The following is a 134,246-nucleotide window of genomic DNA, read 5'->3' as shown; positions in this document are numbered from 1 at the left end:
AAGTGTGGAATGTTGCAGCAGCGCCTCTCCTCAGGGTTAATCTTCTAATTCCTCACTCGCCTGTGGGGAAAGCGTGAACCTCCCTGACCCACAGTGTGGCATTCTGGGTTTACTCAACCCTGATCTGGGTGATTTAGTGCTTGTCTGACAGGTGTGGGTCTGTAAACACATTCATATCTTGTTGGCCTGGGATCAGAGGAGATATCAGGGTTACTGTGGAGATCCACAGGCAATCTGGGCACAAGACTGCAAAGTTGGCCTTTGTATTAGTTGTCCAAAATTCCAAAAGACAAAAACTGTAAGAACGACCTCAACATGATGTATGTCATGGAGATGAACTGCTTACTGAAGGTTTAAGTCTACTTCTAAGACTTTTTTGGTTGCGTTCCATAACTTTCATGGTGTTCGTGGTGGTCAGGCCTCCCATTCATATTTACGGCTTAAATATACATGCAATAAAAATGACATTGTTGCTATATGAATAAAAGTTGTAAATTCAAAATGTCTGAGGTACTGTCTGGTTATATATAAATCTTGAGGTTGTTTTTCAAGGCAGTAAAAACAGCAATATTGCTCTTTTCAACAGGCTGAGGTTTTAGTTCCTACTTTTGAATTGTTTTTAAATTTAGCGAGTGTGCTGATTTTTTTATAAAACAACTGAAACTTGGGAAAGTATAATTTAGCTGGGAAAGTATAACGGTTTGATGCCAAAATGATCTGGGTTTTTTTATCTGTTGCAATATATATTCCCATGTTATATTTTAAAGGGAACCTATTATGCCTCTTTTTACAAGATGTAATATTGGTCTTGGGTGTCCCCAGGATGTGTCTGTGAAGCTTCAGCTCACACCCCACAGATCATTTATTATACCATCTGGAAAAAGTTGTTTTTGGGGCGTGTCTAAAAAAAGAGATGTTTTGGTGTGCATCACTTTAAATGCACCGTCTTCAGAAGAGGTCTTAGTGTAGCGTACACATCCCTACTTTGCGTACAGCAATAAACAGTCGGTAGAAGCAACATGACTAAGAGCGAGAGAACCGCTGTTCAGCTGCACGTACGAGAAGCCAAACACACCGAAAGTGGGATGAAACAGCGCGATGTTATAGAGCTCAGTTTGGTCTGACTGACTCGACAGCACAGGAAGGACGTGTTTGCTAGCGCCACTGAACGGACAGCGTGGTGCTGATCATTAAAACACTTTGATAACTTATGCACACGAATGCAGTTAAAACGTTAGCTAGGCACTATAACCGTGGTGAAAAAAACAGCATATGCTGGTAGGTATGTTTTGATGCTGGGATGCTGGTTAGGTATGTTTTGATGCTGGTTTTGCTGGTCCTTTGCTGGTTTATGCTGGTCATGTTGCTGGTCAAGGACCAGCATCAACCAGCAAAGGACCAGCATAAACCAGCTAAGGACCAGCAAAAAACAGCAAAGGACCAGCACCAAAACATACCTAACCAGCATCCCAGCATCAAAACATCCCTACCAGCATATGCTGTTTTTTTCACCAGGGAACAACATGGCATTCACAAAGCAGTCTGGAGTGAAATGATTTGCGCAGACATAAACATATTTAGGTAGATTTTAAGGTGCATTACCTTGAAAAATAAAAGTAATCCACTGCGCCCTCAGTGGCTCAGATGTTGGAGAAAATGAAGACTCTTATGTTCAGACTTATATTCAAACACAGAACACCGGGATTAGTTACGAGACATTGACTTTACAGCTACTCGAGCGCATAGCAAATGGTGGACAGCGTACAACTGAAGACAACTCACTGAGGCCAAACAATGCAGGGGAATGCAGGACTTTCAGGACCTCTTTACACTAGTGCATTTTAATTTTAAAAGTGTTTTAAAATGAAAACTGTCCTTGTCTGCACTGGTGTTTTCACTGCGATTTACACTACACAACTGAAAACGCATGTGGGCAGAATGTGAGCGAATGTGGGCAGCCACACCATCATTTTTAAAAGTCACAGTTTTGGTCCGTTTACACTAAAAGGCCACCCCGGAGTTTTCAAACTAAAGCGGGGTCTGCAGAGTTTTCGAAAGACTCCGTATTCGAGGAGTGTAGTGGAGTAGTGTTGATAACCGCCGACAGAAGAACAGCGAATGCCAGCAGTTGCGCACTTGAAAACAAAGCCCACTAGACAGTGACCATGTGCTGATTCTGAACGCGTTTCTCTCTGACAAAGGAGTATACTTTAAAGGCGTGTGCACTCAACTGTCTGCGAAATGGAGTTTTGTGCTCCTGTATCCTACCTCTCTCATCTGGCACAAATCCAAATATTTCATAATATTTCCATATTGGCGATTCCCTGGTGAAAAAACCAGCATGTGCTGGTAGGTATGTTTTGATGCTGGGATGCTGGTTATTTATGTTTTGATGCTGGTTTAAGTTGGTCCTTTGCTAGGTCATGCTGGTCCTTTGCTGGCTTATGCTGGTCATGTTGCTGGTCAATGACCAGGGATCCAAATGCTAAACTATTATTTATTATGTAAATTATAAACTTTGGTCGCATTCTAACGGTGACACAGTGAGGCGGGCGCGCTGATGTTTGGTTCACTGTGTTTTATTTTGATAAAGTACCAACTGCACTGTCAAGTTAGCAATGCTAGAAGCCTGGAACTGATATATTTTGTGTTTGTGTGTGCTGCGCGATTACTTCAACTTTCCTCATACCAGCAAAATCAACTTAAACAAAAAATAAATAGGATGTCACATTCTGCTACCCCTATAGGCTACCCCTGGTGAAAAAAACAGCATATGCTGGTAGGTATATTTTGATGCTGGTTAGGTATGTTCCCACATGGAAAGAACCTATATGAGGATATATGCGCATATATGAAACCTATATGCAGTATATATGCACATATATGATAATATATATGCTGCATATATGCGTATATATGCCACATATAGGCAAAATTGAGGTGCATATATGTGCATATACAGGCCATATAGGTCTCCTGTATTGCTTCTTTATATCCACAAAAAAGCCCTATATGTACATACAAGATATGTCTCCTATATAGCTCATGGCAGGATCTGGTCATTTTAGCTCATATCTCACTTTGGCAACTGTCATACATGATGCCTAGCTCATATTTTCTATTATCAAGGCAATAAGTAAGAACTAACTAAAAAAAAAAAAATGCAAAAAACTTATGTGCGAACACGTGAAATTGGTATCACATGTAATTGGCATGTTATGGAATTTACCCACACGGAAATAACCTATATAAACATATATGTTTTAATATAGGTTTTGATATAGGTTTTTAATATATGAAATTGGCCGTTTTCCTATATTATATGTACATATATGTGCATGTACATATATGTACATATAATATAGGAAAACGGCCAATTTTATATATGTCACATATATTAAAAACATATATCAAAACCTATATTAAAACATATATGTTTATATAGGTTATTTCCATGTGGGTTTTGGTGCTGGTTTAAGCTGGTCCTTTGCTGGTTCATGCTGATCATGTTGCTGGTCAAGGACCAGCATAAACCAGCAAAGGACCAACAAAAACCAGCAAAGGACCAGCTTAAACCAGCATCAAAACATACCTAACCAGCATCAAAACATACCTACCAGCATATGCTGTTTTTTTCACCAGGGTACGTCACGAGTCGCACAGTTTATTTCCCTTGTCTATCAGTTAACTAAATTAAATATATTTCAAGTATTTATTCCTTGTATGTACACTACCGTTCAAAAGTTTGTGGTCAGTAAGACTTGTAATAGTCTTTAAAGAAGTCTCTTATGCTCATCAAGGCTGCATTTATTTGATTAAAAATATAGAAAAAAAACAGTAATATTGCAAAATGTTTTTACAATATAAAATAATGTTTTTTTATTTTAACATACTTTAAAATAGAATTTATTCCTGTGATGAAAAGCTGAATTTTTATCAGCTGTTACTCCAGTCTTAAGTGTCACATGATCCTTCAGAAATCATTCTAATATGCAGATTTATTATTAGAATGATCAATGTTGGATAATATCAACAGTTGTGCTGCCAAATATTTTTTGGAACCTGTGATTTTTTTTTTTTTCAGGATTCTTTCATGAATAACAAGTTTAAAAAGTACAGTGTTTATTCAAAGTATAAATATTTTATAACAATGTAAATTATTTATTATTAACTTTTAATAAACTTTTAATTATTAACTTAATACATCCTTGGTGAATAAAAGTATTAATTTCTTAAAAAAAAAAAAAAAAAAAAAGAAACAATAAAAATTTACTGACCCCAGACTTTTGAACGGTAGTGTATACTAAATATTTGATATAATATTTAGCATTTTCACATGTAGGTGGAAAAAAAAATGTAATTTGTACTACTGTCTGTTCAAAATAAATGAAAAGAAACCTAGTAGTAGATTTGTTTTAATTTCTGTACCGAAATCATATCGAACCGTGACCCCCCTGGTGAAAAAACCAGCATATGCCGGTAGGTATGTTTTGATGCTGGTTTAAGCTGGTCTATGCTAGTCCTTTGCTGGTTTATGCTGGTCATGTTGCTGGTCAAGGACCAGCATAAACCAGCAAAGGACCAGCTTAAACCAGCATCAGAACATACCTAACCAGCATCCCAGCATCAAAACATACCTACCAGCATATGCTGTTTTTTCACCAGGGCCTTGAGTACCGTTACACCCCTGTGTATTATAAGACATGTCTGCAGGTGTCAGAAAGCTACAGCTATCGTGGTTTTATTGTAGTAATTTTGACCAGTTAGTTACTATTACATTCTTACATCTGTAATTTCAGTCTTTGTTTTCTTTGAAACCACAGTGTATACAGCACTCACATATGTTTATTTAGAGTGTACAATAGCATGAAATGTTTTCCATGGTAAATCAAGGTGAATGTCTAGTGTAAACTGTCTGTGGCAAAAAAGGAAGCCGGAGACTAATAATTTACTATTCATTAAGGCACTGGCACGAGATGAGAGGCCACGCGGGAAGTTGAAAGGAAGTAGCTCTAGCTTTTAATTTCCTGCAGTGAGCTCCTGCTAACTCATGGTTAAAACGTATCCTGTAATTCATGCAGCTCCCACCAACTGTACTGTATCAGACAGCAACAAACAGATAAAATCACCAGACAAACCTGCTGTACATGTGGAAACTAAACAGGACATATGACAAATTATGACTTTCATGCATATTTTTGAAAGGGAACATTGTAGGAAAAAATATATGAACCCTTAGATTTACATTGCCTTTATGCATAAGCTGGTCACAAAATTGTACCTATTGTTTAAGTATTATGACAAATACTAATATACACACAATTAAACATTTTCATGTCTTTATTTTAAAAAAAGGATGTATCAATGTTATGGCCAGTAACCGACAAAAAACATTTCAACATAGTTTAAATGAATACTAAAACACTAAAGACTTAAATCAAATGTTGAATATGAAAAATGGATATTTATTTCTTGGATATCGTTCTAAATATTCAATATAAATTGTCATATAAAATGTCATCTAAAAGTACGAGAATTAATTTTTGGACTGTACCAAAGCATAAAAACACCATAATATATTCACAGGCGTTTACAAAACATGTTGTTTTTTGAAAAACAAAGCTACAGCCAGTTATTCTACTTTTAAAATGTACATTCCGTGTGTTTGGTCCATGTGACCCCGGGTTGCCAGTTGGTGGAAAACACAACATACTGAAGGCATTGAAGAAGGCAAACGAACTGGGTCTGAGATGGCAGATTCCACCCAACCTAAAAGGCCTCGGCATCCATCTAAAAACCTTTATAAACAGGCTTTTCAAGATACACATGACAATTTGTCTGACCCTTGACGTGATTGCGGGCAGCAGCACAAAGTCGTTCTGTGCTTACTTGATCTAATATTTGATGTTTTTAAAAATGTTGTAGATTTAAGTAGCAAATGAGAATCTCTAAAATTCTCGAATATATCTTGAGACAAAGGTCTTCTTAATGATTTTCAGTTTTGTTTAAGATAATTAAAACAGCAGTTTTTAAATAACGGAAGAATATGTAAAAGTATTGTATTTGGGATAAAAAGCGCCCCTGCTAATTAATAAGATAATTAATAGAAGTTCACATGAAATTCTTCAGATGGTAAATATCATATATTATGTTGGGTGTCCATTTTAGAGATAATCACCATGTTTAGAATAAAACCATCATATTTAAAAACATGCTATTAATCATATCATATAATAAAATATCATTTGTTGTTACTACTGTAAACCTATATTAAATTACTAAGGTATCTTTCAATGTTTTTAGAATCTTTACATTTCAAATTATTTTCTTTCTGTATTTTAAAAGATATGTTTTACATGAACATTTTTTAATACAATATATTATTTACTGAACAAAAATTAACTTAGACATTAAAAAAAAAAATACATTTGTATCAATACTGTGTGCCTTTTACCCCATGCTGTTGAGCCTTTTACCCTGTGTGTGGGGTAAAACGCCACCCTTGCCACCTCATACATTTATAAGATTTTTAAACAAACTAACCAACTTGAATGATTTATTTTTGCACAAAATCTACATAAATGTTCATTACAAATGTGTATATTTTTATTCAATCATACACTTTGGGTGCAGTGAAAGCACATTTTTTTCTTAGGGTGTCCCTTTAGCCCCATTGTACCCTATTAATTTTATATGTGTCTTAAAAAGGTCTTTAAAAGTTATACATTTCTGATTTTTAAAAATTGTCATCTAATATTTATTTATTTATTTTATATTATTTTATCTTTGTTTCAATTATAGACTGTGTTGCCAAGTCCACAGTTTTCCCATAGAATTGGGCTACTTTAATACAGTTGACACAGTTAGTTCTTTTAGTCCATAGGTTGAAGAAAAAACACCCTGTCCTCCTGAAACACGATTTTGACCAAGGAAGACCTCCCAGAATGCAATTGGGCTTGTTTTGTTACGCAGACCTGGCAACCTTGATTATAGAAAATGACTTTAATCGTTTTAATAAACCATAACAACACTGGTTCAGATGTTTTCTTGCAGCTGTATTAAGGAAACATGGTTTTCATGCCACAGAAATCAGATATTGCCACCAATTATATCTATATGCAACAGTTACTTGAATGCCTAGTTTAGTTTCAAAGTTCTCTCATAATTTGCTACAGACGCTCAAAAAATATACAAGACGATGAATTTTTAGAACCGAATAGTTGCTGAGCAGTGAAAGGAAGACTGAGGCTTCATCAAGGCAATGTTGTTACAGTTTACAGCCACACACTGCCCTCACAGATGTGTGAAATACCAGGCTCAACTGCCAAATGCATACATCCCAGTACTGACCGTGCTCTCCTGCAGCCCTCTTGACATCGCGTGAGAGGGGATGTTACACCTACAGGTGTTTGCTTTTCCATTTTGTTTCAAGCTCAGGAAAAGCTGGACAAGGTTGTGACATCATATGCTCGCTGTGTGACAGACAGCTGAGAGGCATTTCACGCATGCAGAGATTGCCACTTTCAGTCACCCTGAGGAGAACCGCAAGTCATAAATGGACACATTCATCCCAGTCTGACAGAACAGAAGAGCTTTCTGTATAACTGCTTTCCATAGCATAACACAGTTTGAGGGCTATATTATGACACACATGTCTGTATTAAAGTAAACTGCATCTCTTTAAACTGTATCAGGTTTCACGGCTTCTATAAACACAGTATTCACTAAGCATGGGAAGATATTGCACAACACTGGTCATCAGATGCTCTGCACAAATGCATCTAAACAGTAATATTGAGTAACTAACATTTTTAGACATAAAAATCAGGTATTTTTGTTGATTTTGACTTGATCTAAAATCTGTGACTAAACCCTGATAAGAACCTGAAAAGAACCACGTACCAACCAACCCCAGTCTCCTCAGTATTAACAATAAGATGACTTACAGTCAATCAGTTTAACTTAGAAAACTGTCTTTTGATGATCAGCAGTAACACACTGGGTGAATCATCTCAGATTCCTTTCTGTTAACTCATCTGTTAGCTAAGCTCGGAAGCCAGATCCTCCAGTGTTTGAAGAGTGGGCAGAGCAGACTGTCTGGACGAGATGGATGAACTGAGGTGCCGTGTTGCATAAGGTCTGGCCAACTTACAGTACGCACTTCTTAGGGATCTGACGGCAGCCCATCCATAAGTGACCACCACAGACAGCTGAGAGATGCCTCTGTGCCACAATATTTACCCTGCAAATGTTTTGGTTTCCACATTTGCAACTGATAAAGAATCGCACTGTATACTTGTTTAAAGCTTTATTGCAAAACATGTAAATTAAAAGAGCTAAATTTGTGCCCAAGTTCTTCCTGATTACTCATTTAAAGCTTTAATGCAGAAAGCTTTAATGCATTATTTTATAATTAACAATTTACATCCCTATTAGTCCTATTTGAAGCTATCCTAACAGTAGAATAGGGGAGTGCGGGACACTTCTCTAGTACAAATATGTCGCTTTGTTTCATAATTACAGTGTACGTTTTTCGTTATTTACCTCAAAAGAAAGGAAGTGAAAAGTGACAACATGCTCCGTACACTGTAAAAAATTAAAAACCCAATTTGTTGAGTCAGCTTAAAATAATTTGTTACCCTGCTGCCTTAAAATTTTAAGTTCAGTCAACTAAAATAAGTTTAGTCAACTTGAAATGTTAAGTTGTACTAAGTAACAACGTAGATATTTGTGTTTGCTAAACTTAACAGATGGGTAAGTAACCCAGCTGCCTTAAAATTTTAAGTTGATTCAACTCAAATATCTAAGTTGTCACTTAGTATAATTTAACATTTCAAGTTGAATAAACTTTTTTTGAGTTGACTAAAATTTTAAGGCAGCCAGGTTACAATTATTTTAAGTTGACTCAACAAATTGTTTTTTACAGTGTAGGTGGGGTACATTGTAACATGTGAGGGGCACGTTGTAACATGACCATATGACAGCTTAAAATGTTATCTGATTGAATAAAAAAAAATATACACGACAAACTAAAATATTTTGTCAATAAAATAAAATTATTAACTTTTACAAATAAAATAATGGCGTTTTTTAAGAATTAAAAATCATCTAATTTTTGAGTTTCACAATGAACACGAGACAGCCCTGATCGCAAAACACAGCTATACAGTTTACTTCAAAACAATGTGCGCAAACAGATAAAACACATTCAGACATAGAACACGAGACACATAAACAAGCCAAAATGCTTTACATTTCTTGAAATAATAATTTCTGAATATTAAACATCAATTGTCCATCTTTATTTACCTGTTTCTTGTGGTTTCTTATTAAAATCCATAAAAGTAAATAGTGAAAATTACATGGCTAATGTCATAAAATAGCATTTACTAATATCGAGGCAGATTGTAACGCAGTGTTACATCTTTCCCCATCAGCACGACTGGAATTTAAAACTGGTTCGTGTCTTCTTCTGGTTTGCCAAGCGTTAATAAAACTAGTTAACTATTTAAAACTATTAATAAAACTATTTAACTATTTAACTACAAAAAACAGATTGGAGATTAAAATAATAGCAGATTTGTCTAATTTTAAATAAATACTGAAATCTGAGATGAAAAATTTACTTCAGCCAGAAAAGTACTTTCACTATGGTAAAATAAATATTCAGCGACATCTTCTAAAGGCTTTTGAAATTTAGAGCACTTTTTTCTCTGTATAGTGTTGCTATGGCAATTAGTAAATACTGTAAATTTAGTTAAGCTAGCATGTGTGGAAATATTTAAACCATGTGAGCTAACCCTGCATTAGTTTGTGCCCTGCGCTCCCCTAAGGACAGTTTTTTAAGCATATTTCATAAATTAATTGTATCCCTGGTGAAAAAAACAGCATATGCTGGTAGGTATGTTTTGATGCTGGTTTAAGCGGTTCCTTTGCTGGTTTATGCTGGTCCTTGAAGCTGGTCATTCCAAATCTGTGATTTTTCAAACATTGCAGGTTTACAATGACACTAATTCTTTCAAGTCCCCCAAAATGGCTGATTGTCCATGTAAGACAAATGGATAAGAAGACAGGACAATGCAGAGACTCTCAACACTGCAGCTTGCCCGTTCAGCGCTGAACAGGGTAAAGATCTGTCTCAGGATATTTAAGGGAAGTCAGACTGAAAGTGCATTCTGCAGTGATCAAGCCGCTCATCAGCAGAAAGAATCAAAAGGCTAAGCTTAGCTTTGCTGAGGAGCATGTTGTGAGGAGAAAAGAGAACTGCTCCAAAGTTCACTTTAGCGATGAGAGCAAGTTAAATTTATTTGGTTCTGATGGGAAACATTTTGTTTTACTGTCAAACCGAGGAAAGACCGAATCCTAAGTGTATACAGAAGTCAGTGAAAGGTGGCGGAGGAAGCATCATGGTTTGGGGGATGTTTTCTGCAGCAAGAGTTGGACCTCTAATACAGATACATGGCAGGTGAATGCAAATCAGAAGCTCCTTCAGCAAGCATCTGCCAGTTAGTCAGCAATTTTCAGCAAGACAATGCCTCTATGACACTGCAAAACAAATAAAGCATTTCCTTGAAGCTATAAAACATTGAAATAATGAAAAGACCGGCTCAGAGTCCTGATCAAAGCTCAAATCCTTGGAGACAAAGTTATGGCTAAGAAACTCACTACAGTTACCGAACTATGGAAGAGAATGGAAGAAGAGTGGACCAGGATCACACCAGCATAGGGTGAGAAACTAGTGAGGGAGTCTACAATTCCTACTAATTTCTGACAAGGTTTTTGTTAAAATGCCTTGGTTATTTTGTCAAACAGTGGTATACCTACAGATAATATTCCTTTAAATTTTGAGTGATGAAGATTAACAATATTTCAGAAGAAAATCAAGTATTTATAGATTGTTCTCTAATTTTGATCTCCACTGAACATGTTAATACTTGTTCTATTTCCAAAGCACTTTCGCCTATTCGGGCGATGATGATATCGAAGAACAGAGGAGCGAGCGAACAAACACGAGGGCTAATATTGGGTTGCGCACATCCCTATTTCCCCAGCACTCTCTGCGGGGGCGGACAAAAGGCCCACAGAAATGTGAGCCTGTGGAGTGCTGGTCTCATTGCCTCAGATGCATGAATAAGCTCCTTTAGAGAGTGAGGCTGGAGCGAACACCTCACAGCAACACATAGCGCTGAGGGAGATAAAAAACACACACTCTCACACACATAATCCTCCTCAGGCTCTCCCTTGAACAATGAACATTAGACCTACAACACTGCCAACGCTTGCTGCTCTGCAGCTGTGCCCATCTGATTCAGTCGCTCAAAGGAGAACGCTGCATATCCTACTTTAATATGAAACCAGAGCTTTGTCTGAACAGCTACTTTACTGAAACAAATACTTGTTGCTGTTGTAGCCACTGTTCAAATCAACACCATCTATTGATCCAGTTTCTCATATACACTTAGCGGGAACAGGCACTGAAAGAGAATAGCTCAGTCTTTGTCTCCGCTGTGGGAAATTTCTGCCATATTTCACCAAACCCCAGAATGCTGGCCACCAGGTGAGAGCTCTTTAGAAAATTTGCCAACAAACTCTTTGTACGTGAACACCTGGTTTGTGCATGTTTAGACATTCAAATCAGTGTTCATTTCACTATAATGTACTGGCCTGAAAAAAAAAAAAAGAGTTTTTCCTGCGGCTGGCTCTTAATTTTTTTTTTGTCTATTAATTTATACAAAAATAAATAAAAAGTGCAATTCATACATAAAATGAACTGAGCACCATTAATAAAGGAGCATTAAATCAGCATATTAGATTGATTTTTGAAGGATCATATGACACTGAAGATTGGAGTAATGATGCTGAAAATTCAGCTTTGCCATCACAGGAAAAATGTAAAACATATAAAACAGGTTTTTTAAGTGGTAATTATATTTCACAATATTAGTGTTTTACTGTATTTTGGTCAAATAATTATAATGTAATAAACACTACTAGTCAAAATGAGATGCAAGAACAACATTTATCTGAAATAGAAATCTTTTGCAACATTATAAATGTCTTTATCATCATATTTGATCAATTTAAAGCACCCCTGCTAAATAAAAGTATAAAAAAAGCTTTTCATATGTTAGATAAATGCTGATCTTTGGATCTTTCTATTCATCTTAGAATCCTGAAAAAAAAATCAGTAGTGTTTTAAATATTGATAATAATAATAATAATAATAAAAGTTTCTTAAACAGCAAATTAGCTTATTAGAATGATTTCTGAAGAATCATGTGACACTGAAGATGTCATAAATTACATTTTAAAATATATTCAAAAAGATAGTAAAAATATTTCAAAGTTTTAATGTTTTTGCTGTACTTCATCAAAAACAAATCAAATAAATGCAGGCTTTGTGAGCAAAAGAGACTTTGCATTAAAAAACAAAAAAATCTAACTGTTCAAAAACTTTTGACTGGTAGTGTATTTACATAGATATTTAAAATATTTTCTTCCCATGATATTTTACCACATGCTTTCATTTATTACATTTTAACTTTCAATGTTTTTTTTTTTCAAACCAAATGAAATCAACATGGAACTTGGCACATGCTTTAAACTAATCCTTCTCCTTTTCTTTGTCTTGGACACTTTAATTTGCCTTTGAACCAAGTGTCCTTTGCAAAAAGCAAAACAATCCAGAAAAACTGAAAAACTCTCTTTATAAAAAACATGGTAAATTTTCAACAAGGGTGTTACACAATATACTTATAAAACCCCAGCAAGAATATAAAATGTTGAGCCACGTTTCCACTTGTGGGTTGAATTCAAACAGTCGTTCCTCTGGTGACACTCCAATAATTCACCTTTTGAAATTAAACCAACGTTTTTGCAAAGTCTCCATCAAACCTGTCTGCGCTCACTTGCAGTCCCACATGAGCAATATCACACCTTGATCTAAGACATCTGTGCACATTCCTGCAGCTTTCTCCCAAATGGAAGTGTTTGAAAGGAACGAATTGATCGAAACAAGAGGCCCATATGTGCTTAAACATTGCATAACATGAGAGTGTGAATGCTGGGAATGTTATCACCAGCATTCAAGTCCACTGAAGATCTACTGTACCTTCACCTGCAAAGCTTTGCTTATCGTCACCCCCATCATCCAACCATCTTTCCAAACATAGCCAATCTATATAGGAGATCTCATCCGCTTGGTCTTGTATCACACACCTGTGGTAGATATAACAATGTGGGATGACATACATTTAAAAAAATGAGAAAAAACATTTGGATGTTTTCATTACAGTTGGAACTATTTACTAAAATCTATTTATCATCACCTGGCTTCCAAAAAGTTAATCTCTGATACCAAATTAGTTCAATATTACATGCATATTGCATGTTTGGCATATATATGCTATTAATTGTTACACCGTGTCCATACCAGACACGACACGACAATGTGACATGACAGAATCACTGCACTCCCAACGAAATGGACAAGTTTCTAATACAATTCATAGATATTAAACCTTTTAACATAATTAAAAGTACATACTGAGTGACTAATACCATTTTTGTTATGGAATATGCTTGCCGGTTCACACTGAGTTCACAGTTTTAACAAACATTTGCTTTAATTTTATTTTTTAATTTATTTAATTTATTTTCTGAGGTAAAATAATTAGGTAACTGTTAGGTATCTGTTGTTGCTTTCAGTATGACTATAATGGTCACGCAAAATGATATTCAAACTCACGTTAGATATTTTTAACATTGATTAAAGGACAAAAATTAATAGTTTGTATACTGTTGGTCCAGCTGCAGCTTCGCAGAAATAGAAAATGTTTCTAAAATAGAAACTTCGCATGTCACCGTAGCGACTGCTTATGACAAAAACTTAAAGGAGAAGTCCACTTTCAAAACAAAGATTCACATAAAATGTACTCACCCCCTTGTCATCCAAGATGTAAAAAGTATATAAATTGTATTTTTTCTATTAAAAGATAAGACCCTTCTTTCTCAGCTGGGATAGTTTACAACCGCATTTGGGATCGTTTGAAGCCGCATTTAAACTGCATTTTGTAAGTTCAAAATCGGGGCACCATATCAGTCCACTATATGGGGAAAAATGCTGAAATGTTTTCCTTAAAATACATAATTTCTTTACGACTGAAGAAAGAAAGACATGAACATCTGGGATGACAAGGGGGTGAGTAAATTATTTGTAAATTGTTGTTCTGGAAGTAGAGTTCTCCTTTAAGATTAAAGGATGAGTTCACTTCCAGAATAAAAATTTTCTGATAATTTACTCACCCCTATGTCATCCAAGATGTTCATGTCTTTCTTCAGTCAAAAAGAAATTAATGTTTTTTAGGAAAATATTCCAGGATTTTTCTCCATATAGGGGACTTCAATGGTGGCCAAAGAGTTGAAGGTTCAAATTGCTGTTTCAGTGTGGCTTCAAAGGTCTCTACACTATCTCAGCCAAGGAATAAGGGTCTTATCTAGCAAAACGAAAAAATAAATAAAATTGATATACTGTTTAACCACAAATGCTCATCTCGCACTAGCTCTGCTGTGCGCGTCTATGACTAATCACATTGGAAAAGTTTTGTCCTGTTTAGGCCTGTTGCGATAGTTGGTGTTACTAGTTTTACTGGTTGTTAAGCCGTAACATCGGATTCGTCACTTGCCCACTGCGGTTTTTGATTTTTTATAGTAATAAAAATCAGTAAGTTCATGTTGGTGCTGATAGCCTAGCGGTTAGAGCACTGACAACTGCACCTGTGCTGACCTGAGTTCGAGTCCCAACTCATGGTGCTTTGCCAATCCTGTTCCCAAATCTCCACCCTACACTTTCTTGACATTCTCTACTGTCCTGTCTGTTGAAAAAATAATTTAGTTCAGTTAGACAATTAAAAACTGAACACAGCTGCTCAAAGCAGTGTGCCGTACAGTCACATCAGAGATCCGTGGCAGGAGTCATATTTCATTTATCACATGAGGAGAGTGAGTCGAGCTGATGAGTAAGGTGAGAAAGACAAGACGTTGGCAAAAGATTTAAAAGTGTTTTAAAAATATTTTGGATTTTGAAAGGCCTGTCAACGGTTGCCGTTTATCTAAAAGGTGATTTTGGAAGCTAATTGGAATATCATTTGTTTCTTATTTATTTGGTTCCACCGTGTATGCTGATTTTCAGTATTTTTTAAAAAATAAACTTTGTGGAAGTTATTTGTTATTTTACATTTGGCCTATACCATGGTTTATTTTTATTGGTTTTGTTAATAAATTAATCATTCTGTGTTTAGGCTAATATAAGTGAGTTTGTCGTATTGTTTTGTTGTTGTCCATTCAATCAACTGATGCCGATTTGCTGCTAATTTGAAAGTGAAAGTAAAATGTGCATTTACAAGCTATTTAAAAGTGAAAAAAGCAAGCAAGAGAGGGAAACCTCTAACGAACTACCCCACAACCCCTCCCCCCGCTGATACCTGTATTACTGGCGTTGTCACATGTTAACCAGTGAAAAAATTTCCTCACCATCACATCCCTAGTCCTGTTAGTTCTTCATCTGTGTACTTCAGTACATAAATGTAGGGTTGGCAAAAAACTCCATCTCATCCACTCCAACTTCAAAATCGTCCAACATCGTTGTTTTATCTTTTTTTGTAAAGGGCGTTTGACTTTCCTTGCATGTTTGCTTTGTGAACATTGGGTCGGCATTTCCGCCAATGTCACATGTGCATGATTATGTAATTCGTGAGGTCGAGCTAGTGTAAGACGAGCATTTGAAGTTAAAAGTATATTATTTTTATTTTTATTTTTATTTTTATTTTTTCAGACAATGACCAATCATTTTGCTAGATAATAGCCTTATTACTCGGCTGGGATTGAAACTGCAATTTGGACCTTCAACCTGTTGGCCAGCATTGAAGTCCACTATATGGAGTAAAATCCTGGAATGTTTTCCTCAAAAACCTCAATAGCTTTTTGACTGAAGAAAGACATGAACATCTTGGATGACATATGGGCTGAGCAAATTGTCAGGAAATTTTTATTCTGGAAGAGATCTAATCCTTTAACAAATCGCATGCCGTGGCATCATGTCACGTATAGTTAGGACACCATGTTAACCTGCTCTCAGGATCTAACTTTTAGCTTTGTACCATCTGGATTTATTGCCCAATATGGTCCTAATTTGTGGTCATGCTATGATATTTATCACTGAGAACAAAAAGAAGACAGCTGCTGATCACACGTTAGGAAAACCACCACAAACCACAGATCAAACCCTTTCACACAGAGATCAGCTGTGAATTTCTGCAGATTTTCCAAAGCCTGTGATTACAGAGCTAATTACCAGCATTCCTTGCAGGCTACTGTTTAGAAAGCACCACAAACACTAGACGCCTTATTCTAAGCTCCTGCACTTTTTAATGCTTTACACAGACACATTTTAATGCTTTATCTGGGTTATAAGTAACAAAACAGCATATTCAAAAATCAGCTTGATCTAGTTTATAGTCAACAAGCCTATATACTTTTTTAAAATTATTATTAATTTTATTATGAAATAAAGTGATTATTTTATATTGTAGTAATGATTACTATTCATTTATTATTGCATTTTTTTTACCCAAAACGTAAAAATCCATACTAAAGGAAGGTATGAGTCTAACCCTAGAAGCCCTTTGAAAGCCTCAACATTGTTTTTGTGGGCGCAGTCCCAAAAATGGAAATGTCACAAGCTAAAAATTCTCAACGGGGGAAAATTTCACTCGAGGGAAACAATCAAGACATTATGGACCCAAACCAGGGGTAGAAAACGCCGAGTCTGATTTAAAACCCATGTTGGCTTGAGAAAACCGTAGAGCTGGCCAGAACTGAGTCCAGAATACCCACTGGACAAATTTATAGCACAGAGCTTTGAACCACCATGTGGCTATCAGGGAAATACCTCTGTATAACACATTTAGTGAAACAACTGGAAATACTTGCAAAAAAAAACCTTAGTCGTAGGTTCTAATAACCATCCATATTTGCAATTATTTGCAGAGCAGAAATGACATTTGTAATATCATTCTCTGGCCTTCTTGAGTGGGTTCTCCAGTCCCTGAAGAGTGTTTGAGGACCCATAATTTGACAGGTTACTTGCACAGTAGATGCTAGTTTTGACATATACAACTGTTTTCCAAAGACCGCCTCATATAATAACAGTTTTCTTTCCATACAGAATGTTATTAGTGTCAAATGTGACACTTCAGACTCATTTGCTGAAATGAATTACTGCTGAAACTGCAAAAGAGAGAGGTGAATCACAAAAACCGTGTGGTAAAAACAGCCTAAACACTTTAAATGGCCATAAAAAGTCTCTATGACTAGTATGTTGTTGAGGTGATTCAGTCAAGGCTGGTTAGTTAGCGGTACGGTTGTGAGTTGGGGGTTTTTGGACTAGGTTTGACAGTTGTTCAAAGACCACCAAAAGGATGTTGATCCAAGTACTTGGCAAAATCACAGTCCCGTAATAGGTCAATATAGAATCACTGGCACCACAGCTGCATGCTAACAGTAACAACAGCAATTTACTTGAGTCTACTTGATCCGTGAGCCAGACAGCACAAATACACACTCGCATGCTTTCTATTTTTAAGTCTGGTGTTATAAATGGCATAAAAGCCTTCTAATTACACTGTTTATAATATTTCAAGCGTTCCACTTTAGTAGCGCAGCTTTTGTAGAATTATCTGCACATGCATCTTAAAATTAAAGAGTTTTTTTTTTTTGTCTTGCCAACCACAACATAGTGTTTTTTTCTCTCTTCTGCTCCTGTTGAAGGTTTAAAACTGTGCTGAACTCTTTATAGGCAGCATTAGTCACACAAACAGTAGGCAGACGAAACGGTTTTTGATTTAGTCTTTGGTTGCATCTTTAAACTGTCAACAAAATTCAGATTAAGGCTAACGTAAATATATTACTTGTTTGTTACAAACTTTTGACATTTCCTGCTCACTTTCATTGGAAAGACCACCTTGTGAGCAGATGATAAAAATTTTCCTTTTAAATGAAATTTACCCCAAAATATCTATTTAATTCTAGATGCTTTTCTTCACGCCGCTGTTTATACGCCATGAAGCATGTTAAAAACATGAGTTTATTCCGATTACAGTCATCAGACAACCCTGTGGCCTCTTCTGAGGTTGAATTTTGGTTCTTTACAGATCCCAAATTAAAATCATGGTTAGATTTAGAGTTAGGTTAGGTTTAGGAAAAATGCACTGCAGGAACGTGAGGAGAAATTGTGTTGGTCGCAATGGGAATAAAACTTATTAAAGTTTTTTAAAAAACTTAAATCTATTTGGTATTAATATTCCAGCAATTCCTAGTCATTTTAATTAAATTAGGATTTCACACCCACAGTTTCACAAGGGCTTAGATTTTTAAAAAATAAAAAACTATAATTTAAGCTACAACTGTAAGTCAGAGTAACTTAACTTTTATATGATGCACATCAATAAAGACGCTGTACATAACACAGTCATTCTTCTATTCATAACTTTGGTTGGAAAGTCTGGAAAGTTTAAAAATCATCTGGATTTAACCACTGCCTTCCAAGTATGCCTTATGGTTGATGATAAAATTGTCTTTAAACGACAGGATTAAATGTTTAAATGTTTCTGTCAATAGTTAGCTACAACGCAGGGTTTGACAGTTAAAATTAAATAATTACATGTACAAAGACATTTTCAGAAAATGACACGTGCAACTAATACACAGTCTAAGAGAGAATTTGGAATGGAATTATTATTACTGGTTCCCGAAGGGAGTAGATGAAATTAGCAACAAAACATCAAGGAGGTTTCCAATTGAAGGGGAAAGGAAATGACAAAAACAGGCCGAATGCTGAAAATCTCCAGTTCAGCTAAACACAGCGTGGCCTCCGTCAGTGTTTTTTCCTCTAGCCTTCACACTTATTTATACTCAAATGCACATGCAACCTTTCGAGGGAAGCCCTCAATGCCCTGGACGATTGGTGTAATGACAGTCTGGTTAGACAGTGAGCCAACACCACCAAACCACTTCAGCAATAAAGCAGGCGAGTCAAATTTTGCTTTTCAAAACACAATAATATAATAAAAAAAATAACATTTTAAGTATTTAAATAAATTTAAGAGATAATTATTGCACTAATTTATGACAAGACAATTAACCCAGGCTAGAGAGTCACATCACACAGTGTGCCTGACAAAGTGGCTTACATATATTTTTCACAGAAATTAATGTTATGGTGATTGGGAGGGCAACCACTCATATCTCCTTATTAAGAATTAGAAACACTTCCTGTTGGAACTGAGAGCTTATTGCAACAGGAAAATCTGATTGTACAGACTGAACAGACTGTACAGACTGATTAATTTACATCTTATCAAAAGGTTTCAGCTGTTCATTATGTCACAACGGAGCAATTACATAAACGTACAAATCTACTGGAGATTAAAAGACTTTTAATCAGACATTTACAATAAACAACAACAACAAAAAAATGGTGATTGTTGCACAATATAAGGATATGAGCTACATCATACACAACCTCATTTCTTCTTTCTTCTCTATAAGCATGTGCTACACGGCCGTTAGGCCTTTACACTTGGGTCTTTGCAGCGTCTAATGTATGACATGCCATGACATTCACCCAAAACAATCTGTCATTAATTACTCTCATTATTAATTACCCTCATGTCGGTCCAAACCTGTAAGACCTCCATTCAACTTCAGAACACGTACTCTCGTGACTGCGCGTTGAAGGCTGACACGGAAGAAAAGAAATTCTTGAATATAGTCGTTATTTTTGTTTTCTTTGTGCATGAAAATTATTCTCATAGCCTTATAAAATTAAAGGAGAAGTTCACTTCCAGAACAAAAATTTTGAGATAATTTACTCACCCCCTTGTCATCCAAGATGTTCATGTCTTTCTTTCTTCAGTCGTAAAGAAATTACGTTTTTTAAGGAAAACTTTTCAGGAATTCTATCCATACACAGAAATAAAGGTGCTTCACGATGCCATAGAAGAACTTTTTTTTGTCTAAATGGTTCCATAAAGAACCTTTAACATCTGAAGAACCTTTCTGTTTCACAAAAGGTTTTTGTGGCGAAAGAAGGTTCCTCAGATTATAAAAAGGTAAGAAAGAGATGGTTCTTTAAAGAACCTTGACTGATTGGTTCTTTGTGGAACCAAAAATGGTTCTTCTATGGCATCGCTGTGAAGAACCTTTTAAAGCACTTTTATTTTTAAGAGTGTATAGTGGATTTCTATGGTGCCCCCAAGTTTGAACTTCCAAAATGCAGTTTTAATGCAGCTTCAAAGCTCTCTACATTATCCCAGCCGAGGAAGCATGGTCTTATCTAGCAAACCGAACGTGAGCATTTGAGGTTAAAAAGTATATAAATTGTAATTTTTTTTTAGAAAATAACTGATCATTTCACTAGATAAGACCCTTCTTCTGGCTGGGATCATTTTGGGACCTTTGAAGCTGCATTTAAACTACATTTTGGAAGTTCAAACTCAGGGGCACCATAGAAGTCCACTATATGAAGAGAAATCCTGAAATGTTTTCCTCAAAAAACATAATTTCTTCATGACTGAAGAAAGAAAGACATGAATGTCTTGGATGACAAGGGGGTGAGTACATTATCTGTTAATTTTAGTTCTGGAGGTGAACTTCTCCTTTAAGGTTGAACAACTGATGTCAGAAAGCTCTCAGATTTCATCAAAAATATCTTAATTTGTATTCCATAGATGAACAAGATCTTACCGCTTTGGAACAACATGAGGGTGAGTAATTAATGACAGAATTTTCATTTTTGGGTGAACTTTCCCTCTAAAATGCAGCACTCAAGTACAACTTTTAAAAAAAACGCATCTCTAGACCTTGTTGTTTTTTTTCATTCCACTACCTAAGTCTCGTTTTTAATTGCAAAAACATGTTCTTTGTAAGTGGCCCGGCCCTATGAGTGTGATTTTTGTGTCATGAAGACTCAGTAAAGCCTAATTCTAGATAGATATTTCAAGAAATATCTGATGCGTTACATGACTAGGAAAGCCGCTACTTTGTTTTGCTCTTGGAAGAAAGCGGCCAACAAAAACTCTTAAGCTCTCTATTCCATCCACCTTGGCATGCGATGGAAAAATCACAATTGAAAATCAGCCTCTATATGTTCATTGTTCCAAAAACATTCCTCATTTTGAATCTTGGCAACCAAGCCTTTTGGGAACCACATCAATTGTGTCCAATCTCAATGTCATAGGGAGTAGCCTGGAGTGAGGCGGGGCTCAGCTCTTCCCAGGGGACCCCAGTCGGACGAATATTGTGTGAATACAAAAATAACTGATTTGACGGCGGATGAATGAGACTAATGAACCTGTGGATCATCCAATTAAAGGCTTTTAGGCCACAAAGGCCATGAAGTGCTACCAAGAGGAAGTGTAGAGGAAATTTGGGTGCTACTTGAGAATTCAATTGAAAGAAATATATAAAAGAAACAATATTTTCTTTAATGGTTTACATTTATATACATATAGAAAAAAAAATATTTAATGCATAATTTCTTTTAGTAAATTTTATTCATAAAAAGTTTGTATTATTATTATATTTTATATTTATATATTTTTGTAAAAGATTATAAATGTATATTTACAATTATCATTTTAATTTGCCTTTTAAAATGTTTCATTTAAAATCTAAAGGGAGGTTAACATAGCGTGTTGCCGTCAAAGTTTCAAAAAGGCATGCTCATCCAAAACATCCCATATGTTTGAGGCATTACAGTCTGGTTTATTTTGGAAATAATAGCATATTCTATATTCAAATGGTTGGGTTTCTCAACCAGTGATTAGCACCACTGTTGTAACTATAGAAAAGGAATACTTGGAGCAAAATATTTAAGTCAAACATGGGTTGATTACAGCCAAACATTATTTCATCTTGTTGAGCATGCTATTTTTTACTCTAGGCTAAACCGTTCCATTTCTTAATCTAAGGGTCGTATTTAGGTGACCACGATTATAGCCCTTACCATTCCACACAACCAGCTGATTTAAGCGGGAGGATCTCACATCGGCCACAAATTTCCCCTTTATTTAGTGCAGCTTCCGTCATGCTTCTCGCTGACCCGCCGAACAACCTTGCTGAATGGACAATTTTGGTTGTGCTCTCTGGTAGTAACCACATTGCAAGAGGGTGTGTAGTTTGGCATAACCTCGTTCCAACACACAAAACTATAAACACTCAGTGAACTCCGGCAAAAATTTTATCAAACACCAGAAAAGAAGACTGCGATATGTTGCTTCTTGGTCGACCATGCTAAACCAACTCTATGGTGTTATCCAATGCCTTTTCTTGTACTTTGTGTACTCAACATGTGACATTTTGATAGTGTAACGTGGAAAAATTGGTGGTACGTCAGGCATTTTTAATGTGGTTTACCTTCCTGGAGCCTGTGGCCTCCCTGCTGATTTATACCATCCAGGTTTCTCATTTTGCCAACCGGCTAATTGTTTCAGGCTTCTGATGATCGTCTATAAACAAGAAAAGAGAATAAAGGAAAAAATAAGTCTCTTTCTAGGTAGTATTTGCATAGACAGAATGTACTCGTGTAAATAAATAATCTGCACCCATATTACCATAGGCTCATGCCAGGCTGACTTTTTATCATTAAATGCAGCTCAATGTTTTACCAAAACCAGGACAACACTCCAAGCCACGTTCTGAGTACAAGCCTCATGTTTATTTGGGTTATTAATATAAAGCAGAGAGTGAAGCACATACTGTAGTCCATTAACCAACACAGTAACATATTAATGCAAACATATTCTGCTCAGCAGCTCCCCGCTGAGAAATTACTGCCGTACATAAACGGCAAAGCATCAGGAACTTAAATGTCAAAAATATCTCCAGGACAGCATATAATACTGAAAACACATTTATTACAGCCATACTTCCCCCTCAGTCTTACTAAACAGAACTGTTTGGACCAAAAGAGTTTGGAGCAGTGCCACTTTACATCAATAAGGCAAATGGTTCCACTGTCTGCTGTAAATTAAGGGCCTATTAGTCCGCTCGTCCAGATTTTTACAGCTTTTCCTCTCTTCATAGCAAAATGAAGAGGTTTCATTGGATTATCTACCTTAACCTTTTGGCGTGTAAGGAAATATCTTTAACGGTAATCAGTTTGCTTGATAATTTAACAGTAAGTTTAAAGGAGAAGTTCACTTCCAGACTAAAGATGTACAGATAATTTACTCATCCCTTGTCATCCAATATGTTCATGTCTTTCTCTCTTCATTCGTAAGGAAATTATTTTTTTTTAAGGAAAACATTTCATGATATTTCTCCATATAATGGACTTCTATGGTGCCCCAGTTTGAACTTCCAAAATGCAGTTTAAACGGGCTCTAAACCAGGGGTTCTCAACTCCAGTCCTCGGGGCGCACAGCTTTGCACATTTTGCATGTTTCTGAATCTGACACACTCAGTTCAGTTCATGAATCTTTCTCCTAATGAGCTGATGATCTGAATCAGGTGTGTTAAATGAGGGAGACAAAATGCGCAGAGCAGTGAGCCCCGAGGACTGGACTTGAGAACCACTGCTTTAAACGATCCCAGCCAAGGAAGAAGGGTCTTATCTAGTGAAACGATCAGTTTTTGCTAAAAAAGAATTACTATACTTTTTTTTCATGACAGGACAGTTGAGATATGACAGGAAGCAAGTGGGACAGAGAGAAAGGGGGATGGGATCGGGATCTCGGGACACCTGAAGCGCATATGTTGGCATGCTGCCCACAAGGCTATTGGTGCCAACGACAACAATTTATGTTCATCTTGTCCAGCTCTCCATGAACTCTGTGTATTCCGCTTCAAGACAGTTGGGGTAGGTCAAAAAAATTCCCATTTCATTTTCTCCTCCAACTTCAAAATTGTCCTACATCGCTGCAGAGGTACCAACCTAGTGTTTACTAAGTGAACATGCAAAGAAAATCAAATGCCCTTTATAAAAAAAAAGGTAAAACAGCGATGTTGGATGATTTTGAATTTGGAGAAGAAAATAAGATGTGAGTTTTTCAACATATCCTACCGAGTTCACACGGAGCTAGACAAGATGAGCATCTGAGGTCAAAAAGTATATAAATTGTCAATTTTTTTTGTAGAAAATAACCCATTGTTTCGCTAGATAAGACCCTTCTTCTTTGGCTGGGATCGTTTAGAAACTTTTGAAGCTGCATTTAAACTACATTTTGGAAGTTCAAACTTGGGGGCACCATAGAAGTCCACTATATGGAGAAATATCATGAAATGTTTCCTCAAAAAACATAATTTCTTTACGACTGAAAAAAGAAAGACATAAAACTCTTGGATGAAAAGGGGGTGAGTACATTATCTGTACATTTTTGTTCTTTAAATATATATATATATATTTTCATCCACGTTTATTCAAAATTTAAAGTATACTATCAAAGTCTCTCACTTGGCCATAGGATGGCTGCTAGAATCTAAATATTTCTGAATGGTGGCAGAGAGGTCTTCTCTGGGTGGGTTTTACTTGATCCCTGGTAGAATGTGGCCGGTCTGCTGTGTGCTTTATTCTAGAATGAAGGAAAGCTAGATTATCTGGGAACGCCTGGTATTTCCTCTGGTCTGGGCTCCATCAGAAACATTGCTACAGACAGGGATGACTTCCACAAATAGTGTGCACTGGCAGACATAAAAAAAGAGTGAGAAAGCTGTGTGCAATTTTCCTAATAAGAACTTAGGAAACAACAAGTACTGACTTCCTGGTCAGGAACATTGCTTAAAAAACAGTGTTTTGATCCAAAGGTGTTTGAGGTGTCCCAATAGGATGGTAATGATGACTGTGAAAGAAAAGAGAGATATTATATATTTTGCTTATAGATTTCCATTTATGCCAAACAAAAAGTTAGGAATGAAGGAATACCCCTATAAAGAAACGCTGAAGAACAATATATATATATAAAGGAACTTGCTTGAGTAGTTTCATCAGCACAAGTTAAACTAACTCCAAACACTGGCAAAGAAACGAAACAAACAGCTAAAGCCAACGTTAGATGCTATCATCCCACAAAAATGTGCTTTATTACTTTAAGTAAAAAAAACTCCTCAGATAAGCATCAAGGCCATCAGATATTAATTCAAACCATGATGCAGAGCAGCAGCACAAGTGAAGGGTTATATACATAAATGCTGACTGGTTATAAACTAGACACTCATCCAGATCATCTTTGGCAGGTTGTTTATGTGTCAGCTCAGTCTTTCAGGGAGGAATCTCATGCTGTGGGGGGAGAATCTCAGTCCCTTAGAGGGAAACAGTAAATCTCAGGGTCTATAAAAATGTAAAGAGGCATGGTAAACCTTCTCCTCCATGACCTGGAGTTCCACCCACTGAAAGTATTTCACTTTTTGTTTGCACCTGGTCTGTACTCTCTCCTTACAATCTGATGCCTGGGTCTGGTCAGGAGGGACTGTGGGAGGGTGTGTGAACCCTGAATGGCAGACAATGGCATGAATGCATGAGCGGAAGTTGGGTTTTTATACTAAAAGACTCACATGCCTTGTCTAACAGCACACGTTTAATAGTCCATACAAAAAAAGAAACAAGAATCTCTCCTTTTTTACATCTGAATTAAGACCACAAGCAACATATGTGGGTTACTATAAAATAGAACATGGCTTGACCATGTCTTTAAATTATAGGCATTACATTCCCAACTGATGTAAATTTTATATTTAAAGGTCTCCTGAGCAAGCGTATAATTTATTGTCTGTGTCCACTGGTGTCTGAGGGTTCACTGCCACAAAAACAGACACCAGAAAGAAATAGTGCACTCAAAAATGACATTTTGTCATCATTTACTCACTCATCATGTTGTTCTAAAACCATATGACTTTCTTTCTTCCACTGAACATGAGAAATTAATTTCTGAAGTACATTCCTGCTACTCCATGATCCATGAATGCAAACGAGAACTGAGGTGTCATGCCTAAAATGATTAAAAAAGCAAATAAAGTATTATGAAGGTGATTCATACTTGATACATACTAATTCAAACTTGTTTGCTACATTTCAAGTCAACCAAAGCAATATGACTGGAAGAAATTAATATTTAAGACATTTTGCACTGATCATTTTTCTCTCCAACCAGATTATTAAAGTCCAAATTCTAAATGGATCAGTGATGTGCGGTGATATTCTTGTTTTTGTTTTAAATGAAATGTCCCAGTCACATTTTCTTGGTTAAATAAACATTACTTGCACTATTACAAAACAAAAAGAAAGAAAAAAAAAAAACTATTCAAATCTGAATCTCATGAAGTTAGTGTTTTTAAGCATTTTACATTTTTTCCCAAATAATAACTCAAGGCCGTAACAATTTAAACAATGTATTTTATTTGTGAACTTATGTTCAGCTATTCATTTTAATAGCTAATTTTTAACTATTTGTGGATTTTTCCGATCATCAGTCATCAAAGCTTAATAAATACTGGACACAGACACAGAGATTCACTTTAAATTTCACCAAGCTGATTACTTTTGAAGCCTGTTTCCGCCACTGAATGAAAAAAAAAATAATTAAACTGTAGAAAAATAAAAAATTAAAGGTAATTGCAACTTTTTATCTCACAATTCTGACTTTTATTTCTCGCAATTGGGAGTTTATGTCATGTAATTCTGAGAAAAAAAGTAATATTTGTGAGCTTATATCTTGAAATTTTGACGCTGTAACTCGCAAATCTAACTTTTTTCCCAGAATTGCGTTACATAAACTCCGAATTGCAGGTTGTAAAGTCAACTGCAAGACATAAACTCGAGAAATAATATCACAATTTTGAGAAATAAAGTCAGAATTGCAAGACAAACATACAATTCTGACTTTTTCTCAGAATTGCAAGTTTATATCTTGCAATTGTGAATTTTTTTCTCAGAAGTGGGAGTTTATATCTTGCAATTGTAACTTCATGACTTCAGAATTGTTAGATATAAACTTGCAATTCTGAGAACACATCAGTCTTTTCTGGACTTTACAACTCGATATAATATCTCACAATTCTGATACAAAAGTCATTCAGTGGTGGAACCTGGCTTCCATAGATTACTCACTAAAAACTCTCACAGATCATGTTTTCATGGCATTTTAAGAAACACAATGCATTAAGAGCCGGGAGGTGAAAAACGTTTGAAGATCAGGGTAAACTGTACTTCATTTGTCTTCCAGGAAACATGTAAGTATCTTCTGTTGCTTCCGAAGGGCAGTACTAAATGGAAAAAAAAGATATTTCAACAAAATAAGAAAAATTTGAACATCTTCACCCTGTTCAAAAGTTTTCACCCCCCAGCTCTTAATGCATCGTGTTTCCTTCTGGAGCATCAGTGAATGTTTGAACCTTTTTTTATAGTTGTGTTTGAGTCCCTCAGTTGTCCTCAGTGTGGAAAGATGGATCTCAAAATCATACAGTCACTACTGGAAAGAGTTCAAATATGCAAAAGATGCTGGAAAATTATGTTTTTTTGAGGAAAACATTTCAGCTTTTTTCTTTGTATAATGGACTGATATGGTGCCCCGATTTTGAACTTCCAAAATACAGTTTAAATGTGGCTTCAAACGATCCCAAATGTGGTTGTAAATGATCCCAGCTGAGGAAGAAGGGTCTTATCTAGCGAAACGATGGGTTATTTTCATAAAAAAAAATACAATTTAAATAATTTTTATTTTCAAACACTCGTCTTGCCCTGCTCTCCCTGAACTCTGTGTATTCTGGTTCAAGACAGTTAGGGTATGTCAAAACAATCCAATCGTATTTTCTCCCTCAACTTCAAAAATCATTTCAAATCATCCTACATCGCTGCAGAAGTACCGACCCAGTCTTTACAAAGTAAACAGGCAAAGAAGATCAAACACCCCTAACAAAAAAGGTAAAACAGCGATATAGGACGATTTTGAAGTTATTTCTCATTTACTTTTACTGTATGGACAGGGGTAGTCTGGATATCCTCCAAAAACTCATTTCTGTGTTCCACGGAAGAAATAAATTTAGGTTTTAAACAACCTGAGGGTGGGTAAATAATGACAGCATTTTCACTTTTAGGGTGAACTATCCATTAAACCCTCAAAACCTCAGACAAAATATAGTACTAAATACTGTATAAGCCCCCCAAGAAATGTGATTTGGCCCAGACAGTGTAATTCTCAGGGGTGGTCTTACCTGGTTGGCTGAGTGGTGTACTTGTGCACTGAGGTTCACCTCAGGCTGGAGTCTGGCACGGAGGAAAGAGATTCGGCATGAGCTGAATCTCAACACTATGTACCTCAAACTAAAAGAAAGCTGCTCTTTATGGCGCTTGCCACGTGGCGGAAGAGCGGCTGCCATGTATTAAAAATCTAGCAAGTTTGAGAATGCAGGAACTCGGAGTGAGCCAGACGGCACTGCTCATGCCTGACAGCTTGACAAGTGTTCGGCCAATCCTGCGGTTTGTGCACCTCTGCGTCAGTTCAGAACCGGCTGAAGCGCAAAAGAACTTGGAACAAACACTGCTTACGACTGTCCAAATAACAATGAGTAAAATTATAGTGCGGGCACTCCTGATTAACTTGATGAATAGGGATTTTTTCAGCAGTAAAGCCAATAATAATATAATGAATAATATGCCACCCAAAGTACATTTTTTTTCTCAGAAACAATGTTTTTTCAATGTCATACTCACAGCATATGAGATCCATAATTTCTCCACTTCAGAAATCCACTCAAAGTGATCCCTGGCAACAGAAAAAATATCATAAGCATTTGAAAAGACATTAATGTGACATAACAATGATTTACCTAAAAGGCTTTTGGTACAAGCTAAAACTGATTTAGAGTCAGAAGAAACAGGAATGTCATATCCAGTATAACATAAAAAAAAATAAATCAGTTAGCAGATAAAAACAAGCTATTCAAAGAACTACATGATTCCACCGACAGCTGATAGCAGAGCTGCCAGAACTGACAAGCATAATTCAGGTCAGAAAAATATTCTTGTCAAAATCAAATGTGCATAATTTTCAAGACATGTCAGTCTAGATTATATTTGCAGACACACATTTTTAAAGCTTTACTGCATCTTTTCATTGATGAGCCATTGCCTTTAACAGAGGAAATGAGATCAGGGGACATTGGAGGACCTTTGCATAACATTCAGAAGTAAGATGCAAGTAGATGACTTCACTCCCACAGAAGCCATTAAAGCAACCGTAATAAAGATACGGTACACGCAGAGCCAGGTCTGCCGCATAATGATATTTAAGCCTTTTGGAAGTGATCTGGAGAATGCTTCAAACTAAATGACTGCATGCTTTTATGAGCGAGGGCGAGCGTCCCGTTGTAACACAATGCTCCAAGAACTGTGAGACAGACTGCACCACTAATACGGGTCACGTGGACTCGGGAGAAACAAGCACTAACCTGTGACTGAGGCCTTTGGATCAGGTGAATGAATATTATTGTGACTTTCTAATGTCGGGGTGGAAATTAAAGGTTTTAGACAGCTTTCTGACTCAAATTTGTCACAGACTAGGCAACTAATAAAAAGAAAGAACACTGTTGACATGCCAAGTAAAGACCGGAGCAAAGAGCTGCTTAGACTTTAAAATGACTTTACTGGAATCATTTGAAATGTCACAGAACTTAATACAAACCAGTAACCATTTGTTTTGCTTACTTTTACATGATTAGATCTCTCAATCAATTAAAAAAGCAATATCAGATTAAAAGACTAGTTCACTTCAAGAATCGAAATTTCCTGGTAATTTACTCAACCCCATGCCATCCAAGATGTTCTTGTCTTTCTTTCTTCAGCTGAAAAGAAATTAAGGTTTTTGACGAAAACATTACTTTCTCCTTCTCTCCATGAACTCTGTGTATTCTGCCTCAAGACAATTAGGGTATGTTGAAAAACTCCAATTGTATTTTCTCCCTCAACTTGAAAATATCATTTCAAAGTCATCCTACATTGCTGCAGAAGTTCTGACCCAGTCTTTGGAACGCAAACATGCAAAGAAGATCAAACACCCTTAACAAAAAAGGTAAAACAGCGATATAGGGCGATTTCGAAGTTGAGGGAGAACATGAGATGGGAGTTTTTCGACATACCCTGTCACGGACCGGAACAGAAACTGTCCAAGCAGAGTAAGACAAGACGAGTGTTTGGCATTAAAAAGTATATAAATTGTATTATTTTTATGAAAATAACCGATTGTTTTGCTAGATAAGATCCTTCTTCCTCGGCTGGGATCACTTACAACCACATTTGGGATCGTTGTGTGTAAATTGACGGTAATTACTGTCCCTTGCCAGACAACCTCATTAAGAGAACAACTCAGATTAAAAACTAATGATTGTTAATATCCTGATGGGGATATATGGAGTAAATTCATCTTAACAACAACCTGGACTCAGTCAGCTTTAAACTTCTCAAGCAGAATGAGACTCTTCTAGACTAAGCAATACTTTTAAAATATTTTTTAAGATAAACATCAATGTGGTCCAAATGTATATTACTGCATATTTCCAAATGAAAACCAACTGGGCTGCTTTAAATTTCCAGCAAAGGGCACTTTGCATTTCCCACGAAGAGATGCTTGGCCATCATCCTTTACATATCAGACTCAGTAAATCCTCACAAATGTCATGATATTTTATAAGAAGCTGATTTCAACTACATGCTCTCTTTTAAATTATACACCTCCTTGAAACTGAGCTTACAGAACAAGGAATGAACTGGACTGTTTGCCTGTTTGCAAGAAAACATAAGCAAAGTCTTGCTCTTTTCATTAGGAGTTCCTGCTTCATTAAACGGGTCTAAACCAGAGTTTCACATGTAACTAGTAAATTAGCAAATAAGGAGAATAATTTACAAGCCCCTTACAAATGCTAATGATGGTCATCAGAGCACACTATAGACAACTGATCAAAGCCACAGAGAGCTAATCCATATTAATGTAAAACATTTAAAAACCATCAATACTTCTCTTGACCGCTGAACCACTGAGCAATTTTCAGTACTAAAGTGGTTACATGGCATGATGTTCACCTTCTTTGGGATTTTAACAAGCAGTATTTGTGCATTTACATTACACCAATGAAACGTAATCCAAAGTTTCTTGGCCTGTCTCCATGTTTTGCTTTAGCAAGCATGCCAGCTGTGGCAAAAATGGTTCAACTGGGCGACGTACACTTGGGCTTTCCACATTGCTTTTTTAAACACAAAAGTAAATAAACAACCAAACAAGTTAATTCTGTTGTGAATATCAAAAGGTTACTGTAAAGTGCAGCCAGAGTAAAAATCCCCTTTTTTTCTCCATATGGGAACTGATTTTTAAAGGGCATTGTATGGCTTAATATAATCTAAATGGTGTTTTTACTGAAATATGTAGTAGAAAACTCATTAAAGATTTATGTTATTTAAAAAATTCTTTTTTATCTTTTTATACATATTCTGGACTATGGGGGGAGGCGCAATCATTTTGATGATGTAAAATGGTTGCACTCATTGAGCTACTGGCACTACCTGTTGCCACATCATGCAGCTTTTGGTTGTAATTTTCCATTGAAGGACCACAAGAGAAGCAATGCAAGTCTTCACTGCTTTCCTAGCAATGAGAAGAGGAGAAAAAAATGCAGAAGATACCTGTGGATGAATAAAACTTCCTAAAGACCCGCGTCTTTATTCTCTCCACGTTAGCCCTGAAGCCTGTGAGGTTTTTAGTAAACCACATCTACTGAAAGAGTTTACAAATGGCAGAGACAAGAAACGCTAGATGCCTTCCTGGCAGGATGTAAACATGTCAAAGCTTGTCATGCCGCAGCCACTGAAGGAGTTTCTCAGTGTGGATTTCACTCAATATCAGAGGGCGATTAGCCTCCTTATGAGGAGATATCAATGGTACGGCATTTGGTTTAAGCCTATGCTTAAGTATAAGTGAGTATAAGGGTTTTTTTATGAATCTTTGCAATCACCTTTCATAATAATGGCTAAATGTGGCTAAAGTAAACAGAGCATGGCTCGTCACTCCACAGATGAGAGAGGCGGGGTGACCAGAGCTCATTTGCATTTAAAGGAACATGCAACAGAATGGGCTGATTTCTGCAGAGCTGATTTTGACAAGGTAAAAAGAGTGTTTTTCACAGTACTGTTGAAAAATCTATCCAAAGTATGTTATAGACTTCTCATTAAGACCCTAAAGAATCACATCAACTTGTGGAAAATGGGCATCCGATGACCTCTTTAACCGAAATTAATATAGTAAATAATAAATGAAAACATGTGGTGTATAAACAGTCTATGTTGTGTGCAAGTTGACATACTGTCACAAATAATCACATCTAAGCTGTTACAAGTTCATAAAATCTGTCCGGAGGTAACCCGTAAGTCATTTTTAGAGCATCACAGTCATCAGAGCGTAATGGTTGGGTCCTCAGCGGGTTCCACAGCTGAGGGCCCCAGGAGACAGACGCCACTGTGGCTTTCCCCACACTTCTCACTGCCAGACTGGCCCTTAGCAGCAGCACCCAATCCAAAATAGCACAACAAACCACCCACAAATACTGAGTGAGTGAGAGCTTCACCGCACTGACAGATGTTCCCCAATGCAGCTTCTAACGGCCTGATCACAGTTCAGTGTGTGTGGTTAACCAGCCCAGTAGGGCCTCTGCCTGTTTACTAAAGATCCGCGATGGATAATTTAAGATTTAAGCGATTTCTTTGGTGTTTCGTTACTCTTTGATGCTTTCGATTAAGAAAACTTTGAGCTCAGCTTGCCCCATATCTCATGTCTCGAAAATATCACAAGCTCTCTAAACATTTTTCTCTCTAAACCATAATAACAACTCAAACAAAGGAGCTTTTTTAACTGGTTCGTCAATCGTCAGTGACACGCCGCAGACACAAGCCAATACGGTTTTCATAAAATCGGCAGATGTTCTTTCAATCGAGCGACGAAAACCTAGGGTCCACATAGCGAGTCGGCCAGAAGTCCAGATGAGCATGAATCCACTTTATTGCAACATGATCAGAGCCTGGAACTTCAAGAAGGTGAGGGTTATTTGCTTAGACATGAAATGAGTTAGCGATGTCAAAGACTTGATCTTGGGGGGCACTTCAAAGAGAAGCTGTATTACTTTCTGAACTTCTTATGGTGCTGGAATGCATGGGCTAAGAGCAAGGGCTTCTCCAGCTTAAATCAAAACCACAGAACGTCTTCTAACAGGTTAAGCTGTTTTTGAATAGTGAAACACCTTGATAGGCAGAAGACAGAATAAAAATAACCCTCAACAGGTGTGTAACAGTAAATTTACAGTGGATTTTTTGTAAACAGCTATGATTAATGACACTAGATATTCTCTCATCAACATCAAAACACAAAAATACCACATATTTTCTACCCCAAACCAACCTCCAGAGGCTCCAGATAACTAGAAAAAAATATAACACTACTTGCACTCAGCAAAGTGTGTGCATCCATAAAATTAACCAGTAAAATTTACCTTAACTTGATTATCAGAAAAATTAAAACACACAACAATTTTGTATTGTTCAAAATGTTAAAATTGAGATTTTTCTACTACTTTTTGTTATTACACAGAGAGTAATGTACAGAAAAAAACCGGAATCCTAGGGGAAACACTGCAGTGGTAAGCTGGCTTATACTTTAAATACATTAAGTTTGTATGCTCCACTGCATGTGACCAGACACAGTCTATTCCCCAAATATCAGATCAGGGAAAGCATTAAGAAAGCCAGGTGCTTCTATTGGTACATCTTGTCCATTTCAACAAGGAAGGAAATGCTTTGAAAAGTAGTCATGGTCAAAGTACTCTTCCTGCTGTTAAAAGCAGGTCGGAATGTGTCATTACTTTAGCCGAACACAAATTTTTCCTTTTCACTCTTAATAGGTAGGTTATGGTAGCACGTGCATTAGTCTTAAAAATCTCGTCAGAATCAATCTTCCAGGGACCACTGGAAATAGTGAGTTAATAATTTAGGGGAAAAAAAGGCTGCAGCCTAGTCATATCGAAACTAATGCGCAAAATCTGTGTAGAGAAGAACTACAGAGAGCAATAATAAGACTCGAAGACAAGAAGCTTAACCTTGACTGCACAGATGGAAGAACCCCATCACTTTTGGATCACAGTAATAACGAGTGGATTCCTGGCTCCTGATTTTAACACAATATATTCTTGTTCACCAATAAACTCCTGATCAACACTTTAAATCAATCTACAGTGTTGGTACAGATAAAAAGGTTTATAATCGCTCTAAACATGAACAGTTGGCTGAAATTGTATCCTTTCTGGCTCTTGAAGACAACACTTTCACTAGTTCAGAACTTGCAGGAACAGACATAATACAGAAATGGAGGAGATAAAGATGATAAATGCTTACCTCTTTTACATTCTTGAGGTCCTTGTGTAACGTTACATACTGTATGCTGAAAGTAAAAGATGACAGCTGAGCAAGTTTCTGTGTATATTGATGGCCTTTAGGTAACTGTTTTATGTCACATTTAGATCCTCTGACTCACTTCTGAGACTGGTTATTGTCTTAACACCCATTGTCTTTCATTCTCTGTTTGACTTTTACATAGTGATACATCCGCCACAGCACTTAAGCTTCATTCCAGTAACTTAAAAAAAAAGCCTCTTAAGGAAGTATTTCTATAAAAAAAAGACTTACCAGATGATTAGAAATATGCTCGTCAAGTTCAAGCACTTAAACTAAAACCGCAACATCACAGAATTAATAAAAGGATGACGCGAATACTCACGGATGTGTGTTGATGTTGTTTTCCCATCAAATATAATGTCACTTCCCGGTAGGGGTGTAACGGTACACAGATGTCACGGTACGATTTCGGTACAACAGAAAAAAAAATAAATAAACAAATCTACTATGCTAGGTTTCTTTTCATTTATTTCAAACAGACAGTTGTACTAATTACATGTTTTTTCCACCTACATGTGAAAATACTAAATATTATATCAAATTAATGTCATATATAGGCTATAAAATCTGCAGTACATATATACATACAAGGAATAAATACTTGAAATATATTTAATTTAGTTAACTGATAGACAAGGGATATAAACTGTGCTACGCGTAACGTACCCTATATTTGCTATAAGTTTTGTGACAAAGGAAACTCAAATGGCAGAAAGCGACATTCTATTTGACTTTTGTTTAAGTTGATTATTTGCTGGTATGAGGACAGTTGAAGTAATCGCGCCGGTGCACACAAACACAAAACATATCAGTTCTAGGCTTCTAGCATTGTTAACTTGACAGTGCAGTTGCTACTTTATCAAAATAAAACACAGTGAGGGTGAATTGCCTGTATTCGTTGTAGGGAATACACGCACCGAACCGAGATGCCCGTACCGTGACGGTTCGGTATGAATACATGTATCGTTACACCTCTATTTCCCGGAGGATGGCGTCATCAAGGAATTGGCTTTTGTTAAACTAAAACGCAATACAAAACACTAACGAGGATACAAGGGAAAATAAAATCATTGGCGATTAAAACAATATTCATGACAATTCTGTGCATTTTGAATGTTTTAACTTTTATCTAACGACAAAAATATCTTTCTCCGTTTAAAATTAAATGTCTCTCCTGACTAAATTATTACTGTAAACAAAAACAGATCCCTAATATATATAGCTATCACTCTTTAAAAAGGAACAAAAACAGTGGTGAAGAGTTTAGAAGCGTGCACGACTGCTCGCGTTCTTGTCATCATGCAGCAGCGCCATAATAATTAGTCACATGGTATTTAGAGCACAGGTGATCAGTAAAAAAAAAGTGGTTCCATAAGCAGAGGTGACAGATATTCTTAAGAGTTCATTCGTTTAAAGTAGTGAAATTAAAATTTAAATATTTGAACCAGAGTGTTTTCAAGACAAGTCATCAATTGGCAAGAATCTTGAACAATTGTGCTGATTTTGCCAAAAGTTATAACAAATCAAGGAGAAGGAGTTTGCGGTTGGCCAAACTGAACCAGGATTTCCAGGGCAAGAATCTTGACAACATTTGTGTTCGTTTTTACCATTTCCGGTCACGTAGGTGAAATATTAGGCTAATATCTTAATTAATACTGGTCGTACGTATCTTTACCACCTATTAACTTTAGTTTCTCAAAATATTGTGCCCTTTCCTGCTTACTAAGTTCTTCTCTATATGATTTAGCAGCTTCCACGTGTTTTTTCCGTGGTTTAGACGGCATATTTTAGCAGAACATCGTTTTCAGTAGTACATTAACCATGTAATCCATGCTGTTGTTTACATCCGAGTATTACTAGTATGGCCGCACATCCAGGTAACTGACCAAAAAAGTGATGTAAGTGCAAACCCTCTACTAAGACATAAGATGGGGCCTATATAACCCTTAAATCTTATAGCATGTAAAATCAGGGACAGATTCATATTTTACAATTGGCTTGGACTCAGTAAGCCAGTGAGTGGATACCTAACAATCAGACTTTGAGTCTTTGCTTAGAAACCTATTCCTATTTATTGAGTTAAAGACTGTCGTTTCCAATCAAGATGGGCAATAAAAATGTCTGTCATCAGGTCAATGGCCTGACTGTACCCAACCGCCTCAAGATGTTGCTCCCTCTCTTACCCTCCATTATTTCAGCTCATTCTTTCCGTTAGTCATTCCCGTTAATTAGAAGAAAGCGCTAGCTCATCCATGAAAGAATCATCTGTGGATGGAAAGCTGTTTCATTGGGTCATGTAATGCTCAAAGTGGAGCTGTGTAAACCAAAGTATGAACTCTGAGTAAACAGGATAACTCTTAGTTCTATAAGTTGTTTCTCTTCATAGAAACAGCCATTTTAAATTTGATTTTGAATCAGACTTCCACATATACTCTATATGCTCATGTCACTGAACCGGAAAATGCTCAAAATGAAGCCATACAAAAGGTAGCGGGGCAAATACAGTGTATGCATTGGATGCTTTGAACAATAATGTGTGTTTATTACAGTTTTTCTGAAACGCTAAAACACATTTTTTGAAAACAATCACTCATTTTCTCAAAACCTTGAACACAAATCCAAATGTTCAAACTAAATTCAAAGAACCCCTGACTCTTCTGGCAAAATCAAACAATCGCTTCAAAACCATTTCACCTGTACACTGTAAAAAACAATTTGTTGAGTCAACTTAAAATAATTTGTAACCTGGCTGCCTTAAAATTTTAAGTTCAGTCAACTCAAAAAAAGTTTATTCAACTTGAAATGTTAACTAAGTGACAATTTAGATATTTGATTTGAATCCACTTAAAATTTTAAGGCAGCTGGGTTACTTACCCATCTGTTAAGTTTAGCAAACACAAATATCTAAGTTGTTACTTAGTACAACTTAACATTTCAAGTTGACTAAACTTATTTTAGTTGACTGAACTTAAAATTTTAAGGCAGCAGGGTAACAAATTATTTTACGCTGACTCAACAAATTGTTTTTTTATTTTTACAGTGTACTCAAACAAAGCTTTCAAATCATACACATATTAGTCAATACTATATGCACTACAGATCATTCATTTTAGACACTACATCAAAAAATGGAGAACACACTGTCCAGTGCATGTAGTTACAAAAAAAAGAATGTTTACTGTATATAGTATTTATACAGTACAAGACAAAAAATGTAAGTAAGGAAAGCATTTTTTGCAGTGTAAATATTTAGAAACAAGTGTGAAGAATTTTGAATTATTGTGTGTAAACGATTACAGCCGTGTTGCAGTTGTGCTTAACTTTTGCTTTCTTGTGTTTACGGTTTTGCATCACAAGTTCATTACAAAGCAAAGTGTCTTAGGGAGTGAGAATATGTTTGTAACTTTTGCAAAAAGAGTGTATATGCAAACAGTGTCTAAACTGCCTAAACTTGTTTAAGGTTTTGCAGAAAGAGTGATTTATTTGACAAAATCGGTTTAGGCTATTGAGATTTTGGTTTAGAGAATGGGGTTTAGTGTTTTAGCAAATGAGAAAAACTGTAAAATATAGAAGGTGTAGGAACATTAACTGCTCCATGGCAGTGGCCCAGTACCTGAGTTTAAACAGGCTCACCAAAGCTGATCCCAAGCCAGACACCCAAAACAGATAGGCTACTATGAAAGAAATCTGAGAAGAGATGAAAGAAAAGCCTAAGCTTGTTTTGTAGTCAAAATAAATATAAGAAAAAAGCCTTACGGCTGCATAGTTTTTAAGAGCTAAATTCTGACAATTCCATAGAAGAATGTCACTAAAAGAAAATCAAATAGAAATTAACAGCAACTTTTAATGTAACTGAACTCGCATTTGTTTCCGCAGTGTATAAAGACTATGAAAATACATCTTAATTTTGCTGTGGTCAGTACAAATTTTAAACAGAAAGGTTTTTTTGACCCCAAAAATAAATGACATACAACTCCCAATAAACTTGCTGAAGTGCAAAGTCAGCTCTTAAAACTTTTGTTCAGTTGTCAGCTTTACAAGGGAATAAAATGAATGTCCCGAAGGCTATTCTGATGCAGCTAAACAAAAAGTCAGATGCTAGGTAACAGCACATCTTAAAAATGTGACAAAAGGTCTCTTTTGTTTTTAAAAGCAAGCCAGAACCGCATGCTAAAACTTTTTTTTTCTCTAAAACCAACTTTACCAGTACATAAACTATCAATATACAACAACTAAAAATAGGCTATTAAGTTTATTGCATTTCAAATGGCAGTTGCATAAGAATATTTTATACAACATCACCTGAGATTACCCAGTCAAGCTTGTGTGGGGTTGAGGGTTACTACTACTGTTGTTAAGTTGTTAAGGGTCCTTTGTGCAACATTTTATGTGTGAAGCCGGAAATATTAAGTAAATGCAATGTACCAGTGGTGTCTGACAGCATTTTAAAAGGAATTCACATGGAGAAAGTAGCTGTGCGATTGGACCAGCAGGTTGGCTGAATGGAAAGTGTGACTCACCTTTGTAGACCAAGTAATAATATGGGAATTTTGGAGCTCTTGAGCAAAATGAGTGTTGTTTTATGAGAGCTTCAAGTACAGACAGTAAAAGAGCCAGCTTCTTCAGGACAGCTCCTTCAGAGACAACATGCACCGCTACCTGTAGAAACACACCACTGACTGCAGTGACCCTAAGTACTCTACGCTTGATTCAAAGAGTGAGTAACAGATCAGATATGCAGTAAAACTGAAGATAAAAAACAATTTTCCCTCTTTTTATGGTTTCTTTTTAAATAAAATTAATAAAATTGTCTTTTGGAAAAAGTATTGACTCTCTGACCAATATTTTTCTCTGTCTGAGAAGTACATAATCTTGGAAGAGTATAGAGACCCTAAAGTATCTCCAACCTTGGCACAATAAAATGTATAAACGATGATTCACTTCAAAATACATAATTATAAACAAGGCGATATTAGTTACAGAGATGATGTAAACTTTTCTGTCGATGACATTGAGGATGGTTGACTCTACTTTTCTACACCAAGCACATCCATCTTTTTATTTCAGATTTAAAATGGTTTAGCACTACCAATGAGGTCACACATTTTTGTTATGACTTTTATTAGATTATTCCCATATGTCAATATCATGACAGCCACAGAAGAATTGGGGCTTTTGTGCTACTGATTGAGACTGCTAAAGAAAACTAGGCCAAAGAGACACTTGGCAGTCTTATACGCCATTACTTTTTTTCTCAGTGTGTTTTGTTGTTGTTATCTTTCCCTAATCCAGAGCTCATCACATCTTATTGATACCGATGTGTCTTACCTTTAACCTATTTGGATTTTGTGTTTGTTTGACAGGTTTTTGTATTGAAAAATACAGTCATCCTTAGCTTGCGCTGCTTAGAACGTGCCAGGTCTTGTATAGAGTGGATTGCAACACAACTGCAGTTCGTATTTGCATAACTGCAGTTCATATTCGGTAAATGACAGCTCTTGCCTTTGGTATGTTAAGATGAAAGGGTTATGTTATGCCAATAACCTTCAAGTGCTTAATGTCCATCTTTATCCTATATTCAATTTTGTTTAAGGCCTGTAAAAGAATTTACTTTCGATGGTAACCATAATTTGACGCTGTAATATATCATCTTTGGTTCAAGCCAAAGGCCTGTTATTGATTTCCAGCTGAATGACAGCCTGAAAGTAAGCAGACTCCATCTTTTTTATATATTTTTTGTGGTTAATTGTGGTAATGTGTGTTTACTGTTGCCCTTTTGCATTATTGATGCACTATTTTCTATTTAATACTGTACAGCTGCTTTGTCACAATTCTGTATTGTTAATAAAGGTGACTTGACTAATGATAATGTGAATTTATGAAATTCAACTTCCATGTTTCAAATTCAGAAACTGCTATGTTTATTGGTGTGAGTGAGTCATGTGACAAGCTTGTTTTATTTAAAGGTGGCTTTTGTGGGTTGACAGAGCCTTAAGCATGTAGATCATATATTAACCATTTTAAAATGCAGAGAAGCAGTCACCTTAGGGCATACTTGGCCTGAGATAGGAAATATTATTATCCTAATCAATTTCACAACATGTCAGCCTAACCAAATCTACTTTTTCCCTAAACCTAAATTTTCTTAAGTTACACTGCCCTCTAATGCAAGTAAACAGAAGTACTGTGTGAAAGCTGACAGCAGTGGAGTTATAATGAACATTTTATAATATTTTTCTGAGCATTACGGACTAACAAAAGCTATTTTTTGTTCAGTGTTCATGAATGAGCCAAATTCTTAATTATTCGTTATAAACTTGGTTTCCTTTAAAAGGATAGTTCACCCAAAAATACAAATCCTTTCATTAATCACTCACCCTCATGTCGTTCCAAACCACAAGACTTTCGTTCATCTTCGGAACACAAATTAAGATATTTTTAATGAAATATGAGAGCTTTCTGACCCTTCATAGACAGCAACACAACGACCACGTTCAAGGCCCAGAAAAGTAGTAAGTACATCGATAAAATAGTCCATGTGACATATGTTCAACCCTAATTTTCTGAATCTACGAGAACACTTTTTGATTGTAAACAATCAATGAATCCATTAAACAAGCTTCCAAGTGATTTATGTCAACAATATAGGAGCTATAAAAGACCTTTAACCAAGAGATATATAAAAGGAACTCATATTTCCTCACAGAAAGAGCAAACAAAGCTGAATATGTCATGAAACACTCCCCAGATATGCAGTATTATTAAGGTTTTGGTCTCTATACTGTGTATAATACAAATAAAAAACGTTGCATCATATGTCCTCACATAAAGCAAAATCATTATGTTGTTTTTGTTGAATTACGCTGATGTATTTTTCAAGCTGCTGTGGTCTAGGTCTCTTAAGCCCTCATTGATTTATGAATCAAAGGGAGGCTGCCTCGGCAAATGTAATCTACAGAGCGGTCCTGGGTCACCAATTCACACTGGATAATAGTGTTTACTTAACAGTCATGTCTGGCTGAGGAGCCTTTTTAAGAGGACAGTCATTTTTCAAAACACCGTAATCACAAGAAGAATATTGCCTGTATTTTTGGATACGGACACGGTAGGCTTCATTTTTCCCTGCTACCAATTTCAGAAAGGACATCTAGAGCATTTTTACTTTATTGAAATATATATTCAGTGGGTATACTGTCCTCTGGCTCTTCTTTGTGAAGGCAGGCTTAGGATTTCACTGGTAGAGATCCATCTTTCCATACACTGAAGTGAATTATGAAAGCACATATGGATCACATTCCCCAGTGTTTTTCCCAGACAGGATGAGAGTGAACCAATAAAACAACGTTTTATGCTCCTGTCTAGCCATATGCTTGGTCACATTATTGCATCATAGAGATTATGCTTGACCCTGGAGATATCGCTGATGCAATATACCAATTCTTCAGTATGTCATTCAAAAGAAACAGAAAGCATGACTGCTACTTCGGAAAGCCCAAATGCACATATTGGAGCATCATTTTGTGTGCTGGTTTTGATGAGAGCCCTTTTGTCAGCTTGTCCCTGGATCCAGATACTTGAGATGTAATGATGCTGCTCCCTGCCATTGCCTTCAAGGCAGAGCAGACTGATCATGCTGCAGGATGCTGGTGGGCAGGCAGAATTGAGATGGGCTCCATTTACTCTGGCGAGACACTTGTCTAGGAGTCTGTAGCCGTGAGCCTCCATCAGATGTGGCCAATTCTGCTGCTGAGTTCTCTTGTAAAGGGCTGACATCCTCAGGCCAAGGGCCCAGCTGGTCAGTGTGCTATTGATAACTCTGCAGAAAGCTGCCAAGACCACTCAAAAGGGTTTTGATTTTGATATGCTAATAATCTTGCAGTACATACAGAATATTTTTCATATAACTATGTCCTTTTTTCCCCAGACATGCCTAAAATGTATTAATTAAACATTCTCTCTACAGTCCTAATACATTATGTATGCATATTTGCATCACTTTGACCATTCTCTGTAAAACCAACCTTCTTGCATGCTACAATTGACCCCTCACAGAGAGATCTGACCAATTATAATGCAGAATCTGCCATTTTTGTCAGACTAACAAACCAGACAGAGAAGTAGATTAACATTGGTGGACTTGAACTTGAAAAATAGTATGTATTAATGTCTTTCTGTGGTTGAAACAAGATACCTTCTGATGTGCATTTACGTTTATTTCATGTTAAAACTATGAAAAGGATGTGCCACTTTAAAGGAGAAGTTCACTTCCAGATGAAAACATTACAGATAATTTACTCAAACTTTGTCATCTAAGATGTTCATGTTTTTCTTTCTTCAGTCATAAAGAAATTATGTTTTTTGTGGAAAACATTTCAGGGTTTCTCCTCATATAGTGGACTTCTATGGTGTCCCCAATTTGGCCTTCAAAAATGCAATTTAAATACAGCTTCAAATGGCTCTAAACAGTCCCAGCCAAGGAAGAAGATAATATTCTAGTGAAACGGACAGATGTTTTCTAAAAATAATTACAATTTATATACTTCTTAACCCCAAATGCTCATCTTGTCTAGCTCTGCGTGAACTCTGTGTATTCCGGTTCAAGACAGTTAGGGTATATCTCCCATCTCATTTTCTTTTCCAACTTCAAAATCGTCCTACATCACTGTTTTACCTTTTTTTGTAAAGGGCGTTTGATCTTCTTTGCATGTTCACTTTGTAAACACTGGGTCGGGTACTTCTGCAGCGATGTAAGACAATTTTGAAGTTGGATGAGAAAATGAAACAGGAGTTTTTCGACATAGAAGTCCACTATATGGAGAGAAGTCCTGAAATGTTTTCCTCAAAAAACATAATTTCTTTGAGACATGAACATCTTGGATGACAAGGCAGTGAGTAAATTATCTGTAAATTTTTGTTCTGGAAGTGAACTTCTCCTTTAACTAAGACACTACAGTGATCTTAAAAACACTTGAAAAGCCACAAAACAGTATTTATTGTCTGAATTTCTTTAAAAAAAAAATACAAAATTTGAAAGCGAAGACTGTTGCTACATCTGACAAGCCATGGCGCTCTCATGCCACACATCATGTTCTCACGCAGTGAAAAATACATTGCAAACCAAAGAGAAAACTGACATGTTGAAAGACAAGACAGAGCAGGGTACTTTTGGCATGAAACAAAGTCTCAGCTTTAATTTTTTTTTTAAAATTTTGTAATCAATTCAAACAATGAATACCATTTTTTGCTCTTTAATGTGTCATGACAGATCCCTGTAGCACCTCAGTTCAAGCAGCACATAAACCGATCATCTCATCCTCTTTAGTTATAACATGAAGTAAACATTAATGAACACCAGAAAGTATTATTTCAGCCACAAATATACGTCAATAAACACCATTTTTTAAGTTCAAGTCCTCCAAAGTTAAGTCTACTCTCCTTTACGTTACGATTGGTCAGATCGCCTGTTAATCAAACTCCTGACGAAGGGTCAATTGGTCGATTAGGTATTGCACGCTATTTGTTTAACTACTTTAAGACATTGCCTTCAGCAAGTATGAAAAAAACAGGAAAACAAAGCTAAAATCTGGACACTTTATGCATTTTAGAAATCACATCCAGGACATGTCCAGGAAAAAGAGGATGTATGGTCACCCTAATATAGATATTAATTTTCTAAAGGGAGTTTCGGAAGGACTTTGTATAAACTGTTTTTCTATAGTTTCAATATCAGCTATAAATATTCACACAGAAACATTAAAGTCCCTGAATAAAAAGAAATGCAAATACAAAATCAAGTTAAATCAGCATCATTATTATTAGTACACTGTAAAACTAAATTCTTTCAAAAAGTTGTTTCAACTTATATTGTTACTCCGTTGACTTAAAAGTTTTAGTTTAGTCAACTTAAAATTTGAAATTACTTAATGTTAATTTAAGGGACAACTGAAATATTTTTGTTGACTGAACTAAAAAAAGTTAAGTCAGTAACAAATTATTTTAAGTTGAAAGTTTTTTTTACAGTATAGTACTAGCAATGCTAGTAGTAGCATTATTATTATTATTATTATTAATGATAATAATAATAGATTTCATAAAGTTTGAAATTATTGCATGCTTACGCAATTAATTAATTAATTAATTAATTAATTAAAAACTACATAAATATAAAAATAAAAATGAGTATGTTCAGCCTCTGAGGATGAAAATCATTGGAAGAAAGGAATAAAAAGCCAGGAAACTATGGTCCAATTAAGTCAACCATTATGCATGCCACAGCCTGGGTTATCAGTTGCTAGGCAACTCTAATTAAATGAACCTTTGCCTACAATTTTGAGGTATTTAGTTTAGCTAAATTTGAGAGATGTGCTGCTTCCATCAGACAATTTAACTAATGCTTTGGAAATCATGAAAATAGCGTTATTTAAAAACTGTATATTTTAAAGTGCCATGTAAATGGATGATAATCAGTGTACTTCCAAACAACACTTTGCTTGACCTTTTCATACACTGAAGCACTGTGGGAGAAAAGAGCACAAGTATTATGTTAATTCCACATACCAGTGGTGTAGCTCAAGTAGAAATCCAAGCTAGTGGTTTCTGGATTTGGAAAACACATTAAACAACTTTAAAATCCATCAAGACTTTTTAATTAATGGCACTAAAACTGGCAACTGCCCTCTTTGATACATTTTCTTTTTCTTCTCAGTCACATGCAAGTGCTTAATCTTTAGCTTTGCTTTTGGCATAAAAGGCGATTAACATTGATTAAGAAACAATGTTTCTTTTTATAATAATGCATTTAATGAGGATAGACATACTCGTATATTAAACTCCAACCAATGCCACGAAACATTTGAATGTCTAAACAATGTCCTTTTATCGTCAGCATTTAAATTAGCTTTTTACAGACCTAATATTTATTGTATAATTAGACTGATGTCTAATGTTTGAAAGAGAAATTATTTTTTTCCAAATAACTAATCATGTAAGAAATCTAAGCACAAACGGCCCGGCTTTTAAAGAAAATATATAATGAAGAGAAAGCATTGAAATATTTTAACAATAAAAGCCAAACAAAAGCCTGTGAGTCATAATTTATGTACTATGATTACACTACATTGTTCCAAACAACACCTCTACTGTCAGATGACCTCTAAGCGGAGGATGTTTCTCATTGTGTTTCACACCATAGAAACAGTCAGTCTGAGCTCTTTGTTCTGTAACATAAGAGCTGTAGCCCTCTGCAGACAAACTGATTAAATAATTCAAAGTTACATGTTGAAATGCATTGTTTCCCACTGAGCAGATTTACATTTGCAAATCTCAATAACAGCACTGTGATTGTTCTTAATGGTAAGAAAACTAAATCTGAACAGATGATTAAATGTTTCCCCCTCACTTTTTTTGTCAATCGTCATTTCCTGAGAAATTCCAACAGCATTATTGGGAGTTTGTGCATATAAAGTAAACTCACATTTTCTGCATTGAAATGAACCACAAATTCATACACTGTACACTATCGACAGTATGTTACATGCATCGCGAAACTATCTGTTTTACACAGTAGTTTAAGTGCTGGCTTACACTACCATTTAAACATTTAGAGTTAGTAAGATCCATTATTATGTTTGCTTTTTATTCAAGCATGCGTTAAATTGATCAAAGGTGACAGCAAAAGACTGTTACAAAAAATCAATTTCAAATAAATTAAAACAAAAAAACAGCATCTTCAACAACATTAGCATAATAAAACTATTTCTGAAGGATCATGTGATTTATCTTAAAATTCATTAAAATATATTTTCACGTATCCTAAAATAGAATTCAGTTTTTTTGAATTATATTTCATATAAATATTATTTATATTAAAATATTATTTCACAATATTACAGTTTTTACTGTATTTTTGGTCAAATACATGTAGAATTGGAAAGCATAACAGACTTCTTTCAAAAACATTTAAAAAAAAAAAAAACATGAATGGTAGTGTACATACATTTTTCATGTTTTTTAGAGAAGTCTCTTCTGCTCACCAAGCCTGCATTTATTTGATCCAAAGTACAGCAAAAAAATATGAAATTTATTCCTGGGATTTCAAAGCTGAATTTTTAGCATCATTACTCTAGTCACATGATTCTTCAGAAATCATTCTAATATTCTGATTTTCTGCTCAAAAAAAATGTATTATTATTATTATGTTGAAAACAGCTGAGTTAAATTATTTCAGGTTTCTTTGATGAATATAAAGTTCAGAAGAATGGCAAATCAGCAAATTAGAATGATTTCTGAAGGATCATGTGACACTGAAGACTGGAGTAATGATGCTGAAAATTTTGCTTTGATCACAGGAATAAATTACTTTTTAAAATATATTAGAAACAGAAAGCAGTTATTTTAAATAGTTAAAATATTTCACAATATTGTTTTTGCTGTATTTTGTATTAAATAAGTGCGGGCTTGATGAGCAGAAGAGAATTCTTTAAAAACATTAAAACTCCTACTGTTCAAAAACTTTTGACTGGTAGTGTAAAAGTTCATTTATAATCTATTATATTCAGAGGCGGACAGTAGTGAAGTATTTTTACTTTACTCAAGTAAATTTAAAAAGTATCTGTAGTATCTGTAGGAAAACTTTCCTTCACTACATTCCAAAGCATAATGTCATACTTTTTACCGCACCACATTTCATAAATAAAAGTTGTTTGTTTTACCTTTAATACTTAAGAACACTAAAAATGTAGTACATTCTTTTAAGTAATTAAATCTTTGAATTAATTTTACATGAGTAGAAGTAAAGTAACAGATTTCTAATGTAATTAAGAGTTAAATGATATTTAATATGAAATCTAGTGCAGTAAAAAGTACAATATTATGCTTTGGAAAATTGTGAAGTAAAGTTTTCTAAAGAAAAACACTCAAAGTACAGACACTCAAAATGTACTTTTACAGCAGATACATTTTGAGTGCAGTGCCTTAGTTTCTAACTACCTGTTCAAGCGATTTGAAATAGATTATAGTGGGGTGATATTTCAAGAAGTTGAGCAGGACACATCAGTCAGATTGAACACAGCATGGACGTATCTACATAAAAAGTGATTGTGATTCATTTTATTGACCATTCCAACAAAACAAATGTCATACAAGCCATGTCTACCTTATGTTTGTTTCTTGAATTTCCTGTGAAAGATCAATTTCCTGTTCTGTCAGTACATGGAGATGAAGGAATGTCTATTAAATCGTCCAAACAGACAGCAAGAGAGTATATAAAATCCTCCTACTTCTTACTGTAAACGTATACTCTCCATGTCCTTCATCGATCTGCACTCACATAGAAAATCATCTCAAAATAACTTTAGGTATAAAACACAAACAGTCCTTCTTCTTGGCTTTTTATGATTTGGTCCATCGCACTCTATTTCATGGATCCACATTGGGGAAGGTACTAACTTTATTGTTTCTACTGATGCGTCTCTCAGGCCGAACTCTTGGCTGCTTGGTCTGGATGAGTTCCTCAGGTGTGTTACCCAAAGGAGGGAGAAGTCTCTTCTTACTGTTCCTGGTTTCAGGCAACCATTGTGGCGGCAGCTCAAACGGTCCAAAACCAAACTGCGTTGCGTCCTCAGGGTCTGTGGGAGTTGCGGGGGCGACCTGTGAAGAGGAGTAGGCACATGACTGAATAGGGGAATGTTTTGGTAACACTAAGTTTTCTTCTTTTACAGCATCCCCTGCCTGTGGCAGACGCATCTCTTTTACCGTCCCTCCATTTCCACTCTGTCCTTCATCTTTGGGTTGAAAGTTGGCAGATGCCACTGAAGAAATTTCATTCTCGTCTTCTTCGTCCTCGTTTGGTCTGAAGATCTGTTGTTGGCCGATATTGAACATCTCCAGGAGTTGACTACCAGAGCGAACCACAGTCTCGCCACCTAGTGGCCCTACTTCAGCCAGACCCCCAACGCTGACCATATTCCTTCGGCTGTAGCGTCGATGCAGGCGTGCTAGCATATCAAGAAGACAACGCCGCACAGAGCGGTTCACTGTGAGGAGAAACAGCGGGTTGGTAAGGAGAGAAACCTTCGGCAGCCACACGGCAGTAAGTTGTAACCAAGACGAGGCTTTTGTGGCCCCCAGCACTGAACGGTATATGACCAGAGCGGCGTAGGGGGTACTGCATAGCGCGAAGACTAGAACGATGGACAACAGGGTGGCGTGAAGTTCAGCCTCGCGCTGAGACACATATGGGATGGAAATGCTGTTCTGTGGGGTGCGCAGTGCCGCGATGATCACTTTCTTCTTCTGGCTGCTGCTTAGTGCGCGGCGGATTAGAGCCATTGCTAGAAATACCACTGCTAGTGGTAAAATTAGTGTGGTGATGCTATACGTGATCATGTAAACTAGATGTCCAAGTGATTGGCCGTCAGAACAGGAAGAGGTGGCGTAGACATCTGTCACATTGCTTACGGCGAAAACAGGGGCGCTGGCCACCACCGCATGCACCCAGATGTAGATGACCAGGTCTCTAGATCTGGCATCTGATATCTTTCTCTCCAGTGGATACAATGCTGAGTAGTACCTGGGAGTGAAACAGAGGGAAGGCATCACTGTTAAAGGGATAGTTCACCCAAAAATAAAATCACCTTCATGTCGCTCCAAGCCCGCAAGAGCTTAGTTCATCTTCAGAACACAAATTAAGATATTTCTGATGAAATCCGAAGGCTTTCTGACCTTGTATAGACAGCAATGCAACTGACACATTCAAGGCCCAGAAAGGTAGTAAGGACATTATTAAAATAGTCCTTGTGACATCAGGGCTTCAACCTTAATTTTATGAAGCTTCATTTTATCTGTGCGCAAAGAAAACAAAAATAACAACTTAATTCAACAATTTATTTTCTTCCATGTCAGTCTTCAATGTGCAGTCAAGAGAATAAAACACAAATCACAAGAAGTATTATCGTAGCTTCAGAAATTATCTGTTGGACTGATTTATTAATGTCCTCACTACCTTTCTGGGCCTTGAACGTGTCGGTTGCGTTGCTGTCTATGCAGGGTCAGAAAGCTCTCGGATTTCATCAAAAATATCTTAATTTGTGTTCTGAATATGAACAAAGGTCTTATGGGTTTGGAACAACATGAAGCTAAATAATTAATGACAGAATTTTCATTTTTGGGTGAACTAATGCTTCAAAGGCAAAAAGGTTTATTGCCTATTGTCAGAATAGTCCAATTCATTCAATATTTGTTCAGTGACTGGACTGTACTACTGAGGCAGAATGTTTTTGATTCACTAAAAAGAATCAACTCATAAGATTCATTTAATTTGGGAATCAGTTGGAATAAACTGGTAATGTTAATGAGTTTAAAGGTAATGATTCATTTAAAGGTGCACTAAACAATTTTTGAAAAAAAACGCCTTTGACCGCAGTGTCGGACCGGGTACCAAAACACCACTTCCCGGTGGTGGAGAGAACTCAAGGAGCGGAAGGGCTTGAATCGGACACTGAGGTTGCATTGCTTTCATCTGTGTTGGCTTTTGTTTGATTATGCTTGTCATCTTCACTTGTTTCTATGATCGTCGTTATGCCAGGGTTGTGTACATACGTGTGGGACAGAGATATCAAAATAGGGGCGAGGTCCTGTTAGGGTATGGGAGTGTTTGTTTTGGTGCTTTCAAATATCAACATTGTTTGACAAAAATCCCAAAATTGTGTATTTTGTTTGCTTTTTACAGTGTAGTTCATAAGAGTCATTTATTTAGAGATCAAACTATACAAGTTGCACTGAATGATACCAACATAAAAGAAGCGACCCAAAAGAGCCATTAATTTGGGAATCAGTTGGACTGCACTGCTTGTGCTGAAGAGTTTTGATTCAATTAAAAAAACAGCTTTGCTTAGAGATCAGACTATACTAGTAGAATGGATTAGATTCACTAAAATCTGACTACACCAATTGTGCTAAATGCTTTTTGTTGAAAATTAATCCCTGACACTTTTTAAGCAACAGCTGATGGTGCAAAAAAATCAAAATATTGAGAAAATCACCTTTAAAGTTGTCCAAATGAAGTTCTTACCAATGCACGTTACTAATCAAAAATTAAGTTTTGTTATATTTATGGTGGGAAATTTACAAAATATTTTCATGGAACGTGATCTTTACTTAATATCCTATATTTTGGTGTAACAGAAAAATCAATCATTTTGACCCATACAATGTATTTGTAAAGCTACTGTGTTGATGAAAGCAAAATAGTCTTTTAATATTCCACAAAGAGGGTAATACACAGGCAGAGAGGTAACACATATACACTCATAATGCTGGACAACCAAACCCAGGACAGCCTAGAATTTAAATACATGGGTAAATGAGGATAATTAACAAGACACACCCAAATAACATAATCAGACACAAGGAAAAACTAGGTCACAGAGCATATGGGGAATGAAAACAACAACAAAACAGTCCATGGGTGTGACAGTATTGTTGGCTATTGCTACAAATATACCCGTGCTACTTATGACTGGTTTTGTGGTCCACGGTCACCAATAATGATAAGAAAAAAAGTCTTTGCTTTCTCTTTCCTTGTCTAGCTTGTACTAATCTGAACAATGCCTGAAACTTTGTATTACGAGCACTTCCTATGTTTATTTGCCTCTTTATGATGAATCGCTTGTTGTATTCCTAAGTTGTAAGTCGATTTGGATAATAGCGTCTGCTAAATTAATAAATGTATATGAAAATGAACGCTTCAGTTCCCAGTCGTAGTTAAATTAATTCCATAACCTTGATACTGTAAATTGTTAACAGCACAGTTGCTTGTATGCACAAAAAGTGTGACATAAATAGATTGATTAGATAGATTCATAACGAAAATCCCAGTTATATGTGTCTGCATGGAACATGTATGTTTTGGTGTTCTGAAGTGAAAAAATGTTAGTCTCAAGAAAGGCTTCTGCGCTAAGCAAAATAAATTATTCAATGAATTGATAAAGGGTCTGGCGGAGTAGGTTGCTATGGAAGCACTAGTCTGTGAAACAGCTGGTGCCCATGGGTTGAGTACAACCGTAAGAGTTTTCCGATTTTCTCAAGAGATCATTCACCATATTATTATCTTAACAAACTGCTTTAATTATTGTTTGGTTGAGACCCTTTGTGACCTCAAATTTAAAACTATTACACTTCAGTTGTTAGCAAACGATGAGTGAATTAGTATGCATATCCACTCACCTATCCAGGGCGATGACGGCAAAGCTGAGCACGGTGGCAGAGCAGAACAGCCTGTGTAGGAACTTGATGGCTTTGCACAGCAGGAGCGTATGGACCCATAGACAGCATAGGGGACTGGCACTCAAGGCTATATCAAAGGGCACACACACCAACCCAGCACAAATGCCAGAACACGCCAAGTTCTTGATGAAGAGATTCGTGACAGACTTGAAGACATTGGTGTAACAAGTGCACCACAGCACTGCAGTATTGCCTGGAGACAAGGAAATGAAAAGGTTGAGGGTTACAAGCCTAGGTCAGTATCTAAGGATACAACTGAATGTGAGTGGGACATAAGCAGCCTTAAGCCTTCATCATATTGTCTACAGCAGTTACCATGGCAATGAGGTACCTGAAGGTTGCACGCTAATTTGAAGGGGAAAAAAGCCGTGTTCCCTTTGTGGTTCCTGTAAGCAACAGTATGGCAATCCGAGAGCTTTCTGACCCTCCATGGACAGCAATGCAACTGACACCTTAAAGGTGCGGAAAGGTAGTAAGGACATTGTTAAAGTAGTCCAAAGTTGAATACTGATTTTGAATAAAATAGTACAGAATTTTTATTTTTGGGTGAACTAACTCTTTCAGCTCAATTGAGAACAATTATAGCATAGTGTTGATTACCACGAAATTAAATTTTCTCTTCTCTAAAAAAAAAAAAGCCAAAATTTGGGTTAGAGTAAAGCCCTTACAATGGAAGTGAATGGGTCCAATCTGTAAAACATTAAAATATTTGTTGCAATAGTAGCCAAAATAAAATAAAAAAGCAATGTTTTTGTTGATTTTTGTGTTAAAGAATTGTTTTGTGTAAAACTATGTACAGTTTATCTCCTAAAACCCTAAATTTCCTCTAAAATGATTTAGCTTTACACTGTAAAAAATGACCGTAAATTTAACGGTAAAAGACTATAAAAATGCTACAGTAAAATCCTACTATATAGTTAATGGTAAATTCCCCTACTGTATTCTGTGGAAAACTGTATTGGACATTGGATGTAATTTTACGGTATTATACCATTTTTCAAAGTTCATATTTTAATGTAAATGTAAGTTAAAACCGTAAAACCTAAACAGTGGCTACTGTATTTTTTACTGTAAAATTCCGGCAACCACAGCTGCCACCTTTTTACCGTAGATTTTACAGATTTTTTTTACAGGTCAAATAATACACAAGTTTTAACAGAAGAAAGTGTTTAAATATATAGTTTCTGCATTTAAATACTCCAAACCTGGTGTTGTTTAATTCCACAGTCCATGAAGGACAATTTGAAAGACAAATGCTGTCCATTAAGCTTAACTTGTACTTAACCTAAAATATTCCTTGACATGGCAACACAGCTGTAACTGATAAGCATTAAGATAAGCATAGCTCGCTTCAGTTCTTCATACCATAGATAAGCATTTAAAACAATCAGGGAGAGCATGTAAAAAAAGTTTTACCTGGGGCTAAACAGAAATGAGGCATGTCACTTCATGTGGAAAACTAAGCAAGATTCATTTACTTTGAAGAAATGATGCACGGGTATGACGGAATTCACACGCCTTGAACTGAAATGGAACCCGAGGTGATTCTCTCCTTGGATGTTGATGTGAACGGAGCACTTAGGTGACAGGTGCTCTCTAGCCAGACCCGTTATTACGCTTGACACACTTTCGGAAGGTGCATCTTTTCCGCAAAGACTGTGACTTTCATCTTTTCCCATTACCATGCAGGTGTAACGGGCAAAGCGAGGTGGAATCCATCTGCAGCTGCCTCTGTGTTATTACCCTGGTGACATTTTGAGAGCACGCTGACAGTGCCGGACAATTGTCCATTTGTTCCCAGAAGTCTCCAGTATGCCCGTGGCTAACAGTGGTATTTAGACTTCACAGGGGTTCCATTAGTGGTTTCTCAACTCTTTCTAATATGCTTGAGAATTCTGAAGTGTGAGAATAGATGTTGGCTGTTGACTAACTTAGCAGTAATTATCAGTCTAATTCATCTTAATGGCGGAAGATCACTCAAAAGTAATTAAACTGTCAGAACAGAAGATTTTATTTTCATTTTTAAATGGATAGTTCACCCAAAAATGAGTATTGTGTCATCATTTACTCATACTCATGTTGTGTCATACCTGCATGACTATCTTTTTTCTGTTTCACATAAAAAGAAACAGGTTTGGATGCTCATGAGGGTAAGTAAATGATGTTTGTTAGATAATCTAGCCATTTTAATTCTTTGTTTGAGAATTATTCGTTATTTACGCACTGCACTGTAAAAAAAAAAAAAAAACAATTTGTTGAGTCAGCTTAAAATAATGTGTTACCCTGCTGCCTTAAAATTTTAAGTTTAGTATCTAAAATAAGTTTATTTAACTTGAAATGTTAAGTCGTACTAAGTAACAACTTAGATATTTGTGTTTGCTAAACTTAACAGATGGGTAAGTAACCCAGCTGCCTTAAAATTTTAAGTAGATTCAACTCAAATATTTAATTTGTCACTTAGTATAATTTAACATTTCAAGTTGAATAAACTTTTTTTTTAGTTAACTGAACTTCAAAATTTTAAGGCAGCCAGGTTACAAATTATTTTAAGTATACTCAACAAATTGTTTTTTACAGTGTGGATGCATAAGCAGCAAACAGATTTTTGCAGAAAAACAACTGTATTTTTTTCATTTGGCGGCTGCATGAGCAAAAGCAGCTTCCTAAATGAATGCCAAGGATAAAACCTGAGTGCAATATTGACTAACCCATTTCCACAATGACTTTTTGTGACTAGTAATCACAATGAATGTCTGAAACACAAAATTCTCAACTTTTCTGAAACTTGAGCCCTAATCCAGTGCAAAATCAAATCATCGGATTACGATCATTTATACTAAGCAGCTAATTAGTCATGTGATGGCTCATTTGTTTGAGTCTGACGAAATTGCCTCCCTCTGACGTAGGATAAAAGGACATTATACTATAAACAATGCTAAAATCTCATTTGTAGTGAAAAGGCTTTATTTTGTCTTCCTTCAAATCTTGTATAATTTTTTTGGTATGGAGACGGTTTGAATCTACACTCTTAAAAATAAAGGTTCCTTATTGGCATTGATGTTTCCATGAAAAAACATCCATGGAACCTTTCAAATGCAGAAAGCGTTCTTTATCATGGCAAAAGGTTCTTTAGATTCTTCAAATGTTCTTCAAAATGGTTAAGAACTGTTCACTGTAAGCTTCTTTGGAGACCAAAAAATGATTTTCTATAGCATCACTGTAAAAACACCCCTTTGAAGTCTTTATTTTTGAGAGTGTACTGCTTTTAAGAAGATAAGATGATCAATAATGTTCCACAGCACCTACATGTAATCTGTGTAAACAAAATCCAGTCTTTTTTTTTGTGCCAGGTATCACTGTCAGAGTGAACATCTGTAGTGTAGTAAAATCCTCCTTAGAAACCTGGTGTGTGACATTATACTGTGTGAGGAAACATTACACACCTCTGTTTTGTGTTTGAAGCATGAATGAACCCAGTAAAAACATCATCTCATTTCTGTTTCTGATTTGTTGCGTGATCATTGGCCTCTAGATGTGGTAATTATTTTGCTGCGATGTGTAAGAATTCACACAATCATCTTAACACATTTTCTTGGAAATATCTCTGACATGGCTAATCATTTAAATAGAGTTGTTCTCTAATACAGTTCTGTTTTGCTTTTAGAAAAAAACAAGCTGTTTGTACAAAGTGTCTGCAAAATAATAGTCATCAGAACAATATGAATCTCAGAAAAAGCTCTCCGGCTGAGTTGTGATGCACTGTGATTATCTAAAGTATGAACAGGTGTTTGTTAAGTCTACTTCTACTAAATTTGAAAAGTATTAATCATAGATTATATCACAGATTGAGGTCAATATTTTAATAAAGTCATTCACAAATAAAGTGAACATAAAACTGCACTTATGTGCCTTCATATACATGCAAAGTTTTCAAAATTATAAAAAAGTGAAAACTAATCACACATGCAACATCACTTAACAAGTATTTAAAGGCTTAGTTCACCCAAAAATGAAAATTCTGTCATCAATTACTCTCATGTCCTTCCAAACACATCAGACATTCATTCATCTTCAGAACGATGTCCTTGCTACGTTTCTGTGCCTTGACCGTGGTAGGACCCTTGCTGTCTATAAAGGCTCAGAAAGCTCTCGGATTTCATTAAAAATATTGTAATTTGTGTTCAGAAGATGAACGAAGGTCTTACAGGTTTTGAAACGATGTGAGGGTGAGTAATTAATGACATAATTTTCATTTTTGGGTGAACTATCCCTTTAATTTCTCCCGTAAGTTGCCATTCTTTGACCAAACATAAATAATTTTTTTAATCAAAGCTCAGGTATTACCCAAAGTATAAACTGGGTATATTAATAATTTGACTTATGAACACACACACACACACACACAGCCTTGTGGTTAGCGTGCCAACATATAGCGCCATTGCGTTGTGGGCGACCCGAGTTTGAATCCTGGCTCGTGGACCTTTCCTGATCCCAACCCCTTCTCTTTCTCCCACTTCGCTTACTGTCCAACTACACTGTCCTGTCTAAATAAAGGCATAAAAATGCCAGAAATAAATCTTCAACAAAAAATAAATAAATAAATAAACACACACACAAATAAAACATTGATATTTGTTTTGAATATTTAAGTAGGCTAAAAAAAAAATGACACAGGTGTGTCCTTGCCAGATAATGTTTGAATATGACAACTTTTTTGTTTTTCATTAATTTCAACATCAGGGCTTGCACTGTACAGATTGTGAAACGAAAAGATTTGCTGTAGCATGACTAATTACAACACCTGTGCGTCATTATTGTGTGAATGCTCAATAATGAACAGCCTTTGTTTACAATTTCTCATCTCTCACTTAATAAGAACATACAATGTAACATCTGCTAAAATGTGATTCATCACGGAAAATATGTACCTTATGATGTGAAATTTTCACATTCCAAATAATTTGTGCTCCAACTGTAACCCGTTATCCATTCACATGCACACAGTAAATCGCCTTTGATTTATAATGCAGTTTATCACATCAATTAACCAGTTATATGTGATTGTTTGTTTTATATTGTTAAATATATTTAGAGATGAAGCCAATGCAGCCCCCACACATTTGCTGATGACAGTCAAAGCGTTTACAATTCTCGTGTTTGTCTACTTACTCAAAAGGGAGCCGATGAGGATGAAAACTTGAATGGTGGTAGTGAAATCTTTGTAGGCTCTTTCCTGCGCGTACAGGATCTCCTCCACTCGCGTCACCTCTTTATCCTGAGCGTCACCCCACAGACCCACCGGAGACGACGCGTTTAGGAAACCCAGGTTCGATGCGTTTAAACTCGTGGTTCCGTTTTCTGACAGAGGAAACCAGCTCTCCGCGTTATCCGCCTCCATCATCATTCATATCTGAGGCGCCACTATAATTCTTCGGCTCGGGTCTCACCGTGCGCACGTTATTGGTGAAAAAAGCTTGAGCGTTATGATGTAGTGTCCATCATGATTAACACGCCAGTTTTCTCCAGGTCCTCAAAATGATTGAAAACATAAAACATTTTGGGAACATGCTGGACGAAGATCTTTCGCGATAATAATATATCCCAGACAGGACTGCATATTGCAGATTTGTTTTAATTTGCATTACGTTGTTATCTTGTCGCTAAATAGCAGGCTTTTAACAAACACGATAATAAAAGGAATATTTCCGTTATAAAAAGGCATAATTTTGTTTTCACAGCAAAGATCACATATAGCCCACAATGTCATTGATGGAGCGATAGCCTACGACGCGCCTCACCACTCAACTAATATAAAATAATATGGGTTATGCATAACACTTCGAGAGAACTGGGTTACTAAAATATGCAATTTTATGCGAATAATGTCTAAACAGTGTACGATATGCCATAGAGAGAAATTACCAACATACCCGTATGAGATCGTTATGAATGATCATAGCCATATCCAGTGTCAAAAACGATTTTAGTAAACGCATATCACGCTAAATATCGTGTCAGTGTGTGATCTGACAACCGGGCTTTAGCGAACAGGCTTCATTGCGAGTGACAATAGCGCTTTATTTCTTCAAATGAACGGTGGGCGCTTACAATAAAACGTCACCGCATCCGTCCGTCACGGCGTCTTCGAGAGGCGCCTGAGAATTTGAACCAGAGGTCTGGATTGAGCCTGTTTTTGGCTAGTACTGCTCCAGACACGAACTACACGCAAACAAAGCAACGTCTGTTAAGGTATTAACAGAATCCTAAGAGCAAAAACGTTACTTGAGCAGTTTGTGAAGTAAATAATTCATCCAGTGAGCAAAACGCCAGCATGCACCGAATCCACAGATAAAACTATTCCTTGCAGAATACCTACTGAGTGTGCAAACTTCACACAGCATGAATTTGTCTACATGTTGCTTTTGTTTGCTTGTTTCTATAATGGGAAGGCTGGTGGTCCTTGGTCAGGATTTTAGACAACACATGAGGAATCTCTGAAGACTGCATGAAATGAGACCGGGGCTAGTTGTCACACAGGGATGTTGTGAGAATGGTTAAGCAATATTTCAGTAACTAGAAGGTATAGAGTCAAAAGTTCAGATACACAAAGGTGTGTTGTTTTCAAAAAGTGTTTTTTGGTTTTACCTCATTCAAAACTATCCTAAATGTGTGTGAATTCTACATCCAATACAAAACCCTGCTTTAAAAAAAAGTATAGAAACCATCACAGACATTCTAATGGTTTCCAAATAGCATTACAAACATTAGAAACATCAACATTTAACCATTAAAACCATTAAAAATGGTTTCTTGCAGTGTTTTAGGACATATTCGCTGAATTTAAAGCTCCTTGAGCTTATTCTTGGCTCTCACAGGATTTGTATACTCTTTCGGTTCCATCTGTGCGGACTGAATTTGAAGAGTTCAGATGCAAAACCAGCTAAAAGCCATCTCGGTCAAAAATGAGATAATGATACTGAGTGAATGCTCAGAAGAAATGCTATTTTTAAAGACATACATCAGATGGATTTAATGGCTTTTGCATCTGAACTCTTCATTTGGAAAACAAAACAAGCTTTTTAGTTTGCAGGGCCCAATGACTGTAACTCCTTGCAATATATTTGAAGTTGCAGACCTTAGTGTCAATGAATACTTTTAGATTCTTGATCAATGAGCTGGGAAAGCAAGAATCAAATGTCTTTAAATTGTGTTTTGTAACCGTGTTTTTTTCTCTTGATAATGTAGTGCTGCATCTTGGTCAGGTCACATCTGTACAAGAGAGTTTTAATCTCAGAATGTCTTTACCTGGTTAAATAAAGGACGTGATGATGATTTCATTAGGATTAAGTAGTTTAAACAAACCACCAATAGAAGGTGAGCAATAACCAGTAGAGATTATTAGGCATCATTACAATTTCCAGTATATCAGTAAAATTCCCATTACAACCTGTAAAACCATTACAAACTTTTTTTTTTTTTTCAGCATGGAAGTGATGTGCATACTGCTCCAACACTGTGATTTTTCAGCATAAACTATTTAAACTATTTTGTAATTTAGTAAGCATTTTCTTGACCCTATAGCTAATTTTGAAACCATTTTTCCCTTTACGGCAATTGTAATTGAAGGATACTACACATACAATGCTACAGGCCCTAACAACATAGCTTGCAACCAATCTTCATTACCATAATATAGATTTTCTCTGTTATAGATGTTATACTAACATCCACATCAGTAATTCTCAGTGTTTTCATCCAGGGAATAAGGCTAAAAACATTCATTTAATGTATTCAACATGTTTGTTTGTAACATAATGTTCTGTTTCTGCAAAACTGTAGACTTTTCTATGTTATTACCATTATTTTATTCACCTATGGACATTACTAATATTCACATTTCTGTGATTCCCCACTCAAGAACACACTCATAAATTCATAGGAGTGCCACGCACTGCAGGTTACAGTAACAGCTCCTCTGTAAATATATAAAAAGAATCTTTTCCAGTCAATCAACATGCAAGAACTCTTAAGAGCTTCCTCTTAAGTAGTCCAGGTTAAACGACACGGCCTGCTAGAGGGTGTCCTTATCACAGTGCTCTCTAAAAGATTTGCAGTAAGTACCACTGAAGAGGATCTCAGTCATTTAAACACACACACACACATACACACAGATGAATCAGACAGAAAACAATAATCAGCATTCTTCCAGTGAGATTCACTTTCATGTACTGGTGCATGTGAAATAATGGCAGTTATACTACAACAAACTTAAAGGGACAATTCAATTTACTCACTTTCATGTTATTCAAAACCCACACAACTATTTTTCTCTATAATACAAAAGCAGATATTTTGTAAACCCTATTGACTTTGATTGTATGGAATTCTTTCAAACATCTTGAGGGTTAAAAATTGCTAAATACAATGGTAATGTTTATAATTGTTGTTGCACAGAATGATTAATTTGGATTACTGGCTTCCTAATAATCATATTTTGGATGTTGTTGCATATTCCAATACATCTAAATGAAAATTATATTTATTAAAAAATAATTAACAACATAAAATCACACACATAATGTCAAGATATCGCTCAGGGTAAGACATAAAAGTGTAAGATACATACAGTAACTCACTTACAGACACAATGTCTAGACATAAACATTCTTTGGAAATTCAAAGATTGAAGAGGAAAACAACGTGTATTTCCCTTCCGCTAAGGCTGATAATTTCATCAAGGCATCTTTTATATGAAGGCACCAGAGGTTGTACAATAAAACAGACCTAATGCAGAGATACTGACAGAGAGAATGCTCACAACTACAAAAATTTCAGTCCATTTGATTTGACTGACTAAAAATTAGTGCTAAGTTATAATGCGGCACAGCAGTGAAAGTGTACTACCGTTCATTCACTTTTATTTAAAAGAAATTAATACTTTTATTCAGCAAGTGTTAATTCAGCATTGGCATCACAGGAATATTACATTTTAAAACACATTTAAATATAATACAGCTATTTCACTATATTATAAAATAATTTACTGATCCCAAATGTCATAATATTTGATAATGAAACATAATTATCCTAATAAGTTCAAACAATTTCTCCATACTCTGTATGAATGATATAAACCTTGATTTTGAAGCAAATCATACACTTATGCTTATTTCATTATTATTACATTTGTTTCAAATACTTGACAATTACTTCAGAAATGAAGCTAACTGGATATCACGATTATGATATGAATTGTATATGCCATTTTGTCTTACAGCATAGATTTGCAGCTCCGATCAGCAGATGCTAAGTGATTTTTGAAAAAATTAACAATCCTTTTCCATGCATCCAGCTGTGCCTCTGAATGGGCCTTAGGTTCCCCGCCAAAGCAAACCACTTGGTTAGCAACACCATGAAAATTAGCGAGACAAAAGGGCATATAGGGCACCTCGATAAAGTGACCAGCGTTTTCATACCTCACCAGCTCGTAGTTACTCTTCCCATGCGCTTTGAGCCTATCGCATGCTAGTTTTGCGTAATAGGCACTTTGCCAATTTCTGTCAGCTTCTGACATTATAAACATGAAACTACCCGGGGCACGTTCAATAGGAATAACGCTAGGAAGGCCTTCTTCTGACATCGGGTCATTCGTAACATCCCCAATATCCATAAAGCCCAATGGTGTCATTTTTGCTTTCTTGATATCGTACAAGAGTGGTGGAACACAGATGTCTTTGTAGTAGATAGGAACCAAAGTATTGGCATTGCATCCATTGATCCAAACAGTAGCCGATATACCAGGCAGGAATGTTGCCATCGACAAAGCAAGATCTCCGCTCTTTGATATGGACACTAGGCCAATTTTTTGATCTTTGACCTTTAAATGAAAAAATAAAAGTGAGATGATGGAATTGACTGTTTGACAAGGTTATTAACTGAAACTAAAATCATAATTCCTTTTGTTACTTAAACTAAAATAAAACGCAACCTTATTTATATGATGTACTAAAACAGAAACTGTAGAAGAATCTATGTAAAATGTCAAAAGACAAAATTACTAAAACTAAAAAAAGTTCACTGAAAACTATAATAATCTCATTGATACTAATGAATCTCCCATTGTAAACTTCTTCATTTTATTTAGAAATCATAAGAATTAACAGAAATACATATGAATGGTTGCACATACTAACCTCTGGTTGTTGCCGTAGGAAATCTATACCTTCTTCAAAGTACTCAAGGTGAAATTTGTCAGCTCTTTTGGGTAAATCTTGGTAACCTTGGAAAGCCAAGGCTAAAACAGCAAAGCCTCTTTTCGCCAGCAGAGCTGCCCTCAACTCAAAAGGAAATCCTCGAAATACATTTGTATCCAAAATCCCAGGAAATGGTCCTTTACCTTAAAAAAATGATAATATCAGCACTAAATACTCAAGCTTGACTGAAATGGCCAGCATGAATTTTACTCTGTCAGTACTTTACAGTAAGTACAGTAATTTTTACCACAAGGAGGCGCTACTACAAAACAGAATATGGCCAACAGCTTTGGTATCCGTTATCTGAGTTGTCTGAGTAGGAATAAACTTAATAGGTTTTATTAAAAAGGGACCCTCTAGAGACTCATTTTACGCTTTAGACTTTCTAAGAGCAGCATAACCTGCTGAATTATAATGATGTTTTAATTGTCTATATGGAGTGATGTAATACACAAAGAAAACTGACCAGGTGGCATAAAAAGAGTTCCTCTGATCCTGCCTTCGGTTACGGGAATTCTCCGGACACCATCGGCCAAGCAGTGTCTTTCGTTTGTCACTTTGGCGATGACTTTATCGTCACTGACAACCTCAATGTCAACGAGAGCAGGACGGGTCACGTCTGTTAATGTAAACTTGCAGGCTACGATGTCTGCTTTCAGTGCCCAGAATAAGCCCATTGGTTCAACTCCGGCAAAGCTGCCTCCAAGAGAAGGGTCCCGGTTGAGGTCAACTTGACCACTGCCGTCTGCTTGGTAGGTGGCCGAAGCCTGGAACACTCGTCCGGTATCATCAGTGAGTTTAGAGCGCAGATCCACGCGTTGTTGTGGATTTAAGCCACTCACGGTGACCTGCACTGGGTCTTCAAAACTGCACTTATAACTGGGTAAAAGCCTAATGTTGACTCCCGAAGTAGTGAAGTGCATTTTTGCAAGAGTGTTTCTTACGAAAGGGGTAAACACGCACTTTAGTACTGAACACATTTCGTCTCGCCAGTGTGATTTCAGATTGGATGGACGATTTCCAGCCCAAAATCTCACAAAAACCCGCCCACTCTAACCAAAAAAAACGCCCAAAAATGTAACTGTCAAAAAAATGAGATGTTATTACCATGTCAGTCAAGGTTGATAAGGACTTTAACTACTTAAAACATAAATGACCACAAAATAACATACAGATAAATTTCCCACGTAAACGGATCACATCAGGGCAAACACATTAATAAAGAATTACCTAATATGATTAAAATAGCATATTCAAGCGGACACTCATTCACTGATACATGGCTCATTCTATAATTGTGGGTATCTCATGTTGGTGAAGTATAAAATTAAATAAAGCCCCAATGCTTAATTCTGTAGTACACAATTATATTTTTCCCAATCAGAATACTATATGTTGAAAAAGCCATATCCTATGTTCATATCACATACAACCCTGGTATTCAGTTGTCTGATTTCGTAAAGTTGCTCTTTCTACTCTGCATTTAAGCATGAAAATGACCTCAAATAGAATTTTTATTGAATAGTTTTGCCTTCAGTTTAAGTTATCAATACATTTGGGTGTGTGCTTCAAAAATAATAAGTGTTTTGATACAACTTTTTTTTGTTTTATTTGTGGGTGAAAACTATTGTCAATTAAGTTACCCACTAGAATAAACAGTAAAACCATTACAAACTCTGTGATGGTTTCAGGTATTTTGGGGGGTTTTCAGCATGGAAGTGATGTGCATGCTGCTCCAGCATTGTGATTTTGCAGCAAAAAGGGCTGTGAACTATTTAAACTATTTAGTAATTTAGTAAGCATTGACCCTATAGCTAATTTTAGATAATTTATCCCTTGACAGCTATCGTAACTGAAGGATACTGCAGTATTATTCTCTGCACTAGATACCATCATCTGCTATACAGACATAAATGGACTTTCCACAAGCTAATAAATTCTAACATTGGCCAGTGACTACATTATATTAAAACATAATATAACATTTTTAAAAAGTTCACGAATAGTTCTCTGAAGCTCACATATAATGCTACAGGCCCTAACAACACAGCTAGCAACCAACCTTGATTACCATAATATAGATTTTCTATGTCGTAGAGCTCATAACATCCACATAAGTATTTCTCAGTTTTCATCCGGGGAATAAGTCTAAAAAACATTATTTTCATGTATTTAATATGTTTTTGTAACCTAATGATCTGTTTCTACAAAACTGTAGACTTTTCTATGTTATTACCATTATGTTATTCACGTATGGACAATAGTAATATTTAAATGTCTGTGATTCCCCACTCAAGAACACACTCATAAATTCATAGGAGTGCCATGCACTGCAGGTTATAGTAACAGCTCCTCTGTAAATATATAAAAAGAATCTTTTTCAGTCAATCAACATGCAAGAACTCTTAAGAGCTTCCTCTTAGTCCGGGTTAAACAACACGTCCTGCTAGAGGGGTTTCTTATCATAGTGCTCTCTTAAAGATTTGCAATAAGTACCACTGGAGGTTTGCTCAGAGAGGATCTCAGTCATTTCCATGTTTAAACACACACAGATGAATCAGAGAAAGAAAACAATCATCAGCATTCATCCAGTGAGATTCACTTTCATGTACTGGTTCATGTGAAATAAAGGCAGTTATACTGCAAAAAATTTAAAGGGACAGTTCAATTTACTCACCTTCATGTTATTCCAAACGCATACAATTATTTTTCTCTATAATACGAAAGCAGATATTTTGTAAACCCCTTTGACTTTAATTGTATGGATGGTTGGAAAATGTCGCAGAAAGTCATCTTGAGAGTAGAGAGTAAATGATGACAGAACTTTAATTTGTGGGTGAACTATACCTTTAAATCACATAAGATTGCTAAATACAATAGTAACATTTAGCATTGCAGAGGCACAGAATGATTAATTTTGGATTACTGGCATCCTAATAATCTTTGTAAATGTAGTGTTCCACTGACCAATATATCTAAATTAAAATTTTAATGTATTTAGGGCTGCAACGATTCCTCAAGTCTATCCAGCATTTTCTGAAAGTGTAAGTCTCGCCCAGCTGGAGCGGTGCTTTACATTTCCGGTCTCTGGTGTTTCTAGTCAAATTAACATTTTCCGAACCGATAATATATTGTTAAACATACGCATATTGTTATAGTTAGTTATATATAAAAAAAAAAAAAGTTTAAATTTAATCAATCTTTTTTCCCATTTATGGATTTATATGGAGACCGGAACATGAAAGCACCCAGACGGAAGTTGGCATCCTCATCAGTTATTCAGGAAAAAGGTGGATTCGAGTGTTTGATTTGAAAAAAATCCTCAATTGCATTTTCCCCATGTCGAGTAATTGGCAAAATACTGGAAGCTGTGCATTCCACATGTTAAACCTGTTTAAAAATCAGAATAAAGCATAATGCTATTAAGAATTTACAAACGCTACGATTCAATTAAATAAATATATGCGATGCAGGTTGAATATATGCACTGTAATTATTTACATACCTGTAGATTACATATGTGCAGAGTGGCTCTGATCACAGTAAATGCTACTACAAAAACTGTTATCATTTACATGTGTGGAGCGTCTCAAACTCCATTTCTGCATATCCACCTTTTTCCTGAGTAACGGACGAGTGGCGCCATGAAAGATTCTAATTTCCGTTTGGATGCTTTCGTGTTCCGGTCTCCACAGAAATCCATCTGAAAATGGGATGAAAAGAATTGAGATTTATGCGTTCAGAAAAAGGTGGATTGCTGAGTTTGGGATTGTTATAACGTTCATCTGGGAACGCAACGTGCGTTATTTCAACAGATTTGTAAGGTAAATCATTTATAAACATACGCAAACACATGAGAATATAATTTTTTCTCAATATGCTAACTCTTCATCGCGATTTCAAAATATAAGTTTAAACCCTAAAGATTAAGTGGACATTTGAATTAAACGTTGTTGAGTCAATATTAAACACGGATTAGTTTGCGCAGTATAGTCTGAAAATAATCGTCAGGCCGTTGGGGCCTTCTGCAGTCATTTGTTATAATACTGTACATTGGCTCTATTGTTTATAATACATTATGTATTTGAACAGTTTTGTTCATTGATTACTTGCTTTTGATACTTTAATTATTATTGCCTTATTGCCATTATACATGTATTTTAAGTCATTTGAATAGCTATTGGTAATTAGGTCTATTTTTATTACTATAAAAATTAATTATAATTATCTGATTATTCAATTAATCGTCAGAATAATCAACAGATTACTTGATTACCAAAATAACAGTTAGTGAGAGCCCTAAATATATTTACAAAAAAAATATTAAACTACTAATTAAACAAAATCACACAATGTCAAGATATTTAGTTGAATTTTATTAAAGCTCAGGGTAATACAAAAAAATTTGTAAGATACATACAGTAACTTGCTTGTAGACATAATGTCTAGACATAAACATTCTTCAGGAAAGAAAAGACTGAAGAGGAAAACAAAAGGCTGGTGATTTCATCAAGGCATCTTTTAAATGAAGGCACCAGAGGCTGTACAATAAAACAGACCTATCACAACTGTAAGAATTTCAATCCATTTGATCTGACTGACAAATATTAGTGCAAAGTTATAATGTGGCACAGCGGTGAAAGTGCACTACTGTCCATTCACTTTTATTTGAAAAAAGATTAATACTTTTATTCAGCAAGATTATTTTAAAGTAAAGAATTTTGTGTTAATTTAGCATTGGCATCACAGGAATATTACATTTTAAAATACACTGCAATACAATACAGCTAATTTACTATATTACTGAAAGAAAATAACTTATTTAATAATAAACTTAGTCTTACTTATTTTTTCAAACAATTTCTCCATACTCCGTATGAATAATATAAACCTTGTGATTTTGAAGCAAATCATACATGTGCTTTATTCAGTTTGAACATTTTTTAAAATACTTGATTATTACATTAGAACTGAAAGTAACTCAAGTCAGCACCAATTGGACATCACAATTATGATATGGACTGTATTTGCCATTTTTTACAGCATAGATTTGCAGCTCAGATCAGCAGCTGCTAAGTGTTTTTTGAAAAAATTCACCATCCTCTTCCATGCATCTAGCTGTGCCTCTGAATGGGCCTTAGGTTCCCACCAAAGTAAACCACTATCTTAGCAGCACCATGAAAATTAGCGAGACAAAAGGGCATATAGGGCACCTCAATAAAATGACCCGCTTTTTCATACCTCACCAGCTCGTAGTTATTCTTCCCGTGCGATTTGAGCCTGTCGCATGCTAGTCTTGCGTAATAGGCACTTTGCCAATTCCTGTCAGCTTCTGACATTATAAACATGAAACTACCCGGGGCACGTTCAATAGGAATAACGCTAGGAAGGCCTTCTTCTGACATCGGGTCATTCATAGCATCCCCAATATCAGCGAAGCCCAACGGTGTCATTTTTATTCTGTTTACATCGAACAAGAGTGGTGGAACACAGATGTCTTTGTAGTAGATAGGAACCAAAGTATTGGCATTGCATCCATTGATCCAAACAGTAGCCGATATACCAGGAAGGAATGTTGCCATCGACAAAGCAAGATCTCCGCTCTTTGATATGGACACTAGGCCAATTTTTTGGTCTTTGACCTTTAAATAAACAAAATGAGATGTTGGAATTGACTGTGTAATAGGGTCATACTAAAATTTACTAAAACTAAAAAAAAAACTTGCATTACTTGAAATAAACTTAAATCAAATAAAATGTAAACTTATTTTCATTTCAATTTCATAAAGTTTAAATGAATGTACTAAGATAACTAAATCAAAAAAAGCATGTGAACATATTTTAAAAAAAACAATGAAAATGACAAAAAGACAACAATTACTAAAATACAAAATATAACTACAACAAAAATTAATTCAAAATATTGACAAAAACTATAGCAATCAGTTAAAATAAAAGTAATAATGCTCTGGGATTCTTATAAATGTTCCCATTTTAAGAAATCATAAGAACAATCAGGAATGCATATGAATGGTTGCACATACTAACCTCTGGTTGTTGCCGTAGGAAATCTATACCTTCTTCAAAGTACTCAAGGTGAAATTTGTCAGCTCTTTTGGGTAAATCTTGGTAACCTTGGAAAGCCAAGGCTAAAACAGCAAAGCCTCTTTTTGCCAGCAGAGCTGCCCTCAACTCAAAAGGACCTCCTCTAAACACATATGTATCCAAAATCCCAGGAAATGGCCCTTTACCTGAAAAAATGATAACATCAGCATTAATACCTAAAACAGCAAGCTTGACTGAAATAATGGCCAGCATGAATTTGAGACTAACTGAAGACCTTTCAGTAGTGTTAATCTGTTTTTACCACAGGGAGGCGCTACTGCAAAATAAAACATGGCTGACAACTTTTCTATCCGTTATCTTAGTTAATTTAATAAGTTTGATTAAGAAGAGACACTAATTTTACACTTCAGACTTTATAAGAACAATAAAACCTGCTGAATTTTATTGACAGTTTTAATTATCTACATGGAGTGCTTTAATAGAGCAAAAAACTGACCGGGTGGCATAAAAAGAGTTCCTCTGATCCTGCCTTCGGTTACGGGAATTCTCCGGACACCATCGGCCAAGCAGTGTCTTTCGTTTGTCACTTTGGCGATGACTTTATCGTCACTGACAACCTCAATGTCAAAGAGAGCAGGACGGGTCACGTCTGTTAATGTAAACCTGCAGGCTACAGTGTCTGATTTCAGTGCCCAGAATAAGCCCATTGGTTCAACTCCGGTAAAGCTGCCTCCAAGAGAAGGGTCCCGGTTGAGGTCAACTTGACCACTGCCGTCTGCTTGGTAGGTGGCCGAAGCCTGGAACACTCGTCCGGTATCATCAGTGAGTTTAGAGCGCAGATCCACGCGTTGTTGTGGATTTAAGCCACTCACGGTGACGTGCACTGGGTCTTCAAAGCTGCACTTATGACTGGGCAAAAGCCTAATGTTGACTCCGGAAGTAGTGAAGTGCATTTTTGCAAGAGTGTTTCTTACGAAAGCGGTACGTACATACTTTAGTACTGCAAACATTTCGTCTCATGTGTGTGATTTCTGCAGCGTATTGGTCATACTACCTTCTTCTTGTTGTTGCTGTTGTTTAATAGCGAATAACTTCTTAAGAGTTCATACTGCCTTCTAGTGGTCGGAGTATAATAGCCCAAAACCCGGAGGAGAATTGAAATAAACAACTCTGCGTAAAAAATGTGTCTGTGATACAGAAGACACAGTTGTATGTTTTCTGTGTTTGTGTTAATTTTTTTTTGGGATGAGTTATACTTATCTCTTTTTAGAAAAAAAAAAAAAGTCATGTTCTTTTATTATATCTCCCATATTCAATATATTGTTAATCTTTTTATTATACTTTTTTGTTGTTTTTTTATTCACAAATGTAAATATTTGGGTAAGAATCCACTACTGTCAATTTTTCTGGTTGATTATAATTCTTACGTTTTGTCTTTGATGGACATTTAAAAAAATCAAAGTCAAAAACTGCAATAAAAAATAAAATTTGTGTATTAATTTATTTTATGTTGTCCCTTGTATTATTTTTTATATTTTGTCCTCTGTTGTTCTTGATATTGTATAGTTTGTACTTGCTATGAAGTATTTTGACATTAATAAAAAAAAACACGGTATAAAAAGTAACACACAGATCATTCACAGATCCTAATATATCTTTTTCTGTTTTTCTGTTTCTGATATGGACTGTATTTGCCATTTTTACAGCATAGATTTGCAGCTCTGATCAGCAGATGCTGTGTTTTTTGGAAAAATTCCCCACCAAAGTAAACCACTATCTTAGCAGCACTATGAAAATTAGCAAGACAAAAGGGCATATAGGGCACCTCAATAAAGTGACCCGCTTTTTCATACCTCACCAGCTCGTAGTTATTCTTCCCAATGCAATTTGAGCCTATCGCATGCTAGTTTTGCATAATAGGCACTTTGCCAACTCCTGTCAGCTTCTGACATTATAAACATGAAACTACCTGGGGTACGTTCAATAGGAATAACACTAGGAAGGCCTTCTTCTGACATCGGGTCATTCATAGCATCCCCAATATCAGCAAAGCCCAACGGTGTCACTTTTACTCTGTTTACATTGAACAAGAGTGGTGGAACACAGATGTCTTTGTAGTAGATAGGAACCAAAGTATTGGCATTGCATCCATTGATCCAAACAGCAGCCGATATACCAGGCAGGAATGTTGCCATCGACAAAGCAAGATCTGGACACTAGGCCAATTTTTTTGGCCTTTGACCTTTAAACAAAAAAAATGAGATGTTGGAATTGACTGTGTAATAGGGTCATACTAAAAAAAAATTTAAAAACTTGCATTATTAAAAAGTATTTAAATTGTATTTTTTTTTAATGAAAATAACCAATCATTTCGCTAGATAAGACCCTTCTTCCTCAGCTGGGATCCTTTACAACTGCATTTGGGACTGCATTTGAAGCCGCATTTAAACTGCCTTTTGAAAGTTCAAAATCAGGGCACCATACCAGTCCATTATATGGAGAAAAATGCAGAAATGTTTTCCTTAAAAAACAGAATTTCAGACATGAACATCTTGGATGACAAGGGGGTGAGTACATTATATGTGAATCTTTGTCCTGTATATTATCCATCACTTCTTCTAATATAGCCCTCTTAAATTAATAAATGTTGCACATCCTCCACCTCTTCCAACGTCTCTGTCTTTCCTTTCTATTACATATCCATCGATCTTAAAATCCAAGAAGCTATTTAACCATGTCTCCTGAATACACATGATGTCTGGCACCTTTCCCATTTCTATGATAAAACCTTGTTCATTTGCTATTAAGCTCCTGGCATTCCAATGTAGTAGTAGGAAAGACATTATATACCCAAGTATTATTACTCTGAGTCATATCCAGAGCAGCATTTCCTTCCTTTGCTTTCAAAATCCCATGGACCTCCCCCACTGTAACGCCCATTAATTTCCCAAATTTATTAGCACACCCTTCAATAATCTTTAACTTGTCCGATTTCCTTTCCACTTGTGAGGTACCATTAACCACCGCACAGATGAAAGCCACAAAATCATTTTTATTCATCACAATATGTTGATCTGATTCATGCCCCGCAGAATTTACTTCTTTCTGAGTATAGGATTCCGTCCTGGTTTATTGCACATTAGCTCTCTTTGTTTGAACTGTACGTTTTACCTTACGAGTAGCTTCTATATATGTTAAATGTTGTACTGCTTCTTGTTGTACCGGGCATCCTGCATATGCTGCACTATGTCCTCCCCCGTAATTACAACACTTAATCTCTGCAACCTCCTCACACTTGCCATATTCATGTTCTCCCCCGCATTTTGCACAGCGCAGTATGTCCCATGCATTAGCATTTGAAACATCTTAAAGGCGGAGGTATGTACTCTCGCACTGAAAAGCTTACAAATCCTAGCTTCCACTCTTATCAGCAGATTATTCCCTTCAAACTGTATCATCACGCTCATGCTTTCATATCTTTTGTTGTCTTTCTATATCTGCAGTCTTCTTGCAGAGATGACTGTGCCTCCACTCAGACTATCTTCAATATCATCCATACTTACATTAAGAGGTACTCCTGAAATAACACCTCAAATTTACAGCTTTCACTACTCCTATCTCTCGATTATTTTCGATAATTTAACAGGATGAGCTTGCTCTTCTGACTGCTTAGCAAAATGTATCACTTTGATTTCGTTCTATCACCTCTTTAACAGCTTCATTTCTCGTATGTCTTATTTTATTAATTGTTTGCTCACAATCAGATCCATCACCTAAGCTGCTCTTTTTTTTTCTTTTACTGTATCCTGATACTCCATATCTTGATCATTATCGCCATCCAAGGTATCTCCCCATGCCGCTCTTCCTTCCGCCAGCTTTGGTTTGTTGCTCTGTGCAGCCTGATTGACTGGCCGTAGTCACATGGCCAATAAAACAGCACCTTTCACCTAATAAAAACATTTCGTGTCGTCTGTGTGATTTCTGCACCGTATTACGGTCACACAGCCTCCTCCTCCTCCTCCTCCTCCTCCTCCTCCTCCTCCTCCTCCTCCTCCTCCTCCTCCTCCTCCTCCTTCCTCCTCCTTCCTCCTCCTTCTTCTTCTTCTTCTTCTTCTTCTTCTTCTTCTTGTTTAATGGCGAATAACTCCTTAAGAGTTCATACTGCCTTCTAGTGTTCGGAGTATTATAGCTCAAAACCCGGAAGAGAATTGAAATAAACAATACTGCGTAAAAAAAATGTATGGAGAGTATGCATTGACGTCATTTTCTCGCGGGGACACGCCCCCTCAGCCGGACTGAGTGGCAAAAGCCTTCAGCGTGAATGGATTTAATAGGGAGGATGTGAAAACGCGGGTAAAACAGAGGATAATCAGTTTAAACTAAAGGTTGCTGAACTTGATATAATGTTCCTAACAACTTAATAAATAACTAGTGGTCAATGGATACTGATGCAGCCAGGAATCGTGTTTTCTAACACTTATATGTGTCTGATTTTAATACTGGGGAAAATAAATAATTAATAATAAATACATTTTCCAGTGAACTCGTTTTGTAAATACAAAAATAGGCTAGTCTAAACCCATATATCAACGTTATATATATCGTCATATCGCCCAGCTGAAAAACGTATATAGTTTTTGTCAGTGTTTATTTAAAAACATCCAGTTATGCAGAATTTAAAATTAAAATGGTAAATATTTAATTGATGAGTTGGCAATACGATATACTATAATACGATATATAGAATATGATTTTACTGCACAATTCAAATTCGTGTTTCGCTGCCTGGAGACCAATTGTTTCTTTGAATTGCAGCGATTAATTTGCTTCTCTTTTCAGTTGCTTTCAACAGTCAATAAAAATACACCTCAGGTTTCTTGTCAAATCTCTTTGTACAGTCAATCGCAAAGCTCGTTCTGGTTTTAGGGATGTTCTGTGTGTTGAAACCAATGCTGCCACTCAGTTATTTTGCCACTCAGTGGGCGGAGCCACAGCCGCTCCAGCTGACGGTGACGTCACATGCATACCCTCTGTCTATTGTCTGTGATATATTTGTGAATGTTTGTGGTACTTTTTTTGGGGATTTTGGGAGTTATACTTATCTCTCTAATGTCATGTTTTTTTTATTTTAACTCTAACTCCCGTATTCAATATATTGTTAATCTTTTTATTATACAATTTTTCTGGTTGATTATAATTCTTACGTTTTGTCTTTGATGGGCATAAAAAAATAAAATCAAAATCAGAAGTCAAAAATTGTAACAAAAAAGTAAAAAAAAATAAAATTAGCGTATTTATTTATTTATTTATTTATGTTATGTTCTCCCTTGTATTCTTTTTATATTTTGCCCTCTATTGTTCTTGATATTATATAATTATGTACTTGTTATGAAGTATTTTGGCACTGGCAAAAAATAAATAAAATAAACACATTGTATAAAAAGTAACACACAGATCATGCACAGATCCTGATATATCTATTTTTGTTTTTCTGAAATAAATTTCTTTTACTGTTTTCAGCAAGAATGTAATTATCGAAACTTGTCATTTTTCAGTTTATATTGCATTAAATCCCTCTTTTTCTTCTGTTTTATTTAGTTTCTCATCGTTCTTTGTCACTGTATGTATATTTTTAAGCGTTAATAAATAAATTAATTAATTAATTTCACCCAAATAAAAACACTAAACAAAGAGGTCTCTTCTGCTCACCAAGCCTGCATTTATTTGATCCAAAAATACAGCAAAAGCATTGTGAAATATTTGTATTATTTAAAATAATTTCTATTTTAGATAAATGCTGTTCTTCGGAACTTTCTATTTATCGAAGAAACCCGACAAAATCTACTCAGTTGTGTTCAACATAATAATAATAATATTTATTAACATTAATAATACTAAATGTTTTTTGAGCAGCCATTTAGAAAATTAGGATGATTTCTGAAGGTGTAATGATGCTAAAAATTCAGCTTTGAAATCACAGGAATAAATTACATTTTAAAATATATTCATATAAAAAACAGTTATTTTAAATAGTAAAAATATTTCAAAATTGAACTGTTTTTGCTGTGCTTTGGATCAAATAAATGCAGGCTAGGTGAGCAGAAGAGACTTTCTTTAAAAACACTAAAAATCTTACTGTTCAAAAACTTTCGACTGGTATAATTCAAAGTCTGCAATATTGTCAATGCACTTTTTGATTTCACTTAGTTAATTTCCATATAAATAAAGTTATGAATTATGAAGTAGCAATTCGTTTATATACTGCACTATACTAGTTAAAACAAAACCCGACCATATCTGTTTTGGCTCTCATCCCTCTCTTCCAAGTTACAGCTGATTTCTCATGAACTAGCAGACCTCGTAAACCCCGCCCCTCTCGCGTACAGTTCGCCCCGGTCGTCATGGAGACGGTGTGAGAGCGAGGCCGCTGGTGGAGCTCGAAGCTCTTTCCTACAGTAGGGAGGTACTCCAATCTGGCCCCGCTGGCTGCTCTCAACCTTCTCAATAGTCGGATGATTAGATCGCAGAGGGCCGTTACAATCTCCGAATACATTCGATCCCAACATAAACCGCGTTCACAGTAACCCTGGGATTTCCATCCATTCGACGCAGCTCCATGGTGACCCGATACTGATTTTTAAAGAGGAGGGCATTCACTGGTAAGATCTCGTTTTTGCCTTGTGAAGGTTAGTTAGCTGAGCTAACACGGTTAGCCAAACGGAGTCTTTAGGATCTCAATCACTGGTTAGCCTAAAAACTAACAAATATCGACACCCAAATAATTCAGCGTGTGTACTTAAATATAGAAATAGTGAGTTACTGGTTGTTAAATGACTTTAATATTCACACTATTCCAGCTATGGAGCTCGCTAGTGATTCCTAATCCAATCAAAAGCACTGATCATAGCGAAAGGGGTTTTTAATCAATGATGATGACGATTATTTGTTGTAAATGTTAATCAGATCATCCTTACGTCAGTATCCGGAGAGTTTAATGTAGAAATTCGATTGTTAATTAGCGTGTCATAACGCGATTGCAAAAGTCGCCAGTCCGGCGATGCGGACAAAGCCTGTTGTTAGGTTCCTATTACCCATAGGCTGCCATTTTACTTACTTACTAGAATTTTAAATATATATCGTATGTGCAATATTAAAAGACAGCTTTTGTTTTAGATGTATTGACAAGCACTATTGTTGTCAGAGTGTTACAGTATTGTTTCGGTCAGCAACGAACCTGAAATATCGTTGTAACGTAGTATTTTGTAACGTTACTTGCGTCGACCGGTTTCTCACATGTACATTTCCAAAGTTTCAGTCAACTTGTAATTCTAGCATACATCCCGTTTTCTTTATACCCGTTGCAAAAACGACATGTCGAAACATATGCACAAACACAAACGCACACACGTTCACGCACATGCACAAAGCGCTGTCGTAAACATTGTGTTCGTGTAGCAAGAGGACTTGTAATCGAAAAGTTAGAATCAGTCTCAAACTTGATCATTTTAGGAAACCTAACCGCGATCATTAGTGATGCATCTTTCTCTTTGTTTGTTATTGTTCTGTTCACGGTAGTTTGCTGGCAGGACACACTCTGTTCTCTTTGTTGTACTCCTTCTGCTCTCGGAACAGTTGCACGTGTCGACGCGTGTGACTTTAAGTCCGGACATACTGGGGCTTATTTCTGTCTTACGCAAAATAACTACGTTATCATGTCCCTCAGCACACTCCACTTCCAAATACCTGGCCTCTTTCTAAATAAAATGTACTGCTTGTTTTTGCACTGAGGCGATAATATCGTTTCTTGTCGTGAAAACAAGATTAGTGTCATCTGCCTACCAGTAATTGCTTTATAATTCAATGGCATCTTTAATTTGGAGCCAGCATGCATTGGTTTTTGCCTTGTTTTTGATCGACTTGTAACCCAGCACTCCATATTCACTGTCTTTTTCCCAGCTTGACTTAAATGTGAAGCTTCCTGTTGAAACTCGATCAGAAGGTTGTTTCAATATGATATCATGTAGACAACTTCTCCTCACAAAACTTGTTGTTTCCCTGTGGATGGCCAGTTCTTCCTCATTGCCTTTTGTATGCAAAAGTGTAGATATAAAATTGTGTGAGCCATAACATGCATAACAAAAGGCTCTTTCTTTACTGTCATGCAGCCTGGACTCTTTCTGCCAGATTGAACCTAGCAATGTATTTCTTTCTTTCTGCTTTTTTCTCTTCCATCTCTTACTAAACTCCCAACAGCTGGAAGGGCTCTGCATTTGCATATTTCTCGCGCAAACCCTTTACGTTTGAACCTGAAGGCAGCTCTGGTATGATAAAACAGAAACTGTGGTGCCACGTTTCTGTTGGCTTCTGGCCTGTTTTGTCATTTTACGTCGAAGAAATGTGACTAGTCTGATAAGGTTATATATAAGTTTTTTACCACGAAGTTTTAAATGCAATCAAAACCCTTAAAGGGATAGTTCACCCAAAAATAAAACTTGTCATCAAGTGCTCATGTTGTTCAGAAACAATATGGTGTTTGCAAACGCATTGCACTCTATTGAAAGTCCATGCACCAAAACTTTGACGTCACAGAGCGTTGAGAAAAAGATTGTAAAACAAATTCATAAGAATTAAGATGTTTAATCCAAGCTTGATTCATAGGGATTTCTTTATAATCTCTTTATAAAGTGTCAAAAGTTGCGTATAATGGAAGAAAAATCTCATATGTGATCCTGGACCACAAAACCAGTAATAAGGGTCAGGGTAAATTGTGATTTATACATCATCTGTAAGCTGAATAAATAAACTTTGCATTGATGATATTTGGCCAAGATACAACTATTTGAAAATCTGGAATGTGAGGGTGGAAAAAAATTCTAAATATTGAGAAAAGTTGTCCGAATGAAGTTCTTAGCAATGCATACTGCAAATCGTCAATTAAGTTTTGATATATTTACAGTAGGAAATTTACAAAAGATCTTCATGGAACAAGATCTTTACTTAAACAAATGAAAAATTGATCATTTTGACCCACACAATGTATTATTGGCTATTGCTACAAATGTACCTGTGCTACTTATGAATGGTTTTGTGGTCTAGGATCACATGATATTAACTAGTCTTATTGTTTTTGCAACAACATAAGGACATAATAGTAATTTGTTACAGAATATTCATTTTTGGCTAAACTAGACATTTACATCCACATTGGAGTTGTTTGGTCCACTTTACAAAAGCTTGGCTCTTTAACAGTTTGTGGTACGGTCATTTATCTCTATTTGAAAATATTTTCAAGCAGGTGTTGTTGAATATTCGCGCAACGTGTCAGTCAGATGCGCTTACCCGGAATGCCATCTGTACAACACCTTAGTCATTTCAACTGAATCCAGGCTGAATTGCAGTTTTCCCACTCTGGGATGGTGTTGGCACTGAAAAGTTTATTGCAGAATGTTCTTCTGCGCCAGTCTGTTTGGTACATGAGGCAGCAGGCGAGTTCTCCTCTGCCAGTGGGATGTGCGTCACACTCCTTGTGCTCCTTGGGCACCCTAGTGCTTCTCTCGAGTGAGGAGGGGAAAGGTGTGGCGGCAGTGGCAGATTGGGCTCATGTGGGAGCAGTAGCTGCACCCTCAGCATCCTGTTTGTTTTTGGGACTTGTGCACCCCATGTTCTTGAGCTTAATCTGCCTTCAGCACGCACGTACGTATCTTGTTTTGGAGGAATGCTGACAAATGGTTTGTGCTTGCTTAGCAGCACCATTGCACCTGCTCTCATTTGTGTGATGGTCATGCTCTTGTTTTTTTCCCTAAGTACAAAGTAATGTGATTCTAACTCACTCTCTATTGTCGTATTTGCTAATAGGCTTTGTATGTAATGTAAACACCGCCATACACCACATGGATACCCTGCAGCATCTGTTGTGTTTGTGTTTTACTGATTATCATTATAAAATGTAGGATGTATTGTGATATGAGCAATTCAGTTCCTCAAGGTTTCTCAGTTCTCACATCATCCATGAGTTAATTATGAGAATAATGATGTTTTGAAACATACTATTTGTTCCATTTTTCTAGAATTGAAAACATTGCTGATAATTGCCGTATGCACTGTTTTTCACACATTAAAAACCACTGACTGGATACAATTGTGAAATTCATTTAAATGCGAAAAATATAAAAGAAACTGAGACTCACATAGAAATTCCCCAGTGTTCAGAATCCACTGTGCAAATAAACATATTTTGCTGGACTGTCATACTTCTACTCTTTTTAGAAACTTGTTTTATTCTGTTGAAACTTTAAAAAAAGGTTTTAACCAAGTAAATCCAAATTTTGTCTTAAAGTGGTAGTTCACCCAAAAATGAAAATTCTGTCATTAATTAGTCACCCTCATGTTGTTCCAAACCTGTAAGACCTTCATTCATCTTCGGGAACACAAATTAAAATATTTTTGATGAAATCCAAGAGCTTTCTGACCCTGCATAGACACGTTCAAGGCCCAGAAAGGTAGTAAGGACTTCTTTAAAATACTAATTGTACATCAACTTGACATAGTTGCCACTAGTAAGCTACTACTAAATATATTGTAGAAACTTTAATTTTCTGTAAAGCTGCTTTGCAACGATTTGTTTTGTGAAAAGCACTATACAAATAAACTTGAATTGAAAAATAAAGTCGTTATTTTTGTTTTTTTCTGCGCACAAAAATATTTTCGTAGCTTCATAACATTACGGTTGAACCACTGATGTCACATGGACTATTTTAGCAATGCCCTTACTACCTTTTTGGGCCTTGCACATTTCAGTTGCGTTGCCATCTATGCAGCGTCAGAAAGCTCTTGGATTTCATCAAAAATATCTTCATTTGTGTTCCGAAGATGAACAAAGGTCTTACTGGTTTGGAGCGAGATGAGGCTGAGTAATTAACGACAGAATTTTCATTTTTGGGTGAACTATCCCTTTAAGGTTTTTAGGAAAAAATAATCATGATTTATTTAGTTTTATTTTTGAATAACTAAACCTGGCTCTCACCATGAACATTGCAACAGAAACTAGCATGGTGTTAACCATGGAACTAGGAGTCCTACACATTTAGAAGCTAAAACATTACAAATTTAGCCAAATATGTGTAAAACAGACTTTAGTCAGTAAATGATGCTCTCTAGTTGATTAGTAACGGAAAACTCACCATTACCTTGGCTAAATCCTATTTATTAATAATAATCTAATCACCAGTAATGTGAGATGTGTCACTTTTGTAGAGTGTCTCATAAATGATGTGATATCTGCCGCTTCTGTTTGTTTTACTTCACTTAACTACTGAGCTCCTTGTATTTATAAGTGTGTTTCATTCATTAGGTTCAGCCGGAGAGGACTCTTGCTGCACGAGCAGGGCTGAAAGATGTGCAATGGAATGGTAGCGTGTGAGACAAGAGCCTCGCTCGCTCACAGGGTGGCCACCACATCCCTGCTGCTCCTCCTCCTCAGCATGTTCCCCACAGGCCAAGCTTCAGGTGAGATTATTTACAAAAACCTCCTCCGTATTCCTCCTACACCGCAACCTCCCGCTGCCATCCACTCTGACACTCTTCAAGCATTGATATTTAAGATGCTGACAACGGCCTTATTGATTTCATAGCAAGTAATATGTCCTTAGATTGTGAAATATGTAAAGTAACTTGCAGGAATGGAGGTGTCAGCCGTTGTTTTTCTTTCAGTGTATTATACTGAGTTCGGTTTTTGCGTAATTCTGAGTCACAGATGGTTTATAGTGGGTTGCTTTTATCTGTTGGCAACTGTGTTTCTTGACGTCAAAGACAAAGGTTTTTGTTCTTTTGTTTGTGTCACTCTCAGTGCTCTGATAACAGAAATAACCGTTGGACTTAAGCTACTGGATGGAATAAAATGAGCATCATTTCTTTGTTTTCAGTCGAGCATCTGGGAGGTGTTGGTGGGGGATGGGCATTCTCTCTCTCTCTCTCTCTCTCTCTCTCTTTCTCGCTTGTCACTGTTGCCTCTTTCTGTGCGAGTCTCATCCAGTGTCTCCCTCACTAACGTAGCTCAATATCTTGCTCTGCATGGCAGATTTAGCCTGAGAACAAAGACAGATCTCCATGTTGACAGGGAGTTGAAGTGTTGTTTTAAAGACTGAGGAGAGTATGTGTGACCTGCGTCACTTGGGCACTGTGTGTGTGTGTGTGTGTGTGTTTATAAAGCTCAAGTTATTCTTTAGCCCTATTCAGATGGGACTAGGGTTTTTTTTTTTTTTTTTTCGATCTGAGGAGGTCAGGTGAATTTGTGGTTCAGCATTTTGTGTTTATAGGCCTTTCTGCCAACTTCCTGGGTAAAATAACAGTTGGTGCTTGAAGTACTGTTGGCATCCCATCCCAATAGCAAATGAAGTCAATAAGGAGAATCAGATCACAGATGGTTCATAACGGCCACTGTAGTGTTATTTATATACATAATGTTATAAATATACATATTTATAAGTAGTGTTTTCTCAATACTGAAAGTTCTAACTTTGATACAATACCTTCAACAATATAGATATTCAATACAGTTTTCATTACCACATGGAAAAAATGTGTATAAAATTTGAACAGTATCCACAGTATCCAGACGGATCAAATCTCATTTTGGAGCGGGTTAGCTAATCATTTAAATGATTTCTCAGCTTCGAGACCTGATCTAAAATGGTTTGTGAATCATTATTCAGATCTGGACTTTGGAGCGGGTTCGCGAATCTTTTGATGCCAGTTGGGACTTTGGAGCATGGATGGTGAATCATTTGATTTAGACCGGAACTTCGGAGTTCAGAAATCATTTCGCTAATTAAATTATTTGCGAACCATGCTCCGAGAGATTATCTAAAATGATGGTTTGTGAATTATTATTCAGATCGTGACTTCGGATTGAGGATCGCAAATCATTTGATTTAGATTTAGAACTTTGTAGCAGGTTTGTGAATCTTTTGATTTACATCGGGACTTCGGAGCACGGATCACGAATCATTTGATTTAGAAAGGAACTTCAAACTGGTTTCATGAATCTTTTGATTCAGATCAGAACTTCAGATTGTGAATCATTTGATTTAGATCAGAACTTTGGAGCGGGTTCACAAATCATTTAGTTAATTAAATGATTTACGATCCACGCTCCGAGACTCGATCTAAAATGATGGAATCATTTTTCAGATCAGGACTTCGGAGTGAAGATCACAAATCATTTGATTCAGACTGGAACTTTGGAGCGTGGATTGCGAATAATTTGATTTAGTACGGAATTTTGCAGTGGGTTCACAAATCTTTTGATTCAGATTGGAACTTCGGATCGCAAAATCAATTTGATTTAGATCGGAACTTAGGAGCACGAATGATTTGATTCAGATCAGTACTTCATTGCGAGTTCGCAAATCGTCACAGTCGTTTGCAAATCATTCGATTCAGATCCAAACTTCGGAGTGCAGATCGTGAATCATTTGATTTAGATCAGAATTTTGGAGCAGTTTCACAAATCTTTTTGATTCAGATCGGAAGTTTGGAGCGAGGATCACGAATCATTTGTTTCAGATCAGTACTACGGTGCAGGTTCGCGAATACGCAAATACAAATCTCTTAAGAAAATTAACGATGGTTTTACTATAGTAAAAGTGTAGTAAGCATGTTTTTTTTTATAACCACAGGTTTACTACAAATACCATGGTTAAAATATGGTTGGTGTAGCAAAGGATGTGCTGACCTGTTGCTGTTAGCATATTGGTCCATTTGAAATGTTATGTGCTTTATTTCTCTTTTTGTTCTTAGTTGACATCATTGCATACTTTGCATGTGCTTTGCTGTGTTTGTGCTGTTTTGCTTTATTAGCATATTTTTATTTATCTATTTATCTTTTTTAGAATTTAAAAGACATTGTTTGATAAGTGAGGTCTCTGTTTAAATTTCCAAAAAGTAGTGCTTGAAAATTCTGTGAAAGTTCTGGAATTTCATTTTACAGTATCCATACAAATCCTGTATCCAAGTTAAAAGGATACTTTGGTCAAATGGCCACAAGTATCCAAATATTGGCAATATTGGCAATTATGTGAAAGAGTAAAGAGTAACTGCTGTATTTTTTCAAATTTGTGATGCACATGAGCTTTCGTAACAATATATATTCTAAATACCGTCCGAATTGTTACTTGAAATAAGAATGTGAATTCGAAAAACTGTTTTTTCTTTTTTTTTTTTTTTTTAATAATTTTAACTCAAATGTCATTTGGAAAACTAATCCCGTCTGAACAGCACTTAACTCTCCGTTCCCAAAACCACACGGCATCTGCACCATTTCCCCTTAACAACACGTGAACGCGGCTCAACAGGCAAATGAGTGTCTCTTGCCTTATGTAATACGTGAGTCACTGAGAACATTGCGCTCGGAGAATAAATGATCGAGATGGAGGGATTGAGGGATGGTGGGATTGGGCTGGACCACTGATCCCATGTGGCCACATTCTCATATTGATTCAGCAACACAAAGTCGAGCCAGGGACAAAAGTGTCCCAAGTGATCTCAAATAATGTGTGCGTGTGTATGCATGGATGTATGGCCGCTCACACGTGTTTGGCATGAATCTAGTACATCGGCTGAATGCTACATGTTCAGTCCTCCCACAGACCGAGCAGCGGACAGAAGGGATGATTTTTCAAGGTCATCCGATGAAAGTCTGTCGATGATATTGCGCCATATTTTAGCTGTGTCCACCCAAGCATCCTTTTTCTTTCTGTCCATCTCCTCACCATGCTTAAATGTAATTTCTGCCACAAACAGCGACAGAAATAATCAAAATGAACAGTTTTAACAATAAACAGTCCTCCGTCTTCCATTTTTTTTGGACTAACTGGTGCTCTGCCACAATTTTACACCATTAGTTGAACTTTGCAATGGTGAAAACTGATTGCAGTTTCTGTTTGTTGCCACCAGTGAAGCAGAAATTGCACATTTTATCCTTGATGTACGTTTAAGCATTATCAAGGGTATATTATAGTAGAGCAATGGTTTGTTTTATTAGTACAGTATTCACAAGAATGGTTTGATGAATTCTCCATTAGGTTGTTGGATATTTCTTAAGCAGGCCTTGAGTTTGTTGGTGCATTACATAAACCGTGCCACAAAACACCCACTTTTATTAATGGGTTTTGCTATACATCAGTGCATCTGAATAGGAGCACAACCCTACAGCCATGTTCCAACAACTAGCAGAAGCTGTTATTTATGGATTAATACCTACAATTTGTGGTGTTTGGGTATGCACATACTTTTGGCCATGTAGTATCTTGATTGGCAGGTCATCAGTGTTAAAGTCAAGACATGGCCTGCAGTTTGTGGGTTGCATCTTTACAGTGAACTGCTTGAAACATTTACTGTACTCAAGAATGCCATTACAAGGCACCTAGATAGTGCTTGTGTTACATTCCGACATCTACAAAGATTGGAGATACAAGAAGAAATCAGATGTTATCTTACTTTTTGTAACGTTGTTGTTTGGAACAGTTCCTTTTAAAAAGCTTGGCTATTGCATTGCTTCTTTCACATGTGTACTTAACAGAAACAAACAAGAGGAAGTAGCACAGGAAGGCAACAAAAAGCTTGCTGTGCTCAGAGGCTGATCTTAGGGTTTCTGGAGCTTGACTCAGCCCACACTATTTCAGAGTGTGAGAATGAAAAGCAGCTCCCTGAAGGCGCACAGCTGAAGTCGCTCTGTTTTTAGCACTAGGCACATTGTGAACTAGAGGAATTTCCCATGTTACTCACTTCTTACTCTGATTTATCACTATACCGCTTCCATATGTTACCTAGTGGTAATTCTCACATCTGCAAAGACTGGTTTCAAACCGTTATGACATTGGAAGAGGTGCTGGCATAGTGAGATAACATACACAAAGAGGCATTGTGAATAACCAGAAAACAGAAAAAAATGGAATTTTCCATCATGGATTGTTTAGTGGTGATTGATTCTTTTCAGGTACTTTCATGTGCATGCTAAAATCATTAGAGGTATCACTTGGGGTCATAAAGGTTTGAGGTCAGGAAAATTTTAAAACATCTCAAACTCCATCCCTGCATGTTGCTGTGAGTTTGGATTTATTATAACGTTAATCTGGGAATGCAACGTGCACCATTTTATCAGATTTGTAAGGTAAATAATTTATAAACCTATTTATAAACTTACTTAAACACAGTAGAATACATCAATATCTTTCTCAATATGCTAACTGCTCATCACGATTTCAAAACAAAAGCTCAACCCTCACTTTACACATTTGGATCTCCTCATATTCAAGAAATTACAGTGGCTGTAGCATTTCTGTCATAAAGAAATGATCCAGTATTAAAGAGTCTGTTGTTCACTTAGTTTCTATTTTTAATTATAATTATCAGACTACTCGATTAATCGTCAAAATAATAAACAGATTCCTCTTACCAAAATAATCATTAGTGACACCCCTAGTTTCTTTTGGTATATTTAATGTGTCCTTGTTGAATAAAAGTATTCATTTCCTTCAAAGAAAAAAACAAATCTTGCTGATCTCAGACATTTGAACGGTAGTGTAGATAGCAGAAGTGTTCTTATGCTTCAGGAAGTGGTTTGTGCAGGACTGAGAGATGTTTGCAAATTAGAGCTTGTACTCATCATTACCTAATGGTAAGTTTCCCAGTAGAAGTGATGTTAGCTTGTTTAAGGCATATTGTATGACTAAAATGAGAACTGCGATTATAAATTTTGCTTTCCCCAAGTTTTGGTTTTGTTATGTTGCAATGTAAATTTAAACAAGTTACAACACTTCCCTGTTTCTCCTTCAGGAAAAATCCATGTGAAACAGATCAAACCATTTAGTTTTTCCCCTTTAAGGATTAATTTACCCAAAGTGGACTCCCAGACATCTATATTTGCTTGAAGTAGCTATATTTTAGACTTAATTTCCCAGTCAACACGAGATCATACGATGATCACAATAATAACAAACCATTTTCGTACTGTGATTTCACAGTGTGAGTAATATGAGCTCATTGTCAATTCAAAGTGTTGAGCAGGTTGAGAGAACGCAGTTCAAATATCGGTCACCAGTGGGGCATTCTTCTTCCTGAATCTCACAACTGGAAAAAACATGGATGCTGCAGGATTTGTTAGCAAACCATTTGTGCTGTACAGTGGTGTTCTGGACTCGTCGTAGAATTGGTACACTGGAGAAATGGTGAACTTTTGAAATGTTTGACAAGCAAGAGTAGAATTTGAAATTTGGGCATCTGAACCTTGCTATAGAAAATATAATGTCAACATGTTATTTGTTAGCGACTGATTGCATTGACATATTGCGAACACATAATTGCTAATGCTAACGGGTTGTGTAGGATTTGCTAATGCTAATAGCACAGGTTTAGCAGGTGCTGTGCAGCCCTTGAATTTTATATCAAATGTTTGGTATAGGATGATGGTGTGGATGTCAAATCATTTGGGTGGTTTTCTTAATGCCAAGTGTTTGTGAAGACAACTAGGAATTATATGAATCATAGGGCTTATGTTATTTGTATTTTTGGTGGAAAATTACAGTGTTTTCAAAAGCTTGATGAGGACTTCCAATTCATGGCCTTTAGTTGTGTGTTGGTGAATTGCACGGGACAGTAGGGTGTCCCATTTGTGATTTAGAAAGAGGTTTCAAACGCCATTCTTATAGCCAAAATGCAGTCTCAGTGTACACTAGTCTGCTTGTGTGACTCTGAGAAAGACCAAACAGGGTTCTACATCGCAACTATTTCAGTCGCATACTGTGTGCGACTATGAAAAAATGTTTAGGAGTACCAATGCTGCTGACCCGAACAGCATATTTGTGTTTGCGCTGAGGGGAACATCGAAGGTTTCTACGCGTTTTTGCAACATTGAGTAATATATCACAGACATATCTCATGAATCCTTTCATAAACAAAGTGCAGAGAGTGTAAATAAGAGATTCAGTGTGCAGTGTAGAGAGCTTCGTTGATTATAATGGAACTTCATTAGATTGCGATGAACTAAATGAGTGACAGCTTTTAATGATTTTTAAGGTAGTTTGTAAATGAGACTTCGTTTTAATACAACAGTCAAATAAACAGGTTAATATCAAGTCACTTACATTGTCTTACATTGCTATTGCCTGATTTTGCTTTTTCATCACAACTGAGCCGCTGCGCATCTCCATTCAAACACAGCAGTGTTTCGTATATGAATGAATGTGCGTTTTTAAACGAATCTAGTGAGTCAGTGATTCAATTTTCCATTTATAAAGACAGACACTTGCTTTATTCCTGAATAAATCAGCTGTTGGAATGAATCAAATGAATGAATGATTCAGTAATTTATTCAGCAACTTGCCACCACTTACTGGCAGTTTTAGTTTAATTTTTAAATGATCCTTTTAGTTATTTAATCATTTAATATTTCTATATTTAAAAAATGTCTATATTTAATCTCATGAATTTATGAATACATTTGCACTCACGCCACCTCTGAGCCTCATTAAACATGATTAAACACCTACAAACCACTTCTTTGTTCTTCTGTGCCACCTCTGTAGTCCAAATCAATTTTGTTAATACTGATTTAATTTGATTTCCTAACGCATTCTTATTCTATCTGTTCACATTGTTTTAATTCAAAAGTTTAAAAAGCTCATAAAATATAATTTTTGGTAAAAATTTGACAAAAGATGACATACTTTTAAGTTAGAAAAATGACATTACAAAGGTTGCAAACAAAATTCCCCTGTAAATCACTTTAAGGAGTCAAATATCACCTTGTAATGCAAAGGCTAATTTTTTGTATCAGATTTTTTGATTATTGATGCTCTTGAAATTTTGACTGTCCTCCGTAATTTTTTAAGTTAAGAGCACAAGTGCTTATAAAAAGACAAGTAAGCGTTTTTAGACATGCTAAAAAGAGATGATGGTGCCTTTCGTGGTCAATAACACAGCTAGTTAGCTTGTAGCTTATTTGTTTCAGATTTACCCTTTGTCCATCCACACCCTCATCAAACATTGAGTTTAAAGGTTAATGTCTGGTTTATCACGAGTAGAAAGCTATAAAATGTCATTTCGAAACTAAAAATGGCATTTACTCCTTAATTTTCGTTGTTCTATTTGCTTACGTGTTCTCTTGTTTGTAGCTTAACTAGCAGTCAGTATTTCAGATACTAGTTACACATTAGGGGAATCTTATAAAAACCCGTTCTCATCATGTCTCCTTTAATGACAAAATTCTAGTCACTGGCTCTTTTGGTGATTCAGTTACAAAACCCACATGTTGCCTTGTATAGCCAGACACGACAGAGTTACTGATTCACATCAAGTCATTATGAGGAAGTATTAGGAAAATTATCTGACTAACAGACAGCCTGTTCCTCATATGAGGATTAGCCTAGATTCTTTCTCGATAGACATGTAAATAGAGTTGCATAAATGCGGCGTATTCACTTCGTTGCTTAATTTACTTCATTTAAACCCTGTATGTCTACATCTGTGGAAAAAAACTGAAGAAGTTCTAAAGATTGTGCTAAGGCATTTTTTTAAGTAATTACAATGAACAAAGCTTTTTAAGCTTCAAAAAGGTTACAAAAGCAGCATAAAAATGTTATATCATCACCCTTATTTTTCAACGCTGCAAAGCTGTGTCCTGTGAAATGTGTGAAAGTTTTGATTCATTAGCTGCTATAGGTACATAACTAGGAAAATAACAAAGTGTAGTAAACGGTAAACGGTAAAGCTATTTTTGCTACAAACCTGTCTTTAGAATTGCGAATATATAACAAATACCAGTTTGCAATATCAGGCAGCGTAGAGGTCTGTTTTTATAGAGCTAAAATAACTGGTTACAAATGGCCACACCTGTTTTTACATTAAAAATAAGGTGAATATCCATTTAAAGACTGATAACTCAAGATGAGAAATGGACCCAAGTGAAGTTGTTTTTCAGTGAGTGAAAAGCCGGTCATCTGGTGTCTGAATCATGAGCAAATCATTCTGTTTAGTTGGATTTCTTTTGTAAATAGGTTAATTTGGTTCAAAGAACTGGTCTGAATTATTCATTTGTGAATCAGACGTTGCAACATGAGGAGAATTTTCTCTTCAGGACTTTTTGATTACATTTTGGGAAGTGAAAGTGATTTTTAAGAAGTTTATTATTTTAAGGACGTTTCTAGCATTTTGTATCTGTTGCCTATGAAGAACCGATCCCTTGGTGGTTTGGCTTGTGATTTGACTGTACTCCGCCACTGGCGTGAGATTAAAAAATGAAACTATTTACATAGATCCATCTGAGAAAACAACACTCCACCCTTCCTTAGCATTGCCAGAAACCTCCAAGCCTTGCTTCAGAACAACAACTCACTGCACCATCTGTCTGTGTGGACCGTGTTTGATAGCCATTCACTGTTGACCCCCAAGTCGCCTAGTCACGTTTAAACAGATGCTCTTTTCGCACTCATGTTCCTAGTAGCCATTAGCCAGCACAATGGATGTCAGCACCTCCGAGTACAGCTGCTGGCCAAGGATACTGGCGGCTGACTGGCAGCAGCTTTTGCTCTGACTGCTTGTGTGCACCACAGAGGCTCCAGTCTGTCATTAGCTGTGGGCCGAGTGCATTCCTGGAGTGGGTGAGCCAAGACGCAGCAGATCCCGAACACAAGAGCACTGTGTCTAGAGCCATCCGCTGATAGCAGACACAGCAGGGGCACCGAGTGCCCCCTCTTGCTCCCTGTCTCTTCCTTGTTTTCCCTCTTTGTACACCGAAGAGGAGTTACTTGTGCCTCACAGCTGTCCGAATGGAATCAGAAGGGTGCAAACACCCATCTGCCACTTTTCACCGCGACAAAGGCGAGAGGAACAATAGACTCTTCCTCTGTGTCTTCTGTCCGACTGTGTCTCTCGGTTTTCCCTCCCAGTCGATTTGGTTCAGGAGGACGAGCTGCTTAAATTAGTCAGTTGCCGACCTCGGGCTGTAAAAGGGCGTAATAAAGAACACGTGGAGCTTCGGTTAATGCTTTTGTTCGGTCTCTCAGAAGACAGGCCTCATTTAAGGCCCCTTTCGCTGTCTGTGTGTAACGGCTCTCAGGGTATGATGGGTACACAAGCTCCCAAACAAAAAGACACTAAATATATTAGGGCTGAATTGATTTAGAGGGTTTGTTTGATATTAATAGCTGTGATTTATTTACTTATTTGTTTTTTTGGCAACGTTTTACAGTAAGGTTCCATTAGTTAATGATAGTTAATGTACTAACTAACATGAACACACAATGAACAATACATTTATTACAGTATTTGTTCATCTTTGTTGTTGTTAATGAAAATACAGTCTTTTATTATTAGTTAATGTTAGTTCACAGTGCATTAACAAATGTTAACAAGCGCAACTTTGATTTTAATAATGCATTAGTAAATGTTGGTATTAACTAACTGAGATTAGTAAACGCTGCAGAAGTATTGTTCATTCTTTGTTCATGTTAACTAAAGTTGTTAACTAGTGTTTAACTAATGAACCTTATTGTAAAGTGTAACCATTATTTATTGATTTATTTTTATGGCCAGTGATCAATATGTTATTTTAGCAAGATCTATTAGTAGTACTATATTTGTTATGGGTTGATATCAGATTTAAATTCATTTATTTAATACATTTTTGTCTTTTTTTTTATTTTGTTGACATTGGATATTTCATTGCTCATGCTCATTTCCTTTATTTTTACATTTAGATTTATTTTGCTGGCTTCTAATGCTTACTTTAAGTTTTAAATGCTTACTTCAGTCTTTTAAAATAATTTAATAACATTGTTAAAAGTAATCTTTAGTAAATCTCAAAATGAATTTCAATTTTTAATACTACACTGTGATGCCTAAATTTTACATTAAAACTAGATTTAAAAAAAAAAGTTTGTAAACAAACTTTAAGTTGGCTTGAAAAAGCCTAGTAGTTTTAAAAGCTTGAAGTTTGAAGGTTTTCAGTTTGAAAGTTTTATTTAGTAGTTTTAAAAGCCATAGATAGATGGATAGGATAGATAGATAGATAGATAGATAGATAGATAGATAGATAGATAGATTATCATATCACTAGCATGTTGCTAGCATGATTTAGCACATTGTTAACATTGCTTGCATGAATTAGCATGTTGCTAGCTTAAATAAAAAAGCTAAAGCCTAGCTAAAACCAGCTCATTTAGGGAAAACCAGCTAAAAATCAGTTAAACCAGCTGATTTTACATAAAAAAAACAGCTAAAACCACTTGATTTAGACAAAAAACTGCTAAAACCAGTTCATTTAGTGAAAAAAAAAAAAAAAAACCCATCTAAAACCAGCTAATTTATTTAAAATCCTTATTTAAAGGATTATTTAAAATCTAAAAGCCTTAGAATTAGTCAGAAACCAGGTAATTTAGGGAAAACCAGCTAAAAATCAGATAAAACCAGTTGAAACAGCTGATTTAACAAAAAACAAAAACAATTTAAAACAAGCTGATTTATAAAAAACTAACTAAAACCAGATGATTTATTTAAAAAAAAAACAGCTAAATAGTAAAAAAATAAAAACCCAGCTGCGGAGTAAAAAAAAAAACAGCTGAAGTCTGTTAAAGCCAGATAAAACCAGCTGACTTAGCTAAAAAACGCTAAAAGCCAGTTGATTTAACAAAAACAGCTAAAACCAGTTAAAACCAACTAAAACCATCTGATTTAGCTAAAACAGTTCTTTTAGTAAAACAGTTATTTTAGTGAAAACAGCTAAAAAAAACAAAAACAGCTGTTTTAACAAAAAACCTAAAAAAAATTACTAAAAGCTGATTTAGAAAAAAACGGCTGAAAATAAATTTAAGAAAATAAATAAATGCATTTTAATAAGTACATTTTTTATTAAAATAATTTAAGAACACTAATAAATGTAATGTTTAGTAAATTTCAAAATGAATATCAGCCTTTCATACTATACTATGTGATGCCTAAATTCAGTTTATATTAATATTACAATAATACCATTTTAATATCAGCCATTTATTGCTTACCATGAAAATGATAGTCGTTTTAAAATGTTTTCTACAATTCACTACATCTCTAATTATAAATGATATCATTATTATTATAAATTCGAATTTATTTGTTGGCTGCTTGTTCTTTCTCTCTTCCCATGACTTCTGGTCTGTGCTTCTGTTTCTTTCAGAATAAAAAATGCAAAAAGGACATGTTTAACAGTGTTAAATTGGTGGTCCTGAGAAATGTTTATCAATATTTTTGCCAGTGTTTGCACGTTAAGTCCATAATCATTAATGATTTGGTAGATTCAGAAGTTAGAAGTTCAAACACTCATGGTTTAGTCTTATATCCAGGGAGAGTCTCCTGGATGTCTTGTCAGGGCTCGTTGTGCTCTACCAGCCAAGTTTGTCTGTTTCTCCTGTGTTTTTTTTCTGTGTTATGAGACGTGCATGTGGAAACTCATTCCTTTCCTCTGTCCCTGCAGGAATGACACCCCTTTCGCTGCAACTCACTTTCTTAACAGCGCTTCCTGCTCGACCGTGAGAGGCTGTGGGTGCGCTTTATCTCTCACAGTCAGCTTTTCCCATCACAGATATGCGACGCCCCTGCTGTGTTTCCCTTTAACTCTTTGAGTCCATTTCAAAACATATGTGGATACAGTAAACGCACATACATATCGACTCAACCCTCCCTCCCTCCCTCCCTCCCTCCCGCCCTCCCGCCCTCCCGCCGGCAGCAGAACTCATGTCGTCCAAACCATGTTATGTACACAGAAACATGACACACGGGTGTCTCGCGGCCTCCTCTCTCTCATGCAGGGTTTTCTTACAAGAAGGAAACCACATACTGTTATTAGCCCTTTGAGAGCCATTCAAGACATGTTATGTCACGGTTGAGTCTCATATCTCAGCAGCTGTGGTGCGCTTGTTTCGTCAACAACATCAAACTTGCAGTGCGATAAACACGTTGGCCGACACCACTGGATATCTCAGGGGGTTTGTGAAGTGGGCTTTGGTGGTAACTGTATTAAGAATTCAATGAACAAACATCTATTATGAATGAATCACCGCGTGAGGTTAGAGCAGGGCATTATGACTGTAGAAATGTCTCAGCGGCTGGTATAGATTCTGCTACAGGGTCAGTTATTTTTTTGTTAAATTAAAACTTTTATTCAGAACAGATGCATTAAGTTGATCAAAAGCAACATTTATAATGGTACCAAAAATATTTCAAATAAATGCTGTTTACTTTCTAATCATCAAAAAATCCTTTACAGAAAAAAAACAAGTTTTTAGCATAACGATAATAATAAGAAATGTTTCTTGAGCACCGAATTAGCTTATTAGAATGATTTCCAAAGAGTAAATGGCTGCTGAAAATTCAGTTTTTTACAGGAGTAAGTTACATTTAAAATATATTAAAATATTTTTTAGCAGTGTAAATTGTAATAATATTTCACAGTATTACTGTTTTTATTTTTATTTTAATCAAATAAATGCTGTCTTGGTAACATGTTAGTCATTTTATTTAGCTGCATATATATGGTGGAAGCCTTTTGCAGAGATTTAATAGATTTTCATTTCAGTTTTTATTTTTATTTTTAAAAACTTTTGGTAACACTTTACAAAAAACCGTTTGAGTCAACATTAGTTAACAACATTAGTTAAAATGAACAATATTTCAACAGCATTTTTTCATCTTAGTTGTTAATGTTAATTTAATGTTAATTTCAGTATTTACTAATAAATTTAAATCTTTATTAAAATCACAAGTTACATGAATTATGAACAAATGCATTCTTATTAACTAACATTAACAAAGAATTAAAAAATAGTGTAATAAATGTATTGTTAATTGCTTGTTCATGTTAATTAATACATTACCTAGTGTTATCAAATGACACCTTATTGTAAAGTGTTACCAAACTATTTTTTTTTTTAAGTTTTTGTTTGTTTTATAATTTTGTAGTTGTTAGTATTATTTATGTACTTTTTGTTTCCATTTTAATTTTTATTGTATTTCAAGTATTTTATGGCTTCCAAAGTTACTGTTTAATTAACATAATTAACATTTTCAATCTGAAGGTAGGGAGGTTGTAAAGATAACTGAAACTGAAATTAGTATTATTATTTTTATTTGAGGTATTTTTTTTTTTTTTTTATTATAGCTTTTTTTTTTTTTTTTTTTTTTTTTTTTAGGTTTTTATTCTTATTCCACTTGACCAAAAAATAACTCAAAGTATTTCTTAAATAAAAAAAAAAAGCTGTTATGTGCTGACACCAGACTTATTCATTTTCAAAAGAGATATTCACTTTAAGTTTTTAAGTACTCAAGTCATTTGAGGATTAGAAATAAGACATTACCACATATTATACTAATTATGAAATATTTTGGGGCTGCATTTCCAAAAAAATAAGTCATGATATATTGTTATTGTGATTATAAAATTAATCATGCTGCAATTTAAGATTTTGGTCACATTGCCTATTCCTAATTTAGAATCATATCCGTGAGCGATGTGCCCACATGTACCCTCCTCCATTTCTACAAATTCCCTAAATGGAGAGAGAAATAAATCCCCCTTCTGCCATTTTCTGACAGCTTGCTTACAATCTCAGGGATTTGAATTAGAAGAGATAAAGAAAAAACAATAGAGATGGAAAAACACATCATCCCATGTAATAAGGAGATCTCTAATAAAAACATATTTACAAGGGAGGATTTTTATTGAGACAGCAGGGTCTAATCCACGGCTGGGCCGCTGGGTTTTGGTCTCCCTGAGCAGCTGCGCACTGCAGTGGTCAGTAATGTGATCCGCTTTAGACCACAGCCATTTGTAATGAAGGATAATTAGAATTTCATTATGCTGTAAATCCCTTTGTTTTTTTTTTTCTGGGTGCTGCATTGTGGTAGTTTGGAGGTTGAAGGCCATTGAGGACCATGTGTTTGGCATTTAGTTTCATTGTTGCGATTTTTCACCAAATGCTTTACATCTCATTATCTAAATGAGTCATATTTAATTCAGCTCATTGCTGTTAAGTAGAGTGGGTCAAGGATCCACTTAAGGGCGCATTAGAAAATAGTTTTTGGTAAAATTGAAGAAGACAAAAATCAACCTAGTTTCTTACGAAGCATCTGCCGGCCAGACAGGTTAATTGGAATTTCGCTCGGAACTTCAGTGCATATTTTCAGACGTTATGTTATCTGACACACAACCCGTCCCATATGGTACTCATAAGATAGGCATCTATTGTCAAGTGTACAATCAGTTATAGATGTCATGAAGGCCTAGTTCAACTTGTTATGGCAGGTCTGGGCGGCCGTTACTAAGAAATGTTCTTCCGCAGTTCTGTGGTACTTTCATTTTCCTGATTGATCCCACCTTTCAATGACGCACAAAGTAACAATGAAATGACAACAAGGAAGAAAAAGAGTCTCATGATCCAGTTTCATTTAGACCTAAGGCAAAACAAAGTAGGTGAGGTTTGCAAAGTTTTTGTCATATTTGTCATCTCGTGGCTTATATGCTCAGATTCCAAATTTAAGAGTGCATTAATATACCTTAGTGAAAAATAAATATGCTAAAATGTATTTGTGTTTATTTCATGCTAAGTATACTACAAATACATTTACATGTTATGTACTTAAATACCCTGCAAATGTACTAAACTACTATACTAAAAATTTAAGTCTGCTAAATTGGAACAACAAATGTTGTGCATAATACACTTTAATTGTATGGACATATTGCTGGAGTCCAACTAAAGATATAAGTATACATATAAGTACACTTTAAATATTTTGCATTTAAAAAACAATATTATTTTAAGATCACCCAATCTTCATCAATAGTGACATTAAAACATATTATAGGCTTAATATTAAGAAATGTGCATTGTGCACCAGTAGTAGTCCAAAAAAAGTTTAATTACAATTTTTATATCAGTTAGTAAATATGTTAATAGACTTAATCTATAGTTAGTATAAAATAAATGCGATTTAAATCTATTACTTTTTTACTAGGATAAGGCCCTGTGAAATCCTCCCTGAATTCCATTTTATTTTATTTTTTTTATTTTTTTCAGGATTCTTTCATGAATAACAAGTTTAAAAAGTACAGTGTTTATTCAAAATATAAATATTTTATAACAATGTAAATTATTTATTATTAACTTTTAATAAACTTTTAATTATTAACTTAATACATCCTTGGTGAATAAAAGTATTAATTTCTTAAAAAAAAAAAAAAAAGAAAAAGAAACAATAAAAATGTACTGACCCCAAACTTTTGAACGGTAGTGTATATACATAATAAATATACACACAGTAAATATACAGTACACACACATGTTATGTAAACAGAAACTTTTATTTTGGATGCGATTAATCGTTGCACAGCACTAGTGAAGACCTTAAGTTTCTGTTTGTATATGATATGATAACTTTCTCAAAAGAAACACTAAAATGCTCATGAAGTGACTCTCAGAATGGTTCTAGAGGTTATGTTTATGTTTCTGTACTCATATATTGTGTCGGCAGAGGCTGAAAACACAGCAAGCTTCACAGTCACGAGTGCTTCGGTATGTGTAGTAAACAAAACCGCAAGTCTGCGCCATTCATTCACACATAGACACAGAATATGCAAGATTTATATTTTAAATAGTATTTTGTGGCCGTATTGCGTTTTGATTTAAGTGTACTGACCTACTTTGGATTTATTCATCCAAAATTTGGTGAAGTCCGTGGCATTTTGTGTTATACAGTAAATAAAATTTTCATGACTGGATTCCGCGATTCCATCCGTGTTTTCTGCATTGCGGAAATCATAGGCCCTACAGATCATAGGTTCCATCTAAACAAATCAACTGATTTGCACATGTTTGATATAATAGATTGTGAAGCTCTGCATCTGTGGTTCATATCCTGACTGTTTGTCTGGTGTCAAAATAGAAGCGATAGAGCTGTATGCCCATCCTCTGAGTACATAATCGGCTGATCGCAGCTTAAGAGCATGTTAAAAGCTCAGATTAGAGAGAATCATGATCGAGGGGGTCTGTCCAAACAGACCCTGTTTGTTTGAGTTGTTTTCCTTCTGCTAGATAAATGTAATGAGGTGATAGACATGTTTACGTGTTTCAAGTGATCTGTTGTGTGAGTGAAGCTCTGGCTCAGTGGCTCAGGAAATGTGGTTTTTGTTTTGCATGTGAGAAAGGAGGAGAATATGAAAGGGGAAAGAGACACCACTGGCTTTATGCCATTAAACCTGAGGGCAGAAATGTAGTATTGTTATCCATCTCAAGGCTGGGCATTATGTGTGTGATCTGGGTGAAGTTTTTGTTAACTTGAGGGGGAATATAATACCAGAGAGCAATATGAGAATAAGATCTGCTTGTGTCCCCTTTTTTTTTTTTCTTTGACTCATAATGAATTTTAGTGTCTATGTGATGTTGGTTCCCAAGAAAGCAAAACTGACAGAAATGATCAACCATGAAAACACAGGGTTGTTTTTATTTTTTACTTCAAAACGTTTGAACCAGCCTCAGGGTGCGGTCACAATAACAGTTGTTCGTTGAAAGTTTAAGGGCAACATCCAGTCATTTCAGCAGGAGTCCACACAATCCGGAGTTTTGAGTGAGGGCGAAAAAGTTCCCCATGTAGATTTTGCTCATTTTTAAGTTTGCTGTGTAAATTTGCTGCAGTGACTAACAGAAAGCTGACTGGTTTAAAAATGACTTTTGTGTGTGCTGTGGCTTTATACATTGATATGTCTGTTATCGACAACAGACAGTGGACTTTTTTGTGTCATTTACCTAATTTGATCACACTTTAACGCCATTTACAGTTAAGGTCAAAGTTTACATACACCTTGCACCTTTAAAATGTTTTGAATTTGAAGATCAGGGTAAACTGAACTTGTTTTGTTTTCTGGGAAACATGTATCTTATGTAGCTTCTGAAGGGCAGTACTAAATGGAAAAAAAAGATATTTAGGCCAAATAAGAGAAATGTACACATCTTCATTCGTTTCAAAAGTTTTCAACCCCCGGCTCTTAATGCATGTTTTTCCCCTTGAGTCCCTCAGTTGTCCTCAGTGTAAAAACATTTGATCTCAAAATCATACAGTCATTGTTGGAAAGGGTTCAAATACACAAAAATGCTGAAAAAACAAAGAATTTGTGGGACCTGAAGGATTTTTCTAAAGAACAGCAGGCAGTTTAACTGTTCCGGAACAAACAACTATCTCTAAAAAAAACTGTATTAAGAATTAAGTGTATGTAAACTTTTGAACAGGGTAATTTTTATAAATTCAACTATTATTTTCTCTTGTGGACTATATGGAAATGTATTTTATGTGAAATATCTTATTCAGGTCAGTACTAAATAAAAAAATAACATGCATTTTGACCAGATTCTGCAAGGTGTATGTAATTTTTTTTACCTCAACAGTACATTTTGGTTGACATCCAAGATTTGTAATAAATAACTTGAGGATGAGAGTTTCAGGTTGGATTTGTTGTCCTACATTCAAAGCCAGTACACTGCTGTTATCATTATTAAATAACTGCCGTTTTCAGAGTTGTATTGAAGGACACTATAACACTACCATGCCCCAAGGGAAATTTGAATGGGTTGATGGATTAGCTCTTTTTTGGAGTTGAGCTTGATGTTTTTTATGCTGACGTCTGTTCTTTCTGCTCCTATAGGTTGTCCCAGACCCTCAGTTGTGCCTCATGGCCGTGGGAACCTGACGGAAACAAATCGCGGCTCCTTCCCTGTTGGCACGCTGCTACAGTACAGCTGCGATCCAGGATACACGTTGGATGGCTACAACATCATCACCTGCACCGTCTCAGGCCACTGGAACTCCGACCCTCCTCGCTGTATCAAAAATGATGGTATGTTCAGTTTAACCCTACTCTACGTTCTCTGTTTCTCATCAGTTGTATTTTCGAAATAACATCATGTCAAAATAGTAGAAAATTTTTACTATGAAAGCTCTGTTGTTTTTACATAAAGCTTATTTCCCAACAGTTTGTCAACCACCAAGTGAGCCAGAGAACGGAGGGTATAATTGCCACCCATCGCCATGCCACAGACTGACCCAGGGTACCGTGATTGAGTACTTCTGTGATGAGGGTTACATTTTGAAAGGAGGGTACCAATTCCGAACCTGTGACAACGGAGAGTGGAAGTCGACCATGCAGATCAGCTGTCACCCTGTGCAGGGTACGTCATACAGCAGCAGGAGCTTGATCCACAAGTTCGGACATTTGGATATTACACACATGGATAGTTTTCCTCCTTCTTGATCATTGCACACATAGTTTATTATAGTAATGTAGAAATGTACAAGCTGTTCAAGTGAGTTCAGCACAGCGTCAGAAGATGTAGTTCCCAGAAAGCAGCCTTGTAAACATCAACCATCACGTTTTTGTTTTGTTTTTTTAAATTAGCCTTATTTAAAGGAATAGTACACCCAAAAATGAAAATTCTGTCATTGATTACTCACCCGTAAGACCTTTGTTCATCTTCAGAACACAAATTAAGATATTTTTGATTATATCCAAGAGCTTTCTGACCCTGCATAACAAAATAACTTACAAAAATAACAACTTTATTCAACAATTTCTTCTCTTCTGTGTCAGTCTCTGCTGCCATTCACAAGAGCACCACGACGTATGTGTAAAAGTCATCAAAGACTGAGGAGAAATTGTTGAATACAGGGAAGAAATTGTTAAATAAAGTTGTTATTTTTGTTTACTTTGCACAGAAGTGTTCACATAGTTTCATAAAATTACAGTTGAACCACTGACTTCACATGGACTATTTTAACGATGTTCTTCTTATCTTTCTGGGCCTTGAACGTGGTAGTTGTGTTGCTGTCTATGAGGGGTCAGAAAGCTCTCCGATTTTATCAAAAATAACTTAATTTGTGTTCTGTTGATGAACAAAGGTTTCACGGGTTTGGAATTACATGACGGTGAGTAATTAATGACCAGAAATTTTGGGTGAACTATCCCTTTAAGTTATCGCTACTAAAAGAAAAATGTCTAAACTACGCCAAGGTGGTTTGTTGTTGTTTTTTTTTTTTTTTTTTTTTTTTTCAGCTGGTTTCTCACCATAACCTATTAAAATGACTCCAAACCCCTCTAAAACCACCAAACAGCTAAGTTTAAACAATTTGGTCAGCTAACTACCATAGGCTGGTTAAAGTTGTTCTTTTTTTTTTTTCTAACTATAGCTAGTTTCTAGCTCCATAAACCTTTTGAAAGCGCCCTGGGCACCTTTTTGGTTGTTGTAAGGCGCTATATAAATAAAATTTGATTGATTGATTGATTTTTGTTGGCTTTACACACTGCAGTGAATGAAACAAAGTGTTTCTCTTCCAGGCGAGGAGCAGCAATCCCCGCTGCCCATGCCGGCTCTGTCTATCGTGGCCTCCACTGCCAGCTCTGTGGCCCTAATCTTGCTGCTGGTTGTGCTGTTTGTATTGCTTCAGCCCAAACTCAAGTCCTTCCACCACAGCCGGTAAGGCCCTGTCTTATTCTTACTGAGCAAAGCTGCTTAAAACATGTTTGTTTTACTCTCACAAAAAAAGATTTTACATAGTTCTTGAAGGGGACATCAAATGCAAAATTCACTTTTACATATAAATGCGTCTTGGCAGTGTGTGAAAACAACCTCCCTACAATGATCTATTCACTCCTTATCAAGCTGTTGTGTGATATCTTATACATCATACTGCTCAGGCCCCACCCATAACCGCTGATGAACTGTCCCGTATTAGCATATTGCCATTTTCTTCTCGCTTGAGCAGCTGTAGTGACAACGATGTGTCGTAAGCAGTGTAGGTGTTTTGTAGTTGGATGTAAAAGTGAACATAAGAGTCTTCATTTTCTCCCGACATCAGAGCCACTGAGGACACAGTGGATTGGTTTTGTTTTTGGTGGTAATCCACCACCAAATCAACAAAAAATGGAAAAGAGGACTGGGGTGAGCAGTAGCTCATCATCATTTAAAGAGACATGCACTGAAACAGGTCGCTGTAAACAGAGCTGTTTTTGACAAGGTAAAAATGGTGTTGTTTTACACAAACATTGAGAAATTTTAACGAAAGTATGTTGCAGACATTTCATGAAGACACTAAAGAATCATACCAACTTGTGGAAAATGGGCTTTTGATGTCCCCTTTAAAGGAACAGCAAGAAAAAAAAGTTTAACTGGAGGATGGAAATGGTGACAAATCTAAACTGTGACTATTTTGTTGTTATAAGAAGGCTTCAGGAGACAATAAACATTAACAGGAGCCCAAAAAAAGTATTTGGAAACTATTTAGGAGGCATTTAGAAATCTAATATCTTATGTTCATCAACCCTGCATTTATTTGATCAAAATGCAGTCACAAACAGTAATATTGTAAAATACTGTGATTTGCTGCGCATGAAACATTTGTTATTATTATACGCGTTGAAATGCTTGTGTTTATTAATATTTTTTTTGAAGACCATGATACATTTTCTCAGGATTTTTTTTTTTTTTTTCTAAAAAGAACAACCTTTAGTTAAAATAGAAACTTTTTGTAACATTTATAAATGTCACTTTAAATCAATTTAATGCATTCTTTTCCGAATAAAAGTGTTCATTTCTTACAAACTTTTGATATACATGTACATACTTTTAATATTTTGTATATATAAAATATTTCCATGTTCTACTACAAGTTGACAACCAGAAAGTGTCCAGAAACTTATTTTTGAACTATTTGAAACAATGTATTTTTTATAATTGTAAACTTTGTGCTTTTTAAAAATTTGTGCTTAAAAATGGTGCTCAGTTTAGTATTTTATTATACAGTCCAAAGACACTGTAAATACATTTTGAATGTGACTTAAAGAGACAGTTCACCCAAAAATGAACATTTTATGATTTACTGTCATTCCAAACCTGTATGAGTTTCTTTCTTATGTTGAACATAAAGATATTCTGAAGAATGCTGGTAATCAAACAGTTGATGGTCCCCATTGACTTCCATTGTATTTTTTCCCTACTATGGAGGTCAATGGGGACCAACAACTGTTCTGTTCTTCAAAAATTCTTCAAAATATCCTTTTGTGTTAACATAAGAAAGAAACTTATACAGGTTTGGAATGACATGAGGGTAAGTAAATAATGTCAAAATTTTACTATTAAAATAGTAAACTATTTTGTTAATTGTCCAAATACTTTTGGTATCTCTGCATGCACATCCTTTGAGAACATAAATGTACTGTACTACTGATAGTAGCGTGCAGATTTAAAGTCGATCGTAATTCCAACTGTTGGACATGGACAAATATGGCATCTCCGCTACGGCACTGTTGTTCCAGTAATTTGCCGTTGCATAATCAGCTCACTCTGATGTAAGCCACAGATCAGGCAGGTCAGGATTTGATACCGTTCGTTTAAGCCGTATTTTTATTTCCACATCTCTTCTTCTCTCTTTCAAGCAGCCGGGAGCAGGGTGTGTCAGGACAGCCTACCTCCATCATGGTGGAGGGCGTTCAGGTCTCGCTGCCCTCCTACGAGGAGGCGGTGTATGGCGCAGGCGGCAGTTCTGTGCCCCCTCCTGAGTCCCGCGTTCAGATCGTGCTGTCGGAGGGCCCTCAGGCCGAGGGTTTGAACGAACCTCTCGAACAGGCTCAGGCGGGTTACAGTTTTCCCTCCACCTCGACTGCTGCGTCCTCGTGTCACGCAGAGACTGTATTGGTTCACCAGGTGCCCTCTTCCTCCTCTCCATCCTCCTCATCCTCTCCCTCCTGGGCTGCTGAGCAGCCTGGTGCCGCTGCGCCTCTCCACCGCAGGCAGAGCAGCGAGAGCAGCGATCAGCACAGCTTGCTTTCAGTCACCTCTGCCGAAGACTATGGGGATGGTGAGTTCACTTGCAGATCTAGAGGTGATGTGTGGTTTATGGTATGGAGATAGAATTGTTGCAAAATTACAAATAAATTATTGACACATAAATAGAAAGAGATCCACAAATAAATCTTAGACATGAGTTAAATTCACAAATAAATAAACTGAGATTTGCAAATAGACTATAACGGTTGGTTACAGCGAGAACATGCCACGATTGGTTAGCGAAGTGTGGCTGTTATCTGATTAGCTTGAATAGATAGAGGGTGGAGTCCACACATTTGTGGATTTGTCAGCATCTTGATGCTAGAAATATTTCAAAATCCCCCCAACAATGTTTCAATCACAAAAAAATGTATTTGTGAATGTTTTTTATTTACAAATTGTATTTAATTGTGAATTTATTTCATATTTGTGAAACTATAAGATTTATTTGTGGATCTCATTCTTTTTATTTGTCAAAATGTTTATTGTTTTGTTATTCTATTTAGATGTATTTGTGGATCATAATCTATTGGAATTATGCAACAAATCTATCTCCATATTTAATGATATACAACCTTAAGTGTCCATAATAATTGAAGTAATCTTTTAAAATATATATTAGATTGAAAAATATGCGGCAAATGCATATTATTTATCTGAGGGTTATATTTAATTGATTACATATATTTTGTTTCATTTTTACACTTAAAATGCTACATTATCAAATATATATATATATATATATATATATATATATATATATATATATATATATACATATGTGGTGTATATAATATATGTGTGTATATGTATGTATGTATGTATATATATATATGCACACATAACTTTTAATAATATAAATGATTATATTAAATAATAAATAATAATATAATATAAAATATAAATTGTAAAATTAAATAATTTAAACCTTTTTTAAATTATATGTACTTTATTATACATTTGTTAAATAAGTTTTTTACAATCTCAGCTAACCTGTCCTTGTCATAAAATGATGTGATATTTTAAGAGACTTATGCATTATGTAAATATTTTTAAATGAATCTTTTTTTAAACAAGTTTAAAACACAGTACAACTGCAAATTATGAATATTATTACTTACAACTGAGAGATACAAAATAATTATTAATAATATTACTTAAATTATATTGTGTAATGTTTATCTCTCTCTATACATAAAAAAAATATATATGTACTCTTCATAATATTTGTAAAACACACGCACACAAATTATGAATTATCAATTCATTAATATTATTACAACAAAATGTTTTGTACCTGGCTGTGTCACGAAAACATTATTTGATATTTTAAGAAAGTCTCTTAAAATATCAAATAATCTATAAAGACTTTTTTTTGACTTTGTGCTCCCAAAAAATATCAAAAAAGAAATTCAATTTGTATTGAAAAGCACTCTCATTATAGAAGATGTGTATTCTAGTCATTGTATGTGTGGTTAGCATTTTTAATATTTAAAAAATGCCTTTTTTCCACTAAATGATGTTTTTAAATACTTTCTTCATGTCTTTTCTCCAGATATTCCATTGCTAAAGGAAGCCTGAGTCTGTGTGCAGTCTCCCCTCTCTCTGTCATCGCTGGCCAGGACTGTAACCCCTAAAGCTTCTCACCAAACACGTACCCCACAGCCACCCGTCAGACCGCAGCAGTAAATAAGATCTGTCAGCTGTCCCTCTGCCAACAAATCGCCCGCCCCTGGGCTTTACAAGCTGCGTGGCCCCCATGGAGTCCGGCAGCTCTCTTCACAGCAAGGAACCTTTGCCCGGATGACCCCTGAAAGGGATGCGCAAACGCTCGAGTCTAACACGTCGCGCCTTTCCTCGCAGGTGCGCTAATAATCAGTTGCACTCACAGGCTTACCTCGTCACGGCGAGGATTCACTAATTACAAACGAATGCATTCAGATTACGCCGTGGACCTCTGCTCCGTCAATGACTGTGACCTCTTGCGAAGGGGAGAGTTCAGCAAGGATTTGCTAAGCCAGGCTCTTTTCTCTTTGATGCTGCATGTTCTGTGCAATTTCTTTTCTCTGTTTCGTTCCACGCGCGTACACACAGGAGCACGGCACGATCGACGCATGAGACGCATAGAACCATCTCCACACTCGTCCCCTTGTGCGAGACGCAGGGTTGAACTGATTTACATTGTACTGTATTCAGATACATGCTTGCCTTTTTATTTGTCAAGAAGTACCTGTGCTGTGCTCTGCGTGTGTGTGTGTGTGTGCGTTTCTAATGCCTGTGTGACTGTGGCTGTTGTGATTCAAAGAGGGCTGATGTATCATCTAGGCTTCTTTTCCCCAAAATATCCCCAAAATACCTCCATTTTCTAATTGAGACGTTATTTAACTAGAATGGATGTTCCTTGTCTACATGTCTGTTTGTCCAAAGTGAGGGAGATATACTTCGTGTTAAGTCTCATTGAGAGAAATAACTATTTCGTCTTTTAAAAGCAAGTATATCTCTCTCATGTTTATGTGTTGCACGCACAAGTAAAAAAAGGTTTATTTTTAATTTAATTTTTTTTTAATCACGTGTATGTTCTTTTTCCAAGAAGACATTTATGGGTGTGGACTAAGTTCATTATTGGGCGTTACACCTTGTGAGCTTTAACTCTGACTTATAATATTTGGATTTAAGCAAGTTAAATTCACTTTTAATTAATGAAAATGAATAAACCGCAAATATTGCATTGAATGTTTTGCAAAGCAAAGGATAGGCGCTGCTTTATTAAGTTTCATTAATAAATTATTTTAGCCATGTGCTATTAAAATGGTATTTGTAAAGAGAATGAATCAGAGATCTTAAATAGGTTGTGCATTGTATTAATGCACTGTGTAGACTATATATAAACTAGCTCCAGATGGCTTTGTTCTTCACCCATAATGTTTTTTTTGGCAAATTGACATTTAAAAATGAAAACCAATGAATCGTTTTGAGTTTGCGTTTTACATCCTTGCCCATTGCCGCCTCGTGTATATTCCCTGTGGTTGATTCAAATTCTGATGTTTTATCATCATGCATTAAATATATATATATATTTTTGTGTGTCTGACTTTGGAGAGAGAGGGCAGTTTGCCTATCTGCACATCCTCAGTTTTGTGTTCCTGGCTTTGTAAATTAATTTACTTTTTTTTTTTTTCATGCGAACTGAAGGCAAAATATTACTGCTGCCTTAAAACTTGTACATTTCATACATTTCTCACTTTGTAATCATGTGTTTCTTCCATCTCACTGGCTTTATGGTAATTTGTCTTCAGTTTCCTTATGGCCTTACGTTTTCTTTTCTATGCATAAACATTGTCTTGTTGATTTTCAGACGTAGGGTTTGGAGGATGTGACAAAAAAGATTGTCCACCCGTACTTCCTCAGAAGCGTTTTGTTTTTGTCAGTGAACGTGAAATATGAACTTTTCAAACTTTTATCAGTTTCAAAGGATGTTTTTAAGTTTAAAAAAAGAAAGGACGCAAGTAAAAAAGGTTATCTAGGATGTGTGTGAAACACTGTTGTACGGTGTTTTTCTGCAAATGTAATTTAAGTTGACTCATCCACCCAGCTCCCCCATCCCCATTACACTTCTTTTGGTTTTCCTCTGTACATTGCTGTGGGTGTGAAGATAGTATTTTAATATTTGTATAAAGTTTAATTTAATTCTACAGTGTGTATATAACTATTTCTAATTAAAGCTTTCATTTGAAGTGCTCAAGTGGTGTGTTTATTATGGTGAGTTGGCGCTTGTCTTGTGGTTAACTCTGTTTATATTTATATCCGTATTGTCATATGACATAACAGGTTCATTTGTATTGAGGGCAAAGTGCACATAAGATTAGTAAATAATTAATGTTGTACGTTAACGCCATCTAGTGTTGGAGCTTTGTACGCCTTTGTACGCTGAGCGTCCGTGGGCGGGACATAATCGCAGCGTTTATCCAATGACCGTCTAGTTTCAAAGCACTGAAAAAAAACGTTCAAAGCAGCCGCATTGAAGTCAATGGACGCTGGGCTTCAACGGGGAAATGCACTGTGACGCTACGGGAATGTATGAGAAGAAAATCAAGTCAGCCGACCTGCTATATCTAACTGATTCTGAACGAACTCGTCTTTGAGATGAACGTTTTCTAACGCATTTTTAGTCAATAAAATGTTAATACAATAGTACATAATTTGACCATTAATTTTGTGACATTATAGGGGAAGCTGAGCTTCCCTTGCAGTCTTAAAGAAATCGCCACTGGTGCAAACTGCTGTCCCACAACTAAAAAACACATTTAAAAAGTATTCAAATCTTAGATGTTTACTAAGATCCTTCTATTATGCATTTAAATCCACAATAATATTTAAAATATTAGTAAGCTTAATATATTTAAAATCATCATTTAAGGTGGCTGTCCCGAACACTAACCCCTACATGAACTTATGAAAATGATTCCATTCCATTGTTGTTGTTGTTAAAAGTATCTTTTTGATACTTAAATATAAAAAAAAAATACATTTAATATTTTCTTTGTTAATTGTGAAACTTTATGTATCAAAAACGTGTCCCACATTTTCATGTCACTTCCAGAACAGTGTATGTTTTAGTCCATTGGCTGAGACTGATTTTAACTACACCCCTACATTTATGATTAGGAAATGTTTGTGTCCCACTCTCTAATAGCTACACGGTGAGTAGGTCCCATTATTTTGAGGTAAACGTGTTCAAATATGAAAAATCTGTTTGTAACTTTAAAGGACGTCACTACCAAACACCGTTTTTCTATAATTAAACACTTTTTTGGGAGTTTTTCCATAACATTTATTTTTTATATGTGTACAGAACTGTGATAGCTAACCAGTGTTGGGAAGGTTACTTTGGAAATGTAATAGGTTACAGATTACAAGTTACTTGATTTAAAATGTAATAAGTAGTGTAACTTTTCAATTACTTTATTAAAGTAATGTAACTTAATACTTTTAATTACTTTTTGATTACTTTTCTAAATTGCTAATATTTTCAACTGTTAATCATTTTAAGATTATAATAAGTAAGGGATAATATACATCTTTATTTTGCGATAACAACTGGCTGAATGTACATTATCTCACTTATTACACAGATGCTTGATAGATTATTTAGATGTTTTGTGTCAGAATTATTAGACACAAAACACTGATCTGAGTTGAAATATTTGAAGGCTTCCATGAACAACATCAGTTGCTAGCAAACGGCAAGTTCAAACTAGACATTTTAGGGATACAGTGCAGTCATACCAGTTTTCTTACACCACATAAATAATTAAGTAGTAGTACTAGTTTGTTAGTTATCTTATAATCCATTACAATATACAAAAAAAAAAATGGCAGCAGCTGCATTTGTATGAAACAACAGAGCAAGTCCACGATACCAGGATGACAGAATTAAGAAATTGTCCACATAATATTGAATTAAGCTTTAATATTTCATTAGCTAACCAAACGCAAAGCTTCCGCCAAGAAAAATTATCAAGCATATAGCACTGACTTAAGTTGCCCCGAAATAGTCTGAGCTATGTAATAATTTAATTTAAAGCACAGCCACCACAAATTCAGACTTTTTTTTTTTACTTATATTTTTGGGCTTTTTATGCCTTTTATTGTGATAGGACAGTAGAGAGATGACAGGAAAGAGCTGGGAGGAGAGAGGGGAGCGGGATCTGCAAAGGACCTCGAGACGGGAATCGAACTCGGGTCACCGTGAGCGCAGTTGCGCTATATGTCATAAGATCATAACATAAATAACATCATAACAAGAAATAGTTTAATAGCTATGATACTGGGTTTGAAATGAAATGTTTGCATAGTTATGACAGAAAACACTAGCATCTAACAATGCCTGGGAAAAACAATCTTAAAAAATAAAGTTTATGCATAAACCCAAATAGGAAATAAAAGAGTTATCGAATAAGCATGTGTCCTATTCTGTGTCCTAAACTCCTGAAACATTGGTGTCTCATTTTAGAGAAGTCAATGCAATTTAAAAGAAGTCAATTAAATTTGTAAGTGGGGGTGGGTGTGTGAAAAAATTCAGATGTAATCCCCTTTGTAATCACTGGCATTTTTCAAAAGTAACTGTAATTTAATTACATATTTTTTCTCAGTAACTGTAACTAATTACAATTACATTTATTTTGTAATTACCGAAACAGTTTCGGTACTGACATCTTTGTTTTTTTGGGGGGTGTTATCACATAAAATTGTCAATACCAAAACAGTCACAACCGAAACATGTCGTCATTGTTTCAGTAGTGACAAATGGGAACACATAATCCTCATACTTGGGGAAAATAAACAATTTTTTTTGTATGTTAGTACAGTCATGTGAAAAAGTTAGGACACCCTATTGAATTCCATGGTTTTCTGTATCAGGACATCATTAAAACAAAACTGGTCCTTGGCTGGTCTTAAAATTTCGAAAATAAAACCTCAGATGAACAACAACACAAGACAAATTGCACCATGTCATTATTCACTGAACAAAAATAAAGCCAAAATGGAAAAGCCATGTGTGACAAAGTTAGGACGCCCTTACTGTTAACATTGGAATTAAGAGGGTAAATAACAGTCAAGCATTGATAATCAAATACCTTTGATTAACTGATCATCAGCAAGTCTTAGCGCCTCTATAAAAGCATATGCTTTGGCAGTTTCCTGGTCTGGAGCCTTCAGGTGTGTGTTAACACAATGCCAAGGAGGTAAGACATCAGCAATCATCTTAGAGAAGCAATTGTTGTTGCCATAAGTCTGAGAAGAGTAATACAGCCATTTCCAAACAATTTGAAGGTTATTCACAAGTGGAAAACATTTAAAACAGACACCTCTCCTTTCAGGAGTGGACGTCCCAGAAAATTTACCCCAAGATCAGACCGTGTAAAGCTCAGAGAAATGGCAGACAACCCAAGAATTACACCTCAGACTCTACAGGCCTCAGTTAACATGTTAAATGATAAAGTTCATGACAATATCAATAGAAAAATATGGGACAAAAATGGCATGTTTGGAAGGCTTGGCAGAAGAAAGCATCTTCTATATAAAAAAAAAACAATGCAGCACAGTTTAGGTCTGCAAAGTTACATCTGAACAAAACACAAGTTTTCTAGAATAATGTCCTTTGAACAGACGAGACCGAAGTGGAGATGTTTGGCCATAATGCACAGTGCCAAGTTTGGTGAAAACCTAAAGAGCATATCAGCACAAACACCTCATACCAAAAGACAAGCATGCTGGAGGAGGGCTGATAATTTTGGGCTTGTTTTGTAGCCACAGGACCTGGGCACCTCACAGTCATTGAGTTGGCCATGAACTCCTCTGTATATCAAAGTATTCTACAGTCAAATGCGAAGGCATTTGTCCGACATCTAATGTTGGGCCAAAATTGGGTCTTGCAACAGGATAATGATCCCAAGCACACCGGAAAATCTACAACAGAATGGCTGAAAAGAAAAGAGTCAAGGTGTTGCAGTAGCCCAGTCCAAATCCAGAGCTCATCCTGACTCAAATGCTGTGGTAAGTGCTGTGTATACGCAAATGCCCACAAATCTCAATAAACTGGAGCAACGCTGAAAAGAAGACTGGTCCAAATTCCTCCAGAACGATGTGAGAGACTGATAAAGTCACACAGAAAATGAATGCTTCAAGTTATTGCTGCTACAGGCAGTTGACTCATAGGGTGTCCTAACTTTGTCACACATGGCCTTTCCCTCTTAGCTGTATTTTTCTTAAATAAATAATGACACTGTGTGATATGTCATGTGATGATGTTTATCTGAGGATTTATTTTCCAAATTTTAAGACCTGCCAAGGACCAGATATTTTTTTATGATGTCCTGATACAGAAAACCATGAAATTTAATAGGGTGTCCTAACTCTTTCACATGACTGTATGTTTAAGTATTTAGTTTGCAAGTTAGAATTCTGTATTACTGTGCCGTCACTACCAAAACATGTTTTGTCAAAAATAAAGTATACAGAATTATCAGCTAAGATGTTATGATAGTGTGGTTCTATGTATATTTAAACTAATGAATCATTAAATCAGTATGATCAACGTTTGCCTTTTTACAAAGAAAACTTGTATCCAAAATACAACATATCTCATTAATTACACTTGAAATCTTGTTAAAATATAATTGCTATATGATCTACCTTTGAAAAATAAAACGAATAAAATAGCAAAAATAAAATACAGTGTAATTTAAGCAAAATCTTAATAGCCCAATATTACCCTTCTAATTAAATAATATATTACTGTTTCGTTAGTGACAAATTTGTGGAGAGGACAAATATTCCAAAACTTTCTGAAAATACAATATGAGAATTAGCTGCACAATTACTAGAAATGTGTACCTTGTGTACCTTTTTTTCAAGACGTGTCGAAACTTTGGACCAATTCTGTAAAATGGCCCATATACACGCCGTTTCATCTAGTATTTTATGCTCGAAATAAATATAGAAATCACTGACAATGACATTACAAAAATGTTTCGTCTCATTAAAAGAAAATAATTTTACCATAGCCTTACGTTTGACAAATTGTCATCATTTAACATTTATTTTCATAATACGTAGATAGCTACATAATCGTTTAAATGACTGAATAACCACAGTAGCATTCACAGTGTATCTGTCAGTAGTACAGTGGTTGTGTTCTGAACTGATCTCAGATCAGCGCTGAGCGTCGCTCGCAGCTCTACACTGACTCCATTTTGTGAGGGGCTGTTCGCACAGGCACGACACATTCAGAGAAGAAACATCAGGTAACGTTAGAGGTATGTACTTGAGACAGCTGAATCTTCACGCTGGCCTGAATTCAGCTTTTAAGGCATGTGTTGTTTAAACGACTATATTTTGTGCAGCGATTCAGCAGCAGTTAATGAGCGCTCTCTGGATGTGGGTTGTGGCCTCGAGCCATTATTGTTGCAGAAATGCGTAGGTGTTTGACACTTGCAGAATGACAGTACCATTATATTACGGTTGTTTGAACTTGTTTGCGGTTGTTTTAAGGAGGATGAGCGGGTGTCGTATTTTCATCGGTCGATTAAACCCCTCTGCTCGAGAGAAGGACGTCGAGCGGTTCTTCAAGGGTTATGGAAGAATCAGGGACATTGACCTGAAAAGAGGCTTCGGATTTGTAGTACGTTTTGCCTATCGTAGACAATTTAACAATTTTGTGATAACATGCTCTGTGCATGTCAGTGCTATGTAATATTGTAATAACATTGTAATAAATAATAGATAGCATTCATCTATGGTGGTAGACAGCTCTCCAGGTTTTAAGACACAACCATTAAGTATTTGTGTATTATTAAGCCAATTTTTACTGACCTAAATATATTTTAACAATAGTGTATATAATATGCATTTGCAATTTAACAAATTTGAACTAAATTGGCTTTTTTGAATATTATATAAGTTAAATTAATTGAAAAAGTAATTGGGAAAAAATAAACAAAAGATCAAGAAAGGCGACATGTCACTAAACCTGTGCCGTGTATAATATTCCCATGTAAATCTTCCGTTTTGCTTGCAGGAATTTGATGATCCGAGAGATGCTGAAGATGCTGTTTATGAGCTTGATGGTAAAGAGCTCTGCAATGAGAGGTACATTTTTAATCATTGTCTATTTTTATATTGCTTTTCTTAATATTGCTTCAAAACAATCTTAATTACCTCAGTGAGCAGACCAAAATCAACAAGGTTAAGGAAAATCTCCCTAAGAATGTTTAGGGAGAGGAAAAGAAGAAGCCTTGGCAGGAACTGAGACTTAGCAGAGACACATGTGACCCTGGACCACAAAACCAGTCTTAAGTCGCTGGGGTATATTTGTAGCAATAGCCAAAAATACATTGGATGTGTCAAATTTATCGATTTTACTTTTATGCCAAAAATCATTAGGATGTTAAGTAAAGATCATGTTCCATGAAGATATTTTGTAAATTTCCTACCATAAATATATCAAAACTTAATTTTTGATTAGTAATATGCATTGCTATGAGCTTCATTTGGGCAACTTTAAAGGCGATTTTCTTAATATTTAGATTTTTTTGCACCATCATATTCTAGATTTTTAAATAGTTCGGCCAAATATTGTCCCATACATCAATGGAAAGCTTATTTATTCAGCTTTCAGATGATGTATAAATCTCAGTTTCAATAAATTTACACTTATGACTGGTTTTGTGGTCCAGGGTCACATATATGAGGGATGTTTTGATTGCAGGGTGACCATTGAACATGCCCGTGTCCGTCTGCGTGGGGGCCGAGGCCGTGGTGGTGGTGGTGGTGGAGGACGTTTTCCTGGTCGGTATGCTCGTGGCTCCCAGGACAGTCGGAGGTAGGGGTCAATTTTTGTTGAATGTTCTGTACGATTTTCTTTTTTTTATAGTTTTATTCAGAAAGTATGCATTAAAGGGATAGTTCACCCAAAAATGAAAATTCTGTCGTGAAATACTCACCCTCATGTCGTTCCAAACCCGCAAGACCTTTGTTTGTCCTCGGAACAATTTTTTTTTTAACAAATCCGAGAGCTTTCAGAACCTCCATTTTTTCATTTTTGGGTTAACTATCTCTTTAAATTGATTAAAACAGAAAGGCATTGTTACAAAAAATCTAGTGCAAATAAATGCTGAACTTTTGAACTGTCTTTTCATCAAAGAATCCTGAAAAAATATTAAGCAGCACAATTTTTTAAATTAAATAAATTATATTATAAATTATATTATATTGTATTAAAATTTAAAGCAGTTTTTTTTAAATTGTGATAGTACTTCACAATATAACTGCTTTTACTGTATTTGTCAAATAAATGCAGTCTTGGTGAGCATAAGAAACTTTTTAAAGTCTTGCTGAACCCAGAATTTTTAAATAAAATTGTATATGGGCCATTCTACAGAATTAGTGCAAACTGCTGTCCCACAATCAAAAAACACATTTAAAAAGCATTCAAAGGAGATCTCCACTTCCAGAACAACAATTTACAAATAATTTTACTCACCCCTCTTGTCATCCAAGAAGTTTATGTCTTTCTGTGGTTTTTGAGGAAAGCATTTCAGGATTTTTTTCCATATAATGGACTTCAATGGTGCCCGATTTTGAACTTGCAAAATGCAGTTTAAATGCAGCTTCAAAGGGCTCTAAACAATCCCATCCATGAAAGAAGGGTCTTATCTAGCAAAATGATCTGTCATTTTTTTCTAAAAATAAAAATTTGTATACTTTTTAAGCACAAAAGCTTGTGTAGCACTAGCTCTGAGATGCGCGTCCACAACGCTACGTACTGCGGAACACGTTGAAAGGTCACGTGCGACGTAGGCGGAACTACAGACCCAGTGTTTACAAAACTAACGTGCAAAGACTATGGAAGTGGAAGTAAAAAGGTACACAAATGGGAGTGGTACCTTTTTGTTTTACAAACAAAAAGGTACAACGACGTCTGATGATTCTGAAGTTGTAGGAGAAAATGAGATGGGGTTTTTTGCCATATCCTACCTTTTTGAGCTGGAGTACACAGACAGTGAACTTAGACGTCATTCCATAGCACGTATGGAACGCATAGTACGTACAAATTTGTAGAGAGGACAAATATTCCAAAACGTTCTGAAAATACAATATGAGAATTAACTGCACACTTACTAAATACAGTTTGCATGCATACAAAATTTGTGGAAAAAGGTATGGCATGTTTGCACAGGTAGGGTTGTATAAACATGTTATGTTTGGTTTAGTCTCATTTAGAAATCAAGCCAGTAACTCTAGGCATTTCACGTTTCAGGAATCCTCCACCAATGCGCACAGAGAATCGCCTCATTGTGGAGAATTTGTCGTCGAGAGTCAGCTGGCAGGTAAGTGTTCAACGATTTCCTGTCAAGTTTTGGTGAGTCAGTTATATTCCCAGTCATTGCAAATGACAAAAAAGAAGGATTTCCTTCATAGATGCATAGAATATGTAGCATTATATTGTTTCAGTTACCTAATTAAATGTAAATCACTGGCAAAAAGTGTCATTCTGAACTTATAGGTCATATAATAAATACTCCATTAGTGCTAGAGAAAAGGAAGCGGTGAGGTTAAGTCACTTTGCCTCTGTTTTAACCAATTGTTCACCCCTCTATTTGCCAGCCTGACTGTTGTGTCGTATGGAAGAGCTCGCTAATGGTGGAGTTAACCCCTACAGGGCCCCTCTCTCTGCTTAAGCCACTCCCATTGTGTCCCACGCCTAGTTGACCTCCGCTGATCGCATGAGAGCTCTCTGTGAGTGATGCCCTCTCGCTCTAGACGCAGCGGCTGCCGCTACAAAGCGCAGTTTGTGACGGTGCCGAGCTGAAAGAGAGCGTGAGAGAGACAGAGAGTGAAAGAGAGAGGGGCAGAAAGAGAGCGAGAGAAAAAGAGAAACAAGCCAATCTCTGGCATACGCAGTCAATCGAGGGGTTCGGTAATTTGAGAGGCTTCGATCGGTATACTCACCCACCCCGGTGGTCCCGAGGATAAAATCTCCAGGTTATGGCCCCAGCCCGATGGGTACGTTCCCAGGTATTAGTCTATAATCTCTTCCTCGCTGTTCACGCTCAGTGCCCTTGAGGGGACGGCACAAATAGGGTACGATCGATGGAGGGAAGCCCTGTGCTCTGCTACACTGTATACACTTGTGTTTTGGTAAGAATGCACCTGCCATGTAAATGTAAATGTACATTTTATCAAATGTGGGGCCCTTTTTTACAAGCTGCTCCACATATTTCCTCTGCTAGTCTTGTAGTACAGGGGTCTGGGAATGTTTCAGCATTGCAAGCCAATGGTGCCTTTGATGGATACGCTACTCCTTTTCATTCCAGCGCTTGTTAATTTTGGCTGATGAGACATAGAGGTCTTTGTGTTTACACAGTGATTAGGAGCCAGGGGTAGCCTCACAAAGCATTGAATAGAGATTTATAAGAGCATGAAATGTGGCTTCACTCCTCTGCAACACAAGTTGTGATTCAAAGGTTTTGAAGTTCTTTTCTGTCTGATTACTAATTCCTACGCAGACACAGAATTTTCTTCAGCCTAATTTTAATGTTTGTGTCGAGCATAATTAACATGGTCCAGGCTTGAGCATGAGCTGAGAGATTCTCGGACCCCGACTTTGATAGTTAAGTTACTTTGATATTTTATGAAATGTGTAAAAGCGATCATCTGAGTTGTTTAGCTAACTCAGAATGCTGGTGTACTGTGTGTAGGATTTAAAGGATTTCATGAGACAAGCTGGAGAGGTTACTTTTGCAGATGCCCATCGGCCAAAGCTTAATGAGGGGTGAGCTGGCTGTTTTCTTTCCTGTTACTCTCTCTGCAAGACTGTTTTTGCATGAATCTAGATTGATATTATTCTGCGTTTTTGCTTCTTTTTCTTACTTTTCTACAGTGTGGTTGAGTTTGCTACTCATAGTGATCTAAAAAATGCCCTGGAGAAGTTGTCTGGGAAGGAGATCAATGGAAGGAAAATCAAACTTGTTGAGGCAACCAAGAAAAAGTGAGCTATTCTTGTTTTTAGATGCATGTTAAGGTTTAAAGTTTTAAAAATGTATTTGAATTATTAATGACAAATATAATAATATATAATATTGTATAAAATATACAGCAGGGGTTGGCAAGTAGGTTTGGCGTCGGGCCTAAAAAAAATTTTGCCACTAAATGGCGGACCAGAACATAGTCAAAGGATCATTTAAGAAATTAATTAATAAAATATGCAACTAGATGTGCATGTGACAAACTGTTACAGTGTCTTTTGTAACTGGTAGTGAGCTGTTACTCCAGGGTATATACAAGAATCATAAGTTAAATTTAATACCTTTTTAAGACTTTTATCAAACATTTTAAGACCTCATCGCCACAAGTTTTAACTGGTTACATAGGCAACACTTTGACTTACATTTTCTATATATTAGTTGTAAGATGGCACAACTAAACAGTCTTAGCAATTTAGCTGTCCACACCAGACGTCAGTCACGTGACGCCACAGCCATCCAGAAGCGCAGAATTGCACTGCACTCTTAACGAAATAGAATTTTATAATCTAATTCATAAATATTAAACCTTTTTAACATTGTTAAAACTAAATATTGAATGACCGATACCATCTTTGTCATGGAAAACACTTGTTGGTTCGCAGTTTTAACATATGTTTGCTTAAATTTATTTTCAAGATCTGAGGTAAACTATCTGTTGTTGCTTTCAGCATGGCTATAAATGTCTCGCAGAATGATATTCAAACTAACATTAGACATTTTTAGCATTGAATAAAGTACATAATCAGTACCTGAGATTATAACTCTCATAGTTTGTGTTTGTGTTGTTCCAGCCGCGACGTTGCAGAAATAGAAACCGTTTCTTAAATAGAAATTTTGTGTCGCCATTACGGTTATTAGGACAAAAACTCTTTTTATTGCGTGTCCTGGCGACGTGTAATAGTACACGGTGTTATATCGTGAGATGTGCTCCCTTTACACAGATTACCCGTGATCGCGAAATCGAAAGTAAACGTGCTTAACTGCAAGAACAACAAGCGCTTATTCAAAAGCGATTTGAATAAATTGTGAGTAATTGTTGCTGTCGTGACAGATCTATTTCAGAACCAGCCGCTATCAAAATAATCTGACTGCGGGCGCGGTCCAGATATTATTGCTGGCGGGCCGCCTGTTGCCGACCACTGATATACAGTATGGAAGTGTATAGCGTATAATGAAAAACATAAAATTATCATTGTATGTTATTATAAATATTGATTTAAACAACACTGTTTCAAAGATTGGGGTTAGTACGTTTTTTAAAGAACTTAATACTGTTTTTTCCACCATTGATGCATTAAATTGATAAAAAGTCAACAGTAAACACATTTATGTTACAAAGAAATTCTACATATAAATATTATTTTTTTATGAACTTTCTAATCATCATCAAAAAAATATATATATATGTTTTCACAAATATAATAAATATATAATAAATATCAAGCAGCAGAACTGTTTTCAGCATTGATAATAATAAGAAAATGTGACCCTGTACTACAAATCCAGTCATAAGTCGCACAGGTATATTTGTAGCAGTAGCCAACAACACATTGTATGGGTCAAAATGATCGATTTTTTTTTAATGCCAAAAATCATTAGGATGTTAAGTAAAGATTATGTTCCATGAAGATATTTTGTACATTTCCTACCATAAATATATCAAAATTTAATTTTTGATTAGTAATATGCATTGCTTAGAACTTAATTTGGACAACTTTAAATGTGATTTTCTCAATATTTTGATTTTTTTGCACCCTCAGACAGAGTTTCAAATGGATCTCGGCCAAATATTGTCCTGTCCTAACAAACCATACATCAGTGGAAATTGAATAACTAAAAAAAATTGACCTTTGTGACTGGTTTTGTGCTCCAGGGTCACATATTAGAATGATTTCTAAAGGGTCATGTGACTGCTGAATATTCATCTTTGCCATCACATAATAAATTACATTTTTAGATATTAAAATACAACATTTTTGTATGTTTAATTGTTTAAATTGTAATAATATTTCACAATATTACAGTTTTTACTGTATTTTGAGCATAAAATTTACTTCCAAAAACATTTTTAAAAAATCATATTGATTTGAACGTTTAAGGATTCACAAACTGCCTTTTTTATTATTTTGTACTGTTCTCTTTCGTATTGTTCTTTTACATTAAAAACATCTGAATTTAGAAGGTTTAGAAGCTATTTTCTGTCCTGTTTTAACCCACCTCATCGGAACGCTCTCTTTAGTCTCGTTCCGAATGTCAGCTCAAATCAGATTGAAATCTGATCATATTTTGATCAAAATATTTATTTAATACTGTTGGGATCAGAAGGAAGGCAATGCAAAGAATGTGTTTTTCTACAACTTGGCACTGAACACCGTCTTCTTGTATTCAGAGCCATCTTTTATCATTTGGTTTCTGCGTAGACCTCCGTTTGCCTCATTATTTACACTACATGTGCAAATCGGTGGGCGGGGCTAAACAGGCAGTAATGTAAATGGAGGCGTTGATCTGTGGAGGCGGGGCTTAGCCACACTATTACAACGTAGAGTGGCAGAGTCAACAGTCTGTTGTTTTGGCAGATTAGCTTCAATATAAGCTGTTTTTAGGATGTTTTTATAATAAAATGACCTTTTATATGTCAAAAGATCAAGGGAATTTTGATTTTTTGATTTCTCAGTTAATTGATTGATTGATTGACTGATTGACTGACTAATTGTTTAATTTTGTTCTCGTCCTGTAGATCCAGAACTCGGTCTCGTTCAAATAGCTCATCCCGTTCTCGTTCCCGAGGGCGCTCCACTTCACGTTCTCGTAGCCGCTCCCATTCCCACAGCCCCAAATCACATAACCGCTCAAGAAGTCGGTCCCGTTCGGCCAGTGCTTCTCCTGTGCGGCCCAAAGAAGCACCACGCGCTGAATCAGTGTCACCGCCGCCCCCAGCACAGCGCCCCCCACCGTCCCGTTCCCCGTCTGCCGACAGCCGTCACTAGCCGGCGCTGCCCTGATTGCTGAGGAAAGCGTCTGTGGTCAAACACTGCAAGAGGCTGAAGTTAGCAATATTGTCCCATCCTTGACCAGTTTTGGTCCCAAAAGTGGAGGAACAGCCTCTCTCCATGCCAGGAGTTTCACAGCACGGCCTCTGTTGCTACTTTGGAAGGTATCTGACAGGAGAGTCACTTTAAATCAGGAATATACTGCTGTTTTGTTGAAGTTCATGTCTGAAATGGGTATTTTGTGGTTGTTTGAGTGATGTTGAGAGAGTCTTAAACTGTTTAAATATATTCATGGACAAGCCAGTAAATGTGATAGTTTTTAGTAAGTTTGACCCTTTGTTGTGAGTTGAAAATATTTAAGTAGGGCTTTATGAATAATACATAGTATGAATCATGATACAGAACAAAGGAGCGTTTATTGCGTCATGAAAAGCTGATGGTAACATGAATTTCAAGTGCAAGAACTGCCACATATGAGGAGCAAGGCCAGGCATTTCATACCCAACAAATAAAGTAAAATGAAGTTTCTAACACTTTGCAGGTCTTTCAACATTTTACAAAACAGCCTGTGCTGTTTGGGCCAACTAAGTGTTTATTTTTGTTACCTCATGAATATATGTGTGAACTGTTTGTAATGTGGATGCTTGAATTATAATCAAAGAATTATCTAAGTTCCCACCACGCCGCATGAAAAAATTGTACTATATACAAGCCTAATCATATGTATGTATTTATTTCTCATTCTGGATACACATTTCAATGTTGCATTTGTTTAAGTAATTATGCTTTTTTGCAATGCATTTTTCTTTTATTTAACAAAACAGGGTTAGATTTGAATATGGCATATTTCTGATGTATCACGCTTTTGAGTATTGATGTGCAAATCAGGCAATGTCAGGTTTTGTCTGGATATGTTTTGATGCATGTGTTACTTTTCTGTACCATGGTACAAATATTACACATGAAAATGTTTTTGAACAATTATAAAGTTTGTGTAGCACTGTTAAAAAATAATAAACTACTGAAAAGCTGTTAGTAATGAGGTCAGTCTTTTTCAAAATGAATATCACATAATCTGAAGCATTAATGACAATATTACAGTACAAGCCTTAACACAAATGTACAATTAAAAGCATTAAACATACATTACTCATATAAGTCAGTGTTCCAGATAAGACAGTAATGGTTTCTTAATGCAGTGTCTAATTAAAAAAAGTGACTGGTTTTTCAGTAGCCTTACAACAGGTGCCATATTTTTGAATTCTCCCATTATAATACCGTTATTTTAACAATAAATTTGTACAGTAAACAGTGTATAGTTAACTACTTTAACATGCTCTAAACAAAAACTGTTGAGCATTATGTGTATGTTTATCAAGAAGGAAAAACAAAACATGAAGCTGTTCCTGTATATTGTTATTTATTCCCCGTAGTGCCAGCATCGATGGTACATTGGTCCCAAATTCCTTGAGCTGCTCTTTCCACTGTGGTGTACTCTGTTGTTTCTTTGTTAAAAATATAAAATAGTTTAATACAGTATTTAATTGAAAAATAAAAAAATTGCTGATCAGACCATTCAAGATGTAGCTGAGTTGTTTTATCATCAGAATCGTGAAAAAACAATTTTGTTTTTTGAGGAAAACATTTCAGCATTTTTCTCCATATAATGGACTGATATGGTGCCCTGAGTTTGAACTTCCAGAATGCAGTTTAATTGCGGCTTCAAACGATTCCAAATGCGGTTGTAAACGATCCCAGCTGAGAAAGAAGGGTCTTATCTATTTTCATAAAAATAATACAATTTATATACTTTTTAATGTCAGACGTTCATCTTGTCTTGCTCTGCCTAAACTGTTTTTGTTCCAGTTCATGGCAGTTAGGGTATGTCAAAAAACTCCCATCTCATGTTCTCCCTCAACTTCAAAATCATCCTATATCACTGTTTTACCTTTTTTGTTAAGGGTGTTTGATCTTCTTTGCATGTTCACTTTGCAAAGACTGGGACAGTACTTCTGCAGTGATGTAGGATGATTTTGAAATGGTTTTTTAAGTTGAGGGAGAAAATACAATTGGAGTTTTTCGACATACCTGTACTGTCTTGTACCAGAATACACGTTCAACGAGAGCAAGGCAAGACAGAGTTTGAGAATAAAAAGTATTTGAATTGTTGTTTTTTTTTAATAACTGATCGTTACGCTAGATAAGACCCTTCTTCCTCTGCTGGCAGCGTTTACAACCGCACTGGGATCGTTTAAAGCCACATTAAAACTGCATTTTGGAAGTTCAAAATTGGGGCACCTTATCAGTCTATTATATGAAGAAACATGCTGAAATGTTTTCCTCAGTTTTCCATAATTTCTTTACGACTGAAGAACGAAAGACATGAACATTTTGTTTGACAATGTTGTGAGTACATTATATGTGAATCTTTGTTTGGAAGTGGACTTCTCCTTTACCGAGGTGGTCAGGGCCGCATCCCAGACGAAACTGGGGTGTAAATGCATGCTTGTTGAAACCACATATGTAAATTTTACTCTCCCAAAATATTAAAATAATAAACGCGTGAGAGCGTGTTATAGGCTATACTGCCAGATACGACAGCGCTAATGTAGCTGAACAAGCTGACACGCAAGCTGCCGGAAATGAAAGTGAAAGTAAGTCGCTGACGCTCAACACACAATCATCTTCATTAAAAGTAACTTATCTTATCTTTCCAGTGCTGATGCCACTCTCTCTCCTGTTGCGGTCTAAATCCAGCTCACTGCTGTTGTCCTTGACCTGAACTCTTTGGTGTTTTTAGTAAAATTAACGCACAGCTTAACCCTGCGTGCAGTGTTTTCATGACGCGTCATCAATCTAGCATTTTGGCGGCACTGAATGTAAACAATGCCACTGAACCGAACGGAACTCGCAAATTTTGTTGATAGTTGCTGCTGAAAATGGTCAATTATTGTCGTGTTTTGGGCTGTACTAATCAGTCAGACCGGGAAAAACATTTGGAGTACTATAGACTGCCAAAAGTTATAACAAAAAAGGAGAAGAGTGCAACTGTCTGAGAAACAAAAGGTCTTAGTGGTTGGCCAAACTAAACCAGGATTTTCAGGGCAAGAATCTTGACAATATTCATGTTTGTTCTAATCATTTCCAGTCAGGTAAGTGAAATCTTAGGCTAATATCCTAATTAATACTGCTTGTATGTATCTTTACCACCTATTAACTTTAGGCCATGTCCACACTAATACGTTTTCGTTTGAAAACGCATCTTTTTCTCTCCGTTTTGGCCTTCCGTCCACACTGAGACAGCGTTGTTGGTCAAGGAAAACAGAGCTTTTTGAAAACGCTCTCCAAAGTGGATAAATTTGAAAACGTTGTTTTCGCGTCGCAGTGTGGACTGTGAAAACGGAGGCTTTTGAAAACGATGACGCATGTTTAGTCATGTGACGCATATTGTACCAATAGATATCCATGTTTATACCGGTAATTGTGGCTTTTATGTGCTATTCACTTTTTTACACTGCTGCTAAAGATATATTTGTACACTCTTCATATTACAGTCCTAAAAAGATGACAGAAAATGTACTCACAGTTGCTATCCTGACTCCTGCAGCTAAACGTGAGGGCAGCTGCTTTTTTAGATCAAACATGAGAGCGCGCGACATGGACGCATTAGTGAATGGGATATTTCCGTAAATAAAATGATCCTGCCAAGAACTGCGTGAAAACGTATTATGTCTATTCCGTCTGTATCATCTCAGTGAGTTTTTACACATGCGCAGTATGGCGAATTTAACGTTTTCCTACGTTTCAATGTGGATGAGAAACTTTTGGAAAACGCTTGAAAACGCTAGTGTGTGGACGGAGAGCGTTTTAAAACGAAAACTCCGTTTTCAAATGTACCCGGATTAATGTAGACGTAGCCTTAGTTTGTCAAAATTGCACCCTTTCTGGCTTACTAAATTCTTCTCTATAAGATTTAGCAGCTTCCACACATATTTTCTGTGGTTTAGACAACATAAATTAGCATAACAACACATTCCGTAATGCATTAACTGTGCAATCCATGCTGTTGTTTACATCAGAGTATCTCCAACATGGCCACAAATCTGGGTAACTGACCAAACCATGATGTAAGTGCAAACCCTCTATATTTAGTTAGGCTATTTGCTAAGATCGGTCGTGGGTCCTGTGTCTCACCTGATGACAACATTGCCCAAATTGTCCCACAACAATGCTCAAAAAGTTACCCAATGCATCATCAGCCTTAGAATCCATCATGGCGCATTCATAATTTACTCAGGAAAAAAGTGTATAGCACAGGAACTGAAGATTTATCAGGATATTTATCAGTTTAGCGGACACACATTTATGTGGTCTAGTGTAAATGGAACTGTTTTAAAATTGATTGGTAGTCAGGTGTAAACAGACCCTAAACGTCCAAACAGCTGATAAAATATCACAGTAATCCACAATTAATCAATGTGGCTCAGTACATCAATTATCTTGTGAAGCAAAAAGCTGTGTTTTTAATAAATTCTTCAAGATGTTTTTAATTTGAATTGTTGCTTCCAGTGCAAGTCCTCTATCCATAATATCGCTTTTCATGTTACAGTACATTATTTGATGGATTGGTGTTGTGTTGATTACTTGTGGATTATTGTGATGTTTTTATCAGCTGTTGGGACTCTCTTTCTGATGTGCCCATTGACTGCCAATGATTCATTGATGAGCAAGTCGCATACTGCTAAATTTCTCCAAATCTGTTCAGATGAAGAAACAGACTCATCTATATCTTGGATGACCTTAGGGTGAGTACATTTTCAGCATTTCATAACATAAGTTTATAGAGTTTATTTACCGTTTTGGAATGGTCTCAGCCTCTGATGGACTCTGAACAGGACTATGCAGATAAGGGCCTCGACTATCTGGAACACAATATAGATGATGGGAAAGAAAAACAGCTGTCCAATGTCCTCAGTAGGAAAGGCAACCCTCAGGATTGTGGTACACAGCTGGATGTTCTGACAACCCACCTCCATAGAAACAGTCCGTCTGCAACTGAGGACCAAAGGACACAAGTTAAAAACTCCTTGTGACTGAACAATAAATCAATCTGGCTGATTATTTTGAGAATGGATTTGCATCTCAGCCAGATACATTACAATTCCATACGGTGGACATACATACATTGCATTCATTCTGAACAAAGTGGACAGGATATATCCACATATGAATCCAGTCAGTGGCATCAATGCAGCTGTGGCTATAAGTTGAGGAGACAGCACTGTGAAAATTTTTCCTCCAACAGTTATACCAGCAAGAACACCAATGACAACACATGAGATCAGCAGGATTGCCAACCCAACCTACAAGCCAACAAGAAAATAAATGCAAAACATGTCACTCATATCTCCTAAAATTTTAAATTATTGATATTCATTGCCAACAGGATGGCAAAACATCCATAAGGGGCAAAGCCACTAAAATGCCTACAACTCTTGAATAGAAAGAGATATTTTGACCAAAATTGGAACACCCATGTAAGAGCACAATATGAGGTCACAGTGAAAAAATGCGATGTTTGGCCACTTGGTGGCGCTATAACAGGGGGAAAACAGCGAAAAAATGGTCATAACTACACAGACATTAGTCTGATTTACTTGAAAATTGTTATGCCATGTCTTTGTCCAAAGCGCCATACGTCTCTATGAGGACATTTGCGTATCTCAAAAAACATGGCCGCAATTGGCCAATATATAGCTATAACAGGGTCGTTTAGAAAAGGGGAATTACCAAATATACCCAAAGGCCTATAAATCCAAAATAAAAACTCAAAACTTCACAAAACTAGGTAAGCATATGCAACAGATTATTCTAAACAAGCATGCAATGCTTTATGGAGATTGGACTGTAGGTGGTGCTGTAATATTTCCCTTAATATTTCCCTTTTGGCCTGTATAGTGAAAAACATGAAGAAATGTATTGAAACAAGCAAACTTTGCATACATGCATTAAGACACACCTGTATAATGATCTTAGAATACTGGGGTACTCGGTAGTTGATCAGGATCCCAATACCGCAGGGCACCAGGATCATAATCAGGGCAAAAGTGATGCGAAGGAAAGGAACACTTTGCACCAGGTTTGAGAAACCCAGGCTGTACAGGAAGAGCAGGAGGGGCATCATACCCAGTGCAAGTACAGTGGAACAAGTAGTCATCACAATACTGAAAGAAAAAAGAAAAGATAAAATTAGAAATTATTACTGGAGTAGAGAAATGTAGAGAAATGGTAATATATCACTAGACAAGCTCAGATATTTAACTCATGTAACTATATTATATTATATTATATTATATTAATGAGCACAAATACTCAAATTATTGAAATGATTCATTGTTTATATTTGGACTTTACAGTGCTATCCAGAGAGGACCGTTTAGGACAAACCAATTCACTAGAGTAAATCTAGACTGTCTTCAGTGTTATTAAAATTGCTATTATTACCATATCACATCATTATTACATGCATATTATTCATATATCATTCATATAGCATGGATAAAGGGCTAGTATTTTCACTTTCATTTTCTATAAAAAGAACTGAACAGTAAATAATGTAATTAATTGCAATTATTTTCCCTGTAAGAGTGGGCGCGTCTATTTGTAATGGATCTGGCTTCCACTGTCATTCACTTCCAGCTATTTTTAGCTGTACAAAAAAGCATGTTTTGCTGCTTGATATTGCACTGGTGTGTCTTACCAGATTATTTTAATGTATTATCTTCATTATGAACACACTGGTTTGTAGTGGAAACAGTTTTACCATTTACTGCACTTTGTTCTTCTTTATAATTTCCCTACAGTGGCTAATGAACCAGAAGTCTCACACATTCACGAAAATTAGTTAAAAAATAAGTTGGGTAGTTTTAAAGGGGTTATGAATTGAGAAATTAAAATTCCCATGATCTTTGATGTGGGTCAAAAGAGGTCATTGCACTATAAAAACATCCTGGAAGTTTGAGAACTCAAAACTTTTTCATTAGTCAAAAAGCAGCTTATACTGAAGCCAATCTGCCAAAACAACTGGTTGTGGAATGTGCCACTTTATAACACAATAGTGTGGCTAAACACCTCCTCCGAATAAGAAGACCAAAGCCTGCTTCTACATCACTATCTGTTTAGCCCCACCCACCAATTGGCACATGCAGTGTAAATAACGAGAGAGGCAAACGCAGGTCTATGTAGAAACCAAACGATAAAGATGGCTCCAAAGACAGACGCTATGCAGTGCCAAGTTGTGGAAAAACAGAAATACCAGTTTTATTACGTGCTCACTCCTGCCTTGTCTGTTATCACAGATCGTTCTTACAGATCCTCTATCTATGAATGATGTAGGCTATCAAAGACACAGTGTTAGCCAAGTGTTAGCCAATCATAGCAGAGGACATTTAGTTTCGAGTCTACAATCCGTTATGCCTATTCAAACAGAGCGTTTCAATGAGGGGCATCAGAGAACAGTACAGAATAATAATTTTAAAAAAGGCATGACCATTTCAAAACTCAAACTCAAACACCTAACACCACAGGGAAGCCATTATAGGGTTCCTGTTACTGATCTTAAGTGATCTGTTATTGCCTCAGCAGGTTTTCAAACGATTAAAAGTAAATCTATAGATTGCTAAAAATTCATGCATTGTTTGCAGCAAATAATCTCAGTGAAGTGAAGCTCATCATTTTCTCAATTAGTCTACTATTGGACAGTAATTATTGTCTTAATAATTACCTGAGGTTCATGTCTCCCTGAAGGGCCAGAGAAAATATGTTGGAGAGGTTTCCTCCCGGACAGCACCCACAAATTAACACAGATATGCTCTCCATAGCATTCAGCTGAAACAGCTTTGCAAAGCAGAAGGCTGTGAGGGGCATTATACCATATTGAGCCCCTACTGCAATCGCAACCCCTTTGGGTTTGATGAGATAATGCTTGATCTTTGAGATTTCCATTGTGCATCCAAGAGACACCATGGTAATAAAAAGAATAACAATTAAAACCAAGCTGATAGCCAGGTCCACATTTTCATTGATTACAGAGGCATTTGAGGTGGTGATGTTTGAAATATTTAAAAAGTTTGAAAAGTTGGATTCGATGATTGGATTTGCAGTGACCAGCATTTTGAAGATGAGGATGTATGTTAAATGTTGCTGTGAGATAGAAGAGAGAAAAAAACATCGTCCAGTAAACAATTACAACTGATGCTTACGTTTTGAAAAGTGGTTTAAACTATGTTTGCATCTGTAGAAAGATAAATCTCAAGCCTACCTTTGATTCATGCAGTGCTTCAGTGACTGTGCGGGTCGTCTTCTCAGAAAGCAAGAGCGAGCTGGTGAGAGAAAAATAGTGGTTTCCTATCTGTCCCCGAATCTGGTGCTGTTTTTTTCCCAGCTCGTTTCTTTAACCCTTTAAGGGCTAAACTATTTATAACTTCATTTTTAATCACATTTACATTTAATATCACAGTTGTACACACCTCAAAACAAGGTACACTAGTAAGAAAATAACAATTGACTAAAAATGCTTATATAGAATTTTGTTTTTTTAGCTTTTTTTTCACACGGTTGTTACAAATAGAACTACGGATAATTGAAAATGTTCTCATTTGCAATACAGGGTACTGGTTTTTGTTATTTTATTTATAGAAAACTTTCAACAGAAACAGTCTGCTGTCATGTTTTTTCTTATGTTATACAAATAATTTTGACTATAGTCAAAAACTATCACTTGAAATCTGACTAATCTTGTTTTTGTAAGCATTACAACCATTGGAATCTGTTCAGCAACATGTTATGCAGATTATAAAGATTTCTTTGAAAAGTTGCAAACTATAAAAGTACAAGATATGCTGTACTCTCTGCCAACATTCAAAGTTAAGATCTTTGCAAGGTTGTGATTCATGTTGTCTGCAACCCACTGTCTGCAACCACATCCTACACAATACGGCACTCACACGAGATACCAGTGGAAAAATACAATAAAAAAACAAGTACTTCCAATAATTATCATTAATCAGCATCTAACAACTAAACAACTAATGTAAGTTTGCTCTTTCTAATGAATATAGGTTATTTTATACTCAAGGGCTAGGTAGATATAGGACAGAACACGTTTAGTTAGCTTTACCCAGCAAATTGGGTTGTTTATTTTTACTATAATACTACCTTATTTTTTACTTTGTACACTGTGAAAAAAAATTCCTGTAAATTTACAAGAAAATTTAACAGTAAAATGCTGTTTTCATATAATAACAGTAAGTTACCGTATTTTGCAATGCATTGTGGGATATGTTGCCCAACAACAGTATGACACTGTTGTTTAACAGCATAACACCATATTTTCCCTTTTATCTGCATTTTGGTTTATCTGCACGAGGTCATTTGGGAGCTCTGCTTTTTATTGGTTTATTTCTAAAGTACTCATTACTTTTAAAAATTAACTTTTAAACATCCATTTAAGCTTTTTGGATTTAAATTGGATTTGTGACCATGTTTTAATCAGCAAGTTACCACAGGAGTGTCAGCCCTTTGTACCAGGTACTCCAGAGTGCAGTCTGGACGATGGGGCGGAGCGACACATCGGGGCGGGGCGACACATGTCACTCTGCCTTGCTTAACTGTTATTGGTTTATGCTAAAGTAGAGCTTATTGGTGTAAAGAAGTTTGATGTATTTACAGCTTATTGGTTTAGAGAAGTATGATGCTTGGAACGCGGAAGTACGAAGAGTGGTGCATTACGGCCAAAAAAAAACAAAAAACAGCTGAGATAAACAGTACCTCTGCGATTTTTTTAAAGTTTACATGGCAATATAACACAAACAATGGTCAAGTGGACGTACTTTAAATTTCGACTGAACGAATGAATGAATATGAGTGAGGCGAATATTGCACGTCATCAGTCTCTGAATAATCCCGTATAAAATCCATGATCCATTAGAGTCTATATGAAAAATTTAAACTCAGAATATACTTGTCAATATTTCTTTATTATATGCACCCTGAACAGCATTTTACTGAAAACACCATTAATATTATATTTGCAGTTCCCACTTCTTTGAATTTAAATGTATAGAACTACAGTAGGCATAACTGTAAGATGCAGAATTATGTAAATGAAGAAAACAAGTTTACCATTACTTCTTACTAACACTGCAAGTTATACATTGTTGGCACTGAAATGTAGATAACAAACAATATGCCTTTTTACTGCTGCTGGTGGAGGATCACATCAAAATCAGTTCATCCCTCTCTTCCACTTCAGCACAACTTTTATTAATTTAAACCAGGAATATGTTTCCTGCAGCAAAAAAAAAAAAAAAAAAAAACAGTCCTGAGAACAAAACCCTGCACACAAATCTTCGGCATAAAAGCACAGTAGTTCACCTCGTTTGCCTCTCCCTCTATAACCAGGTGGATGGGACTTAAAGAGGGCTTGGCACTCTATGCATTTGCTGATGCAGTACATTCTGTACTCATCCTGGTAGCCCTGTGAGAACCTCTTCCAGTTGACCACACCTTAGAATGTAAAAACAAAATCCATGAAGTATAAATATCTCAATAAAAAAAACTATTTGTTGAGTCAACTTAAAATAATTTGTAACTTGGCTGCCTTAAAATTTTAAGTTCAGTCAACTCAAAAAAAAGTTTATTCAGCTTGAAATGTTAAATTATATTGAGTGACAACTTAGATATTTGAGTTGAATCAACTTAAAATTTTAAGGCAGCTGGGTTACTTACCCATCTGTTAAGTTTAGCAAACACAAATATCTAAGTTGTTACTTAGTACAACTTAACATTTCAAGATGACTAAACTTTTTAAGGCAATTTTAAGGCAGCAGGGTAACAAATTATTTTAAGCTGACTCAACAAATTGTGTTTTTTATTTTTTACAGTGTACACGCTAGAGAAAGGGTCAGATATGCAGAATCGCCATCTTCTAAACAACTTCCTTGAGAATTTCGGACAGGATTTCTGGGGGAAGCTGTTGAGACAAAAAGGGTATTTTTTTTGGTTGAATTAAAAGCGAGTTATATCACATGCATTTACTTATGTTACTGTAATACATGTTATGCAGTTTTTATACAGGATATATAATCTTTTTTTTTTTTGAATTGGTGTATTTAAAATCAGATTTTAAGTTTTTTTTTGTTTTTTTTTCTTTTTTTCCATTGTTTAACAAAAGCACAACATACAATACGACATGTCAGTCCAGAATTAATATATCTTGTGTATGACCCAAAATGATGGGTGCAATCCTCCGATACAGTCATTTAAACAGATCAGTGGCTAGCATAGGTATTTGTGTTAAGGTAACTGCTGTCATTCAGTCAGCATGCGCAGTTGAATATGCTCTTAAAAATAGCACACATTCATCTAGACCAGCGTGAGAGTGGCCATGCACAGTGGTTAATACTTACACGCATCAAGTGATGGTAATTCATTTTTGTGATTAATGGATGAATAAGTTAATGTTTTACTGCTCGACTATACAGTAATTACCAGATAAAGCAGCTGTGTTAGCAATCTGTCTGTCATAATTTGACTAACCAACTAAAAACTTTTTTGCCAACTAAGCATCTTCTCGTCAACTAAAGTTTAATGATTGTTAGGGGCAAGCCCTATTTGCTGGAACAAAGTACGTACCTCAAATATTTACAAATGAATCAGTATTTTATTATGCAGGGATACATGGCATTAAACCAGATATTTTTTGACACTTATTGTACCAAGAAAATGTCAAACCACTGCAACCCTGAACTGCATACGTTTATACGTTACTTACATGCAGATAACCTGGCGTCATTTGTATATTGTTTTTCTATTTCAGCTGTAACTGCAGGCTTGTTCCCATCATCTGTCAGCAACAGATTACGCCAAACAACTTTCAGTGCAGGTCTTTTTGGCAGGACCCAACTCCACACCTGTCTGCTTTGGAGCTGAAGGTGCTGTACTCCTGCTGTACATCCAGGCTCACTACAAAATCAACAGTTATTCATAAGAATGTTTGAGAAATCATCAGTTGATTCAAGGATTAACCATTCAGTAGTGTATTGCTGACAACATCAAGTCTCTTATCAAATCATATAAACAACTTCGACACAATAAACCACATTGCTATGGTCTAGTTCTTTGGGATAGAATTACCTGTGGAGTCTTTATTCACAATATGCATGTCATAAGTAGAAGCAGGGTGGCTTAATATGTGAGTTGTTAACTGTGACCGATTAATAACGGTGTTCTCACAGTAACAGCAGTAAAAGTGGGCCCTCTCTCTGCACTGGCTGCTACATTTGACAATGATGAAATCTGAAAACGATGCATAAATTACTAAGAAGCAAAATGAATATAGCTACAAGTTATATATATATTTAATTACAACAAATCATCAATATGGAGAAACAAACCTTTACGGCAGCATCCAAGTCTACGCACATGGATTTGTACCATGTGAGAGACAGAATCTGAATAGTCACAAAATGGGCACTGTTTTAAACAGGACTTAATAAAAACGTCATATTCTCCTTTATTTAAAATGGTGTGGTGCTTTGGTGGAACAGGAACAGAAATAATAGATTTATCTAAAGTGGAAAAAACAAAGTGCAGATTCATTTTATTATTTGAACGACACTAGGATATGTAGTGATCAAGTTACATTCGATTCTTGTACAAGTTAAACGTAAATTATTAGGGCTGGGTATTACGACCAATTTGGCGATTAGATATGATTTTTATTTGTATGGATTCGATTCGATATTAATTAGTTGTCAATATTTCACTTAAAATGTTTTTTAAGTGAAGAGAGACACTCTGCAGAGATTAGACATCTTTTTTTACTCAAGGATGATGGGCAGATGTGTGGTTCTGATACAAATACAAGAGGAAATAAACTTATTGATATGTGCGTAGATGGCAACTAATAAACTTGCATTAAAACGTACATTCATTTTAATTGAATTTTATAACTATAAAGGCAATAACAGCAACTTATTAGTACAGGGATCTCCAACTCTGCTCCTGGAGAGCTACTGTCCTGCAGACTTCAGCTCCAACACACCTCTCTTTAATTATCATGCAACCCTGAACACCTTGATTAACAGGTTCAGGTGCAATTGACCGAGGTTGGAACTGAAAACTGCTGGATGGTAGCTCTCCAGGAGCAGGGTTAGAGACCCCTGTATTAGTAATGTTAGTTTACAACAAGCTGTTACGCCACTAACGCAAATGCAGCATCATGACACTAATAACCCACACATCTAATAATAAAGGCGATATAGCGCAGATAAATATCAGCATTTCGAATCAAACGATATATAAACACTCAGGAGTGCTTTGAATCAAGCCAGTAATATGAGCTGTCAATTGCTAATCGGCTACTTCCATTAGCATGAGAGTACAACAGCCATTCTCTTATCATAAGGCAAACAATACAGACAATATTCACCTACTTGGCACTCACGGAGACATTACAATTGATACAAATTAGCACTCAGTATAAATAAAACAGTAATGGACAGATTAAAGTGAAGCTGCTGAACTAACGTTATCGCGGGCGCTGCTCTCCACTGTGATTTGCCGTTCAGTTTCGCTTTGTGCTTTCCTTAAAGTAAATATTCTGGATTTCTCGAATCAATATTGTTCCGTTAAATTGAAGATCGATTAAAATTGGAGAATCGATATTTTACCCAGCCCTAATATTTCTATAAATTTACAGGATTACAGGCCATCGTGGTAAACGAATGCTGCTGCCATTACCATTTTGCTTGTTTCAGTCTAAACTGCCCCCTGCTGTGGCGGAGAAATTTTCAAAGGCGAGGAGAATTTACCTTTACGTCCCGACTGAACTCTGGTGTTACTCCTTTGTACAGACTGGCATTATATAACACTGGTTAGAACTGGTTAACTGATAAAAAAAAACATTTTTCCCCTCTAACCCCGCATGTCTTAAACTTTATCTGAGTAAAAAATGACTGTGGAATGACGTTTTGTTTGTTTGTGGTTACAATCCTGGTGAAAAAACAGCATATGCTGGTAGGTGTGTTTTGATGCTGGTTTAAGGTGGTCCTTTGCTGGTTTTTGCTGGTCATGTTGCTGGTCAAGGTCCAGCATGAACCAGCAAAGGACCAGCTTAAACCAGCATCAAAACATACCTACCAGCATATGCTGTTTTTTTCACCAGGGAATTTTAGCGTGAGGTTCAAACCTGCTATTATCTGCTGCTGTTATTTGCAACCACACTTTTATGTACACTTCTAAATATTAACATTATAATGAGCCAGCAAAGCATAATTTGATGAAAGGATAGCATGTTTTAATCATGGAACAGTAACTGAGTAAAATATGATAGCATTGTTAGCTCGTTAGCATATACTCCGACTGCATTTGATTTGTTATTTATTACCATCACACAATTTATGTAACTGAAACATGTCCCAGACTTCATCTAAGCAAAAGATACATGGGTATGAACAAAATTCATAATTATTGCATAATCACCGTGAACGTATTCAAAGCGCTGCAAGCAATTGCAAAAATAGCAGCAGATGGACAAAGAATCTGTCAGTTTTTATTTTATTTTTAAACTGTATTTTAATTTTGTGGGCGGTGTCTGTAATTAGTTAACTAGAGAAGCTATCTATTCTTTACATTATGTTTTCCTTATCGCTGTAGTTTAAAGGCTGACTTTGTAGAGGAGCAAGTGACTCATTCTTTAAGAAAATGTAGGTTGCGTATTGTTTGTTCAAGAAATCATTCACCTAAAAATGGTTATCTCATTATTTACTCAACCTTATGCTGTCTCAAACTCATTGGACTTTCTCTTGGAGGACAAGTGAAGATACTGTCGTGGATAACTGATGTCTGTTTTGCCCATATGGAAGACCAGTGGGAACCAAACCTTCGAGCTCCAAAAGGAACATAAAAGTATGATTAATTACCAGTAATTTTGTCTGATATCAAAATATCAGACCAAAGAACCACAAATTAGAACCTGGAATTGCAAAATGCAAAATTGTTTTCACCCAAACAAATTGAATCACTTCAGATTTTACTGTATATCTGTTGGTATTAAAGTTTGGTCCCCATTTTCTTTTGCATTGTAGGGACAACCAGACATCTCATCTCCATTAAATATCATCTATCGCATCATCAGAGTTTAAATCAGCATACGGGCAAGTAAATAAGAAAATTATGAGTTTTGAATTCTACTCTGAGTATAATAGTTTACAAGTAGTTTGTAGTTAGTTTTTTTTGTCATTTGCAGATACTGTGAGCCATTTCAAATAGTTTTCTTTACTAATAGATGTCTGCCACTCCTTCTGACCTTGTGAAACCTGCCTGTGACTCCTAGCTTGATGCTTCTTGGTTAGTATATGTCTGCGTTTTGTTTCACTAAAACAAAGCTCACACTCCAGACTGAGATTCTATTATCAGGAAAAGATCCACCTTAATCCGCCTCATACTAGAATTCATTTATTATAACAACAGCATGTATGACTTGTGCAGTGTATCCCGAGACTTCAGTTAAAGAAGTTCACTTCCAGAACAACAATTTACAATTTTCGAAAAATAAAAGTTTGTATACT

The 134,246-nt window shown here is 36.0% G+C and overlaps 5 protein-coding genes across 16 annotated transcripts; 2 read left to right on the top strand and 3 right to left on the bottom strand.

The window, feature by feature from the left end:
- Positions 1–47,348: 47,348 nt before the first annotated feature.
- gpr176 (G protein-coupled receptor 176) lies at positions 47,349–57,964 on the bottom strand. Its single transcript, XM_051137810.1, has 3 exons — positions 56,990–57,964; positions 51,761–52,013; positions 47,349–49,106 (listed from the first exon to the last, which is right to left on the bottom strand). The coding sequence occupies exons 1-3, from the start codon at positions 57,222–57,224 to the stop codon at positions 47,954–47,956; spliced, it is 1,641 nt and encodes a 546-aa protein (XP_050993767.1). The 5' UTR covers positions 57,225–57,964; the 3' UTR covers positions 47,349–47,953.
- A 2,124-nt stretch (positions 57,965–60,088) lies between these two features.
- Positions 60,089–69,945, bottom strand: acot20 (acyl-CoA thioesterase 20). Of its 3 annotated transcripts, XM_051139322.1 has the most exons (4): positions 68,636–69,945; positions 68,122–68,324; positions 67,315–67,715; positions 60,089–61,296 (listed from the first exon to the last, which is right to left on the bottom strand). In XM_051139322.1, the coding sequence occupies exons 1-4, from the start codon at positions 69,147–69,149 to the stop codon at positions 61,092–61,094; spliced, it is 1,323 nt and encodes a 440-aa protein (XP_050995279.1). In that variant the 5' UTR covers positions 69,150–69,945; the 3' UTR covers positions 60,089–61,091. The 3 variants fall into 3 exon arrangements, with proteins under 3 accessions (XP_050995279.1, XP_050995278.1, XP_050995280.1); XM_051139321.1 differs by lacking the exon at positions 67,315–67,715 and having other exon boundaries at positions 60,089–61,697; positions 68,636–69,942; XM_051139323.1 differs by lacking the exons at positions 67,315–67,715; positions 68,122–68,324; positions 68,636–69,945 and adding exons at positions 62,014–62,216; positions 62,540–63,059 and having other exon boundaries at positions 60,089–61,697.
- Positions 69,946–74,551: 4,606 nt separating this feature from the next.
- susd6 (sushi domain containing 6) lies at positions 74,552–105,777 on the top strand. 4 transcript variants are annotated; one of them, XM_051138334.1, is made up of 7 exons: positions 74,552–74,798; positions 79,490–79,644; positions 97,862–98,053; positions 98,175–98,384; positions 99,548–99,686; positions 101,645–102,066; positions 103,591–105,777. In XM_051138334.1, exons 2-7 carry the CDS (start codon positions 79,533–79,535, stop codon positions 103,614–103,616), a joined length of 1,101 nt encoding a protein of 366 aa, XP_050994291.1. In that variant the 5' UTR covers positions 74,552–74,798; positions 79,490–79,532; the 3' UTR covers positions 103,617–105,777. The 4 variants fall into 4 exon arrangements, with proteins under 4 accessions (XP_050994291.1, XP_050994292.1, XP_050994294.1 ...); XM_051138335.1 differs by having other exon boundaries at positions 74,553–74,798; positions 101,648–102,066; XM_051138337.1 differs by having other exon boundaries at positions 74,554–74,798; positions 98,190–98,384; positions 101,648–102,066.
- A 4,936-nt stretch (positions 105,778–110,713) lies between these two features.
- Positions 110,714–119,649, top strand: srsf5b (serine and arginine rich splicing factor 5b). 7 transcript variants are annotated; one of them, XM_051138445.1, is made up of 9 exons: positions 110,764–110,854; positions 110,942–111,014; positions 111,090–111,219; positions 111,616–111,686; positions 112,306–112,419; positions 113,857–113,926; positions 115,298–115,371; positions 115,480–115,587; positions 118,362–119,649. In XM_051138445.1, the coding sequence occupies exons 2-9, from the start codon at positions 110,959–110,961 to the stop codon at positions 118,609–118,611; spliced, it is 873 nt and encodes a 290-aa protein (XP_050994402.1). In that variant the 5' UTR covers positions 110,764–110,854; positions 110,942–110,958; the 3' UTR covers positions 118,612–119,649. The 7 variants fall into 7 exon arrangements, 3 of the variants coding, with proteins under 3 accessions (XP_050994403.1, XP_050994404.1, XP_050994402.1); XM_051138446.1 differs by lacking the exon at positions 110,942–111,014 and having other exon boundaries at positions 110,714–110,854; XM_051138447.1 differs by lacking the exon at positions 110,942–111,014 and having other exon boundaries at positions 110,726–110,842.
- Positions 119,401–127,038, bottom strand: slc10a1 (solute carrier family 10 member 1). The gene is made up of 6 exons (XM_051138444.1): positions 126,935–127,038; positions 126,398–126,816; positions 124,634–124,838; positions 123,799–123,977; positions 123,470–123,669; positions 119,401–120,119 (listed from the first exon to the last, which is right to left on the bottom strand). Exons 2-6 carry the CDS (start codon positions 126,784–126,786, stop codon positions 120,031–120,033), a joined length of 1,062 nt encoding a protein of 353 aa, XP_050994401.1. The 5' UTR covers positions 126,787–126,816; positions 126,935–127,038; the 3' UTR covers positions 119,401–120,030.
- Between the last annotated feature and the right edge of the window lie 7,208 nt (positions 127,039–134,246).

Source organism: Labeo rohita, chromosome 20 (genome assembly GCF_022985175.1).
Source record: "Labeo rohita strain BAU-BD-2019 chromosome 20, IGBB_LRoh.1.0, whole genome shotgun sequence".
Classification (NCBI taxonomy): Eukaryota; Metazoa; Chordata; class Actinopteri; order Cypriniformes; family Cyprinidae; genus Labeo; species Labeo rohita.
The sequence above is the reverse complement of the archived record's forward strand: the minus strand, read 5'-3'. Positions and strand labels throughout refer to the sequence as shown.

What these genes read in the sequence shown, in the direction of transcription:
- gpr176 (XM_051137810.1), bottom strand. Translation starts at nt 57,224, where the DNA reads ATGATGATGGAGGCGGATAACGCGGAGAGCTGGTTTCCTCTGTCAGAA. An exon ending in CCTCATCGGCTCCCTTTTGA is followed by an intron (nt 52,014 to 56,989) that starts GTAAGTAGACAA and finishes CCTTGTCTCCAG; the next exon opens with GCAATACTGCAGTGCTGTGG. An exon ending in GCCGTCATCGCCCTGGATAG is followed by an intron (nt 49,107 to 51,760) that starts GTGAGTGGATAT and finishes TTTCACTCCCAG; the next exon opens with GTACTACTCAGCATTGTATC.
- susd6 (XM_051138334.1), top strand. Translation starts at nt 79,533, where the DNA reads ATGTGCAATGGAATGGTAGCGTGTGAGACAAGAGCCTCGCTCGCTCAC. An exon ending in CAGCTGTCACCCTGTGCAGG is followed by an intron (nt 98,385 to 99,547) that starts GTACGTCATACA and finishes TTTCTCTTCCAG; the next exon opens with GCGAGGAGCAGCAATCCCCG. An exon ending in AAGTCCTTCCACCACAGCCG is followed by an intron (nt 99,687 to 101,644) that starts GTAAGGCCCTGT and finishes CTCTCTTTCAAG; the next exon opens with CAGCCGGGAGCAGGGTGTGT.
- srsf5b (XM_051138445.1), top strand. Translation starts at nt 110,959, where the DNA reads ATGAGCGCTCTCTGGATGTGGGTTGTGGCCTCGAGCCATTATTGTTGC. An exon ending in CGGCCAAAGCTTAATGAGGG is followed by an intron (nt 115,372 to 115,479) that starts GTGAGCTGGCTG and finishes ACTTTTCTACAG; the next exon opens with TGTGGTTGAGTTTGCTACTC. An exon ending in GTTGAGGCAACCAAGAAAAA is followed by an intron (nt 115,588 to 118,361) that starts GTGAGCTATTCT and finishes CTCGTCCTGTAG; the next exon opens with ATCCAGAACTCGGTCTCGTT.
- slc10a1 (XM_051138444.1), bottom strand. Translation starts at nt 126,786, where the DNA reads ATGCTGGTCACTGCAAATCCAATCATCGAATCCAACTTTTCAAACTTT. An exon ending in CAGGGAGACATGAACCTCAG is followed by an intron (nt 124,839 to 126,397) that starts GTAATTATTAAG and finishes TTTTTCTTTCAG; the next exon opens with TATTGTGATGACTACTTGTT. An exon ending in TTGTTCAGAATGAATGCAAT is followed by an intron (nt 123,670 to 123,798) that starts GTATGTATGTCC and finishes TTTGGTCCTCAG; the next exon opens with TTGCAGACGGACTGTTTCTA.
- acot20 (XM_051139322.1), bottom strand. Translation starts at nt 69,149, where the DNA reads ATGTTTGCAGTACTAAAGTATGTACGTACCGCTTTCGTAAGAAACACT. An exon ending in AACTCTTTTTATGCCACCCG is followed by an intron (nt 68,325 to 68,635) that starts GTCAGTTTTTTG and finishes TCATTTTTTCAG; the next exon opens with GTAAAGGGCCATTTCCTGGG. An exon ending in TCCTACGGCAACAACCAGAG is followed by an intron (nt 67,716 to 68,121) that starts GTTAGTATGTGC and finishes GTTTATTTAAAG; the next exon opens with GTCAAAGACCAAAAAATTGG.